This window comes from Bemisia tabaci, chromosome 8, assembly GCF_918797505.1.
Source record: "Bemisia tabaci chromosome 8, PGI_BMITA_v3".
NCBI lineage: Eukaryota > Metazoa > Arthropoda > Insecta > Hemiptera > Aleyrodidae > Bemisia > Bemisia tabaci.
Window position 1 is genome coordinate 30,197,681 of NC_092800.1, and position 144,179 is coordinate 30,341,859.

Here is a 144,179-nt window from a genome sequence, read left to right on the forward strand (position 1 = left end):
AGAGTTCAAAATGATTAAAATTTTAAAGGGTTCCCTCCACGGATTTACGGACTATATTTTAGAAACTCCGCACTAACAGTTGTAATTCGTTTTGCAATTAGGAATTACAATTTCTGGCTCGTCTGTGAAAACAGTTATATATGCAGATGGAAACGGTTGGGTACGTGCGTTGTTTCTAAATTAAGCCAAAAATTATAGTTCACTTGCAAAATATGGTCCGATTAAGGGACTTGGAAGACAAGTGGGATAGGTGCAGTTTTTTTTTTTTGTCAATTTTCGAGAAAAGATTCAGAATCTTGATCGAAGTCATACGGAGAACAGGGTTCGCCTAAAAAACGAAGTGCATACGCTTTTGCGTCAGAGGAGCGACGAAATGGCATGCGAGGTCGATGCAATTATTTAAAATCATAATTTGTGCCTTTACTCGTGGTTTTTACCCTTGCACTGAGAAATGCTCGGAATTTAGGTTTTTTTCCACTGAGACAGATATGCAAAGTGGTTAAAAAAAGTTTAAAGTGCAATTTTGGTGGAATTGCTCGGTAGTGCAATGCGTCGATCGTCAAAGAAAAGTGCGCTCCTTTAAAAACTTCTTCTTCTTCTTCTTCTACTAACGACTAGGGCATGGCCCTGTTTGTCAAGCCTTCGAGTGCCGAGCACAAAATATTAAAAATATAATAATTATCTGTAAAGATTCGTCAAGTCTTAAGTTTAAAAACTTAATTTCTAAAAATTGGATGGTTATACCCTTCTTCAAATAACCTGTTCAATTCGGAGGTTAACGCTACTTATGTTCGCTAAGTAATAGCTGATCAGCAACTTTTTTGGCAAAACATCGAATCATAAGCATGTATCTGAACCAAAAAAACGCGCAGAATCGGAAAGCATCCACGGAAATAAAATGGCTCAGGAATCAAAATATAATGGTAACGTGGTGGTAAAATGCATTTTACCACCACGGTAAACCATGGTATGCGATGATGAGATTAACTTTTCTCTAAAAGCTCTAAGAAAGAAAAAAGTTGACAATGCTTTGTATCTTTATTTTTATTCTCTGATTTGACGAGTTTGAAAAAAAATTGCGAACAAAACTTAAAAATATGTAGGTACAAACAAATATGATGCCACGTGAGCGCGAATCATGGCATATGCCAATATTTTACAGAGAAAACAAATCATGCTCAAAATTGTTGACTTGGGGTCACTAAAATATTTGCCAAGTATGATGGATTAGCGGATTCTCGGAGCTGCGCCTCTGAGGGCCTTCTTTCAAACTCGTTTCAGCCGTGACGAGATACATGCATACTTTGCTTCCTATTCGGTCTATTTGTTTGTTAGTATGCTATGCTTATTCACACGGCATTTTTTTTACGATTTGTTTTACATATAGTTAATCTTTTAACTTCGGAGCTAGACTCTGCAATCAGAGTCATGAAGTCAATTCAAGATAATTGGAACTACCCGTTACTTTACCGTGTCCCGAATAATTTTACGAAGTTTAACGACGCAAGATATAGAATTTCCAAGAATAATAAGTTAAAATATCATTATACGATAGAATAATCAGGAGCATCATGAAGTATAGGAAAGATTTTAAATTTATACCGGAAATCTCGGTTATTTTTCTAGGCAAAAGCAAAGCTTGTCCCTTTCTCCAGCATAAATTCTTCCATCAAAGAAAGTACTTAAATTTCGTTCATCGAAATTCTGTTATATTCTAAAAATCACTCACAATGATGCTAAACACAGAATAAACTGCAGAACAATCAGCATAAATAACCTAAAATTGTGAATAATTATGACGATATAAATTAAGTAATAAAGTGGAAAACAAAGAGAATGTAAAAGCAGCCCGAAACAGAAACGACAATCGAAAACACAGGAAAATGCGGAAACAAGGCTAATTTAGCTTTGTCTCCGCATTTTCCTGTGTTTTTTATTGTCATTACCTAATAAACGCGGAGGTGTGTTAGGTGGATTTTTTACGTGAATCGAAGAAAAATGATTTTCGAACTAAGTTTCCTTGAAATTTGTGGATTTTTAAGCTATTATTCTGACGAGCCAATTCAACGAAGGTAATTCTTGGGCTATAAAATAAGGAGAAACATTTTTTTTTGCAACTGTTCAAGTGTCTCGTGTTATTAATGAAACCGGGAATCGGGGAAACTTGTCCAAAACAACGTCCGTCCCATTGTTAACGCTATGACCGTTAACTTGTTTCGGGACAAGACGAAGTCTCATTAAAATTTTAGTTTAACAATAAAAAAATAAATAACGTTAAAAGGAAAAAATAAAGTTGAAAGAAATTTATGCTTGAACAATATCTTTGGTCCTTCAAGCAAAACCCCAGCCAATTGAACTACATTTTGCAATCAGGAACTACAATTTCTATCTCAGTTTAGAGACAATGTGTGTACCATCAGTTTCCCGCATACAGGTTTATTTTTACAGGTGAGCCAGAAATTAGTTCCGAATAGCAAAATGCAGTCCATTTAATCAACTAATGATATAAAAAAAAGCTTTCAGCAAGTAATCATCAGGTTATCTTACGCAAGGCTCTCTATAATCAAGGAGAACTACATAGAAAACTCAACGCAAAAATTTGGTTCATATGGAAAGTAAGACACAAGATAACCCAAGCCTATGGTTGACTCCTGGGTTTCGCACTTGCAGTCTCTCCGTCATTTTCTGCGCTAGTGCCAAAATCAACGCAAAATTTGAGTTAGCTTGTACGCCACTTCCTGACACGACCAAAGTAACATAAAAAAACAAATATCGGACCAAAATCAACACAAAATTTGAGTTGGCTTGTGTTTCACTTCCTACACTATAACCAAAAGTAACACAAAATACAAATATTTGTATCAGTGCTCCTCCGCAATAACTGCCTCCGATTTGTGTACGTCCAGATGTCGCGTGTCATCAATCAAGCCGGAAATCACTCTCGATTTCGAACCGAAAATCGAGAAATTTGAAAATCAAAATTTGAGTTGGTCTCTACTGTCTATATTAACCAAAAGTAACACAAAAACACAAATATTTATATCAGTGTATCTCCGCAATAAAGTCTCTGTGTCCAGATGTCGCGTGTCATCAATCAAGCCGGAAATCACTCTCGATTTCGAGCCGGAAATCGGGGAAAACTCGTCCAACACAACGCCGCGAACGTTCCGTTGTTTCGGCGGCCAAGATGGAGTTTTGATTGACAGGCGAGCGGGGCGCATGCGCCGTGGTTGGCGCGAAGAGGATGGCGGCAGCGGCAACAGAACTCGCTTCGCCTCGCCTCGGCCCGAAGACACCCCGTTCTCATTTGGTGGGTTCCCGCCAGCCGCTCTCTCGGGCCCTCAGCCGTCCTCAGTCTCACGACAACAGCCGCAACTTTTTCTTCTTCCCGCGTTTGTTTACGCCGCGCCTTGTTTTCCCCGCGAGTTTTCCACGCTTTTCCGCTTTCGTAATTCTCATTCGTCCGTAGAATTCTCATTTCGTCCGTAGAATTTCTCGTTTCGTCATCGGATGCCTCCGTGAGCGGTCTGTTCCTTCGCACGGTGGTGACACAAAACTCTCCGGTTTCGTAATCTACACGGTTTTTTTCACGTGAATCTCAAAATGGTGCGGTACTTTTAAGGGTTTTTTCTGAATTTTCGACAAATTTTCCTACAATTTCCAGCTCCCTTGAAGTTTTTCCGTATTGTGCGTTCGTGTCTCAACACGAGGGTCAATTTTCAGTCGAGCCGAAGCATAAAATCCTCTTTTTTCTCTCGAATCTCAAATTAGTGCGTTGAATATGAGGTTTTTCTTGTTTTTGTGACGGATTTCCCTGCCGATTCCTGTTACTGCCGTTTTGCACGATCGTGACTCAACATGAGGGTCAATTTTCCGTCACAGCAAAAGCGTAAAACTCTCTGATTTTATGTTGCCTTTTTTATTTTCATTCGCGAACTGAAGTGCGTTTTTCGGGCTGAACATCGCTAGAATCCGTTAAATCTGTGACACAAAACTCCTGAGCTTTTTTTCCGTTATACCCGGCGTTTGATATCGTTGAAAAATAGTCTGAAACGGTGTTTTCTAAAAGTTCTCTTACGTTTTTCAACGCGAAAAATTTGTGTTTAAAAGTTCGCAGTAACGCGTTCAACACAACAAGCTTCCTTCTTGAATATGTGACTGGTCAGTCACCAATTTTACGGTGTGATTCCAGTGTGATTGTCCCGAAACCATGTCGGCGGTGTCACGTGGTGTCGGAGGGTATACCGAGACCTTTTTCTGCAACCGCGGTCGGGATTCTTGTCGGTGACTTTCAAAGTTGTGTGTGCTTTTTACCTAGAAAAAGAATTATTATGGATTAAGTTGTGTGCCGAAACGAACCCAGATTTGATTAAAAAGTGCAATTTTACGTAAAAAAATGATCGGAAACACGTCCCTCTAGGCCACGGTTTTCATTAAACGTTGCAATATTAGCCCGTAGCGTCAACCGCTGATAAAAAGTGCAATTCTTCGAGTAGTTTTATCGTGTCGTAGTCAATTTTTAACACATTTTTTCACGAGTGATTTTGCAAGATTGATGTTGTTAATTGTGATACCTCCCGGATGAAGTGTTGAGTCGTTGCCCCCAAACCATGATGAAAAGTCAAGAGCTCCTTTTGGATTCCCGCGTGAAACCGCACATCGTCCCCCCCTCGGCCCCTCATCTGGACCACGTGACCACGGACCAGGATGAAGACGACGATGAAGAGGGTGGTGAGGAGGAGGGTGACGATGATGATTATCTAGGGTCCGGCGACGGGATCAAGCGGGGACACTCGCCTGGATCCCGGATCGAGACAATCGACACCTGCGGGAACAACGGGTTCTGGATGGCGGCGGTTTCGGCGGCCGCCGGGGGGACGATGCCCCCCGGGGCACCCCTGGATTCAGGGCTGCCCTCCGAGTCGGGGTTCATCAGCTCGCAACCCTCCATGGCCGAGTTCATCTTGCCACACCATATGCAGGATATGCCGCCGTCCCCCTCGGGGTCCTCCGTCGGGGGCATGTACCCCGCGAATATGCTCGACCAGCAGCAGGCCGGCGTCAACGTTCAGGAGTACCCCTGGATGAAGGAGAAGAAAACCACTAGGAAAAGTAGCCAGCAAGGTAGGGAAAGTAGGTTTCGTTTTTTATCTCATCTTCTCTATTTTATGTAGCTCTTAAGTTTTTGATCACCGTCGGGAAAAAACTCTTGTCCATTTGAGTAGAGTGTCCATTTTGTTTTACACTTACACTGGAAAAAAAAAAAAACACATTACATCGAGAGTCCAGAGTCCAGAGTCTTAAAAACATTGACAAGAAAAAATATTCTTGATTCAATCGGATTTTTGCTTGAATCAAAACGAAATCCGCTTAAATTAAGAGGCTTGGTTCTTGATTTAAGCTAGATTCTGATTGAATCAAGAGTACTTTTTCAAGTCGATGTTTTTAAGAGTCTGGACTCTAGATCCAATGTTTGTTTGTTTTTTTTTTTTTTCAGTGTACCATGAAAAAACACTCGGGCTGCAGGGACTAAATGTCGGTTTATGGTGAACACCAAGGTTTTTCGGTTCAGCTGACCGAAGTTTTCGGTTACAGGAATAGACCTCCTGTCAGCTCAACCAAACATCGGTTTTCCTGACCGAATTATTTGAATCACAATCTTGAGCGTTCAATATGGACCCAACCATCTTAATCTCGTGTTGCAGTCAGCAAAAGGGATTTATTTTTCAGAAAAAAAGGTAGATTCGTTAACAAAGGCAAGAAGGATTTTAAAATGTCTCGATAAAGAAGGTTTACGTTGAATGTTGGGATAGCGGTAAGGCGTCGACGAAGAGATTCCACGAATTTTTTCAAATGACTTTTGGAAATATGGGCACATGTGACCTTTAGGTCTCGTAAAGCGGTGTGTTACCGTGCTAGAAAAGAACGACGTATGAGCAAAAAGGCGTTACCATATTTCTTCCAATTAGGTAAAACAAAATTACTAGGAAATTGCTGAATATTTTGTATCCAATTTTTCACACAATTATGTTCGCAATTGTATTTAAAATTTCAAGGAAAAATATGCATACCTCTCTTCAAAAATTCACGTTTAATTCGGAGAAATTTGGCAACTTTCGATTGCGTATACGGGGTTCTTCTTCAGCACGGCAATGTATTGCGCTGTAGCAGCAACCTTTATGTATTTGTGCTTTTCAATTCGGAGCCTACTTCGCCTTCAAACAACCGGTGTGATAGGTATTAACTCAGTGCAAAGTCTACTCGTTTTTTGAAGTAAATTCCGCTCTCATAGAGAGGAATAACCTCTCTATACGTTCTCCATTTTTACGGCACATATTTCACTCTTTACTCATATCTCTCGGATTATAGGGACAAAAAAGAATCCTGTGTGGATTTTAGTCCAAAATTTCCAACGATATGGTATTTGAACAATTTCATTCCTAATAATTTGAAGAGTATTTTTTACTCTTTTCCCCAAGAAAATTAAATCTGCTATGCAGTTCTTCTCTTATTAAGTTTTTCTTTCTTCTTTGCTATGACGTAATTTCTATTTACTTGACGCGAACATGTATAAAGTAGATTAAAAAGCTGATAAACGTACTTGTTCATTTTCTTTGAGATATTCAACGCGTAAAACTTGAATCGAGGGAAGGTATATGTCACGTCCAAATTGATCTGCTTAGTCAATAAAAAACAAAATGACGCGGTCAAGCTGTGAAAAAGCTGAGTGCTTCATAGAAAAGTTAGGTATTAATTCTAGCCATGATTCACATGAATTTTTGTAAATGGTTACTAAATCTCGCCTCCTAGAATTTTAAATTGTCATTTTTACATGGAATAGAATACCTACACTGGAAATCCTTTCAAATTAAGGAGTATATGTTTTTCACATCTCCAAGATAAAATGGATATCCTACTGGGTTGGCGAGAAAATTATCTAGGAGTACATTTTTGCACTGAGTTTTTGACTCAAATTACGGAAATTCTTTTTCCCTCTGCTGTGGGTAGTTATGCTCATTGTCATTTTCCCTGGCAAGGTTTAAAATAGATATTAGGTTAATATAGCTATTGCTTATCGAAAATTTCATCCACAGAAAATTTCATTCAGATTTTTGTACTATGCATTGGAATAACAATCTGAATGAAATTTTCTGTGGATGAAATTCAGATTGTTATTCCAATGCATAGAATAACAATCTTGAGAATCAATTCAATGACATATTCAATGCATGTTTATTGCATTAAATGCAATGAGGCCATCTGTTTTGTTTAATATTTCTTTCACTAAAAATTTCTTCTTTACTTTCTTCATGAAATGGTGGTGAATTATTTTCCAACTTCGTCGCTTAGCAAATAATTCCGGGCAAGAAAAAATAAAAGAACGAAATTGATATACGGTATTTATAAATATACGTAAGATAATTTGAGGTTATTGATAACAAGTATTGACCCTACAAATGCTATTTGACATTCAAGCTACTACTCTGTTTACTCGTGTTCGAATTAGTGCATAGTGAAACTGTAATCGTAGTTCACTCCAGAAGAGTTTTCATTGACAAAAATCATAGCAAGGCGTGAAAGCGAGATAATTCTGAATGACATTGCAATTTTTTAATGTTTTCTTGATACTGTTTATTTTTTCTATTTTGAGGACTTAAATTAATTTACAATTACAATGAGTAGCTAATGTTTACACAGGATGCTAATACGAGAATGTTTCATGAATGAAAAAGTCCGCAATAAGGGATTGTTTTTGTTTATCAGAATTTTTCTCTGACTTATTAAAAAACTTACAGCAAAAGATTCAACGTTTTTTTTTTTTATAGAAACGCCAATAGGTAGATTTTGATGAGAGAATACAAATTAAAAGTTAAATGACCGTTGTTATGGTAAAGTGGTGATTAGTATTATTAAAGTTTGACAAAACAGATTGCAAACTAGCGGAATGATCCGAATAAAATGATGGATCACGAAAAAGTTGAGAAGTTTAAACGTCTAAGTATCGTGTCGTAACTGTTGCATGGCTCAATATTAGTGTCTTCATTAAAAGTGCTTTCGTTGGATTTGCAAAGTCGTTGAAATGCCACACTAGACTTACTGGGGTGTCAATCTAAGATCTTTAGAAACATAATCAATATTTAAGTGGTGCACGCTAAATATTGTTTTTTTTTTCACTCAACTAAAACAAATAAATACATATAAATTATAAAATAAATAAACACTCAGACCTAAGCTATTATATTTATTTTCAGTACTTTGATATATGAACAACTCCAAAACAACGATCAATATCCTAGAATCCCCTCTCTCGAAAAAGCTACAATCCCCATCCGCGATCAAAAAATACATAGACAATAGAGGATTATATCTTTGCCCCTCTCATAACTCCGATAAAAACAATCGAATTATGCTGTAAATCTTACATTTCTATAACTGAATTTAAGAACAGAAATTCTCTGACGTCGTGTCAATACATGCATTTAATAAATAATGTTAAAAAAATGATTTTAATATTTATATCCAACGGAATGAAGAATGCAGTCTTTTTGCTGAACTTCAAAATTTTAAACTCTCTAATAAATTTTGAATTTTTGTTTAATAGAGAATGGTTTCTTCTAAATTTCAGCAGATTCGTTTTATCATCAGTACGTGTTACTCTTTTGTGTAATATATTTTGAGGGTGTATACTTTTTACCGAGCGTGGTATAGCTAAGTGCGTTTACTATATCATTAAGTAATGTACTACTGATGTCAGAATGAGAACGTGAATAAGAAAAATAGTGAAAATAGTTGAAATTGATTAGAAATATCGAAAACCACAAGGTAACCCTAAAAGAAATTCAAATGATAATGTGAAGAATTCTAAGAATGTTTGAAAGGAATCGTCACTACTACATCACTAAGTCACATGCAGACAAGATTTTACTTAACAAGAAAATTGTTTTAGAGGGTCGAAAACTAACGTTATCATAAGTTTACTATGACTGAATTGTCAAAATATTACGTAAATGACAGGATAGACAATATTCCTCTTTTAAAATACAATCAGAAATATCAGTGAGGCTTATGGAAACTTATGCATGATTACAGATGTAGAGATCTCACAGATCTGGTTCAACATTTATGACAAATCAGAACCGACCTGTAAACAGGGTATTTAATTAGAGCTCTATTTTATATCTCTTTCCGAAGTTTTGGAAAGAAAGTTCAAGAATGGCATCCTTATTATGTCTTCAGTTGTTTTTAACGAGGCACGGTATTTGCCACGGTGCAGTATGGGGTGTGCCATAAATTTAGACCAACCTTTGAAAATCATCTTCATTTCAATCTCACATGAAATTCACCAAAGCAAGCTTTCCTCACTGAAAAGGATACCAATATGAATGCTCTCAGTTTATATTATGGAACTTTGTAAATGCCAAATGCCTGTAATAATCAAAGCGTTGGTATTATATCCAAATCTTTAAAGAGCCCTCTGCAGAATTGGCAAATTAGCTCACTTACTTGTCACCTGGAGAAAAAGGAAAAAGCGAATAAATCAAAAATGATCATACAATTCAACTCGCGCTGTTTCACGTTCTTACCCTCAAAATACAGCGTTTTGAAAAACGGATGGACTTGTTTTGCGTCTACTCTTCCCGGAATATTTGTCTTTAGGGTCTAAAAGGAGAAATACAAAGACAATGCGGATCGCACCTAACGGGAACTGTATATTATTGCGTGAATGCCTTTCGTATTGATACTCGGTCACTGAAAATATTGGGGTGGCAAAGGGTTAGCAGAAGATAAAAGCCAGAGGAATCCTTTCTCTTTCACTCCTTCAGCTGACCTTGCTCGGAGAAAACAAATACCAAAGGAGTATACCTAATTTTTTTTAATCCTAAAACAAATCAAAGAAAACTGAGAGCAAAAAATGTTTGTTTTTGTTTGGTTTTGTTTTGTTTTTTTTTTCATTTTTTTACAATACATTCGGAATGTTCCAGCTCAATTTTTGCGGCAAATTGCTCCCTGATAGAGCAAAATGCATTTTGAATGGCTCACTACAGATGAAAATGACTTTTGATTTGTAGTTTTTTTCCAAAACCGTTTTCAAGTTTGATCTTTTTTTAATCAACGCCGACTTGCATTTTTCTAAGCACTCGGTTTGAAGAGAAAATCGGTTTCGAAAAAAATCCAGAGAAATTCTTTCACAGACTTGTGGTTATGTCGCTTTGGTGGAGTTCCGACCATTATTATAGCTCTGACGTCACATGATTTTTGTGAAAATCACGTCAAATCACATCGATTTGTCAAAAATCAGTTTCCTTACTTCCCATCATTTATGAATAATGAAATTAAATTCTATCATTCTTCAGCAAGCATAGACTACTCAGTTTGTACGGTAGTGCTGACCGTCCCTTTTAAAGTCCACTGTCAAGCAAAACCAAACGAAATATTAGAGAAATTTCATTGAAAAGTAAAAAAATTAGAAAAATACGATCAGAAAAAAAAATAAATACAATGGCCGCACTATTATTCTATCTTTTCAATGATGAGTCATTGCTGGAGAACTATCATCGCCATTTATGAAACATCATAAAACCAGCAATACAAGAAAAACCTGATCCGTCAGTTAAGAGCTCGGGTCTATTTTGAGCGTACGGGCTTTACAAATTCTTCGTTTATTTTCCATTCCATCCGAAAAAAAGAAGAAGAAAAAACTTAAAGATCCGGGTGGAAAAAATTCTAAAATCGTGAGAACAGAAGCCGGTTTTGTATCGCTTCCATAAATTCGTATAACCAGTAATTACTTCGTGTTTGGCCGGCGTCATTGTTTCCATATGGTGTTTGAATACGCATATTTTCCCATTAATGGAGCTGACCGTTGTCATAAGTTTGGCAACACTGGTTACCGAAGCGGCCATGATTTCGGGTCATCCATTTGTGTCGAAGTCGGCAGGAGCAGATGGATTTACTCGGCTAATTTCGGTTCCTCCGAGTCATTGTGGAAGGTCAGATGGATACTTTAAATCATTTTTTTCGGCCGCCATGTTTTGACCGGGTATCGGGTATGTTTTTGCGTGTGAATGCGAGTGTTATGAAACCGACCTTACAAGTCGTGATGTATACTCATCGTTTTTCTCTCCGTCCGTCGCTCGTAGGTTTTTTTTTTTTTTTTTTTTTTTTTTTTTTTTTTTTTTTTTTTTCCATTTTTTTTTCCATTTTTTTTTCATTTTTTTTTCATTTTTTTCCTGTCTGTTGTAAAGTGAATGAATCGAATCGCTGAGAAGAAAGATTTGGGTAATTTACTGAACCTAAAGCCGAATTTAGCCCCAACTATGAGGAGCTGTAATTTTAGCAGAATACACGATAGGTATAGTAAAATTTTGACGAGCAGTCAGTTCTTTTAGAGCTTCGATCAGGTTCTCCAATATGATCACGCTCAGTTATCATTTACCTCATTTTTTTTTTTTTTGCAACAGTGATATGAGTGCCTTTGACTTCGATTACCTCCAATCCAAAATCAAGGAAACTTGTACAGTTAAATCACACTCTATACGGCATACCGTCACATTATTTGCGGTATGAAAATATCAGAGACAGAAAATATTCGGTACCCTTAATCTCGACGCTTCGGCTCAGCTGTTGGACCGAGGTGGTTTTTTGGGTAATGATACTCCACGTCCACGTTTACGCCCACGCCACGTCCATTTCTACGTCCTGGTCCTTTAGACTTTGAAGAACACAGGGTGAGGAGGGAATACTGGTCGATTAAAGATCGTGCCTGCTAGCATTCGTAAACTGCTGTATCGTAAACTGCTGTAGTACGCGATTTAATTCAAGTACACTTTTGTGTGTTTCTTGTAAGCGAGGGATTAACCTTTTTCTTAGCCAGTAAAATTGTTAATATATTCGTAAAGAGTTAGTGTCAGTGATTTCCATTGCTCAAATTGTGTTTCTGTGTGAAATTCTTAAGAAGACACATCGATAGCTAAAGTGCAAAACGACGTATTTCCATTGCGGTGTTTCAAAACTACTGCCCCTTTTAATTATTTTTCGAAGAGAAACAAGCCAGCCATACGTATAACTTGAAATTTCTGCGGAATATTTTGCTGATAAAGAAGAAAAATCTAGGACATTTTCAAGGAATTAAGTTGATTAGTTCTCAAATGGGTTAACGAAGTATGACGGGAAGTCTACATGCAGCGTTGCAAATAGAGATACGTGGTTTCGTGGTTTGGCCATTGATATACCACAATGCTTAAATTCGTGCCTTGTCTAGTGATTCACTGACAAATGGACCGCGTGAAGCAAAAAGGAACCAAGCCTTCTCAGCTATTGCCAAATTCCACCGGGCAAATTAATTTTTTACAAGATAATATTTGTGCGGATGTTTTTGAAAATTTTAAGGAATTTGCTTCGTGCTATGTAAAAAATTCACTAAAATTTGCACAAAAATCCACAAAACCGTTCTCATATAAAAAAATAAATTGCTCAAATGACATTTGGCAATAGCTGAAGTGGCTTGGTTCCTTTCTGCTAAACGCGGTCCAAATATGTCATATTAGCGAATAAGTCAATACAGAACGGTAAACGATATCCAACTCAACCGACGATAGCTCTGAAGTAGAAGTAAAAGCTTCATGCGGGCAATTATCCGGTCATCTGTCTGCGCGTGCCAATTCGGGGGAAAAAAGGGGCTGAGACAGGCTAAAAATGCACCGGGGAGCATTTGCCGCGTGAATAGACCAAAGGCCGCCTCCATCATAAATCAAATCGGGAACAAGACATTTGTAGGTATAAATACGTAAACAGATCTCCAGCGCCAATCTTTGGGGCAGACATGAGGCTCCCTCACACTTGCACCCTCTACCGCGCGCACAGCTTGAAGTTCTGTTAGATGCTCCCCCTATTCGACCGAGCAGGGGAACTTGGGAGCGAACTGCGAAGTCGTGTGAAAAATCCAAGTGATGGATGAACTTCCAAGTTCTGACACGTCTTCGAAGACTGTCAAAACCTTCGCTCAGCGCAACAAACATGTTTGATGTCAATTTCACTGTAAGATCAGATTAAAAGGGAAAAAACCGATCCCTTTTTTTAGAAACAAATTTGTTGAAACATTTTCGGCATTTTTAGAATCATTTAGGTTTTAGATTTATTTGTTTGTTTGTTTCTGCACAAAAAGGCTAATACAAATATGTCAAGATATGCGTTAATATTTTAATACATTCATCGAGTAGGGAAAATAATTAAATCACATAGTAGTAGGTCAAACTAAGATTCAATCCTGAGTGTACTCATTAATTTCACAGTACTCGCCGTTAATTAGATATTCTTTTAATTTCGCTTTAAAATTTTTTGCATCATACATTTTCTTTAGATCATCTGGAGTTTCAAGAAGAAGATGTGGCCTCTTCTTAAAGTGCGGGCTACCCTTCATCGCAGCCGTTTTACCAGCATTTCTGGTATTTACTTGGCAGTTGGCATTTGAGTTTCTAGGATCTTATTTATTAATGACAAAATTCATGATAGATCGAAATATCAAGAGTGATGACACTGTAAGCAGCCATTCCTCTCATGATGCTCCTTGCATGGCGATTTTTTTTTTTCATGCAATCAACTTCGGAAATTTCAGAGTGATGGTTTTGAAGATTCTCATGTGCCTGCCGTCTTGGAAGTATGCGTTATCAATTTCGATACTGTTTGGTGGTCAATGAATGTCTTTCACTCGCTTTTGCAGCCCTTAATCCGAAACTTGAAATGAGAGACATTTGTGCGGATTTCTTTGAAAATTTTGAGGAATTCGCTTCGTACTATGCAGAAAATTCACCGTAATTTGCACGAAAATCCACACAACTGTTTTCACGTTAACATTAATTCTACAATTAAAACTGGCAATAGCTGATGTGGCTTGGTTTTCTTCTGCTTAACGCGGTTCAATTCTGTCTATCCTACATTATGATTTCACCTTGAGATGGCTCAAGTAAGAGCTGTTGGTAGGTCACTAAAAGTAAATTTAGACGGAATTTTCCTTTTAAAAAGTGGTGGCACCGAATGAAGTTAGCCGTGAAGATAATCGGCGAGTAAACTAGCCGGTGTTACCAGGCCTCAAGCGAGGAAAAAAAGATGTAGCGCATTGGCAGACTGCAATCCCAAGCAAAAACGACGGAACTGCATAGTATTCTCATTGGACATACGCGGTTGTTACGACAGGGATGGTGCCGCGGAATCGGGGCGAGGGCGATCGGTGAACGCCGAAGGGTCTCGCTCCATTCATCATCCCTTCGACCCTGTCGATACGCCTTAATGTGGAGTCTCCTGCCAGGGACTCAGGGTTACCCGCAGGTCAAAGTCAGGGTAGGAAGACTGTCCATGCAGTGCACTTGCCACCGTAGACAGAATGTAGGGATTGGGAAAGGGGGATTGTTTATCGTGATTTGGGACGGTTTTGACAAAAAATGTTGTCAGTCATGCACGCCGTCTGTGAGGATTTCGTATTAGTCGCAGTGATTAAAAAGTCGATACAATAAGTCGGATGGTATGGATTCGATCGACATGAATCGATCGAAAATAAAAATGTGAACCAATCGACTTGATTCGATCGATAACCGTGAGTCGATCGACAAATCCGTGAGTCGATCGACAAACCCGTGAATCGATCGACAAACCCGCGAATCGATCAACTATTGTCGGACAAATTGGTGTTGATGTAATCACGTCCATCGGTTCACGTTCTCGTTTTTCGATCGATTCATGTCGATCGCATTGACACTGTTTTTTTTTTTTTTTTCAATTAATTGTCGATCGAATCGATGTCAATTGAATCGATTCGATCGGTTCACGTTTTTATTTTCCAATCGATTCATGTCAATTGAATGGACACCGGTTTTTTGTCGATCGATTCACGTTTTTCCTTTTCGATCGATTCATGCCGATTGAATTCATGCCCTCTTGATATGTCAATGTGTTTTTCTGGCGAATACTGCCATTGGTCGTGGTGTTTTTGAGATAGGGACTTGAAATTTTTGAAGTGTCCCTATATCAAAAGAAATAACTTGCAGGAACTCTCAACATTTTAAATAGACAACTCTGAAAAGGGTAAGAGCCGTAGGAGTTAAAGGGGTTGAGCAAGATTTGCAGATTTCCCTGTAGAGGATGGCATCTGAGGTCCACGATTTCTCAACTTGGAAGGAGAGGCGGTCTGAAGATGCGATATTGTCAAAAATTTTAGCAGAAGAATTCTTTTGGAGGAGAAAAATTAGGTTCAATAGGAGACTTTAACCCTTCGGACTTGTCCTCTTTGAAAACTCATATAAAAAATTGAAGCACGTATTTCATAATCAACTGAAATATGTGAGAACCGCGACAAGTACGATGTCACAATGGCTGAGAGCCAAAAGGTTAAAAAACTGAGAAAAGAGTGCTAGAAAAATTATGAAAATACCAGATCAACACCTTCATGCTAAAAAAAACGCCGTCTGAGCCTTTAAACTTTGCCGAACTTCAATTGTGGAATAACGATTCGAGAGAATTTGTAGGTACATGTTACTTTCAAATTTTCAGAGAATTTACTTCGTAATCCAATCTGAAGTGTTTAAAAATTTCTCTGCAAAATATGCCTAACTTCCTTCAAAAATACCTATATTGTGTGAGTAAATTTGGCAGCATTCGAATGTTCATACGGCAGAATACTTCCGTGCTAAGGAAGAATGCCGTATGAACATTCAAGAGTTGTCAAATTCACTTCGATGAAATTATTATTTTTGAGGAAAGTTATGAATATTTTTCCTTTAAATTTTCAGAATCTGTAGGTGAAATTGCGAACGATATTACGTGAAAAATTGAGAGAAATATAGTCATACGTTTATCAGGAAATTTGCGTTTTATGAAAGGAAATTCGGCAACGCCTGAAGGTTCATACGACGCTTTTCCTTGGCACGGCAGAGAAGACAGTGTGACCGCAGTTGAACAGCAGCGCAAGGCGCCCCACTGAACTTACGTCTAAAGACCTAATGATAAAGACTGAAAGCTCCTTTAATGGGTTACTCACTTGCTCAGCCGATCATCGACAAGGGTGCGTATCGATTCCTGTAGGGGAGGAGGGGGAGGGGGTTTCCCCGGCGTCATTTGCACTTGCCTGGTGCCATTAGTTATTTTAAACTTTTTTCCCCGCTTCGCTCTTGACTTGCTATGTTTGCTCGAGCTTACGCACAACAGCAGAGCATCGACCGACGGGCAACTCTTTAACCTTGCGTTCAAGGTAATCCTCGCACGTGATTCTATGCAGTCTGCTCATTGCTGATGTGAACTGCATTTGCAAAAATAGAACTGAGAGCGTTGCAATTTTGCAAAGACTGCACGTTACTTTTTTAACCTTGAAGAAACGAAATTAGACCGAGATGTAGAAAGTGCAGTTAGGTACCAACATTTTTTTCCCCCATAACTTTTCCATTTAAAACGGATAAGATTACAATTTGCTCTTTATGGGTAAAAATTAATGCACTACTGTGTAGCATTTCAGAATTCCTGGCTAATTTTCAAAAACTACTAACAAAAAAACAAAAAAAAACAAAAACTACAGGGTGGCCTAGACCTATTGCACCAGGCCTTTTTTCGGTTAATTTGGATTGTGCGAAGTCCAGAATCATGGGAATTCGCAGGGAATCGACCTCAAGGAATCTGAATTTCATGGTTCCAGAGGCCCCCTAGCGCTCCGTGGGGAGTAAAAGGGAGGCCCGTACTTCAAAAATCAGGATTTACGTCAAAACTGTGAAATTGTTTCATCAGAATCAGAAAGTACGGGATTAACTTAAATCGACACCATGCAAGTAATCCAAAATCGGCCCATCAATGTCTAAAATATCGATCCCTAAAGGTGAGGAACAGAGCTCCATTTGAAAAAATTCAAGTTCGTTAAAAGAAGTGGCGACTCGTTAAAAATGTGTATTCATGGGTAATCGACCCCAAGGAATCCGAATTAGAGGGTCACGTTGTCCTCAGAGACTTTTCTGATGGGGCACTTGGGGACTCTGAACTTTCAAATTTAACCAGTGTGGGGGCTACTCCTGTGCCCCATCAGAAAAGTCCTCTGAGGATAACGGGACCCTCAAATTCGGATTTCTTGGAGTCGATTTCCCATGATTTAAATCTTTCTTCACAGCATATCTGAGTTACTTTGTCCGGTCAATTTTTTGAACAGAATAGTAATTTCAGAAACCTCATTCAAGCCTCAGCCTCCTTTATGAGCTACCAATCGAAAACGATATCTGGTGGCTGCTCTCGAAGCGCCTGCTTCGCGCCGACTCTGCAACCCGCCGTGCAGCCGTTGACACCGTGGAAGTAATCCCACTCCGAAATCGAGGCACTGGGAAACACGAGCGAGAAAACCTCGCGAGCATCGGTAAGCTTTTAAAACACGAGCCTTGTTCCCTCGGAGCGAGGCTGAGGGACCTCCTCTTTCACTTCGCCCCGAGAAATCCTGCCGCAAATTAGAAACAGTTTCAAACCCTAATCCCGAGGGATTTAATTTCATCCTTCCTTTTTCCTTTTTTCGTTATCCCTTTTTTCGCTGCCCCCCGTCAACGTTTCCTCTGAATTTTTCGTGTTGAAAACACCTCGCGTAGGAGTTGTTGAGTAGTGGTCAATTTCTCAAAAAAGTGGAAGTCTCTCCATTCAAGTTTGTCCAAGAAGATTGAAATATTTAACCACGGTTACCAGGTGATACATTTTTAAGCCACCAATATCGTATCATTTGCATATTCGAATTTAATATTTTCTGATATTCTACTTTATGTTAGCCTAGAACTTCAGTTCACTTTAACGGCCAGACTGCAGGAGCGTGTTCTGCGGTTCAAAATAATGGACTTTTTTGCTGTATAAAGTTTTTTCCAAAAGTGCCCCTAGTCGGAGCCATGGCCCCCCAAAATTTCGGAAAGTAAATCGTGCTTCCTGAATTTTGGCAACGGTTGGGAACTAAATCTCATGTAAATTTCTACTCCTCTGTATTTTTAAGCCCTGAATTCATAAATGATCTGAAAAAACCGAAATCTCAAACGTTTCTACGCATATGGGTGTTTTCTTCGAAATTTTTAAACCACCTAGTGCGGTACACACACACGAAAAAAAATTTAAAGAGAAGGTTTGGGGGTGTTTCGGCCCCTGCAGTCTGGACTTTTAACCCTGGATCACCCTGTGTACGTGCCTATGTCAGGAAGGCTACGTTATGCGTCCTTTTCCCCTGTCTATGCCTGGTTTACCCCTCTTTTCGCTCTCCTCGCCTGGGCCGCGCCGCCGAACGTCACGTTGGCGTCTGATTTGAATACGCCGCGCCCCTCCGCCCACCCTGCGTATGATCTACGGTGTGAAAATTGAAAAGGGCGTGGATCCGCGGTGCGACGCGGCGTCTCACGTATGGAGGAGCCAAGCGGGTATGACAACCTCCGCGGCGGATCCTCTTCGGCAACTTGCCATTCGCCAACGGCCATGCTTCTCTCGGTTTTGTTTAGCGTCGCGGATATGCCGCGGAAACCGTCCGAGTGTTGTGTATAACGTCACAAAATAAATCGTTCGGTTCGATGCAACTCTAACGCACTGGAAAGAAAATTCGCTTGGATCAGTCCAAACTCCTAAAAACATTGACAAAATAATACCCATGATTCAATCGAACTTTTAGCTTGAATCCGCCGAAATCAAGAGGCTCGGCTCTTCGATTCAAGGAAAAATTGGATTAAATCATGAGTATATTTCTTGTCAATGTTATTAAGAGTCTGGTCTCTAGATCCAAGCGACTTTTTTTTCAGTGCGGGGAAAATTTTGAAATTTTCGAAAATCTTCCTTACACAGTAAGACTGAGTCACTGACATTTTCTGCCGTGCTCAGAAGAACGCTGTATGAACATCCGGATTTCCCCCAACAAAATACTTAGTCTTGAAAAATGCTAGTTTCATTTCATTTGACAGTTTTTTGACCATTTGCGATTTAAAGTCTCTGAAAAGCTAGAGAAACATTATTCGTCAGATTTTTCTGAAAATTTTGATTTTATCTAAGGCCACGTATGAAGGTCCATATACGGCATTTTTGTTAGCAATTAAGGCACCTGATAACTTGGGAAGTGGAATACAGAGACACCTAAGTTAGTTTGTTAGTTTTTCTTTCGGTTACATTTACCCTTCGTAACTGCAAACACTTCAAAGAATGCCCTCCTCGTCAATTATCTGCAATCTTCTATGCACTCCTCCGTCTAAAACAACAATTGTCCGTAATCATATTTGCCGAGAAGGCTGCTCTTTTCCAATTGGAAGGCGTCTCTTTCAAAGCTCCGTTTTGTAGGACTTAAATTCAGGGGCCGGAAGCTCTTATCATAAGGGAAATTAAAACCCGGAAATGAAGACCCTAGTGATATTTATATTTTGCGGTGTGACTCGTGGAGAAGTTTTGTTTGATGATGCCAGTTTAGGAGTTTTAATAAATAGTGGAGGTCGCTATGGAATAACTATTCTTTGAAATTGCTTGAATCATAAGTAAGGGTCAGGATATAGAATACATAGAACGCGTTAGAAAATGAGTATAATACGATTAATATATAAATAGAAAAACAACAAAAACAGAACGTTGGCGCATTATTCTTTGCCCATTCTCAGCTGGAAAAATCCAAGAAATGACAAATTAAAACCATGATAATGAACATGCATCTGACCGGCGCGGAATGAAAAGAAGTGAAAAACTTCTTTATAAAGTACGTAACGTAATAACAGGATTATGAGAAAAATAAGTTTGAAGAAGAAAATCAGTTTGGCCCTGATTCTTGCCTCAGTCAAATGCATGCTTACAGTGAGATAAAACATTGTAAAGTATCAAGAATAATCAGTTACTAGGGGGCTACGCCCCCTGGCCGCTACGCGGCCCAACCCCCTGAAGGCGCTCCGCGCCATCAATGGGCCGCTTCGCGGCCCTATTTTTACCCTCCTATCAGTGTTAGTTTTATTTTTCCCCTAAAAAATTACGATATGAGGTATACTTTAATTTTAAACTTTATTTAAAATTACTTTAAAATTAAAAGGACGCGTTTTGGAATGACTGCTTGATGAATTATTGCGGTAAAACAATGATCAATGATAGTCAGGTAATAATTAAGATTTAATGAGCCGGGGATCGAACCTACACCGAGTTCAAAGTGGACGCATTCGACGTCTTAGACGACTCGGTCACCGCTCGACGTGAGGGTTCTAGTGCGAATCTTGTGTAGATAAGTGTAGAGCTGATACGCAGGCTACACAGCTACTGCGCAACCTCCTCGACCACTGCGCAACCTCCTCGACCACTGCGCATCCTCCCGCGCATAGCGGTAGCAGTACCGGAACATTCTATAAACTCACTCACTTTTATAACGTGATTTTAAAAAAATCTGGGTCCTTTTTCCAAAATCTGATTACAGCGGGCTCATCTAGGGCCTATTACCTGTCGATTTACGCAAAAATCATGGAAATCGGCCTGGTAGAACGCTCAAACGAACTATGACAAAAAGTATACATTTACATTGTTTAAATGGGAGAATTCGCAACTTTACCACGTAATATAAAAAAACCTGGGCCATATTTTGAAAATCTGAAAAGAGTTGGCTTATCTAGAGACAATTGCCCGTCGATAACCGCAAAAATCATGAAAATCGGCCCGGTAGAACGCTGGAACTAAGCGTTACCAGTTTCGCAAAATTAGGAGGTCTTGGAGCTTATAGTATAGAAAGAAAGAAAGAAAGAAAGAAAGACTAGGGGGCCCTGCCCCCTAACCGCTACGCGGCCCAACCCCCGGGAGGGCGCCTCGCGCCCTCAGGCCCGCTTCGCGGGCCCTATACGCATATGTATAGGCAAAAATGTTCTTCCATTTTAATACACCATTTTGTGTTCGAGCTGAATCGATTTCAAGATTTTTGGCGTAACACTCAGATTTGTAAATGATGAGGAATAGCTGGATGTACATAATTTCACAGTCCACTTACTGGAAAAATTTCCATTTATTACGTTATTTTTAAATACTTAATTAAAAAAGAAAAATCGAATTTCGACCGTTAAGAGTTAATAATATTTGGTCCGTCCCGACGCGACGCAGCGCCTGCCTTCTCACTTTATATCTGCTGTTTATATGCTGTAAATATTAATAGAAATTCATCAATCAAGTAAATTGACCAATGCCACAAATCGAAGCCTGAAAAATGCAGGAAAAATTGAGTTAAACCTTATACCTTGGACTTTGAACCTTGAACCCTGAGCGATGCACCGTTCCTCAACTCTTCGAATGAGGAACCCTTCACGAGCTTTTCCATTGTTTTATTGTTTATTCGAGTCACTCAGGTAGAATCCCACACCTTGACGTTTCTAGCAGAAACGACATATCTCTCAGGCTATTAACATTGGACTTAAGTGACATGAGCTTTAAAAGCTCTACAACATTAAAAGTTCGGGGTTTCATAATTTTTTGCACATCTACATCTACTACAGATGACATACATGTAAAGATCATCCTTATCAGTCCCGCAGTTCGTCAGAAATAGTGCTTCTAAGATTTTGCTTGTAGCTGTATAATATAGATGATACCCTGTCATTCCTAGCCATAATTTTCAATTTTTTTTTTTTTTTTTTTTTTTTTTATTTTTTTTTTGCTTTTCTTGTTATTAGCTTTATGCATTAAAGGCATTGTCACGAGTGGATTGAAAATGGTTTCCGGTAAAAAAAATGAAATATTTATCGACAAAAAAAACATCGGTTTAGGTGCAGTGATATGAGTATGGTGATCAATAACAGACTCAATGGTATCCAATGCAAGAACTATATGAAAACATTCATCATAATTACCATGAGAATGCTAAATGTTACCAGACATCTGGTTTCCTTAAACCAAGAGTATCACTTAGGGGCCGTCCCTAAAGTACGTAACGCACTTTTTCGGAATTTTAACCCCTCTTCCTCCCTCCCTCTCATCTCTTTCTGAATGAATTTACAAGACTTATTTTACATAGATTTATAACACATTTCCGCCCAAGAAATAAGACAATTTAATAAAGAATTTTAACTAGATCAGACGATTAGCTTAAAATTTAATTCTTTGTAGAGCACGACAACAGAGCAAAGCCACTTTGCAATAACTTTGAGAACTTGCGCGGATTCCCAGGACTCGTGCAGTCGTGGCGACAAAGAGGGAAGGAGCTTGAATTTTAATTAAACGATTCTGATTCGGCGAGGAAAATCGGAGCCGGAAAAATGACGGATTTTAAAGCGAGATATAAAATTGGCGAGAAGACATAAATCACACTGCATTTAGTGCAGATGTATGAGCGTCCTATCGGTTTAATTTAGTTATACGCCAGAAGAAAGGTTGTTGAACAAGGTTTAAGCTTTTTAAAGGAAGCGTCACTGGCATACCGCGCTCTTTCCAGCGTTGCCAAGTGGCTGCTTTGTACTTAGAGTTTCAGCCACCCCTCTTCACTGATGACTAACATTTTTAAGAAGATGGAAGACCTCGTAGAGTTCAATATTTACGACAGCAGTGAGAATTTTTGGGTTTTTGGGAAGTTGTCTTGAGCATGTTTCTCTTTCGTCGCAAAGTCGTACTTTTTCGCAAAGATACAATGAAAACCAAGCAATTGCTATATTCTTAAATTATACGTGTATTTTTTCTAATTCTTTATAAATTTTCGACGAAACATGGGCATTTCCAGTGATTTGAAACTGCGCTCCCCTTTTACCATTTCAGCTTGAGCTGTGACTTTCGAGCAATCTTGTTCCGATGAATTATGCTATTTTAATATATTTTGTTACAACATTCCATGTCTGGCTTTGCTGTGTCTAAAAAAGACCTTGCACTAAAATTTCTCTCTCTGAGGAGTTTTAGAAAATTAATACATCCAAATACTTCGGCGCAAGTTGCCTTGGAGTCTTCAGTCATGAAGTGGCTCAGAACCACGTGTTCTGGTATAACTTTAAGTCCCTCGCTCAAAACCATCGAATTCGCCATCAAAACATGGCACATCGATGTAGCTCAAAAACATATGAATCCAGCGCACTGGAAAAAACACATTGGATCTAGAGTCCAGACTCTTGAAAACATTGACAAGAAAAAATACTCTTGATTCAATCGGATTTTTGCTTGAATCAAAACGAAATCCACTTAAATTAAGAGGCTTGGTTCCTGATTTAAGCTAGATGCTGATTGAATCAAGAGTACTTTTTCTTGTCGATGTTTTTAAGAGTTTGGACTCTACAGCGCACGGAGAATTTTCCCTTCAATTTGGCCTTTGCAGGCAAGAAAAACAGTGTAATAAATAAAAATATTTACACGTTCCTGGGATAATTCCTGTTTGTAAAGTGTTTTACATAATGTCTCGAGGAATATAAGCAGGTGCAATTTGTTCCATCTTTAGATTAGATTTTGCCTACCTAATGGAACTATATCCACGTGCAAACGAAACATACCCATAGCGAAGTTTAAAACTAGTATTATGATTATGAATAGTTGTAACATATCTACTCGTTCTGGCTTATAACCACCATGTTATAATTCAATTCTTAGCAAAATAATCATAGAATTCTCAAATATGAAGTAAAATATTATCAAATTTCATCTGTAGAAAGTTAGTATTATAATAAAACTAATATTATGAACATAATTTATTATAAATTTTGGTTGAATAATTGTAATACAAACCAAAGTAAAATAATTCAAAGTAGCTTTCCCAAAGCTTCAAATAGCTTTCCTAATTTCATTAATTCTGATAAAAATAGTTTTCAAACATATAACTGTATGTTGCGTCATTTGAAAATAATTCCAGCAGTTCAAAGAAAAGGCCAGCGTGGCAACAAGGGGGGCGGTTGGCGACGCTGCGAGGTTGGAGGAGCGCGGAAGATTAAGTGGCTAAGGGTGGATGAGGATGTGGAATTAGGGGTAAATAAATAGTCGCGGTTTCTCCCTTTTAAATGACTTGCAAACCGAGGCCGACGCCGCGATTCCACACCTCGCACGCGCTCGCTTTTGCCTTTGCCTTTGCCTTTTTACATCTCATCGCCCGCTCCGCACCCCGGACCCCACCCTACAGCTCCCGAAAATCTTGTGTCGTATCTATTACGCATCCTGCTTTTTTTCTCTTAGTTCCATCGATGATTGATGCGGACAAATTTTGTCATCTCTTCACCAGAGGATAACGGCAAAGATACCATGCTTGAGAACGCTCTACGAGAAAAAATAACGGTGCACTGGAAAAAAAAAAAAAAAAAAAAAAAAAAAAAAAAAAAAAACAACATTGGATCTAGAGTCCAGACTCTTGAAAACATTAACAAGAAAAAATACTCTTGATTCAATCAGATTTAAGCTTAAATCAAAAGGAAATCCGCTCAAATCAAAAGGCTGGGTTCTTGATTTGGGCTTAAATCTGATTGAATCAAGAGTATTTTTTCTTGTCGATGTTTTTAAGAGTCTGGACTCTACATACAATGTGTTTTTTTTTCTAGTGTGTCTGTCCCTTCATATTATCCAAAACCTGGATTCGTCCCGGGTTCTTGGTCTGTGAGCTGATTTTTTAAATTGATAAACAAAGCTATAGATAAAGAAGACATAGGAAGCATAAAGCGATCCTATTGGCTAAACTGAATGGTTCCATAGACTAAGGGAAAAATGATAGACTAACTATAGGGTCTGTCATGGGTTGTCGTTACTGCGTCTATTACTTATCCCTTTGTCCATTGCAATCACCCACTTCCACCAATAGATCCCTCTACATCCCTTTTGTCTTTTTTGTCTCTAGCTTTGTGTATCAATTTCAACAATCGAGCTGGTTTGACATCGATTAAATAGTTTTTTTACTTATTTATTTACTTTATATAGTTATTTACTTAGAAATTATTACTTATTCGCACCAGGGCCGGATTAAGGGGTGGCCACATGGGCCGCGGCCCATGGCGGCAATTTAGGGGGCGGCAAATGCTGTAATTTTTTCAAATTTAGGTATCAGATAAAAATCTGATTCAGAAAAAAAAATTACAAACGAGAAAAGGCGAAAAATCTCTCATTTCCTGAGGGTTAAAGTATAGTAATTTCTAATTTGTTTCGTTTTTCGGTGATACAAGAGACAGCGCCTTTCATTAGTCTAGCTGAGAGAGAAACCAAACACGCAATTTGGCCTGGAGCGGCGCGGCGCAGAGAGCAATGATGAGGAGGACTTGAGATGGAAAGGAGAAGCCCTCGGCGCGCCGGTCAGCATGAAACACATATTAGCGCCTACAATACTCCATGAATACTTCACGCACTGCGTCAAACGTAGTGCGGTCAGCAGCGGTTGGCGTGAAACGCATAGTGCCTACAAGACTGCATGAATACTTCACGCATTGCGTCAAAAACAGTGCGGTCAGCAGCGGTCGGCGTGAAACGCATAGCGCCTACAAGACTGTAGGGATACTTCAAGCATTGCACCAAACACAGTGCGATTGGCGCGGTGTTATTGAATGAACCACATTCATGTTTATTCTTTCATAATTTTTTCGTTCTTTTCTTATAAATGAAAGGTCTCGTCCACACAGAGATAGGTTTACGGAACTTAATTTTCGCGCAAAGCTCCGTGAACTTTTGCTAGTAGTGTTGACAGGGCTTTCACAAAAAATGTGCCCAACACGAGTAAACACGTCTTATGCACCCCTCCTCCTCCGGCACGTTCACTTGATGGCTTGTATCGATGTTTCAAAACAAATGTGAAGGGGTGGCAAAATACAGGCGGCCCATGGGCGGCAAGTTGGTAAATCCGACCCTGATTCGCACTTCCTCGGATTTGGTGGTTTTTTTACCGGAACCCGTCAAAGTCATCAAAGTCACCCGGAAAAGTCATTTTCCGCTTCTCCCGGCAAACTGAAGGAAGATCGTTCAATTGCGCTGGTCACAGAGCCGCGTTCTGACGATTTAAGCTCAGGGAGTAGCAAAAAATTAGGTGAAGAGTTCATTAGTGAATGCTCGATTATCGATATTTCCCCATTTGAATCTGTGGTAAATAATCGATTATTAAGGTGTTCGTTGCGAACACTCTATTTACCGATCCTTTTCCATAGGTTTAAATGGCAGATCAATCGATGATCTTTCCATGTGTCGGATAAAAGATGAATGGAGATGTTGCATGTGTGAGGAATTTGCGATTTGACTGTTGATTCTTACGTAAAAATTCGCGAGAAACACGATGGTGCCACTGGTTTTCTCTGAAATCAACTCCCAAGCTCAAAAAAAGCTCTCAAGTTGAGGCCAAAATGGAGGGGATATCCCACGCTATCCTGAGAGTCCACCTCTACATCAAGACAAACTCTCCATGCAAAGATAGGGAGAAAATACATTGACAGGGCTGCCACTTTATTTGGGACTCTTAAATTGAAATCACGGCAACCCTGTCAATGTATTTGCTCCCTATCTTTGCATGGAGAGTTTGTCTTGATGTAGATGTGGACTCTCAGGATAGCGTGGGATATCCCCTCCATTTTGGCCTCAACTTGAGAGCTTTTTTTGAGCTTGGGAGTTGATTTCAGAGAAAACCAGTGGCACCATCGTGTTTCTCGCGAACTTTTACGTAAGAATCAACAGTCAAATCGCAAATTCCTCACACATGCAACATCTCCATTGTTCAACGAACTGTCCAAATTCACTGAATTCTATGTGCTGCCGTATACAGTGAAATTTTCAAACATTTACCAACATTCCTGTAAAAAATTATAATGGCGACGGAAATTTTGAAACGTCGCATGGCGCTTGAGATACTTAGAGACATAAGAAAGAAGGTCCATCAGGAAGTGCTGAATTCCCGAAAGTAAAGTTTCCAACTGCCACCAAGAGACCAGGATCCCTTGTCTTTGGCTCGCCATCACCAACACCTTCTGAATTTTCTCCGAGTTCTTGCCCAGTCCGACAACACGGCCGAGTCCGAAGCTGCAACTTTTGGATGCGTGGAACGGCGGCTGCGGCGCCGAAGCCGAAGCGCAAGGCAATCAGTACGGGAAACCTAATCAATTTACAAATGAGGTCTCTAACTCATTCATGCATCCGTCCGGTTGCGGCCGTTTCATTCATCTCCGGGCCCGGGCCCGAAGGAGCACCGAGCCGCGTTTGTGGGCACCGCGCCGCCCTGACCGCGGTGACTTGCCGATCAAAGCTTTGTCAACCGGTGACGGGGAAAAATGACTTGGGAACTTCTTGATTGCGCCCACCGAGCCCTCGCTGAATCGCCCGTGACGTCACGGTGCCCACTACGGCTCTCAGTGCTCGGCGTGGTTATGGCTGGGATTCCAAGTGGGAACTTCTTGCCTCCGGCAGCGGAAACTTCCTTCGGATCGTTCCCTGACAACGGCAGCCGTGGATTTTTTGAACTTTCAAAATGCGCCTCAAAGCTTCTATTCAGCACCTTTATACTCAGCAATGGGTCTGTCATGAAATTTTTCTGGACAAGAAAACAAAAATTTCTTAAAAATCATAATGAGCATATCGAGAAAAGAACCCGTCGAAAAAGTGCTAATTTTTCTGGGATGAGTTTCGTTCAAATAAAGGCCTAAATAACACACCTTCGGGCCCAACTCAAAAACTGAGGTAGAAACGCGAAAAACATGGTTTTTTAGCTATTTCGAGATAAAAAGTTTGAAAATTTTGATTTTGAACTTGGCCCCGATGGCGACGGTTGATCAATTCAAGTGTGTTATGTATCTATAGTTGTCCCTGACATCATGTTTGAACCTCATGACCCGTCACCTTCGGGCCAAGGTCCTAATCTGAGGTAGAACCGCAAAAAACGCACATTTTCTGAGCTTAGGAGCCATATTTAGGCCCCTATTTTGCGGTCAATAATGTGAGTATCGGCAAAACTCAATTATTTCTGTTAAATATGCATCGTCAACTGCCAAATATGATAAAATTACCGCGGATTCCGTGGAGGGGCCGATTTCGGCCCAAATTGCATAACCCCTCCTTTATCAAGTCTGCGCTTTATGGCAACACCAGTGCTGCGCTGCAGGCCGATTATTGAAACCGATAGACAAAGCTATAGACAAAGACGACAAAAGGGATTTGGAGGGAACCTATTGGTGCGGAAGCGGGTGGTGGCAATGGACATAGAAGGTAGGTAATGGACTAACTAACGGCAACCCACCAAAGACCCGACAGTTAGTCCATAATTTTTTTCCTTAATCTACATATAAGAACCAACCATGTCAACCAATCGTATCGCTCTATACTCCCTATGTCTTCTTTGTCTATCACTTTGTCTATGAGTGTCAATAATCGGCCCGCAGTGTGTAGAACTAGCGAGGATTGGAAGCTCCATGTTCGGAGATCGCAGGTAGTCAGACATGTCCGCGAAGAGGCCGGTCCCGCCGCCGAGATGAGCATGAGCGGCCGGGCGGCCGGGGCCCCAAAAAAGGCTTCAATCACCGCGCGACAGCTTCCCGGCTCCTTAGTTCATCAACCTTCGTATCGAAGATTAATTCCACTCCCGGTCCCACCGCCCGGTAAATATACCCTCTCCCCGTCTTCCATTTTTCTCCCGTCTCAGATTAAAAAAAAAAAAAAACTTCGATCCGCGTTTCCGCTGCTCTCAATTTTTCATCTCGAATTTTGACGAGTTCGAAGTCGCCATCGCCCGGTCATCCTCCGGTCCGGTCCGGCCGTCGGCAGGTGTTAATCCAATTTATTCTCCGCGTTGGATTTCATCCCGCGCTTTGAGAGCCCGGCTTCGGGCTTTAATTTGATGGCGGCCATCGGGGCGAAACGCCGACGCTTATCGTAGGATAATCGAATAGTACACTCGGCCGAGGGGGTAGTAACGTAACATAAGGTGCATTTTTAATTAATTTGGCAGAGATGGAGATGCTAAATTAATTTGCAAAAAGAGGGCTCATGAAAGTTTAGATTTTCCGATTCTTGAAAGTTCAAACGTTGAAAATGGGAATCATCAATTCGTCACTTCTGAACGAGCGAAACGAGCGAAAAAACGTAACTACATTTTAGTGTTGGCATAATCTCCCTTGCAAATTGCAATGTTAAGTGTAAATTCTTGGGCATTTCTGACTGAATATTTCACTGATTTTTCATCTGATCTCACGCAAAAATCAGATAAATTTCGGACAAAAATTATGCACGTAGGTATATTCCTGTAATTTTTTTTGGGGGGGGGGGGGTTATCCAAGTTGGTATAAAAATCATTAAAATAGTTCCAGATAAACTGATGACTGTTGCGTCCTTACTGCTCTCATACAATTTAGTCCAAACCAAACATCAAAGCAATAGTAAATTTCTGCCGAGAGAATCGTATTTTCCATCATATCCCCATTGACTATTACTCCATTAAAAGTTCTAAACGTTTTAAGTTGGAGCTAATTTTCTTTTCCTTGTAGAATATAGTAGGCTCATATTTGTGTTTCAACTCCAAATTTAAGTTGAAACTAAATCAGTCGATAATTAAGACTAATGCTGGAACTCGAAGGGCGGAAACAGTTACTCCCCGTTGCCAAACTGTCTCGAAAACGCTTCAAATGAGCTTTAATATTCCGGCGTCAAGGAGGAACGTCGTATGAATCTTTTGACCATACCAAATGTCTGTTTATAAAATGTGAGTATCCTCAACTCGTTGATGTTTTATTTCTATTTTCTGACAGAATTTTAATCGCAACAAGAGCCCCTGACCGCTTCGTGGTTCAACCCCTGAAGCGCATCGCGCCTCAAGCGTTATTATGCGTTACGTGTTACTTAATGACCTCGGACAGTATGATTTGATGTGAGGTGTCTAAAAGTTTCAAGCACTGAAAAAAAATCTCGGTGTGTTTACTAAGAAAAGGGTAAAATTACCAAGAATTCAGGGTTCTAATTGATCCCGGTTTTTTCTTGGTAAAATTACCATTTATGGAATTGGTAATTTTACCGAGAAATATCGGTAAAATTATTGAACTTTCTCTGCAATTTTACTGGACCTTGTTAAATATTTTTTATTGACTGTGGTAGAATTACCGAGATAAAATGGAAAAGTTACCGGGAATTCATTACCAATAAAAGTGGTATTTTTACCTGAAAAAACAGTTAAAATACCGGTTTTAAGGTAAGCTTACCAGTCTGTCTTGGTAAAATTACCAATAATTGGTAAAAAAAGTGAGATGGTGAAGGTATCAACGGACCTTGGTAAAAATGCCGAGAATTTTTTTTCAGTGAGGGACTAGAAATTTAAATCTCGCTGGAGTACATTTGGCAACATGTAAACGTTCATACGGCCTTTACCCTCAGCATGGCATAATATGCCAGAGCGAACTACGCACGAGAAAAACGTGACAACCGATTGTAGACAAGTAAACTCTGCTTGCAATTGGGTGCATCCACATTTTCTGGGTGAGCGACAGCCTCAACTGAGGGACAGGGACACGTCTCGTAAGAACTGACACCACATGTTGTTTGCACTTCATTAATTTTCCCCCGGGATGAGCCCGAGCTTCTGTCATGATTGATTTCGACTTAATTGTTCCGAGTATTAATTTCCCGACAGGAATGGCGCTAAAAAGCGACTTCCGGCGCGACTCCAAACCACACCGGAATTCAACCGACGATCAGCGGTAGACGAAATGTTAATGAGAGTATTTACTTGATTTATTCATTCAAAGAAAAAAATTACACATCGACGGTGAAACTACCAAACCACGTATCTCGGTTTGCAGCGTCGCAAACTTCCTGTCATACTTTTTTTTTTTTACATGTTTTTACATTTTTTAAAGAGGAAACCTCTCAATGTTGATTCTTGAAAACTTTTGTAATTTTTCCTCTCAGTGCGAAGAAAATTCCTTGAAAATTTCAAGTAATTATATTGAATCGTTCTTCTTAAAAAAAAATAAAATGAGAGCGGAGATTTTTAAACACCGCAAACGAGATACGTGGTCTGGTAGTTTCACCGTCGACATACGTTTTATGAGGATATCACGCACGCACACATGCGCAGGAAACATACATTTTGTGAAGCATTGATTTTGTGCTAGGAGTTATACACTAAAAAATAGGTAAAAAATCGAGAACTATTGATAAATCAACCGAAAATGTCATTGGAGTAATCGAATGTCTTTTTGAGAAAACAGAAATACCGCTTAGGACAAGGGATTTTCTTTTGACTCAATGCGTTTTCACTTCTTTTGTTAACTTTATCGGTCATTATCAAATTTTGTAAAAACTTTTTCTTGCCGATTCTTCTAAAATTAGTATCGAAGCAGAGTAGAGTATTGAAGTTTAGTAGTTCGAAGTATCAACAACAATTTTAGAAAAATCGGTAAGAAAAAGTTTTTACAATATTTGATTTGTCATTGAGTTGCTTTGTCCGGGAATCATTAATTTGAATTTCTGTTGCGCCAACAGAAAATTTTTCTCCGTACAGCTGTGCTCAATATTAATTTTTGTAGTTATTGCTCGTCCTTCAGTTTCGTTTAGATCTTCATTATTATGCGAGTTTGTTCTCATTTGTGATTGTTCTAAATGCATTCTTTGGTTGAATAATTTGTGTTGAGATAGGTCCAACGTTCTTGAGATTGGATTTTTCGATGAAAAAAGATTTTCAAAATCATGAGGGCTGAATGGCAAGCGATCCAGCTCATTGTTGCGTCAATACATGGTGTGAAGTTAAATCATTTAACAATTTTAAGTTTCAAACATGGAAAATGAAAGTGTTAAATTGGTTTTGCTTAAATCAATGTCAATTTACGATTGAACTTGTATTCCTAAGGCTCAGTTTGATGACTCTCTTTGATGTTTGCATACACCAAAATTTTTGTGAGACAAATTTGAATGCAATACTGCAATCAACTCAAGTTCGGATTTATCAACTTATGCTTTCACGGAAAACACCACAAATCACACGTTCCTTCACACTCCACCAACCTATATTTCTCTTGATAAAGCTGGAACTCGCCGATGATAAGAATATATAAATGCAACTATTCCTGCTCAGCGGATGCCTAGGTTGCATACATAAAGAATTGAAGGCGCACATAGGAATTTTCTGTTAATTCCCAAAAGGTAGTCCCGTCAACAACACGCATACTCAATAAGTGTTCCGATTACATATAGGCACAGAGAATTGAAAGGACATTGGTTTTCTATAAACTCTCTCTTCAGCCTGTTCGTTTTCATCCCTGGGATTCGCGAGAAAAATGATAGAGCGACGCGGTTTCTCGCAGCTCGAGGGGTTGAATTTGTGTCGGGCGATCACCACAGGAATATTACCTCAATATGAATAAAAGGAGGATGAAAAATAACTCGAGAGGGTGGTTGAAAATTAGAAATTTAGATCTGGTCGCGGCGCGCGCGAGAGAGAGAGGGCGAGAGATCGCGGCGGGGGAAATAGCCGAGAGGTTTGTAAGGGTTCAGCATGTTTATTCTTAATAATTTATCATGGAGCTTTGGAGGAATCCGAAAAAAAAGGAGAAAACATAACCTTAAAGTTAAGTGAATGTTATCTGACTATAAAATGATGTCTCGGTTGGTGTCGGCCCTTTATTCCTGCCCTTTTCTTCGTCGCTCCCTCGCGCGCCTTTCAAAGGGCGTTCATTTTTTTTAACTTGCAAAATGATGTGGAAGACGATGAAATTGTGACAATGTTACGTCGAGGACTCCTCTTCCTCCCTCTCGCTTCTCGAGCAGAATTTTTGTCAGTTCCGCTACCCAGACGTCTTGCACATCAACAGATATTTTTTGAACTTTGATTCTTTCGATGCCTCGAGCCCTCCTTTTTTCGACGCCCCCCCCCCCCCTCTCCCCCGACTTTGGTGACACCTCGGTGATTTATAGCTGCGAATCTTTACGTCACTGTCATCACTACGCTTTGTGTACGATTCTATTTGATTTCTCACCTTCGTCGTTTTCGCCCATCATCCTTCTGTCTGCGTGTTTAGAGTATTGACAAACTTCACAGGAATATTGGACCCAAACTTGTTCCCTGCGCGGGCTGATTATTGAAATTGATAGACAAAGCTATAGACAAAGAAGACCGTAGGGAGTATGGAGTGATCCTAGGATTGAAATAGGTGGTTCTTATAAACTGTGGAGATATGGGAACTATAAGGAAGATGCACCAACCATAGGGACTCTCATGGATTGCCTTTATTCGTCTATTCACTTGATCAACTGCAACCACCCGCAGTTTTATATCCGTTTTGTTTTCTTTGTCTATAGCTTTGTCTATCAATTTCAATAATTGGCCCACTGAATAACGTTAGTATGCATACATAAAATCCGCTTTGCAGCGCGCTTTCTGGTGCTCTACGACACCTAGCCGCCAAAGCCCTTATCTTCCCAAAGCTCTTCAGGGAGTGTGTGTTGACATTCCCTCGTTTCCTCTAAAACCTCCTGTAACCGGGCGTCCTTTTTGTCTCCTCCCAGGAGGAACTCAATCAAGCATCTTCTTCGGCAGCCTTTCCTCCGTCATCCTGTTAATGTGGCCATACCAGACAAGCTGTTTGGTCATGAGGTCGATTACGATGTCATTTTGATTTCCAGGCGTCGTCTTAATCACAGTATATCTGCTCGAATTGTGTTCTTTTAGATATTGACTAACAATCGCACACGTCTCGAAGAATATTCTCGACACGGATAAGAAGAATCACGAACGTTTTTTTTTAGAAATAGCGTTGCATAATGATTTCCCCCTTTATAAATAAATTATGACGAGAAATTTTTGACGTCGCAATCGGGTTGCATGTTTTTTGTATGTATCAAAATTCCTAAATTTGAACACTTATATATTATTTATTATAGCGAAACGTATAATAAAAACAGTGGGGAACAATGCTAAAACTTTATGAAAACATTTCCAGGACGTTACGGCTGGTGACTTAAGCCATAACTGCTAAAATAAATACATAATTAAAAAATAAGGCTAAAAGCTCAAGTACATTAAAAACCATATATTACTCATTACAACATTTACTCATCATACTCATTGTAAGATGAAAGCCAAAGCTGTTCTCGTCATTGGGCACTGAGCAGGCTGCAAGAACTATGATCACGTTTCCCTCGGTAAACCGTGGCGGTTCAAGCAATATTTAGTCATCGAAATTATTAATGTTCCTTAGACGCAAAGCTTGCCTCAAGGCATCCTTTCTATCAACCGAAACTATATTTCTTTTTCTCTCCCTTTGTTCCTGCCGACTTAGCAACGCTGCCACCTGCTAAGACAAATGACTGAATATCTGGATGCGCTCTGTGCACGGAGTCGTGGAAGTCTTAGGAGTCCGACAATTATGTAACGTAGACAGACATTAACATATTGGTTGTCAGTGCTCCGTCAAACTCCCTCCTCCCATTTGTATCTTCTTTCCACCTATTTTGACCATAGGTTTTCTTTGTTCCAGTGCATGCAATCTCACCCCCCCCCCCCTTCAACAGTTTTCTTTGACCCCGTTTTCCAAGAGGTACTCTCTTTGCAATTGTTATGCCAGAGGCAAATGAAGAGTATAAATTTAAAACCACTTATAAGCGCCGTGATGATCTCAAGATTATGCACGGTCATTCATGCCGTAAAAGAACCCAAATAGTTTCGATTCACGAACTATATTCTGAAGAAATTACTTTATATTGTCATATTTTGAGCCAAACTAATACCAATGTCCAAAAGTATAAACCAAAATCGTTGCCCTAATTAAAACGGGCAAAAACAATCACACACATATCGATGACCAAAGTGCAAAACAGCGTATCTCCATTGCAAAGTTTCAAAATTTCCACTCATAATTTATTTTTTCAAAGAGAAACAAGCTAGCCATATAGTCTGAAATGCATGTAGACTATTCTGCCAACAGAGAAAAGTCACGGAAGTTTTGAACAAATTAAGGTGACTTCTGCCGTGCTAAGGATGAACGCCGTATGAACATTCGAGAGTTGCCAAGTTTCCCTCGATAAAATGTGTATTTTTGACGCAATTTGAGCATATATTTCCTTGAAATTTTCAGATATTTTAAATTAAATTCCGTGCAAAATTGTCTGAAAATTGTGGGAGAAAATATGTATAATTTGCCTAGTAAATTCGGTTTTTATCGAAGGAAATTCGGCAACGTCTGAAGGCTCATACGGCGTTTTTCCTTAGCACGGCAGACTTGTTTTCCAAAGAAAAAATAAAGTACGACAGTAAGTCTGCAACGTGGCAAAGGAGATAAGTGGTTTTGCATTTCGGCCATCGATATACTTCTTAAAAAATAGGCGTTTTCCTGAACTTCATCTCTGATCAAAATCGCACGTGAAGGTACAAGGTGAGAGATAATATTTGAAAAGCGGACGTTTTTCAAGAGGGTTGCCTCTAAACAGGGCAGGGGATGGATTCTTTGGGTACGTTATGAGAACCATCTCGAAAGTCATTGAAGGCACATCTTGGCACTCACCCAAACATGCACCACGCTCGCTCGATTTTGAGATTATGCGATGAAGCACAGCTTCAGAAAAAAGCCACCCCAAACAATCGCGTTGAAAGACGACTCAGTCCTTTAAAAATTAAAATAAACTCTCGTCAAAAGCAAGCACCGATTGAAAAGGAGCAACCATTGAATAATGAAAGGGTGAAACCAAGCAAAAACAAAGGAAATCATCCAGTCACTCGTCGAAGATAACTACCCTCTTAGAAAATTTTACCGACCTTTCTTGGAATGTCACCCATCTATGAGATGCACCTACCTTCTAGAAACATTCCACTGAAAAAAAAGTGAAGTTGATTTAACATTCTGGATGTGAAAAAAGTGTGCGGAAACTTAGAAAATGCTAAATTACCCGCCATAACGCTTAGTTTTACATCTTTGCTCTGCAAAAGCGGGTAATTCAGCATTATTTAATAAGTTCTCGCACAATTTTTTTACGTTCAGAATGTTAAATCAACTTCACTTTTTCTCGGTTGATCTACTCTTTTGACATCACCCTATTTCCAGTCAATGTTACTTTATTTTTGGTAGATCAGTTTTACCTGGGTACAACTCATTTGATGATGCAAGATGTAGGAAGGCAGCGTATTACCGATTTAATTCGATTACTTTATTCAATTATTTCGACTTAAACTTTACTTAAATCGACGTAAGCCAATCGAGCATTAGATACAATACAATACAAAACAAGTTTCCTTCGTAACGACGTATTCGACTTTGTCTTCGTTTCCTGACCTGGATAGCGCAATAGCGGCAAGGCTTCTGCGAGCAACTATTCGCGCTCCCAAGTCGCGCATATTGCCGTCACGGTCATTGAAGGCGAACTCACGTAGTGAGACACGCAGTGCGGCGAATATTCGATGTGTGCTCCTTGAATTTTCATTATGTGTTTTCATTAACATATCATTATTATTTAGGAGTGATCAAATAATTAACTACACTGAATGTTCGCTATTGAGCGCGTCAAGTACTTCCGATTCATTGAGAAATGTTCTTAATGGAACCGGATACCGTAGTTGATGGCTTGCCTGGAATTCTAAAAAGAGAGACTGCCATCATTTTGAATTCTCACCTGACTTACAGTGGGAAAAACTTAGGCTTTGCCAGTAGTTCAGGTTGTCTCAACGTCTGATCGTTGAACAGGTAATCTGGCAGTAGGGAAAGGAAGCGTTATCAACAATCCCAACTTCCTGGTTACCTCAACCTTTAACTCTAAATAAGTTGAAGTAATAAGAAATGCAGTGAAAGGAATTTTTGGGAGGAAATTACTTAAAGCTCCGGCCTATTTTTCTAATTGGAATTCAGCTGAGCAGTCTAGGATATTTTTCTCAGAGCATGCCTATCAAGAATCGTTTTACGAGAGTAGATTTTTAATTAAAACACATTTAATATTTCTATAACTATTTATATCAGAAAAAAACAAACCGGCTTCAGAACGATCATATCCTCAACTTAAGCTGAGGATATGATCGTTCTGATTTACAACATTATATAACAAGCTATTGCTTTTAAAATTTGGTGCACGTTAACATCGATATTTATAGCGATATTAAATGGGTAAACTAACTTATAAATCCACCCTCGTATACTTTGCTTTGCGATATTAATTTCTTCACAAATGCCTTAAGTACCGTAAAAAATGTCGCTGATTTAAAATTCTGGGTGTAAAAAAGGGTGCGACAACTCACGAAACGCTAAATTAACCGCCACAGCAGTTAGTTTTACATCTTGACATTGCTAAAGTAACTGCTGTAGTGGTCAATTCAGCGTTTTTTGAGTTTTTGCATGCACACATTTCTACAAGCAGAATGTTAAATCTGCATCCTTTTCTTTCGGTGACACTGTGACGTGACACTCCAGGATTTTTCAAAGCATGTCTTAAAATTAAGTAAATCATCAATTGATTGCTCGACTGTCCAATCGTTCTTTCGAAGTGCAAAAGAAGCAGCTTAAACGGCATACCGGTGCGGAGTCAACTTGCGTCTGGGAGGAATTGACAGCGAAGCGAGTTGATATTTTCCCGGGCGTAAAAGCGCGAGGGATGCAAGCGTCTCCTGGTTCGGGTCCAGAGGAGATCGGCCAGAGCATCGGCAGCGTGTTACCTACTCGCGGAGGATTACTGCACACCACTCGAGGAGTCCTCTAATGACACAATAATAACACCCAGCACTAACTCTGTAATCTTGAGCGATTTGTCAGATCTCCTCTCACCGCGGCCTTGTCTTCCGACCGACACCCTTGTCCCCCGCCCCCACCCTCGCCCCAGCCGGCGTCTGCCTCACCCTACCTCTCCGATCCCTTCCCATCTCCTTGGAGATCCCTGTTTTCCAACATTGTGAGCATTCCAACAGGCGGAGACTACATCGGTTCAGGTTGGACGTCAAGTCAGAGGCAAAAGAATCGAAAGTATCAGGATCGTATTCGATACTGGTGCGATGTATCGTTCGGTTCAAAAATAATTTAACATAAACAAAAATTTTAGGATTTAAGTTAAAAAGCTGAAAATGAGAAAATTCTTAGCTATTTCACTTTTCATTGCAATTTTGTATTTATAAAGATCAAGAATCTACCACAAAAAACCCGTTCCTTTAGATTACTCAGTTGACTTTTGAGGCTATGTTTACATGTGCCTGGATGGTTGTTACTAGTGTTGCACCAAACAGCGTATCTTTTTGAGGGAAAATTGTGCTTGTATGCTGAATTTTTAACGCACCTTGGCTAAAAAGCTCAACATACTGTCCTATGTTTACATGTTGAACCAATCGATTTCGATACAATCTCACCTGTTTCATGTGTCGAATACAAGTCATAGAATCATACCCAGGAAGGAATCAAGATAAATAGATGTACAAATGAAGCAATAATCCAAGTGCGCATGTGCAGACTGTCAGACTGTACACTTCTGACTGCCAGTATGATAGCAACATCAGAGAAAAATTGATGGACCTACTAACAAAACACACAGGACAGTTTTTACAAGCTGACCCATTGCTCAGCAAGAGTTACTGTTGATGAATCACTCGTAAAAATACGTCTCAAACAAAAAAGCTAAAAGTTTCTAAGCCGTCTCGCTCATCTCTCCGGACAACCCCGCGGTCCAAACCACGAAAAGCGCCCGGAGGGCCGTGGCGAATCTGAAAAGAAATAAATTGATAAGGGATGCGCTCAGCCAGTGGCTCCGCTATCAGTGACTTTCCTTTCACCCTCCGACGAGCAGGGGTCAAAACAGCTGCATCACCCGGCCCCGGAGCGCTGCATTTTTCAGGTCGCCCGTCCCCCTCGGGTTTTTCTTTGTTTTCTCCGCGCGTGACGCAGCAGTTCTCCCCGACAGCCCCCCCCCCCCAACTTTGGGCCGCGAACCGTGTCCCGCGCGCTTCGCGGTTTCGGCGCGTCGCACAGTGGTTCGCGTCGAATAAAGCGCTCGAACCTAAAATGTTTGACTATAACTGCAAATTTTGATGTTTATTTTATCACATTTTAAATTTGAAAAAGTGCGTCCAAAAAGAAAATTTCACGAGGAAAACAATGAAATCTTTTCTAGAGCCTCAAAATTTGGTATGAACGGAGTCAAAAGCGTTTAAGGTTTCCACATTTTGACCGGCCTTCTTTATTGACTTGATCCACTGTGCGTCAGTTTAAAATCGTTGTGATATTCGCACCCGGCAAGCGATTTCAACTGACGAATTTGATTACTCGATAATTCTGACGAATTTTTCGAACTTTGACCGCGTGATAGCTTTTTTAAATATAGTAAAACCCCAAATTTTGATGTTAATTTCGTCATATTTTGAATTTCAAGGGGTGTTCCTGGAAGAAAATTGCACGAGAAAACCAATGAAACCACTTTGAGAACCTTAAAGTTTAGTATAAACTGAGTTCTAAGCGTTTAAAGTTTCCAAATTTTGTCCGACTTCTGCCATCGACTCGATCCACTGTGCGCCGTCGCGCCGCCGGATGGACACTGCGGATCGCGAGAAAAATCTTGTCATTCATGAAATCTCGCCGCGTGACTTTCAAGTTGGTTTTTTTCGCCTATTGTTGAGGTTCATGAACATGTCGTATTACGTCGGTGATACATGGGTTTTGGGACGTAGGTCAGTGGCCTCGGTCACACGAGGCGCACCGCAATTGAGGCCTGTGTATTTTCTCACATGAGTAGGCCGATATTAATTAAATGTCAACGTCAGTGGTAATTTTGCGAGTTGGCAACACTGCGTTTCCTCCATTTAAATCCAGTAAAAATATCGCTTTTAGGTGAGGCAAGCTACCTCACCTAGAATCGATTGTTTTACATACAATCAAATGAGGGGATAACAGTGTTGCTAACTTTTCCAGAATCGCCATCGGTCAACGACAACGTCCATGGAAAAAGAGTCCTCAGCCCATGGAGGCAAAATCTTTTTGGAGCAGTTCTCGTAAAGTTGGATGGACGAATTGGATTCTGAGGCTCCGGTGGAAAACTTTACGGAGTCCCAAAAATAAGTTTAAAGTGTTATTTGTAACTAGTTCATATTATTGCCAGTTGAGTGAGTAAGTTCAACTATCGATCATATGTCCACAGTTCCTTTTAATTTGATTTATTTTTAGGTAATTTCTTATAGCACGATTATATCCATTTGACTCTAATATAATCAAAGAGACTGTAACACACTGCGAGAGACCCGTGGGGTGGCGTGAATGATCGATTTTCGATATTTGCATTTGATGCTACAGTAAAGAACCGATTAGTAAGTTGCTCGTTGCAAGGACCCTGTTTATCGATACTTTCCCATAATTTTAAATTGCAAATCAAACATTTACAGTATTTTTATTGTTTTTTTTTTTGTATTTTTTAAATGAAAAGCTACTCAACATCAGTTCTTAGAAAATACCATAATTTTTTCTCCTTTGTATGACCAAAACCTGAGAAATCTTAAAAGAATCAGATTGATTTGTTCTCTTTTAAAAATATAAACAAGGTGCGGAGCTTTTTAAACACCACTACAACTGCATTTAACTGTGAATACAGGATTATGCTATTTTTATCGCAAGCTTTCCGCACGAAATGCTTTTTACGTGAAAATGACTACTGGGGTCAATTCGACTTACCACTGCGGTGCAAGACCGCAACCTTGCCCCGTAGGCTTGCGCAAGCCAATGATAATCACTGTGTGATTTCGCGACGTCAAACGTGTTGCAGTCACGCGGGTCGCAAACAGTGTTGCCACGGCGACCAAAAAAACTTTTAAAAGTCAGAACTTTCGCATTGCGGAAAGTTTTATAACCCTCTCACTCTGCACCGGCAAGCGTCCCAACGAAACAGTGGAACAAGACTTGTGCGTGCCCCTAATGACGAATTCATACCATTGTTACCATTCCGTTTGGAATTCCTGATCACTTTTAGTGGGGGTTATTTTCGATCGTTCGCACATTTGGCAAGGAGGCATGCAGTATGCTGTTGCAGTCGACAATAACTTTGATTGAGGTGATCAACGCAAAGTGGCAATTGGGTAGGCTAGTTCGAGCGGTAATTCTCGGAGACTGAGGTAAAAAATTGGCAAAAATGAGCGAGAAATTGTTTTACGATGTCACTGAAGGGCGTTCCAAAGTCGTTGAAGGTTATTCTTTAATTCACAATGTTCATTTTTCTGTTAATGTGTCTTGAAGTTGACACAGCCGGGCAGCTTAAAATTTTTCAGTGAGTTTGACCGTTTCTGGGAAAGTGGACTTCAGTCCTCAGACACTCAGATTTAAGTTGATGATAGCAGAGCCTGGAGAAGTACTTTACAAATATTTGGGTACAAAAACACTCACAAATGCCAAGCTATAAAACTGCATCTTATAAACCAAAGCTATACGGCAGTTTTAGGGTTCCAGTTTCTAAACGTGGCTAAGAGCTATAACTATTAATATGCTCATTTTAGGCTAAATTCAGAGCTTGTGATGTAAACTTTACATGTTTTATTGGTAAAAAAACAAAATAAATTGTTTGCAAGTTTTTTTAAGAGCCCTAGTAAAATTTTTCCGTGGAAACCTCAAAATTCGATTTTTTGACCCAACACGACAAGAACTGCTCCATTCAAAATTGTTTTTTCTTCATCTATTGCTAAGATCCTTTTTCCCGTGAACGATCAAAAACTTTGGAGGCATTCTGGACTCATATTCCTTCAAAAATGTGCGAGGATGGACTTTACTCGAAAAGTTGCTCGAAATGAACATAGAATTGTATGATCTCCACGTTTTCTGTTTCATTAGTCGTTGTCATGGTGATACATTTCGCGTTGCGTTTCTAGCGAGCGAACTTAATCGTGGAGTTTTTGACGCTGAATGGAGGGTGGGGATCGGATATTGGAGATAATGGCAGGTTTGCGTGTGAACTGATTTATCTGAAGAGAGAGTATTGACAGAGAGGAAACTTTTTTTTTATTCATAAACAATTAAAAAAGAAAGATGATTTTATTTTTGAACTTATATTAAATGGTCCAGGGTCTTCCGAAAACCGGTCGTATGAAGATGAAGCATCTTTTCGTTAAAAGAGTTTTGATTGGTCGGATTTTTATTGGATCTTTCTCCCCTAACCCATAGTTTTTTTTTTTTTAAATTTTTCAATGAGTCTTTTGGTTATTTACGAAATTTTACAAAAGAAAAACTATTCTACGATCCTGCGAAAATCCCTTGCCCTTGACCGATTACATCCTAAAGTACTTGGAGAATCTGTACTGGGCACCATCTCACCTCCTCATCTTCTCTATCTGTCCGTTGTGTCACAAAATTTCGTCTCCCCCGAAATAATGTAACTACATTTCAATTTTGCCAAATTTTCCCTTGCTAACTTGTATTTTAGCCAGGGGAGAATTGAGTATAGTTGTATAACTCCAAATTCCACCGATTTTTCCTGTGATCTCCCACAAAAATCAGACGGTTTGGACACAATTTGCTCACGTGCATTCCTGTGAAAAATTGCATTATTTGAGTCAATTTTGTAACATTGGGATGAAGTTACGTTCTTTCGTCCAGGAAACGACGAAAATTTTACCGAGGAAGCGTTATAAATTTTGATCGCCCAGACGCACACAAGCACAAAAGCCGAGCTTTTTGCCTCATGTCTGGAAAATTAGACAAATTTTGACAAAATTTGCACCTACACATTCTTGTAAAAAAGTTGAACTGTTGAGTGAATTTTGCAGCCTTTTTTCCGTCCAGGGAACGACGAAAATTTTACCGAGGAAGCGTTTTAAATTTTGATCGCTCGAACACACACGAGCACAAAAGCCGAGCTTTTTGCCTCGAGCTCCCGTCTAGTATAAATATATTCCTCGCCGTGTATTTCTTCGCCGTGTATTCGGGGACGGCGAAAGTTGAAAGTTCCGCGGGATCCGACGGGGGGAGGGGGGACGCGCGGAGTGTGGAGCGTTGTCAGGGGGCGAGGTGAGCGCGTCCAATCAGATATTAACCCGTCCCCCGAGAAGGAAAATAATGAAAAAAGGGTTTTCGGAGAAGAAAGTTGACTCGCTCGCGTGTTCCGGGGCGGTTTCCTTTCCCTTTCGCCGCCCGCGTGCACCCGCCGACCCGGATACATTCGCCTGACCAATCCCGTGCATTCGCCGACGAATCAATTCCGCCTGCCGAGTGAGTGCGCCGAGCGAGTGCATGGATAAATAGAGGCATGAAAAGCGTGCGTCGTTTAGGAGCGGGATTTTCTTCGATGCAAAGTGCATAAAAGCTACTCTGCCATGCTAAAAAAGAACGCCTTATGAGACTTCAGGCGTTGCCAAATTTCTATGTATAAAACACAAATTTTGTGGTAAATTCATGAACATTTTTCCTCCAATTTTTCAGGTAATGTTGTTTGCAATTTTACCCACAGTTCTTTAAAACTTCAAGTAAAAATATTCTTAACTTTTTTCAAAAATACCTGTTTTATCCGGGGAAATTTGGCAACTATCAAATGCTCATACGGCGCTCTTCCATAGCACGGTAGTACAGTCCCAGTATTCACCATAAATTGTCACCTTCCAGGCAATGCATCACAAGAGCCATGCTACGTCTCCAAATTTCCGCCGCCATTTTATTTTTTTACAAAGAAATTGATAATTTTACTGAATATCATCGGCAGCACGGAAAAAATTTATGGGATTCTCTCAGAATTGTTCTTGAATCTTTCAAAATCTACTTATCTACTTAAATTAGTCCAAAATGCGGCATGTATGAGCATTCTGAAAGCGTACACTGTGTGACATTAAGTGAGACTTCTCATCATCAAGAATACATAAAAACTGAGGAAAAGTACAACTAAACTAGTGGTTGGCTTTTTTTATTTAACATACAAAAATATGAAAAGAAAAAAGCCACCGACAAAGGAAAGTATTCTTGTAATATCACCATCGAGATTGCTATTATCATGTCGTTTTGGTTAGGTTATCATAATGTCCCCATTACTTTACAGTTAATTCCTGAATTTTAATGTCAAAACACCACTTAGACAAAAACTTTCCTCGTCATAATATTTTTGCTACATTTTCTCGATTTTTTCCTCACATTTTCCTAGCTCCTTTTGATTGGTTGAAATTCCCTGGATTGTCGTTTTCAAAGACTACCCAATACCCTTTTCATTCAGTTTAAGTACTCAAAATCATGCCACCTCAAAAAGCTCCAATTACAAAAAAGCCTACTCTAGTCCATACGATTTCGCCGTGGGCTTGAAGTCAAACCACATCGTGGCCGGATATCCAAACCGCGGCTCCAAACCTGGAGGTCGGCAGACCACTCCGACTCCATGGATGAACCATAATAGACGAGCACCCAGCAAAAGAACCCCCCACACATCCCCAAACATGAACCACGTCTCTCACCAACTCCAACACGACCGAAAGCTCACACCAAGATGCTCATAGCCCCGCCGGACACCTCCAAACAAGCCCGAGAGAAAAGAGCAGTTTGTACGTACGCATGTATCGGAGTTTGAAAAAAAGCCGCTACCGGTGTTTGAAGCCCACAATGGTCCCGGACCCCGATACGAATTCAGGGTATTCAGGGCTCAACCGCCGGACTCGCGGCTCTCTGATTATGGTCGTAGTTAGTGAACTGGGTGCCAGCGCGAGGCAAGATTATTAATGAATCTTTTTTTCTTCTTCTTTTTTTATTCCGCGTGAACTGCTCCATAAGCCCCTCGTAGCGACGAGCCATAAGCAAAAGAATGATTCGTGCGTTTCGAGATGAGCCCCCGATTGTATGGGGGTATACGGTAACCGTGGCTCACGCGAAAAGGTGGATGGTGCCTGCTCGCGGGGGGACTGCCAAAGGATTTCGCTGTTTCATGCTGCCTGTAACAAGTGTTCAGGTGCCGGGCTGGCGTCGAGACTCAGACGCGATTTCCATGTCGTCATGTTTGGTTCGGTGTGGATGTGAATCACATCTCGACCCGCCGAGATTGCGCCGAAACAATAGCGTTACTGCGTTATTATGGAAGGCTTCGGGTGTAACGCGAGTCTCATTGGAAAAAAAAAAAAAAAACACATGAATTTAGAGTCCAGACTCTTAAAAACATCGACAAGAAAAAATACTCTTGATTCGATCAGATTTTTGCTTAAATCAAGAACCAAGCCTCTTCATTTGAGCGGATTTCCTTTTGATTTTAGCTTAAATCTGATTGAATCAAGAGTATTTTTTCTTGTCAATGTTTTTAAGAGTCTGGACAATACCCCCTAGACTGACCATACCTAAACATTCGGAACTCATCTGTGAGTGTGTGAGTGCATCAGGTTGTGAGTTTTTACACAGGACCTTATGGGACGAGGTGAATAAGTGAAATTAAGAGTAACATGAGATGACTGGTGACCTTAAGTGATCTTTTCTTGGAAGTATAACATTCGTGGAACATAAATACCAAAAATTTGCCACTGAATCACTTTCCTGGCAGAGAATTTAAAACATTCAAGTGGATAACCACATCCCCCTCCCCTCCTCTCCATTCCCTTGACGGATGCAGTCCCTATGTAGTATGTACTTCCACTATTAAATTTTTTTTTCCCACCCAGAAACAGATTCAGCCGCCGAAGTTAAATGCATTCAAGGCCTTCATACTTGAAGTTTAAGGGAAAAAATCCTTCCCCCGTCAAATTTTACTTTAAGGAGTGAAAAATAGCTTTTTTCAGGTTTTCCCCATAAGAGCCGTGTAAAACGTTACAACCAGATGTATTTTAACCTCAAAACAAATGTGTAGGTATGGTCAGTCTAGGGGGTATTGGTCTGGAATCTAGATTCAATGTGTTTTTTTTCCAGTGCTCTAATGGTGATGTTTTATTCTTAATTTTATTCCAATGTGGCTGATATTGAAGGTCTCTAGGATGTTCCGAGTTTATAAGTTACCAATGGCTCTGGACGTATTTATGCTAAATGGAACTACGTGGAAGTGGAAAGATGGGATGTGCTCGTTAATGGCCGGGCCATAAGAATGAATAGGAATTTTAAAGCGCCAGTGACGTCAGCGGTGAGGACCGGGCTCGACGTTGACGAGGAGCTCGTCGATTTGTGCCTTTTAACCCATGAACTCTGTCCACAACGCTTTTTTCACATGCCCACGGCTCATGAGCTAGCGCTCAGTTCCTTTTGATTCAATTGAAAATCCCGCTTTTCCATTTTCTCAAAAGGAACTATATCCACTTTTACGTTGTTTCCTATCCAGCTCACCACGAGCGCACCCCATCTTTCCACTTGCACATAGTTCCTTTTAGCATAAATACGTCCATCTAAGAAGAACTTTACTGGTGTGATAGCTGTGGTCAATATTACTAGCATTGAGGAACTGGTGTGTTGACGAAATCGTCGAATTGCGTTGAGTGTATCCGACACAAATTGACGATTTGATCGCTAACGGGTGGGGATCTCATCGTCAAATGAGCGATCTGATTGCCGAAAGTTGGCCGGTGGATGTCAATTCCTGCTAGATATGCTGCACGTCAAATTCAACGACCTTTTCAATAACCATTTTCTTATGGTAATGCAGTTAGTATGGTATTGACATAAGATAAAAAATGTTCAATAAAATATGAACAATTACGTTTTGACTTAGATTCATCCTGAAAAAAAGCGACGGAGATATTTTACGAGAGGATAATGGAAATAAAGGCGTTGACGAAGAGAATCAGAGCTGTCAGCTACCTTATGACTTTTAAGAAAACAGATACGTTTGAGTGCCACTCAGTACCAGGGTGCGTTGCAGACAGTGACGTTTATGTACGTTCGTACATGGACTGACAATGGATGCCTAAGTCATAAGTTTCCTTTCTCATAGAGAGCTCATAAAAATCGTAAACGCAAATGGTGAATGCCAAAGTAAACTTGCAATCTTTTGCCGACGATTTGTATTTTTGCAGGTCTCAGCGGACCACGTGAGATTTATGGATTTAGCACCCAATTGCTTACCCTTGAAAATTACGCTCACCCTGATGAAGTTGAAGGTTGAGGGGTTGTATATAATTATGACAACGATTAACGGCGTTCTCGCGAGGACGTATGGTTTTACTCGCGCGCGAAGGATACGGTGTTATTGCTTAATTTGACGGGCTCAAAGAATCTCACGTAGCGCGTGAGGACTGTTGTAGTCACCCCACTCGTAACCTCATAGTATCAACTTTGAGGACCTTTGTTGCCAGACGCAAATGAATTTTGACATTTTGCTCACGACAATGATTGACAGGCTTAAGGTTATTCAACTCCAACAAGTTTAAATTGACTTGATGGGGCTTACAAGAAGCGTAAAAACCTCAATGTAGGACCGCTATGCGCGCAAAATAATGATACTACTATTTTAACTCTTAAGTACGCTTGTTGCATACCTCCTGAGATGAAGGCGCACTTCTTGCCGTGTTACTGATTACTTAGTACAGTGTGTCCTATTTTAAAAGTAACTCAGTGGTCATGATTTCATCATAGAAGATAGTTAATCCTGCCTCTCTTCTTGCTTCGATATTATTTTCCTAGGGCATTTACGTAACTGAAAATACAACAGGGATTTTCCATCGGCAATAGCAGGTTGTGTATCACGCTTAAACTTCTACACGGAGAAAAAGACTTCGTGTATTAGTTTTGAAGTTCAGATCATATGGATCTCTGAAGTTTTTGGATTCCGCATCCAAAAACTTGAGGTGCAGCTGTCGGATATTCGGTCAACCATTTTATACTTCGATACTTTGGTTGACTCTGTAGAATAGTTTCAAGTAGAATTAAAGTACCTCAGATATGAGCCGAACTTCGACAGCTAGTTCTCAAATTTTCAGGAGGGTAACCGCGAAAAATCTCAGAAGTTTCATTCCTACGATTCGAACTTCCAAAAAATCCCATGAAAACGTTCCGTGGAGACAAGTCCCACTCCGGGTCTCACTCATGAAGCTTTTTTCTCCGTGTATATTCGAAGAATTTTAATTTAAGAAATATAATGGAGATGTTGCCTGTGTGAGGGATTTGCGATTTGACCATTGATTCTTTTATATAATTTCGCGAGAAACACTATGGTGCCGATGGTTTTCTCTGAAATCATCTCCCAAGCTCAAAAAAAGCTCTCAAAGTGAGGCCAAAATGAAGGGGATATCTAACCCTACCCTGAGAGTCCACCTTTACATCAAAACGAACTCTCCATGCAAAGATAGGGAGCAAATACATTAGCAGGGTTGCCGTGTTTTCAGTTTTGGAGTCCCCAAATAAAGTGGCAACCCTGCTAGGATAGGGTGGGATATCCTCTCCATTTTGGCCTCACTTTGAAAGCTTTTTTTGTGCTTGGGAGATGATTTCAGAGAAAACCAGTGGCACCATTGTGTTTCTCACAAACTTTTACATAAGAATCAACAGTTAAATTGCAAATTCCTCACACATGCAACATCTCCATTCTCATTTTTCCTCGCAACTTTGCAAACGTCTCTAGATTTCAATGAGCCAATCACAATCCGACACCATCGCTATGCCCCCCGGGCAAGAGACCCCTGACAAGTCCTGTCCGTGGATGCTGCATGGGTGCTGGGGCTGGCGGCCGTAGCCGGGGTCTCGCTAATGACACTCGGGTCGCGGCGTCGAGGAAATGAATCCGTTGTTTTATATCATCTTCGAGGAAGCCATTCGGAATTCCGTCGTCTTCCTGATTTGATCCGAGCGATAACCAACTTCTCAGACGTCCCGGCTTTCCTGAGATCCCACCATCCCCTCCCCCCTCCGCGTCCGAGAGAGAAGCACACGTTCATAAGGCCGTGCACGATCGTGATATGGGGAAGAGTTGACTCGCTCATGCCAGCCGTGGTCCCTAATGGACTAACAGAGAGCGAGACGGGGTTAGAGATGAATCCAATGTAGGTTACTTTGTCATGATTTTACAACGGAATCGGTAGAAAAATGAAAAATTTCCGAACTTGAGGCAGAATTGGAAGTTCACTTTCTTCATTTCATCACCCTCCTCACAAAAAAACTTAACTTCATTTCAATGTCGTCAAATTTACCCTCGCAAATTTCATTTTTATCAGGAGAATTCGGGGCATTTCTAACTAAAAATTTCACTTTCTCGTAAAAATGGCGTAAAAAATATTTAAGTCAATATTGCAACCTTGGGATGGAGTTACGTTTCTTCACAGGGAAAAAAACTTCGCGCGTGGGACGCAAAGTTGACGTCATATTGATCTCTGAAGTTTTCGAATCACGTATCTAAAAACTTGAGGTCCATCTGCCGAAGCTCGGGTCAGACATCGAGGCTCTTCGGTATGTACCGGAGTACTTCATATATGTGACCCGATCCCTTCGGTATCGAAGTACTTCAGGTGTCTGACCCGAACTTCGGCAGATGGACCTCAAGTGTTTAGATACGCGATCCGAAAACTTCAGAGATCCATGTGACCTCAACTTCGGGTCCCACGCACGAAGTTTTTTTCTCCGTGCTCATTCGAAAAACAACAATTTGATCAAGTCCGAGCAAAATAAACCAAGTAAAAACTAAACCGAAAAGAAGAGGATTGAAGTCGGTGGCGAGGCGAGAATGGTCGATTATGCTGTATATTCCCTCGCCACTGGTTTTTTCGTGGATGAATCGGAGATTTCATGTACTGTTCCCTCACCCATATTTTGCATACTTCAATCTAAAAGTTTAAAAGTGTACTCTAAACACAAATAGACTATTGATTCCATTTTCTGAAAATAACCTGATATTGATCAATATTTTGGAGTGTGGTCTGCGGAAGTAAAATCTTAGGTTTCACCTGAACCTCCTGAAATCGCATCGGAATCCACTATCAATACAAAGGGAGAAATCTAATTTTCCCCGAGGAGGGAGGCAACCCGGCGCGCACTCGTGGGCCCCGGTCTAATAGTGAAACAGTTCGGGTGTTCGAGTGTTGTCCATCACGATTCCCCTCATTTCCCTGTTTTTTCTCTCCCCAACCGAGAGCTAAGAACCGGGAAACCGACTCTGTCTGCAACAGAGATAGTTCCACTGATGACATTAATTTTTCATCTCGACCGCTCGTCGGTGCACAGTTGTCGCTTCCCTCCGAAGGGAGAACGGGATACCAAAGGGCTCCACTTGCCCCTGACCGATTTGGGTGCCCCGCGCCGGGAAACTTATACGCATCATTTTCTTTTTCACACTTCTACCCCTGGCCTTTTTCTCGGCGCCCTCCGCTGACCCCCTTTTGTTTTAGCCGACTCTGTCGTTCTCACTCCTCCGTCGTTTTTCTTTCTCTTTTTCTCCTTTCTTCTTCCGAGACTTCGCGTTTCCGTTTCCGACGCTTCGTCATTTGTCTGCAACGCCTGTCAAAGTTTCGATGATCTCGGACGGAATTCGGACGCATCTTTGCACCGAGAATTTGTGCTTTACAGGGTGGGATTCACCGTTATGCTTATGAAGTATGCTTAGAAAAGTTGCCTAACCACCCAGGGGTACTTTGAAAATATAAGATGACACCTAAAAATGCTTACTGACGGAGTGTTTATAGATATACACGTGCTTATTTTAAATCAGATCCTGAGACTATTATTGCCGGGTGCCCCTACTAAATACTGGATGCTTTTATGTGCTAGCTACCTTCAGTGAACGCATTCAAAAATTGGTCAAGTCGCGTGGAATTGAGAGGGACACACTGTAGCAGCTGCACCTATTACTGACTACAGTCCCTTTATACTGAGAGTCAAGACAACATCCCCTCATGGAGTCACAAACGGGAATAAAGATTACAGAGATTGAACGTTTTTTGTAATATTTGATCAACCCATTCTCAGATTCCTTTCTCAGTTCCTTCTCTCATTCTGTTTGTTCCTTGCCAAACCCGTAATTCCCTGGTCCATTCCAGATTATAATCTTTGCAATCGGTGTAAATGTAATCTTTATTCCCGTTTGTGACACTGTGAAGGCCTGAAACACGAGAACCAATCAGAAATGGATTCACGTTGTCTTTACTCTCAGTATAAAGGGACTCTTTTGCTGACTATACAAGCTTGCTCTCTTCGGACGTAGTTTGAACGGCGCGGCGCAAGCAACTATTTTAACGCTGCGGTAACGCAAGGTTGCATATCTCAGAATTGAAGGCGGACTGATTTTTATAACTAGCCCATTGCTTTATCCTGCCTTTTTACTTGTTTGGAGCTGAGTTTTCTCTATCTGTTCCCGTAGTTTATTCGACATTATAAGCGTTTGGGGGTACTTTGTTCATTTTCAGAGTTTATCAAATCCGAACGGGCAGTTCGATGCGCGTTTTAAATCTTACAATCGACAAATCACAGGCTTTCTGAATCTAAAAATGGATTCATCGTAGATAACTGATCGAAGTTATACCATTACCTGGACAAGAAACAAATTATGTTTTCTATTTTAGATTCAATGTATGAAGAGTACTCATAATACTTCCTTCTCCAAAAGTTATTGACATTTCACTTGTTTTTTGTTTGTTTTTTTTTTCGTCCATATTGCAGAAGTCGAGTTTCACGTGAAAATTTGAAGAAAGAAAACACCGTGGTGTTCCAATTGTACCTATATTGTGCAGTAGTCGAGTGTACAACATACGGTAAAGGCTAGCGTTATGTAAGAATACAAATAATCGCAAAATGTTCTACAGAAAATACAATTATTTTAGATCCATATTCCATAGAAAGGGAATAAAAAACACACATTTTAATATAACTTCTGCCAGGCATAATTCAATTTTCATGGGCAGGAAGGTTGGAGACTCCGTTTACTTTATTGAAGGAGAGGTCGGGCATATCATAAAACATAGAGACATTACGTAACACCTAAAATGCCCCCAGTCACCCACCTAATCCTCCCCTATCTGATATCCATATTTCCACCTGCATTAATCTCCCCAGCATTCCTGACCGAGATCACCTGCAACCGAGGAACCAAACTCAGCGTGGAAAATCCTTTCAAACCTCTGACTCCACAGTGACAACAGCAACACCAATGACCGCGACAGCAGAGGAATAAGTAGGGGGGGGGGGGGCGTAAAAAACTCGTCCGACGGAGCGTGCTGAATACCCGATCAGACATTCACAAAATCTGATTATGACTAATCAGAACGCGTGAATGAAAGTCAACGGGAGCCGAGCTTGTAGCGCATTGGTGGGCTCCGTCCGTAGCGCGAGTCGTAACGCTTGACGAGTATTCTGTCGCGCTAAGGAGGAACATCGTATGAACATTGGAACGTTGCCGGATTTCCTTCGATTTCCGTATGAGTAATTTTTAAATGTTTAAATGCACTTGGGCCGTTCATAAAACTCGTGACGCCCAAAATCTGATTCCCCCACCCCACCCCCCGTAACGAACCCGTCATGTAGGTTCCTACCCTTCTATATAAATTACGTAACGCCTGTAATGCATCCGTAACGCAGACTCAGACCATTCTCCTCCCTAAGGCGTTACCTGCTTTAAGAACTGTCCTCAGATTGATTCGCAAGGAAAATCACTTGAATCGAAGAGGCTTGAAATAAAGGAGGAAAACCCGTTTTTCGACATGATCAGCGTGGCGCTCTCAACGTGACACTTTATCCTTGTGATTTTATACTACCCTAAGAAAAATTTTCCAGCTAATAATTCCAGGACCAGAATTCTCGTTGAGTCCAGTGGAAATATCTTTTAAATGACAGAACGTCTCTTCGGTATAACAGAAATCTGTTTGAAACATGGTAATTCCCTGTTGACTCAACGAAAGTTTTCGTACGTTAGAAGTTAGTAGAAGAAAGAAGAAAAGTTAGAAAGAAAAAGTTAGTTAGAAAGAAGTTAAGGAAGTTAGTACTCCGTGCATAGAGTGTCATTCAAAATGAAGTTTATCTCAGAAAATCCGTAGTTTATTAGAGGGAACTTGGCAAAGCCCGCACGTTCATACAACGTTCTTCGCTAAGGCCGGGAGTATTATATACGTACATACACGCATATACAACAGGAGCTTGGCGTCTGCCCCTTAAAGAGCACGCCGCAGCCTGAGTCAGCAATTTGCTGATTAATGATTTAGTGGGTTCCATCCAGATATGAATATGCATCTCTCTCCTTCTCGCCGGGTCTCTCTCGGGGCGGCGGCGGTGTCACCCCGGTTTCCGTTCCATTTTGCTCCGTTCCGTGTCGGAGCCGTTGAAAAAAATTCATTCACCTCGGCGCGGGTGTATTCGGGACCCTCTTTCGGGGCGGGAAGAAAGTTGAGCTACTTATTGATGAGCTATCGCCGGTTTGTGGAGCTTGTCGAACGGTGAATGGGAGCGCCTTGTCGAGTGCTCTCGTAACCGCTCCGGCGTATCTTTGACTTTTGTCGCGGGTCCTCGGGACGTGGGAATCTCGCGGGAACGCGCTGTTGGGAAATTGGGTCGCACTTATCAGGGCTCTTGAGACTGTAGTGCGCCTATGACGCAGACAAGTAGTCGAATCAGGCATTTCGTCAAATGCTTGTAGGCAAATGAACTACAAACTGGCACTTGCACTTCGGAACTACAAATTCTGGCTCAGTTTGGAAATAATGTATACTCTATCAGGGGCCATCCCTAAAGCATAGAGAAAACCAGAAATGATGAAATTTCAACTTTTTTTTCTTTTTTTCTTGGAGGATGACAATACTTTCTCTCTACCCTATGGGAGCGAGAAAGTAAAAAGGAGGTGTTTGCATCTTGAGGTTTGTTTACCCTGTGACGTAGGTCGGTACAACTTGGCCAGCGAAATCCGGAATTCGAAGTATGAAAAACGGATCATAATGTTCGATTTGTCTGCTTAAATCAACTCATTATATAATTTCAAGCACTTTTTATACAGTGACTTTTTTCCTTAAATTACACAATTTCCAAGAAAATCGACAGGATAAACGTCGCTGTACCGACCTACGTCATCAAATCATCAAAAAAATTCCAAGATGCCCGAAATGCAAACACCTCCTTTTTTTTCTCTACGTCCCTAAAGTACGTAACAGTCGGGCAGGCGCGTGAGGGGCTTGAGGGGAGGGTCACGCTATTGGACGCATTCAAAATTATCTTCTTTCAGACATGGGCTTGTCCTGTAAACAATATCTATGTAAGCAAAAGTTTCAATGTTCAAAATTAAACGTGGATGTTTATCCGCCTTCAGTTTTGTTGGACGCAACCTTGCGCTACCGAAGTGTTAAAATAGTTGCTTCCGTCATCCGTGCCGTTCTGCAGAGTGAGATATGAGTGAGAAACCTTGTCTCCGTGGTATGCTGGAGTTAGTCAGTTACAAATGAGTTGACTGAAACAGAAATGAAATTATCTGAGTATTCACGTAGACTTTCTAGTGTCCAAATACAAAAATATTAGCACCATAGCAGATCATCAAGAAAAATTGGATTTATTTAATGGAAAAGAATTCCGACTGGAATGAGTCGGAATTTAGCCTTGAAGAGAGGGCCGGAGAGCCCCGAAACGCGTCGGGAATTTTAATTATTTGTGTGGGTTTGAGTTTTTTAGTTCCGGCTTTCTTTATGTCACCATTTCAAATGTTTATTCTGTTCCATACCACACTGTTTCTTACAAATTGACGTTCACATCTACCCATGGACCAAGACACTTTCCAAAAATGTTTGTGTGGCGAGGCAGGAGTTCAGAAAAAGACTCCAGAACGAGCCTTTTTTCCCGTTGAACAGGAACCTTGCCATTAATGGTTTCCTGCGACAATATAACGAGTGCGTCCTTGCAACGCGCACAGGGATTATATATTTTATTTTGCCCCATTTATTCTTTTATCCATCCATATTGTGCTATTCCTGGTTTGATTGCATACGGAAGCTAATTCTACCTGCGTCAATAATTTCGTGCTGAGGAAGAACGCCGTATGAACATTCGAGAGTTGCCAAATTTCCTTCGATAAAATGATTAATTTTCAAGGAAGTTATGAATATTTTTCCTCGAAATTTTCAGGAACTTTAGATGAAATTGCGGAAAAAAAATACCTGATGAATTTGAAGAAAAATATCCATAAATTCACCAGGAATTTCGTGTTTTTTAAAAGGAAATTTGACAACGCCTGAAGCTTCATACGACGTTTTTCCTTAGCACACCTCGGATTTCACCCGGGAAACCGTCCGTCCGAGATCCGACCGATAAAACCTGGATAATGGAGCTCGGACTGCGCGACATTTTTGCCGCTGTCATGCGAATGCCTCCGCCCATCGTTGCAAAATCGAACCGAAAATTAGTGAAATCCGTCGCTTGAGGTTCGAATTAACGGAACGAACAGCCGTCGCCGGGCCTAATTGCTCCGCGCCGCGCTGAGAAAAAGTTCGCGTTTTTGAAACGAGTTAAATCGAGGGAGAAAAACGTTTCCGGTCATTCGATTTGGTCGCGATTAAAAAAATTCACCGGTGAAATTCGCGGCGAACCCGACTTCGTGCGTCGCGAATTGCGAGTAACCCGCGCTATATTCAGACCCGCAGTAATTATGCTCGGCCGGCTTTTATTGTTGTTTACCTGACAAGAATTCGAAAGTTTCAGATACGTCATTTAGTTGTATACGATCAGTTTCCACTGAGATTTCTGTGGATTTATTACATTCGTTCTAAAGAAATACTCAAAATGGAGAATTGACATGCAAATTTTTTATTGCTTCATTTGAGAGTGCTTAAAGAGCTGATTTCGTAGTATTTTTTATAATTTTTTCTGATATGGGAAATAATATAAAAATAGATTTAAAAGGGAGAAAATGCATAACCTAATCACATCGTCTGGCGGCATTTTCCAGATAAACACATGTATTTCTGCAGATCAGATAAGTTTGTCGTATCTCTTCTAATAATAATTGTTCAATTTATAAACCAAGGGTACATCGTCGTGTTCAGTTCACTCAGTAGTTTCCTTTAAATACAAAAGTCTGTATGGCAAGGAAAAATGTTGATTAACTTTTTTTGAAAACAATTCAACATAATCGGAGCTTTTTTAAACCTCTCGTAACAGAGAAACGCATTTTTCGCATTCAGCTTTTGTGCTGTATTATTACAGTGATTTTCAAGTTTCAGAGACCTAGCAGAGCATGGCATGTTCAAATGGCGACACCATGAAACAAAACAATACGTATCATTGCATGCAGTTTCTGCGAAAACACGCCAATAAGAGGATTTCATTTGGATTTTATAGTCATTCAAAGTATAGTAATGGTTTTTTCTGTTTTTTTCATTGTGGCAAGAATGTTCATCTAACGGTTAATAATCCCTTATTGCTGACGGAAGAACAACTAATAGGGGAGCACCCCTGACCTCTGTTCATGAGTTCATTTGTATTAGATTAGAGGCCACAGCATCTAGAACGGGAGAAACTTACCGTGACTTCTGTCAAAAACGGCATAGGTTCGGGTGTGATGAACCCCGTGATAAAAACCACGGTACCTACACTGAAAAAAAAGTGGAAGTGGGATTGACCATAATGGTATAGTAAAAAAAAATATGGTGATAAAAAGCCAAATAATGGTCGATTTAAGCATCTAGATGAAAGTGAGAATCATACTCGATATAAAAATTACCATACCCGGATTGTAAATATCAGTTAGGTGTGTCTGTCCATCGTTTAGGTATTTCTCACCATCAGCTGGGTATTTTTTACCATACGATGAGTTAAAAGTATGGAATAACATGGTAACACTTGCGTTTGATATCTGTAGGCATCTGTATGCGACTGGTCATGGTGTTGGTAGGTTAAATTTACCATACTGGTATAGTCAGCGTGGTGAGAGCTCCCGCTTGACTGCGCTGCGGTCTGTGGTCCGCCATTTTTCGTTTGTCTGTTTGTCAGTTATAAATTTATCACGTTGAGGGTCGGAGTCCGTGGCTGTGTTTTATTGATCCATATTAATCCATGTGAATCCACGCGTAATTTGCCCAAATTTGTGTTCGAATTGTCCCTAAAGCTACCGTCTTCTCTTCGAATCTATCTATATTGATCTGCCACATACATTTTCTGAGATTTTTTCGTTATTCGTATCGACCAATTTCTGGAGGTTAGGAGTTGCTACAATGAATCTGGCTTGCAAAGTGAAGGAATCCTGAAAATTTGAAAACCTTCGCAAAGTTGTTCTGCAATCCAGTGAATATCGGTTCTGTGTAAAGTCATTTCGAAAACATAAAAGTGCGGAAGTAATTTGAAAATAATCGACTAGAAGTGATTTTTGAATACTTCGTTCGTAGGTATATCTATATTCTTGTTAAAATTTTCGAAGCTCAACATACTCAGATGAAGAGACAAATGTGCGTGGGATTGATGTTTAACTGTAACTTTAAGCAAAATTTGGCAGCTTCTGCCCCACCGTGAACCGTGCGATTGGATTTTCATGTAGTGTCTTTTTGTGGGTATATTTTGAACTATCTATTTATTATATGCAATTAAATTTTCCGTGGATCTGATTTAGTCTGTAAATGATACCTTAACGCGAATAACAAGTATGGTTTTGGTATCATTTACTTGAAATCAGTGAAGCAATTATCTGCTATTTCTCGTTGAAACTGTCTTTAACTGCCATTGATTGTGTATGTAACGGAATTTCTAAAAGTAAGATGTAAGTAAAATATCCACGACTTTCATCAAAAGCATTTAATAATATAAGATGAGTGGATTTTAGAATCTACAAGGTTTGTCGCAGCATCTGGATGCTTGAAATTACCATACTAGTCAGTCGGGAACGCCACACTGGCACTGTGTCGCATAGTGTCAGCCGTATCGTGTTATTTACCATACCGGTATATTGGTAACTATGCTGCAGCTTCACTGTGTAAAAAATCAAGTAGACAGTATGGTAAATAACACCCAAACTCTGGTAAATCCCACCGATTATTTTTTTCAGTGTATAATCATCCCCAGTCTATTAATTCACAGCGATGATTGAGTGATTAACCAATTGAATCACAGCAGTCGCTTAATTACTTTTGAGTTGGAGATTATTTCCCTCCAGGAAGCTCATTCATAATGATCGCTCATTCTAAGATTGAACAAAGTAAGTCCGTTGGTTAGTGTTTTCATGCTCACTTAGTTATAATCGTGAACGGCAGCCGCCTCGGAAAATAATCTCTCACTTAAAATTCTCTACCTGTCGATTCTCTGAGGGGGGTGGTAATGACGAGGTGCCTCTACGAGAAGATTTTAAAAACGGTACCTTCACCGGTGATTTTATGACATCATTCCATCAATATTTCCACGTTTATCAAATATATAGTAGAGTTATAAAATAAAAAAAAAAGGAAATTAAAGGAGGAGAAAATAAAATGGAATATCAATGTCTTTCAAAATGAGCCATGCACGAGCAAATTCATTGCACATGATTTGAATATTTTATTTACTGCAAATATCGACAGTGAAACTACCAAACAAAGTATAACATATGTATGTATGTATGTATGTAACATACGTAATACATTTAATAACGTATAAACATTGTTAAATCAGCAATTTCATTTTCTTTTGTGTTCGACATTTTGCCACAATTCAATAGAAATTTAGTCAGATGTTAACAAAGCTGAAAGCCTCTCCGTAAGATCTTATTTATGAGGCCAAAAAACTTTAGCGGCCGTTTAAAGCGTGTTGTGCGACGTAAACTTATCAAATCGCACTAACTTTAAACGGCCGCATGAAAAGGGTGAAAAAAGCCTCGACTTAAATCCGCGCTTAGGGCGAACCGGAGAAAAAAAACCCCCGACGAAAAAATTAATAAATGCGTCCTCGGGGATCAATTTTAACCTTTGTAAGTAAGACAGACTTGAGTTATAAAAAATTTAAGAATGACAGTGTGGAGAGGGGTGGAGAGGGAATGGCGAAGAAAAACAAAACTGAAGCTCTTGTCGAGGTTGCCGAATCGGCGAGTTCACGACGCTTCCAAGACGGAAAAAATAGGCGTTTTTTATATAAGCTGGCATCGCTGGTTTAAAAATGAAAGACGGAGTGACACTTTTTCCGGATCCTGCCCGTTGAAGAAAAAGGCAGGAGGAAAAAGGAGTCTGATAATTGCGAACCTGCTCGATGATGCATGTGTTTTTATTGCCAACTTGACATTTTTCCCCCGAACACTAATTACCAACTCTCAAGGCGCAATATGTTCCTCAAGCAGTTTTATAATATTTTGACAAGGATTTTTTAATATATACATGGGGTTTTTTCTGCTGCGTTCCTCGCGTGTCGGCGTTTTCTCGGGAGAAAAAGTGTTTGCTTATTTCTCATAATTTTCATTTATGATGGGTTCTTCTTTTTTGGCGGCTTCCGCTTGTCTGCTTTTTCACACTTGCCGGATTGATGGTTGTACGCGTATAAATTCTACAGAGATAAGAAAAAACCCTGCATTCAGTTTTTAGGTACTGCATACTGACTAAGAAACTACCAGACTACGTATCCTGATTGCGGTGTTTAAAATGCTCCGCTTCCATTTAATTCTTTTGAAGGAGTAGGAAACTATATCGCTCCTCGGAGTTTTCACAGAGTTTTCTTCGCTTGGAGAAGAAAAATCACGGAAGTATTCAGGCATTGATGTTGAGTAGTTTTTCATTTGAAAAATATAGTATGATGGGAAAAATGCCTATTCGCCCATTGGATTAATAAGACAGAAATGGTGAGCCAAAGATGCATTTTTTATTTTTTATAAAAAGAGGTTGACACAGCGTTTTTCCTCAAAACGGCAGCATAGTTCAGACATTCAACCTCAGTTTATATCCGAAAAAAATTTCATTAGATTAAAGGAAATTTTCACAAGAAATATATCTGTTTTTTTTTTTTACATCTTGTATTAGAGTGTAATTTGCTACGTCGTTTTAGTTCAGCAGCGACACACTGCGACCAGTTATAAGGAATTGCATCTTAATATTCATAATCAGTAGAACCCGGTTAAGGGTGGACGGACCTTCGTCCAACCTCCAGAATTATTTCTAGCGTAGCTTAAGCCATGAAACCTGGCAGGTTTCGAACACCTAAATTGTGTGCGCCTCTGAATATATCAATGTGAAAAATCAGGTACTGCATTCAGTGGCGAGGCGGGAATGATCGATTATCGATATTTCCCTATTTGAAACCATGATAATGAATCGATTCTTAAAGCTTCGTTGAGAACGACCTGTTCATTGACCTGTTCATGGATTTTTTCATTGATTGAAATGACGGATCAATCTATCTACGAAGCACGCCACGCCACTGCCTCCATATCGAATTCGATCCACTTCATCGTCCAAAAAACAGGCATGAGCCAGCCGCTCGCAATAAAACACGTTATTGGTCAAGGCAACTTCAAGGGGAAGCTCAACCAATCAGAATATCGTGCGATACATAAACGATCGAAAAGACATTACACACAAAAATAAGTTCCTCTATATCGAATCTCATCCACTCCATCGCTGAAAAAAAACAGGCATGAGCCAGCCGCTCGCAATAAAACACTTCATTGGTCAAGGCAACCTCAATCGCGAGATCAACCAATCAGAATACCGTACGATAGATAAACGATCGGAAAGACATTAACCACAAAAATAAGTTCCTCCTAGTCGAATCCTTTCCACTTTATCGTTTAAAAAAACAGGTGTGAGCCAGCAGCCCGCAATAAAACACTTCATTGGTCTAGGCAACCTCAAGCGCAAGATCAACCAATCAGACTATCGTGCGATAGATAAACGATCGGAAATACATTACACACAAGAAACGGGGAGGGGGGAGGGGAAGCTGAAACAACAACGAAGATACCGAGGATGAAAAAAAAAAAAAAAATCGAATGGTGAAAAATAATAATATAATGATAGGTGCGGTGAGAAACATGGCCGCGGCGACGAATAATTTGATTCCTCCTTCTTCGTTTTATTCCGGTTGATATCTGGAGGAAAATCTGAGCGGTAATGGCGGGCGGGCGGGCGGTGAGCCGGGCTCCGGGCCGCGCGGGGCCCAGCGAGGGCCCACGAGAAGCCCCGGCCGTAATGGTGGAAATAATAGAGGCCCGGGACGGAATGATGGAATTAAAATAATAATTCTCCCGCCCGGTTTTATAATAATAAGTTACGTCCGTCCGTCCGTCGAATCGCCGGGCACGACTTGGACTCGGAGTGACCCGAAAGGTGGTTGTGGTCGTGGTCGGGCTTCCTTCCACTACTCCTAGCCGTGTTGCCGTTGCGCCTTTTGGAGATAAAATACAAGAGGGTCTCGATTATACGCGGTGATCAAGAGCGTAATTATACCGCGGATAATCGAAATACGTCGAAAATTTGTAATAAACTCTCAACGTTTATAGGCCTGAGCCACCGAAAAAACCGTTTCGTCGTTGCGTGTATTGGAGATGAAATATGGAAGGATCTCGATTATACGCGGTGATTGAAAGCCGTATAACCGCGGATAATCGAAATTCGCCGAAAATTTGCCGTAAATTGCAGTCTTTTACGGCCTAAGCCACCAAAAAAACCGTGTTGACATTGCGTGTTTTTGAGATAAAGTAGGTACAGGAGGGTCTCGATTATACGCGGTGATTTAGAGCGAAGCTACCGCGGATAATCGAGGTGCAAAATTTGCAGGTGCCATCAGTTTTGTAAAATTCATGTCTAAAATGAATCTGCTAAGAAAACTGAGCACGGAGGTATCATTGGTTTCTAACTTGAACAATTATTGAACGTTTGGAGATAAAATACAGGAGGTTCTCAATCATACGCGGTGATAGAAAGCGTAACTACCGCGAATAATCGAAATTCGCCGAAAACTGGGCTTAAAATTGCGGCGTTTTTAGGCCTAAGCCGCCAAAAATACCATGTTGCCGTTGCGCCTTTGGAGATAAAATACAGGAGGGTCTCGATTACACGCGGTGATTGAGAGCGTAGCTACCGCGGATAATCTAAATTCGCCGAAAAATTGCTGTAAAATCGCAGCGTCTTCAAGCCCTCAGCCGCCAAAAAAACACCTTGTTGCCGTTGTGCGTTTTGGAGATGAAATACAGGAGGGTCTCGATTATACGCGGCGATCGAAAGCGTAGCTACCGCGGATAGTTACTTTGATGCTCCTTCAAAGTAACTTCAAGTTCCCGCTCAAAAACGATACTACGGCGCGGGCAAAAATTTCGTATGAGGGTTTGGGTCGTCCCAACTAACCCTTGCGGTATAGGATACTACGCTATATTCAACATGAACATGACCGACGCCAACTCGCCAAACCTATTCCGTGAGAAATACTTTTGAAGCACAATATTTGCACGATTTGTTACGTTTGATTTGCAATGTATAATAACCCAGTTCGTTTCTCTCTTGTTTCAGGTACGTTCACAGTCCAATAGTCAACATTTAATAGAGGGATCAGCTTTTTACATTTTTGTGAGTATCGACATAATTTAAGTAATATAGCAGCGTAGCTATGTATAATATGCAACATGATTACTTTTAATTGAAGGTAAATTAACGAAAGGTAATCAATATTCTTGAAACATGAGATTTAGGTTTATCTGATCGTTTGGGACTCAAAGTTTATTTCATTCACTTACTTCTCAACTTGAAAATTATTTCAATTGTATTCATTACGAAAAAGCACGATAAAAATCGAATGATAACCAGAAACACGCGCGCACTAACAGAGACATTTCCTGGAAGATAAACTGAAACCTCAGTATTCACAAAATCTTCAAAACTGGGAAACTTTCACTTTTTTTCTCCGGCCAGAACATTCAGTCACGCTTTCAAATTTCTCTCATTCTATATAAATATTCCTCTTTTTCTTCTTCTTACATGGATTCCTGCAAAGAACCTCTTAGTGTCCCGACCTCCAATAAATGAACAGTGTCGTTAATTTTCGTTGCCTCCGCAAGTTAAGACATCAATCGAATGTTTATAAGACATTGATCAACAATAATTTCTTCAAAAGGGAATCTCGCCATCCCGTGCGATTTGTGGGAAACTCCGTGCAAGAGGACAAGAGGCTATTTTGAGAAAATCATAGTAGATCTTAACGTTGGCGTTTAAGCCTCATGACGTTTCACGCTTGAATGTGCGCGTTGCATATTCAAATATCGGAGGCGTTTCCGCTTCACTGAAACTATGTAGACTGCATTGACCGTAGGGCCTTGATGCAACTATTCGCGCTCTTCGGATGTGCGTGTTGCATGTTCAAAATTGAAGGCGCTTTCGCTTTTCTCATTTTCTCAGAAATGCATAGGAGTTGTCATTGGTTGTAGCATTCGAATAACAGACTGCCTCTGTGTAGAAACTAGCTTGGGCAAATTAACCACTGGGTGGATCGGTACACCAGTAGACTGCAGTGGCGTGGCGTGTTTTGCGATAAATCGAATGATCTACCATTTAAACCTATGGAAAAGGATCGATAAACAGGGTGTTCGTAGCGAACACCTTAATAATCTATTCTTTCCATAGGTTTACATTAAATATAAATCGATTTATCGCAATTCACGCCACGCCACTGGTAGACTGGGCAGCTTTTCCAACAGCGGGCTGATTATTGAAATTGATAGACAAAGCGATAGGCATAGGAGACATAGAAAGTATGGAGTAATCCCATTCGTTGAAATGGGTGCTCCTATAGGCTAAGGAAGAAAGTCATTGACTAACTATAGGCTCACTCGTGGATTGCCGTTAGTTAGTCTATTACCTACCTCCTTTTTTCACATGCTTTTACCGCAGTAGGATTCCTTCATACCCCTCTTGTCTTCTTTGTCTGAAGCTTTGTCTATCAATTTCAAAAATCAGCCCACAGGGCGTAACATTTGCACGTTTGACCCATCCTGTTAACCGTTCCCAAACCATACCCTCTGGTTTGAACCTCATCTCCGGATCTAGGGATACCCCTCTTGTCTTCTTTGTCTAAAGCTTTGTCTATCAATTTCAAAAATCAGCGCGCAGGGCGTAACATTTGCACGATTGACCCACCACGTTTACCGTTTTCAAACCATACCGTCGGATTTGGATCTCCTCTCCGGATCTACGTCCTGAAGTTTAGTAACACCCTGTGTAAGACATTAAAGCGCAATGCCATAAGTCGACGGATCGGGAAAGTCTGGAGCTCTTGGCGAGGCGTCTGGGAACTTGGAGGTGCGCGCCGCGGTTCGAACTTGAGACTCGATACGTACAAATTGCCTCAATTATCCGGGCTCTCATTCACTCGGACTGCCGCGAAGCAGTTAGTTCCCCAGACCATGATGCATGTTCCTCTTTCCGAGCCGCCGCGCCGCGCCGCGCCTCCCTAGATGCAGTCGCCGTCGCGGCGCGATCCTCTGTTAGCGCCGCTTGTCTCACGTCACAAAAGCACAGGGTGCCCCGGAGAATAATGCCATTCCTTCCAGTATGGATCAGGGTACGTATAAAAAGAGAGTGTGCTAGTCATATTGGTAATTTTGAGGTTAGGTCATGGAGCACTTGGGACTTGGGGCTTCAGAGGGCAGCCAATTTATGAATTTAAATTATCCAAAGTGATTAATTGTCGCATGATCCGTCGTTGGTAAAGCAAAAGTTTGTCTTCATTTTTGCATACATTTTTTCCATTTTTGCGGGAAATCGCTCGTTTATGAACATTCTTGGACATTTTGGTTTGATATAGGAATCTGAACGAAGAAGATGACTGACAAAATCTGACAGATGTAAGTCTTCGTCTTTGGAATCGAAGAACTAGAAAGAGAGAAAGAGGACGAAAAGGAAGGGGAATCAGAGAGAAATAAGAAGAAAATGACAAAAAAGAGAAAAATATTGAAAAAGTGAACAGAAAAAGTATTTCTTTATTCTTTTCTTCTTTTTTCCCAACTTACTTTTCTTCCACTTCTTCTCATAATTACTCTCCTTCTCCTACCGTTCTTTCTCCCTCTTCTTCCTCCATTTTTCGTTCTTCCTTTTTGTCTTATTTCCTCTTTTTTCTTTCCTTTCTTCTCTTTCTTCCGATTTGCTTCTCTCTGTTCCAATTTCTGATGCATCCCCATCTGACGTATGTAGGGAATCCTAATTCCCGAGTTTGTCAGACTAAGGCTAGTTAAAACCCCCAAACATCAAAAATCGGCCGCTAGGGTTCATTATGCGATACGGACACGCCCTCTACAAGCGACCCATGCAGATTCTTCTCCACGTCGGAAATTGCAACAAAAACGCCGCGCACCCCACGCTAACCTGCTTTTAACGACAGTTTCCGGTGACAGTTTTAAAGTCTAGCCGAAGGAAAGCGGCGAAAATCTCCGCAGGGCCCTTGCCAAATCGCACCAACCCCCTCCGAACCACCCTTAAAATTCGCGCGAGCCCGGACCGCGCGGCAACAAAACGTCGCATTTACGGAGAGAGTCCCTCGTCGTAGGAGCAGATTATGTCGCAACTCCACCTCCGCAAGACAATCTGGTCGACTGAATTAAAAGTAAGGCGGATTTTCAGATCAACTGTGAAGCGGCAAATGAACCCGCGGAACGGGGAAAAAAACCACCCCCGGAGGAGGGGAGGGGGTGGCGGGGGAACCCTGGCGGAAGGGCCGTTTATATGCAGATTGTGCGGTGATATATGATCACAACTGCGCCCGGATAGAAACTAATTCTTGATAATTTGAAACTGACTTCTAACTGATAGCGCTTTTCTTATTTCGCCGGGGTGCGCGGGGGGAGGGAGGGGGTTGCGGGGGTGTAGAGAGGGGGGCGCGGGGGCGTAGAGAGGGGTAAACGGTCGAGATAGTCTAATACATGCAAGGGTTCGGGCCCTCGGAGGAGAGCGCAGATAAAAATAAAATATTAACACTTTTTCACGAGTTTTCGTGTTCCCGCGGTTTATTTTTTCCTCTTTCGCGCGGGATATTTATTTCGTATTTATATCCCGGCGAGTAATTTTGGCCGCTCGTAGCCTAATTTGTCATAAACTTGAAACGGCTTAATTTATGGCCGCGTCGCTGCGGTGCGCGCCCTCAGGTGCCGCTTAATTACTGTCTTGGGCCGTGCTATGCAGGCTCGACGAACTTTGCGCGGACGGCGCGATGACGCAACACGCAACGCGCCGTCATTTTTCCGATCGGACAATGATCGGAAATGAGTCTACTATCTACGAAGTGTACAATGTCCATTTTGGTGGAAATTGCACTGAAAAAAAACACATTGGATCTAGAGTCCAGACTCTTAAAAACATCGACAAGAAAAAAAACTCTTGATTCAATCAGATTTAAGCTTAAATCAAGAACCAAGCCTCTTAATTTGAGTGGATTTCTTTTTGATTTAAGCTTAAATCTGATTGAATCAAGATACTTCTTCTTGTCAATGTTTTCAAGAGTCTGGACTCTAGATCCCATGTGTTTTTTTTTTCCAGTGAAGGTAGGTCGCAGCAAAACGTAGCAAACTCAAAACGGTTTTTTACATTTTTGTAACAAACCACTTTTATGGACATTTTACACTTTGGAACCAGTAGCCTCAAATGGCTTTACTATAGCTGTCTCTTACAAGCATATTCTTGGAACATCACAAGTCATGTTTTTCCCACATTGAAAAAAAACTCTGGTCGTCGGAGTCAAACTTTCGGGCTATATACACATACTGTCCGTGTTCCGGGCTCAGAGGCCGAAAGTTCGGGGCGTAGCAGCCGGAGACGTTGAGGCCACGGCTCATGCTCTTGGAACTTCTGAACCCTGAGCCCGGAACGGACGAATTGTCTATGTAGCCCGTGACTTTTTTTTCCAGTGCATCAAAAGTTTGTGCAAAATGGAATGGAAAATTTGACAATGCCCTGAAAAAAAGCATTAAAAGAATCCAGCTGCGATGTTTTTAGTCACATCAAAGTTAGTTAATTAATAATTTATGTCATTATACAGCCAAATTCAATGTGAAACAGGGAATAACTGTAATTTCGCACCACTATACAAAAAAAAAAAAAAAAAAAAAAAATCAATAAAATTGTTGATACATTAGGTTGACTGATTTTTCAAAGAACAAAAACCTCATTTTTTCCTTGGGAAACCAGTCAACCTAATGTTTTGAGAATTCCTCTATGACAAGAAGTGTACAACGTCACAAACGGAGATACGTGGTTTCACACTCTGGCCATCGTCATGTTCCTTCCTTCATTTTTAACTCCGATTGTAGTTAACCAATATTCTTCATTCATTGGTACCTCGTTTCCCTTTATAATTCAACAACTTAATACAGGTTTCAAAAGCTCCACACGTAACGACAATTCCGTGTTAACCTACGTTCCAGCGACGGGCTAATTGCAAGACACGAAATCAAAGAAAAGGGGTAGATCCAGACCCAATAAAGACCCGGCTCGCCGACGAAAGATCGGCGTCTGAATAGTGCACTTAATCCTCGGAGGTCGTTGAAAGTCAAGGCTCGAGTGACATTTTTAGCGACCTCGCCAACAGGAGCGCAAACAAAGTAGGTAATTAATAAAGAGGCAAACGGAATGTAAAAGGGTTGTTTTAAGTGCACACCCTCCTCGCGCTCGCGGCAGGCGCGAGTGACCCTCGGTTTTTCTCGGCGTCCCGCCCGCGGTGCCCGGTCTAATTGTTAAGTGACCCCCCCCCCCCCCACCCCCACCGCGGTTCGCGGCGTCGGTGTCCACTCCTCGGGCGGTATAAATTACATCATTTCGGCTCCAGGTCACAGATAAAAACATTATACCTTCCTTCTGTACACACAAGTGCACACACCCTTGGTTTCCGTTTCCTCGCGCTGGGCGCCAGCGGTGAAGTTCGCGGGGTTGCCGAATTTGGTATAGAATGGACCACTAGACAGGGTACGAATTTTAGCATTCTAATACATGTTTCTAAACCAAAATGTCACGTAGAATACGATTCGCGCAACAAAAGTTATTGAAACCAACTCTTAGCGAAGATATTAACGTTTTTATTTCACATCTCAGTTACGAGGAATTTGAACTGGCCGCTCACAAGAAACTCAAAGCTCTACGTGAGTCAAATCGCGCACTACAACGGTTTCAGCAAGCTTCTCAATCGAGCAATGTTCATTTCCCACCATGTATTGTTCAAACTATAAGCAATTTGATATAGCTGAGCCAAAGCGTCAGGACTGAGGTTGCCAGATTTATATATCGCTGAGACGTCGATGATAACGCTTAGCGCGCGATGTGAATCACGTAGAGCATTGAGTTTTCATGAGCGGGTGGTTTCAATTCACGCATCAAGAATCATTAAATATCTTCGTAAGGAGTTAATTTGGTCCATTGCGGTAAAGATCGTTAAACTGGGAAAAAAGTTCGCCTATATAAACCGAAAATTTGGTGTTCCATATTATCCCAACTATTCGGTTTGTCGAACTGAACATTCGGTTGTGAAACTAAACATATGGTTCATGAGATAGAGCTTTCTTCGTCGGTTCACTTCACCGTTAAAGATCGGTTACACAAACCGAAATTTCGGTTTGACAAACTGAATAGATGATTTGACAAACCGAATTTGTTGGGATGATATGGAACACCGACCTTTGGTTCATATGACCAAACTTTTTTTTCAGTGTGTTAAGGGATTTTCAGTTTAAGACCTTGTTCATCTAGCCGTTCCTCAGACAGTTTTTTTCTCCCATATGGTGAAACTACTAGACCACGTAAGGACCTCGTCTGCGGTGTTTAAAAATCTCCATTCCTATTTTATTTTTTTAAGGAGAACAAATCAATATCATTCCTTGAAGTTTTTTTGGGTTACCGTCGTGCAGAGTTAAAAATCACGGAAGTTTCCAAGAACCGAGATGCATGGTCTGGTAAGTTCACCGTCTATGTGCAATACACCAGTTACAGTTAAACGTGTAATTAAAGAGAGGAAGAAAGCCTCCAAGGAGAGGCGAAAAAACCTGACATTGATTTCGCCTTCAATTCAGCGCCTATGCAATGTAGGCTACGCAGGAGTTGATATAGTTGTATCACGCTATGTTGTGAGCGTTTTAGATCTTTTCTGTACCATTATTGGGCATACAATTACATTCTGATCTTGTAAATCCATTATTTGAACACGATGGAGTCTCTCGAGATCCTGACTAGAAAAAAAGTCAGCTGATTTCTCTTCAAAATTGTACGTAGGAAACAATTCACTCAACGAGAAATTCTGAAATCGAGCTCTGAAGGAGAAATTAACAAGTATGTTTGACACAGATCAATTGGATTGCATTTTGCAAAAAGGAACCACTAGCATTGCGATGTTGCTAAGATTGTGCAACTTCTTTTGTCTTGGAGGAAAAACCCGATTATCCATTAATAGTTTCTATTTTTCTCGCTAAAAACTGTGAATTTAAGACAAAAATTACCATATAAATTTCATAGTTTTTCACGATTTCCGCAATTTTATTGCAAAGGATGAAGTTGCACAATCTTAGCATCATTGCAATGCTAGTGGTTCCTTTTTGCAAAATGTAATCCAATTGGAGGCTGCATTATGTAAACGATGTCATTTTTATTTTTGCCATTTAACGAATGTTAGTTGCAGCCACTTACATATCTTGATAAAGATTTGATTATCAGACTTTCCGTGTCTCATCCAATTTCAGGTGACATTTTGAAGAGAGAACATATCGATAGCCAAAGTGTGAAACCACGTACGTTCGTACATATCTTGATAAAGATTTGATTTTCAGACTTTCCGTGTCTCATCCAATTTCAGGTGACATTTTGAAGAGAGAACATATCGATAGCCAAAGTGTGAAACCACGTACCATCGTTTGTGACGTTGCAGACTTCCTGTCATGCTTTATTGTTTCCTTGGAGAACTATAGTCGACATAATTTTTTGGGAACTTTCTTGATTTTTCTTCTCCGATAGCAGAACAGTATATATGGGAGAAAATCAAGCTACAAAGTTGGCTTGTATACCTCCTCGAAAAAATAAAATAGATGCGGGCATTTTGAAACACCGCAACGATGATACTTGGTTTCGTACTTCAGCAGTTAGGTTGATTTTCGTACACTTAAACCTTATCCAAAGGCGCATAAAATCAAAATTAAAGGATCCTGTTCCTATTAATATACTGCCAAACGGAAGATAACCCTGAGACATGGCCCCGGTTTTTTCAGCTCATCGATTTGGCGTTAGGGAATTCCGGGCGCAAATCAAACTGCAGTTAATAAGCACGGACGATTAATTCATAAACTCAATAAACAAGACCCTTGGGGAGAGGATCCCGAGGGAGAAACGCGGCAAGGGGGGGGGGGGGGGGTTGAGGAGGGAGCTCAGAAGTGAGGAGTGCGAGCTCGAGTGGTCAGTGGCGACATGCAAAAAAGGGGTGGTTAAGGCGGGGGCACCAAATGTTGCGGACACGTTGATAGCATTATCCCTCTAAGAAAGAGCGTAATAATGGTCATTGTTATTTTCCTCAACCTATACGGGAGTGGTCCGGACCCCTTCTCACGTTTGCCTTCGCTCCAACTGCGGCTGACCTTTGACGGGGTTGCCGGTTGGCCTCCAGAAAATCCGTCCGCGAAAAATCAGATTTTCTTTAATGAGTAAAATTTTTCGACCTCATCAAAATACACCGCTCAAAACCAACTAAGTCTAAGACTATCAGAAATTGTTCAGATACTTAAAAATCAACGAATTTCATTTTTAACTATATAAAAAGGGCCTTTTTCATTTTCATGTTAGTCACGACAGCCGTGAGTGCTACCTTCTGCATGCTTTCTTGGTTGGATTTTGGACACACACACCAAACGAATATGTTAGAAGTTGGCAGAAATGGTCAAAATTTCACTTGACTAGCACAGATCTCTGTAAAAAGCTGCCCCTTTGCTGCTGTTTTGTGCGAGACAACGTCAATGCGCACTTGCTGATTTCTCACAGGTCTCGTTTTCATACAAATTAGACTAATTTCGTTGTCCCAGCTGAATCAGCGAATTCGTCTAAATTAGATCGAATAATACCGAAGAAAACTCGATTTAGACCATTTTATTGTCACGGCTCTCTTTATAGTTCCCCTAAGGAAGTAACGCAACTCACATGTTTTACAAGAGAAAGAAAAAAGGCGAAAAAGAAATGTATAGTTACATTCTTCCGTAAGGGAAACGACATTTTAGGAAACACAGCAGAATACTTTTGTTGATTTACATACACTGAAAAAAACTCTTAAATTTGCCGCCCGGAAGTATTTTTTCTGAAATCAAGAATTTTGCTGCTTAATATAAACTACTTTTTTGCTCAACCCAAGCATTATTTTTCTTGAATCGGTTTAAATCAAGATAAAAAAATTCTTGGCGGCAAATTCAAGAATCATGCTTGAGCCAAACACCTTTTTTCAGTGCATAGCTTGGCAACGCTGTGATCTAGATAAGCAATACTCGTATAGGGATAGGGACATGGGACACGGGATACGGTGCCCCGTTTGCTCTATATTATATGCACGCTGACCTGACGTTTTGAAACAATTGGAAATTTTCGAAGCCCCACACCCACACACTCCTCGGACTCCTTGAGAACAAGAGGCTGGCCAATTCTCAACCCTTCACCCTCCCGCGCCTGCGACACGACAGTGGCGGTCGGTGCTCTTTGAGCGAAACTCATCGTCCTCTGACATAGGAGCCTATCTCGATTTCCCCTTGAGCCCTGTTTCCAATATGACACCATAGTTTCCGGGGCTCATGTGAAGAAGGAGATACGCCCATACGTCAGAAGGGCGACGTACTGTGGTCGCTGGACCGCGGGCGGCGCCGGAAACAATGTGCGTTTTGGGGCTTGCATGTCCGGTCCGGGTGACAACGGTAGCCTTTTCGTGATTTGTGTGGGTCTTTTGAATCCACGCCTCGGAGGGACACACTCCACTCGTGTTGGCTGATGCAAGTGTTCGGAATCAAACTGAGCCGCTCTTGTTTCTGCTAGTGGTAGTTTCACCCCTTGATCACTAATCTGAGGGTAGCAGTATCAAATGGACCACGTTAAGCACAGAGTAACCAAGTCATGTTAGCTATCGCCAAATTTAATTGGGCACTTTAATTTTTCATGAAAACAGCTGTGCAGGCATTTCCTTGCAAGTTTCGGTAAATTTTCTGCATAGTAAGAAGCAAATTCCTTAAAATTTTCAAAAAAGCCCGCACTCACGTTCTGTTGAAAAAATAAAATTGCTCATTTAAAAATTAAAACTCGGTCCAAATGCTTACACGTAGTCTGCCTTGCTACGGAAAAACGCCGTATGAACATTCGAGAGTTGCTGAATTTTCCCGGATAAAATACGTTCTTCCGAGGAAAGTTATGCATATTTTTCCCTGAATTTTCGGAGATGTTAGATTAAATTGCAAACAAATTTATCTAAAAAAGTTGAAAAAAAAACATTCGCAAATTTTTCCAGTAAATTAGTTACTTGTTGAAGGAAATATGGCAAGTTCAGAAGGCTCATACGGCGTTCCTCCCTAGCACGACAGCAGTGATCTTTGGACCGATCTTTCAAAACTTGACTGGATTGAATTGTTTCCGGCACGCCAATTTCCTGACAAGATCGATTCTTCTTCCTTGGAATCGGAACAAGGCTTCTATTTCAAGGACCTTTCGAGCCACCACGAGCTCATTGTCAGCAACAAAAACAATAAAAATTAAAAAATTTCAAATAAATGAGAGGCAATCTGTGGCTCGATTATTGAAACTTTTTCGGCCTGGCAAGACAAGAGTAGCCCTATCTTAACTATGAAATATATCGTATTTCGATGTCTTACCGGGCTGCTTTTAACTTTCAATAATCGTCTTGCTGGTAGCATAGAACGGAGCATTGCGAGTTCACGCCTAGCGTCATCGCGCCTTCAATTTTGCAGATGCAACACGGGCATTCATCATGTACGAATAGTTGTATCGCTGCGCCGTCATCAGCGTTGTCACACAACCACTCCTCCTTAACGTCCTTGAAGTAGACCGCGTTTAGCAAAAAGGGACCAAGCCACATCAGTTAATGTCAACTTTGCCTGGGCAATTTAATTTTTTACGAGAAAACGTTTATGCGGATTTCTTTGAAAATGTTAATGAATTTGCTTCGTGTTATACAAAAAATTCACTGAAATTTGCATAAAAATCTGCACAAAGTTTTATGTAAAAAATTAAATTGCCCAAATAAATTTAGCAATCGCTGATGTATGGCTTGGTTCCTTTCTGCCATTCGTGGTCCAAATAAGAGGAAAATAAGAGGAAAAACGGAAGAACTTACGAGCGTGAGCGAAAAAAGTTGGGACTCCGAATTTGTACTTCTCATCTTCTTTCAAACTGCGAGATAAGTCGCAAAGTTCTGCACCGCAACCGCGAATTCCAAAATCAGATTCCCAGCATGGCTGCTGTCGATGGCGAAGGAAAAAAAATATGGAAAAGAAGTAGGAAAGATGAGAGAAAGTCAAGGTGGGGGCGGAAAAAATTCCGACGGCTTCGAGTCAGAGTCTTCCTATTTATACGAAATTCAAATGCTCCGTCCGCATAACACACTTATAATATTTATCTTAAGATGAATAAAGTTTAGTTAGTTCGTGCAACTTGCACCCTTCCCCAGCGCCACGTCGCAACCCCCTCGGCTCGGGCGTTTCGCCGCCCCTCGCAAGTTTGTCAAGAATCTTACCTTCAACGTAGTTTATGTTTTATACGCAACATGTGTTTCCTTGGAAAGTTTCGCCGGGAAGCCGCTGACACACCGCACAACGGGCAGGAACTTGAATTTTAGTGGCTGAAAATTGGTGTAAAAGTCCACGCTTTCATTTTAATGATTGCGCGAAATGGGAATAAAAAAGTTATGATGGTTTAGGGAGATCTACGGGAAAAAAGAGGGGGGGATGGGCACCTAGACGAGAAAGTATTACTTATAAATCACAACGAACATATGGATTGCATTATGCAGAAAGGAGCCATGAGCATTTCAGTGTTGCTAGGATTGTGCAACATACATTCTTTGCAAAAAAATGAATTTACAAGGGTAATAGGTCAGTTGCGCTGGTCAAAGAATCGTATTTTTATGCTTAATTCTTTTAGATTATCTAAAAATAGTAAGATTTATCCAAACAGCAACTTTCTACGTTCTGCATTAACCGAGATACCGCCCATGGAAAAGTCGGCTTTTTGACGTCATCCACCGCGGTAAAGACACTGCTTGGTTTCTTCCACTTTGCTTTCATCCGGGTTTCGTGTTAAATAACCAGTGCTAGTGTGCGTCATACCGACTGATGGAAACAAGGTGGAAGAAACCAAGGTTGTCACTACCGCGGTGGATGGCGTCAAAAACTCGTCTTCACAAGGGGCGAAATCTTGCTTGAACGTGGAAAGTTGCTGTTTGGACGATCTTATTCTATTCTGCTGATCTAAACTCGTCTTCACAAGGGGCGATATCTTGCTTGAACGTGGAAAGTTGCTGTTTGGACGATCTTATTCTATTCTGCTGATCTAAACTCGTCTTCACAAGGGGCGATATCTTGCTTGAACGTGGAAAGTTGCTGTTTGGACGATCTTATTCTATTCTGCTGATCTAAACTCGTCTTCACAAGGGGCGATATCTTGCTTGAACGTGGAAAGTTGCTGTTTGGACGATCTTATTCTATTCTGCTGATCTAAACTCGTCTTCACAAGGGGCGATATCTTGCTTGAACGTGGAAAGTTGCTGTTTGGACGATCTTATTCTATTCTGCTGATCTAAACTCGTCTTCACAAGGGGCGAAATCTTGCTTGAACGTGGAAAGTTGCTGTTTGGACGATCTTATTCTATTCTGCTGATCTAAACTCGTCTTCACAAGGGGCGATATCTTGCTTGAACGTGGAAAGTTGCTGTTTGGACGATCTTATTCTATTCTGCTGATCTAAACTCGTCTTCACAAGGGGCGATATCTTGCTTGAACGTGGAAAGTTGCTGTTTGGACGATCTTATTCTATTCTGCTGATCTAAACTCGTCTTCACAAGGGGCAAAATCTTGCTTGAACGTGGAAAGTTGCTGTTTGGACGATCTTATTCTATTCTGCTGATCTAAACTCGTCTTCACAAGGGGCGATATCTTGCTTGAACGTGGAAAGTTGCTGTTTGGACGATCTTATTCTATTCTGCTGATCTGCAAGAACCAAACATCAAAACACAATTCTATGACCTGCACAACTGACCCATTTTCGTCTTAAATTCATAGTGTCTTTGGAGTAAAAATAAAATTTGTTTAGATGATCAGTTTATGTTTGCAAGGTAAGAAAAATTACACAATCTTAGCGACGTTGGAATGCTCTGGGTTCCGTTTTGCAAAATTCTACCCATATCATCTCTTTCTTTTCTCTCTACCCATAGTTGACCATTTTCGGAACCAAACATTTTTCGACCGAGTTCCCTCGATTTCCACTATCGATGGCCATCGAATCAGGATTTCCCACTGCCTGTGCGTCACGTCGCGGGAAGACCCGTCTCTACCGGAGCCCGGCTCTACCTCTACGTTTTCGCGCGACTGACGCGCCGCGCCGGCAGGCAACCCTCAAAACACACGTGTGCCTGTCTTGCCTTTATTTATTCACAAACACACGTCTGCATCTTACATGTCGAATCGATTTTTGACTAATGACTCGGGATCCTCTCGGTCTGGCCGCCCCAGGCTCCCCCCCCCCCCCCCGCGAAACTTGTTGGCGGAGTTGTTCGCCCGGAGCCCCCGCCAACAGGTTTCAGGCTTCCCGTCGTACGTGTTCCAAAAGCGCGGAATATGGATATCGCTGCGTATAAGTGATTGATCCGGGCCAGGTCTCGATATCGGTTCCCTTGCCTCGTCGAGTGGAACAATGTTGTGATTGGGCCGTGCTTAGATTGCGTAATGCTATAGCGCTGCCTCCACTTGTCAAAATGGGAGCTCAAACTAGCTCAAAGTGGCTCAAAGTGGGGACTTGATTGGCCAGTTTCTTCACTTTGAGCTTCCATTTTGACGAGTGGAGACAAGGCTTTTGAGAATCGGTGGCAAAACGGAATCCGTGAATGATCGATTATCGATATCATCCAATTTGAAGCTATGGTAAAAGAATCGAATACTAAAGTGTTCATCTAGCACACCCTGATTATCGATCCTTCTCTATAGGTTTAAATGGTAGATCAATCTATATGACAAAGCCGGACATGACATTTTCGGCCGAAATGTCAAATTTTTATGTTTATTTCGTTACAAATTCAGTTTCAAGGGGTGTTCCTGAAAGGAAATTTTACGAACAAAAAATGGACTCCCTCTCAAACTTTTTTGTTTCATATTTTTGAAAATAGAAGCTTCCAAAGTTTCCAGATTTTGTTGGACCTCTCTTATTGACTCGATCCACTGTTCGCCGATCCGTATAGAATACGATCCGTTTGCGACGATGTTTTTTTTTATCCTCACCCACCGCATTTAAAAACACAGCGAAGATAAAATCGTGGCTATAGAGCGAGCGCATAAACGCGCGTGTTATATGCAGTCGAAAATATAATTGCTGTTTATGCGCGGACGAATTGAGATATAAACGGCGGTGGGGCTAACGGGGCTAAAAGTTGAAGCCAATTTTTCATGAACCCGGAGGAAGAGAGCGGAACCCGGCGCGGAGGGAGAAAAGGGCAAACAAAAAAATTCAAACAGTAAAAATTAAAAATAGATACGGACGGAGGCCTTTAATAAAAGTTTCGCGGTTCATTTAAATGCTGGCATAGGGTGAGGAAACGGGTTGGTCGGAGGGCGAGCCGGAGGGTGGGTTCGGGGAGGGGTGGGGAAGCGATAAATAATAGCCACGATAAAACTAACAACTAACAACAAATGTAAGAATTAAAAATTGTTGTTTTTCTCCTCGATGCCCCTTGCGCTTTTCCGCCGCGTGGGAGGAAGTGAGATAGCCGCCGGAAGTTGCCAGATCGTGCCGAAAATAACGTTATACCTTTCAAGAACCATAATGATTTGATCGCTGGTACATTTTGACACTGCAAAAAAAACACATTGGATCTAGGGTCCAGACTCTTGAAAACATCGACAAGAAAAAGTACTCTTGATTCAATCAGAATCTAGCTTAAGTCAAGAACCAAGCGTCTTAATTTAAGCGGATTTCGTTTTGATTTAAGCTTAAATCCGATTGAATCAAGAGTCCTTTTTCTTGTCGATGTTTTCAAGACTCTGGATTCTCGATCCAACGTGTTTTTTTTTTATTTTTTTTCCAGTGGAGAATATCTTTTGAACAGCTTGTGAACCCAATATTTGAGGGTACTTTTTCTTTTAATTCGTCAAAATTTTTGTAAAAAATTTGTTTCATCTGGTAAAATACACCCACCCATAGAATGCTGCTTAACATATGGATGACATTTCGCAATAAGGAACCACTATATTTGGCTCTTCCATTAAAGCACATATCTGTATAGGGAAACCAATGGCATGTATGTTGTTTCTAAAATGGGCCAGAAAGAGTGGTTCCTTATGCAAAATGTAATCCATATATCCTACACCGGGGGGGGGGGGGGAGGTCCAGCGTGCCTGCGATATTAGTAATTATAACACTGGCGAGGCGTGAATGGTCGATAATCGATATTTCATAATTTAAAGGTATGGTGAAGAATCGATTATTAAGGTGTTCGTTGCAAACACCATGTTTATCGATCCTTTTCCATTGGTTTAAATGACAGATCAATCGATACATTGCAAAGCGCTCCACGCCACTGGAAGATAAAACAAACACCCATGGAACGCAAATCGTTTCATTTGCACCCAAGTGTAGCAAATAATGCCATAAGTGTGTTCTCTTTCAGTTCTTGACAAACTACCCGGGCATCTATCAAGAACGAATTATCGCATCCAGGCGCTGACTTAAAAGAAGCGTTAAGATTTTGCATCATATTCGTATCCAGTGACACACAACTAATGTCTGAAAAACAATGCGCGCCTTCAGCAGTTTACTTATGCAATACAGGCATTCATTAAGCACGAATAGTTACATCTAGGCGCTGACCTACAGGAAAAGTTACGTTTGGTGTCAAATCCAACGAATTGCAACCAACGCGTGTAGTGCGCCTTCAGATTGTTACGTATGCAACACGGACATCCATTAAATCAGGACATCCTGGAATCGGTCCAGGTTTGCATTGTGGGGGCGTTACGGAACATCTGAAGTGTTACAATTTACATACACATGAAGTGAACAAATTATTTCGTATTTGACATGGTGGCAACAACGCAGCAACCGAGGGAGGAATTAGAAAGAAATACCTACCCCTTATAAATTACATGCTTTCCTCTTTTTTCTCCCGTGGTTTTCGCCCCTTAAACGGAGTGCAAAGCTCTGGTTTTATTTCAATTTTGTCGTCTCAATTATTATAAACGACAAATAAAGATACGACCGCAGTCTCTTAGTCCTGGGAAACTAACACCGGCTACGCATAGAAATGTAAATTCTTGTGCAGGCATTGAGATTATCATACTGTACGTTCTATGCAAAATAGGAAGGGCAGTAACTAATGAAGGGGGGCTGTTAAAATCTAAAATTATAGATTCGACTCTGTGCACTAGATACATTCGAAGATAGTGAAATTTCTTTATTTCGCTCTTTGTTTATAATGTAAGTCTCATTTGAGATAGATAAAAATTATTTCAGGGATGCATGATGCTTCCTCTCTGAGCTTCCTAGAGCTAAAAAATAAGTATCCGTAGCTTTCTTAAAAAATATGAATTTCACTGGAAAAAATGTCGCAACATTTGAATGAATATACGGCGTTTTTTCTCCCAACATATTTGGACCGGAGTCCACCGGAAAAGTTGCTCGTAAACTTAAATACATAGTAGCCCCGTAACTAATTGCCCTGCCTTTAAAGTTATCATCTCATTGCAAACTAGAGGCGTATCCAGCAATTTTGCAACATTGGCTTTTCTCCATTTAAATTAGTTTTGAATAATCGATTCTTGTTGAAGCACCTGCGGGCTGATTGATGAAATTGATGGACAAAGCGAACGACAGGGATACGGAGAGATCTTTTTGGTGGAAGCGGGCGATTGCAATGGACATAGGAGGTTGGCAATAGACTAACTAATGGCAACCCAAGATAGACCCTGTAGATTACCCCCTTAGTCTAGGAGAGTCATCCATTTCAACCAATAGGATCGCTCCATACTTCCTATGTCTTCTTTGCCTATAGCTTTGTCTATCGATTTCAACAGTCAGCCCGCTGACCCCTCCGAAAATCGATGCATTTCCATAGGTTTTCAACGGAGAAAAAACAATGTTTTGAATACACTGGCTCCGGCCAATGTCGAAATCTCGCGGTCAATAAGCGGAAAACGGGAGGTCCGAAAGAAATAATTGTTTATCATGTATCCTGTATCCTTTATCCCACCCTCGAGAAAGGCTTGTATCTCTGGAGAGCCGATGATAACAATTGAATCAGCTGTTTTCGAAAGGGAACAAGTCCTTTTTTGCATGAGCCTTGGGTTGCCTAAGAGGACATGCTAACTGAGGCTCAAGACTTGTTCCCCTTTGAAAACAACCGATTCAATTGAATAATGGAGCCTTTGCGAGAGTGGCTCGCAACCGCGAGGGTTTCCGGCAACGGATGGTCGCATCGCGTCGTCGGTGGTGGAGGAAGCAGACGGGGTAGGAAAAGGGAGGAGGGAGGGGGTTGTAGCATCAGTATTCCGTCAGCACGATTGGTCGGCGTTGACCTGTCAATCAAAATCTCCCTCGGTCGCATCTCGCATCCCTCGCCGATTCCCAAGATTCAATTATCCAGCGGCCATTACAAATTTACAAAACGCAGCCGGTGGTGAGTGGCGAGCATCCCCTCCTCCAGCCACTCGAAACTCTGGGAATAATTGCAATTGTACTTAGATTTGTTTACTTATACTGCTATCCACAGGAAAAACGCCGTAACTCCCATCAAGACTTTACATTTTTATTGCACAACGGTCATTGTACGAGGGTCATCCAAAAAGTAAGTTCACCCCTTTCATATCTCCGAAACTAAAAGGGATAAATCAAATCGGTAAAAAAGGACTTCTTGCTTATATCCTCAGCTCTCCATAGGTACCAAGATTTTTAAATTTGGACCACTGGTTGCCGAGATATTCGATTTTTACGTGAACAACTCCCGGCCAGTTCCGTCCACCAAATGACGCGCTGATATGAGATGCACCGCGCGCTGTCGCGTCGCTTTTGTCTTCTGGGACTCTCAAGGAGTACTTCTCGTCCATTATTTGGAGAAAGGGTGCACAATCAATGCACCACGGTATTGTGGAATATTGAATTCGTTGCGATTGGCAATAAGAAACAAGCGACCGGGTCTCTTGTCTCGTGGTCCCCTATTCCTTCACGATAATGCCAGACCTCACACGGCGAAAGAGACCCAAAATTTGTTGGACAAATTTGCGTGGGAGGTGTCACCTCATCCTCCATACTCTCCAGCCCTTGCCCCGATTGACTATCATATTTTTCCGCAACTCAAGAAGCACCTAGGTGGCCAGCGCTTCGAGAACGATCAGCAGGTGATGGAAGCAGTCAATGGCTGGTTCAAGAGTCAACCAAAAGTGTTCTTTGAGAACGGCATTAAGAAGCTTCAGAAACGCTATGAAAAATGCATCTAAAGGAACGGAAATTACATCGAAAAATAAGGTAAGATTGTTTTAAAGCCAATCTTAGAATATTTGAGTTGGTTGTTCCTACGTAGATATGTGGGGAACACAGTCAATTCAGGTAGCTTGACGGGAATCGCAGCGCATCGTTTGGTGGACGGAACTGGCCGGGAGTTGTTCACGTAAAAATCGAATATCTCGGCAACCAGTGGTCCAAATTTAAAAATCTTGGTACCTTTGGAGAGCTGAGGATATAAGTAAGAAGTCCTTTTTTACCGATTTGATTTATCCCTTTTAGTTTCGGAGATATGAAATGGGTGAACTTACTTTTTGGATGACCCTCGTACTCGAAAATGTATGCAAGTAAAAAATTTCAATTTTTTATTGATACAACTCAATCATCAACGTAACATACACCGATCATTCAAACACACCATAATCAATATTATCATGCGTTGATGTTACTGTGCCTTAAAAGAAAAATAAAAACTAAAGTTGTATTTTACACCACGGAGCATCAAAATATTAGAATTTTTCAATGGTAAGAAATGTGAACTTAATTGCAACGATATAAATTGCCAAAACGAGCTTTGAACTCAAACTAAAACTTTTAGTGGAGGAGTATGTCTCATCGTAAGGATTATCTGAAGCTACATTTGAATAAAATCCCAGTGATCCCCCAAGAAAGGGCCACTTGTTCAATGGGCTTTTTCTACACACTTCATTCATCTCATAATTGGATCGATATCAATGTTAGATTCTCGTTGAGCTTTCCCTTCCACACCGAAAGAATCGCTCGGTGTGCGGAATATTTAAAACGTTTCGCCCCGCACGGTAAGAATCGGAAAATTCCTCCGTGAAAAAGAACGGAGCGAAAGAAAAAAAAAAACGCATTTCACAAAAATAGGTACCATATTGAGTCGAGTGTCACCGCCGGGAGGAAGTTCCCGACTGAAAAAAAAGAAGAAATAAAACTAAAAATAAGAAGGAAAAGTTGGGGGGAAAAGCGGCGAGGAGAGGGAACGGAGATAGCGCGGATGGCGATGAAAAACTCCGTCGGGAGGGATGGCGCCCCCCCCCCCCTCCGGGTGCAGCTTGGCGTGGGTCTCCGGCGGGGGAGGGGGCGGGGGTTAAAGGATGCTGAAAAGCGGCCAGAGGAGTGCGTTTAACATTTAAGTTATTATTAAAATATGCTAATGTGCACGTCACTTGTCTCAGCTTTCGTGTTCTCAACGTCGGGCGAGGTGGGGGCCGCCCCCCCCCCCAGTCGCCCCCCCCTTCCGCGACGTCGCGCGTCATAACTCAGACATACGCCCGATGCGAGATAGGATCTCGTCGTTCACCGATCAACGGTGACTTGACACCGGTGACGACCGGCGCGGTGGTTGCGCGTCTGCAAACACCGCCTACGCAATCTTGGCTTCGCAGTTTTGCGGGAGGGGGTAGTAACTCCGTCCCGAGATGGATCTTGAAACGCGTAAGAGAAGGTGTTAACTGTGGCTCACGGACGAATGGACTTACGGTTGTCATACGTAGAGCTGACGTAACCATCGCAACATGCCTACCACCGCTTCTTGACATTTGAAATCGATTCATCAGAACGGAGGATTGTAGCAGAAACGGTTGACTGGGGAAACGTGGACCGTTGTTGGCAAATTGAAAATACATGCGGTGGAAACATAGGGTGGATATGTATGTATTACAAGGAAGGAAAACTATTCTCTTATGGCAATTTTTCACTATATCGCAGAAAAAACACTGGGAAAAAATAACATAGATCTAGAGTAGACTCTTAAAAACATTGACAAGAAAAAATACTCATGATTCAATCGGAATTTTTGCTTGAATCAAAAGGAAATCCGCCTAAATCAAGAGGCTCGGCTCTTCGAACCTAACCTAACCTACCTAACCTAATCTAACGGAATTAAAGTCGGATTAGATCAAGAGTATTTTTCCTTGTCAATATTATTAAGAGTCTGGGCTCTAGATCCAAGCTTCTTTCTTTCCAGTGAAGATCAAAGGAATTATTTAGCGTGCTGAGTCGAAAGCTCCCTTGCCGCGAGGAAAAAACACAAAATTTCACTGCGACAAGGAAACTTTCACAGTTATGACTATAAAATTCGATTTGATTGTAATGAAGTCCTCTCCTTCAGGAGAGATTTGTGGTAAAAGAACTGCTGTTTGGCAAAATCAATGGTGCTCATATATACCGGAGGTCTTATTTTTATAGATGGTCCATAAACATTAAACAGCTTCTTCTCAGGAGCATTTTATCTATCACTTCGATGGTAGCTTGTATCAGTTCTCGCAAAAAAGTCCAAAGCGTCAAGAAGTAACTATCGAAATAAAAATATTCATAAATTTATGGGATAATATCGATTAAATTAAGAGATTTACGCAAGAAAATGAGGTTGAAAAAAAAAGTAACAACTCTGATACAACGGAGGGAGGATACTCAAGAAGTAAATATTGAAATAAATATATTCATCAATTTATGGAATAATATCGATTAAATTAGGAGATTTACGCAAGAGAATGAGGTTGAAAAAAAAGACCAACTGTGATACTAAGGAGGGAAAAGATCTGTATAATCAAAACAGAATTGAAAACCGGCAGCCGAATGGAAAGGGATACACACGCCATAAGACAAAATGAAATTAATTCGAAAATCAACCAAGCATTAAAAAATCTCAACATAAAGTAGACGCTACGAATACCGCAACCCCCTCCAGCCTCTGGTTTTCCGCACCCACACTTAACCCCCGTACTTTTTTAATCCGCCCCACTTCCCGCGTCTCCGCTCACCAGACTCACTTCCTTGTTTTGTAATTCATAATACTGCCGTGCTAAGGAAAAACGCCGTAAAAACCTGCAGGCGTTGCCAAATTTCCTTTGATAAAACGCCAATTTCCTGATAAACTTATGAATATTTTCCTCCCAATTTTTCAGGTAATTTTCCGCGCAGTTTCACCTAAAGATTCCGAAAATATAAAGGAAAAATATTCATAACTTTCCTCAAAAACAAACATTTTATCGAAGGAAATTTGGCAACGCTCGAATGTTCATACGGCGTTCCTCCTTAGCGCGGCAGAATACGAGCTGAGGAAGTTTCTCTTTATATAATTTTAGATGCATGTTTAAACGGGAGGAAAATTCAGGCCCGGCGACATCCAGCGATAAAGTGACTCGGGGAAAATAAAGAAAAGCAGAAAATCGGAGAAACAAAAAAAAAATACAAATCTTGTTCGCGTCCGCCCTCCGATTCTGCTCCAGCGACAGCCCCCCCCCCCCCCCGCCTCCCTCCACTCCTGGAAGTCTCACCGACGAAAACGAAGTATTTCCGTGGATAATTTAACTTTTTAATTTTCCGTTCCTATTTTCGAGTCGATGTTCCGTCTGCAGGTAGAGAGCATATTCTCTTTCCGGCTGTTGCATACGCTTATTTAAATTCGCCTATCAACATATTGCAGTGCCTTTTCCGTGTTGGGGGTGTATAATCGCAGGTTATAAAAAAGCCGCACCCCTTGATTACGTCATGCTGCGACGAATTTGCCCTCCGTTCTTGGTGTTCTATTAAGCCCAGCCTGCAGGATGCTCTTCATTTTTTGAGTTCTTGAAAAAATTCAGGTGAAATGGAAATTGACTAATTTTTTACAAGTTTAAAGTCTTCGAAGTTTTTTCGCAGTCAGTTTTGATTAAGCTTCAGCTACTTTTCTTGATTCTGTCTCTGATTAATGATATTTTAGTCAATCTTCTCGAGAAATAACACTTAGGCTAATCAATAAACCGATAAAAACTGATTGGCAACGTTCATCAGTCATGATTAGACCAATGAACTTCATTTTTCAACTAGGAAATACAATTTTCTGGCGTATGTGTAAAAACACTCTCTAGCATAGAAACATTAATATTGAATACGTTGTTTTTAGACTAATCCAGAATCTGTGTAGTTCCTTTTTGTAAAATGGGATCCAAACGATGTATCCTGCCGTCCATCCGGAAACAGTGATATCCCCTGAAATAAAACTTTAAATTATGGTTTCTGAAATATTTCCTACCTGATCGATGTAAATTTTAAAATTTGGTGCAGTGTATATCGGAGACTAATCACTTCATCGTAAAGTTTAGTCGCATAGAATGGTTTTGCCGAAAAATGTACTGTTAATTGCCTTCATATTCACTGAGGAATACCTGTTCGGAATACCATGCTTCGAAACCTTAAGCCTCAAACCTTAGTAGTATACCATTCTTGGTATACTACTAAGCCTCATGGCCTCATGGCCTCATGGTATGGCAAGTTGACAAATCAACTCGCCATACCATGAGGGGAACATGTTATGCTAGAGTTGAAATTATTTCTTTCATTTATCATGATTTTTTTTTTGTTTTTTTTTTTGTTTTGTTCAGAGAATAGATACTTCTCGTATCAAAGCTCAATTTCGATCATTAGAAAGGATGAATAGGAGTATAACTTAAAGACAAAACCACGTACATCCATGCAAAGCACATTCTGCATCCTTGTCTTCCTCGAAAAATTGAAAAGCTCACTTCTTGCACGCACTGCAGCTCTCTTCCGATCAATTGCAGATCGTTGCACTGCACACACAATTGCCAAATTTCACCTGCGATAACTCCAATAGCCTTGCGCTGATCCACGACGTGGCATCAACGTCTCATCGCGTTTTTGCTCCACACTGCCCCAATCAGGGCAGTAAGGAAAAACACCGCATGAACATTCGCAGGTAGCCAAAGTTCTTCCGTAAAAAGTCTGCGTTTTCTATGAATGTTATGATATTTGTCTTTGGAATTCTCAAGCACTAAATATTAGAGTACCTATATACGGGAGAGTATTGCCATCTCTGGGCAGCTCTCTGATTGGTTCATCAGTTTCAGGCTATTATGGAGATCCAAAGTTGGACGAATGTAAACAAACCCGACCCAGAGACACATACGTATTATCGGCTGAGAAATGAATGATAATCACACTCAGAGCTTAATTTTCGGCAAAAATATTAATCAAAGTTCGGTCCGAACTCAATTCAGAAGTTTGATGTATAAAAATTTCTATCACACCCAAAATCACGTCTAGAACTTTGTAGAACTTTTCCGCCATCTTGTCTGTTTACATTGGGCCAAACTAGGAGCGGAAGGGCTGGGGTTTGATACAGTGGGGCTCCATGATAACCGACCAATCAGAGAGCGGCACATTTTTTCTGTCGTAAAAAGATTGGGGTGGCAATATTCTCCAGTATACAGGTACCCAATTAAATATCGAATTGCGAATAAAATGTGCTGAAAAATTAGAAGAAAAATATGACTTTCCTGGGATGATTTGTATTTAATCGAAGGAAATTTGGCAATATCTAAGTGCACATACGTCGTTTTTGGTTTGCACGACGAAGAAGCGATCCTAACAAATGTTGCTCATTTGAAGCGCGGCGAGTCTCCAGAGCCCGCGCGGGATGGGATCGGGCGTCGCGGCGAGTCCGACGGGCAGGAGAAATAATTCGGGGGCGGTTTTGAAAAAGTTAAGCGTTGACGCTAACAAATACGTCCGAGTCGAGAGGGGGAGGATCCGGCCGTCTTCTGCCCCGGCTGATGGATGGACGACCGCCGCCCCGGCCCCACCGGCTCCCACCGCTCCGTCGATCGGACGCCGATGTTGATGCCATCGACGCGTCGTCCGATGGATCGCCCGAGGCCGCTACCCAACGCCATGATCTAGTCCGACGTGGGGTTCGCAGGCCAACGCGGTTCCAGCCACCTTAGATTCGCACTGGCAACGAATCACTGGGGAAAAAAAAACACATTGGATCTAGAGTCCAGACTCTTAAAAACATCGATGAGAAAAAATACTCTTGATTCAATCGGATTTTTGCTGAAATCAGTTCTTGATGGTTCAAATTTTGCAATTTTTTAAATTTAGGTATGGAAAAAATTGGATTCAGAAAAAAATTACGAGAAAAGGTGACAAAATTTCTCATTTCCAGGAGAAACCAAACACGCAATTTGGCCTGGAACGGCGCGGCGCAGAGAGCAATGATGACGAGGACTTTAGATGAAAAGGAGAAGCCCTCGGCGTAGCGGTCGGCATGTAACACATATTAGCGCCTACAAGACTCCATGAATACTTCACGCATTGCATCATACACAGTGCGGTCAGCGCGGCGCGGCGGCAGAAGTTAAACTTATAAAACCACATTTATGTTTGTTCTTTCATAACTTCTTGGTCATTTCTTATAAATGGAAGGCCTTGTCCACATAGAGATAGGTTTACGGAACTTATCTTTCGCGCAAAGTTCCGTGAACTTTTGCTAGTAGTGTTGACAGGGATTTCGTAAAAAATGTTTTCAACACAAGTAAACGCGTCTTGTGCACCCCTCCCCCTCCGGATCGTTCACTTGATGGTTTTTATTGATGTTTCAAAACGAATGAAAAGGGGCGGCAAAATACAGGCGGCCCATGGGCGGTAAGTAGGTAAATCCGGCCCTGTGCAACACCGTTTACTTTGCTGTAAAAATGAAAAATCGGCACCACTCGCACCCCAAATAGCTTGGCAGCCAGAGTTTAAATACTTAGGCCGGACCTGAAACTTAGGAATGCTGAGCCGCGATTTCTGTGCTTTGGCCGAAATGACCGAATTAGCTGCTGGGACCGCGAATTTCTCTGGATTTACCTATAGGATCGTTCCTAATGATGAGGACCTTCTATGCAAGAGGATACATTTTAACCCTCTCTCAGGGCAATAGGGAGGAAAATTCAGGATCCAATCCTCCAGAAAGTGCCACTTGAGGACGAGATAAATAAGATAGACTTCGAGAACCCAACTTTTCTTTCGCAATATTCCACTTTGACCCAACACTCAATTTGAAAGATGAAAGGGAATTAAGGAGGGAAAAACTTGATTTTTTTGTGTGTGTGTTGTGTAAAAACTTAGACATAACAATGTTGACATACTGTAATGCACCACGATACACTTTTTCACAGCTTAAAACTCAGATACTCCGATCTGAGTCGTCATGGGTCTTATAATCCGACTCACAAGTAGCTAGAAATCTACACTGCCGTGGTAAGGAAAAACGTTATATGAACATTCGATGGTTGTCAAATTTCCTCCGATAAAATATTAATTTTTGGGGAAAATTGCGAGTTTGTTCTTGTAAATTCTCAAATATTTAAGATCAAAGTAAGAGGGGAGTTTCCTGAAAAATATAAAAAAAAATGTTGATAAGTTTCCCAGGTAATTTAGGTTTTGTTAAAGGCAATTTTACAACGTCTGAGGGCTCATACGGCGTTTTTTCTCAGCACGGCAGTACAGAACTTGGCACAAAACCTATTCCGCCCGGTTGAATGTCAAGGACTTGGCAACGAGGCAGGAGGTTGAGACAAGAAACAATTAATCAGTTGGGGATAGCCAATCACCGATAACCTAAGCGCACAACCGGGCGATGAAAAAGTTAATTAAGTGAGGAATTACATCGCGGATGGGAGTATGGGACAGGGTATCCGAACGTCTCTATTTCGTGCTCGCCCATCTATGAAGTGTCGGAAAAGAACAGAGCCGCGCTGCATCGGCTTGTTCACATAGGGTGACCATTAAGGACAACTTGGATTTTTTTAGACTTTTTTTTCGGGTAACCTTTTAAGATAGTTATTTTCCATATCGACGGCATAAGTCCGCAATCACATATCTCCTTCGCGGTGTCTGAAAATCTCCGCCACTATGTTATTTGTTTTAAAGGAGAACAAATTGACATCATTCCTTGAAGTTTATGCAGAATTTTCTTCGCACAAAGAAGGAAAATCACGGCAGTTATAAAAAATTGCCGTTGAGTAGTTTTCTGTTTAAAAAGTGTAGTATGACAGGAAGCCGGCGACGTCGCAAACCGAGTTATGTGGTTGCCGACTTACACCGTCGATATGTTTTGACGCCAACATGGTATCAAAACAGTGTTCGAAACTCACAAGCGTCAACGCGCCAAATGTGCCTAAAAAATCGGCCATGGCGCCTAAGAAATGAAATTTCTGCTCCAACTTTGCCCGCAAAAATCTCCACCTCAAAAAATCCTCATTTTCTGTTTAGTGATATTGTGAAATTTCGACGCATGGCTCTGTATTCTAACTCTTCATTAATTGTGCCGTGATATATAGGCAAAAAGTTAACGTAACTCCTAAAAAATCTTCAATGGCCCCTAAAATTGGAGCTTGATGGGCCACATTGCTCCTGAAACTCAAAGGTAGAATTCGAACACGATATCAAAATGGTACTAACTTGGTCAAACTGACCAATAGTGACCAACGCTGCCGTGGTAGGGAGCAATGACGTATGAACATTCAGGTTGCCAAATTTCCCCGGATGAAACAAAAAATTTTACGGGAAAGCTATGCACATTTTTCCTTGAAATTACCAAAACTTGGGGATCAAATTAGGAACAAAATTGTCTGAAAAATTTGAAGAGAAGTATATGTCCACAATTTTCAGCCTCTGTTCTTTACATTTTTATACACCGATTGAAAAAGGGGTTGTTTAGCCCCGAAACGTCTCGGAATTGCCTCCAACATTTTAGCCTTGTTTCCTCATTTAGTTGTTGTGCTTAAACCTTCTATTTCATACTTATAGTGACATTTTTGGGATGCAGATAGAGATTCAAAATTTTTAAAACTCTGTCGTCAACTGTGGTCCATTTCTATTAGATGTAACCAAGTAACCAAAATAATAAGCGGTAACATTTTGCCCTACTAATTAAATACTCTCTCAATCCGCTCACACCTGTTGCAATGTTTTTCGAGTACATAGACTACCGACAGAGCTCCACTTTCGAAACGCCTGATCACCAGGGTAGAAATTGACAAACAGAGAGAGAGAGAAACTCGCGGAAATCGGAGCGAGACAGAGCGACCGGTGCGGTAAACCAGAGAAGAAAAAAATTAAAAGCACCCAGCTCACGCATAAATTACAGTCATCTGTGCAAATCGCGCTCGGTCGCTTTTTTCCGACTGAAATTCGGTTTCAACACGTAAACAGACACCCACACAGCGGCGCGACCGAGGGTAAATAAACACACACGGGGGTCGCGTACACGGATACGCGAGCGGCGAGGGTGTTCGTGGCATATCCCCTCTATAAGCCTCAAATTGAAAACCGCTTAGCGATTTAATTTGAATAAAGCTCAACGAGGGCGGGGCGGAAGGTAACCCCCCCTCCCCCCTCGGGCGAGCAGGGGTGACTGATACAAATGTACTTTTATTCTTGCATATACTTACGTCCCGTGTTCCGGGCGCGCGTTCGCTCGAACGTACGAGCGCATGTTTACGCCTTCGTTATCCGATGAACCCTGTCACGTTCACGTTGCGATCGGTGGCGTGGCGCGCTTTGCGATATATCGATTGTTATGCCATTTAAACCCATGGAAAATGATCGATAAACAGGGTGTTCGCAGCGAACACCTTAATAATCGATTCTTTACCATAGGTTTAAATGGCATAACAATCGATATATCGTCACCTTCCAGGCAAAGTATCACAAGCGCCATGCGACGTTTAAAAATTTCCGCCGCCATTTTATTTTTTTACAGAGAAATTGTTCAACGAAGCTGTCCGAAAATTTCACTGAATTTTCTTTGTGCTGCCGATAAAATTTAATGAAATTTCCAAACAGATTCAATCAACAATTTCTCAGTAAAGAAATGAAATGGCGGCGGAAATTTGTAAACGTCGCATGGCACTTGTGATACTTTGCCTGGAAGGTGACGATATCGCAATTCACGCCACGCCAATGGTTGCGATGTGGGGAGCTTGACAAGGTCTGAATCGAGGCGTGATGTTCGATGACGGAGTCACGGAAGTTCTTGTGAAAAACCACTCTCGAAGCAAGTCTTACATTAACTTGTAAATTGATGATTTTGAAGTGCACGATGCATCTAGATGAAGTTTAATAAAATGATGATATATTAAAAAAAAAGAAAATTAAAATTTAAAAATTGCACAAATTGAAAAATAACACACCAAGATGCAATCGTTGTTGACATTGTTGCGTTGTAGTATTTTTAACTTACAGACATAACAAAGATTTAAGGAATTGACCTGTAACATTAACAAACCAGTGTGTCACAAACACTTGACTTGCCTGCCACTTGTTAATCGATTAATGAGTGCACGATGCATCTAGATGAAGTTTAATAAAGTGCTGTTGTAAAAAAAAAGAAAAAGAAAATTTCAAAATTGCACAAATTTTAAAAGTAACACACCATGATGCAATCGTTGTTGACATTGTTGCATTGTTGCATTGTTGTATTTTTAACTTACAGACATAAAAAAGATTTAAGAAATTGATCTGTAATATCAACAAACCAGTGTGTCACAAACACTTAACTTGCCTGCCACTTGTTAATCGCACTGGAAAAAAAACACATCGGATCTAGAGTCCAGACTCTTAAAAACATTGACAAAAAAAACACTCTTGATTCAATCAGATTTAAGCTTAAATCAAGAACCCAGCCTCTTAATTTGAGTGGACTTCCTTTTGATTTAAGCTTAAATCTGATTGAATCAAGAGTCCTTTTTCTTGTCAATGTTTTCAAGAGTCTGGATTCTAGATCCAATGTGTTTTTTTTCCAGTGCGGTTAACTTGCAAACCTTTAAAAAGTTAAGATTGCATCGATATCGATTGGTTCAACTTGTAAAAAAAACCTCAAAAGTCGAATCAGAAAGAGCCTCCCAAAAAGTGGCCCCTTTTTTGAAACTCGGGGGATTTCATTCAAATGTGGCTGAAATGAAACCTTATGGTGAGACAAGCCTCCAGTAAAAAGTTTAGCTTGAGTATACGTCTAGTTTCCGAGATACAGCGTTGCAAAGTTTGCATATTTAAGCTTTAAAAATTCGCATATTTTCAAGTATCTTATTTTCGAAAACACCTCCATCGGACATTTTATGATATTTTGTGACATTTAACCAACATTTAGTCTTATTATTGAATGCATACATCTATTGATACAATAATACTGTTAATTCTCTTGATACAACGTTGCAAAGTTGACACCAAAGACCTATAAAAAATGCTCAGTTTGGTTAGTTTTTTTATAAAAAGACGAACTTACTGATCACCAAAATATATGTTTATGGGGTTTAGGTGTAATTTTATAATAAGATACGTCTTCCATATAGGCCTTACCGCGAGCGTAAGCACAGATTCAATGATACAGCGTTGCAAAGTTTATTTATTTGAGCTTTAAAAATGTTTATATTTTGAAGTTCCGCGTTTAAAGAGCGATTTTCGTGGATCTTGTTTTCGAATTTGAGGAGTAAAATCTACCCACGTGTCATTTGTAGATGTATGTTCGAATAAACAGGGATAATTTGATTGGTGGTGGTACAGCGTTGCCAAGCTAACAACGTTAAACTCTTGAAATTATTATTTATGGTAGTTAAAGATGACGTCTATGAATGTAATACCTGATAGCAAGGCAAAATATCGAGGGTTGATGTCAGTTCCGAGTGACAATTGGTATTGGCAAAAATACTATGATCAAGTTTATTAATACTTCTTTTAAAACGATAAATAAATGAGAAATTAAAATAAGGAATCCTCTAAGAATTGATATTTGATTTTTGTTTTTTATAACTTTGCTTTACTTTTTTAATTTTTATTTTATTTATTTTATTTTTTTACATGTTTAATGTTTTTACATTTTTAATGTTTTTACATTTTTTATATAACAATTATAATTTTTTTTGTTTTTTTTCTTCATTTTTTTTCATTTTTTATATTTATTTTTTTTTTTTGCATGAATTTATCACACATCGGTACAAGTTCTGCCTGCAAATCTATGGACAATGTCTTGACATTCTTGACACTGTCGCTAATCTTAAACTTTAACATCAAGAAAGAAAAAAAAGAAAAAACAAATAAATGATTAAATGAACACTAAAGGAACAAGAACGGATACAATGGATGAACGCATTATTTTTTCAAGGCGTAATAAATGTATTCTCTAGATCAAGATTAATTTATACTTAAAAAAACTCGAAATATTCCGTATTCTATGTTTATTTTTTAATTTTTCTTAACAAAAGGTCGAATTGGCAACTATGGCGAGGCAGAATTTGTTGGATTTTGAAAGAAACGCTGATGATGAGTATTCCATTAAGCATGACAAAGTCTCTTGAATTTGATTTTGAAATCAGATTATTATTTTTGGAAGTATCCTAATTTTAAAATTATTTTATGTATAAATGTTGAAGGAAAACAAAAAAATAGGCAACAGTGTAATTTTTTAAATCAATTGTCATCTAGTTCTAACTAGAGTCCTAACATTTTGCTTTAAAATACCGAGACATGTTTGATCGAAGTTTTTTTTTAATAAAAAAACAATAGAAAAGACATGTTCAGAGGTATAAGATGTAAACTTTGCAACGCTGTGTTACTTGAAATTATTGTAGCCTTACATCAATGCACTATGCATCCACGAGTACCACTAGGGGTTAATTTCGTGCCACAAAATACAATTAGACATTCACTAAAATTGGTTTTTAAATAAGAAACTCAAAAACATGAGTATTTTTAAAGCTCAGAAAGGTAAACTCAGCAACGTTGCACTACCTAAACAGGGGTCATACATAAGCTGAAACTTTTACTGGAGACTTGCTTTATCATTATGCTTCATTTACGCTTTGTTTCAGTATTGTAAAGTTCACTCTCATGTTAGTTTTAGGAAGATAATATTTGAAAATATGAAGATTTTTAAAGCTTAAATATGCAAACTTTGCAACGTTGTATCTCCGAAACCAGACGTATACTCAAGCTAAAATTTTTACTGGAGTCTTGGGTCATCATAAGGTTTCGTTTAGGCCACATTTGAAAGAAATCTCCGAGTTTCACAAAAGGGGCCAAAAAAGGCCCTTTTTTTGGGAGGCTCTTTAAGGAAACGGGTTTAATGTGATAGATTTTTGATAGTTTTTCCAACTTAAATCCTAAAATTTATGTCTAAGGTTATGTTGAATTTTTTTTTACCAAACGAAACATCGAACCACTATCGAACATGATCCATTGTAAGTAGACTTACATTTTGATATCATCCTGAAAAATCTGTCCACGGTATATACTTGAATCTTCACTTTTAACCCGGGAGCGTGAGCAATTTTATTTCACGTGGCTGCCACCCACTTAAAATGGGAGGTGTCTGAATGTTTGAAGGGTAAAAGTTTTGGCATGAAGAGTTGGGGAGAGGTGAAGGGGTGAGGGGGTGAAGTTGGAAGGGAGTTGATGCGCGCGTTGCGAGCTGTCACCAAATAAGTTGAGAAAGAGAAAGGCTCAGGCTGAACCCCCTCCCATCAACCCCCTTTTCAGCTTATTTAATAGGTTGCCAATTTAACCCATGAAACTGAACGTTGTGAAATATTTGAACGTATTTATGTAAAATGCGCCTATTTGCATAGAATATTAGTGCCTAATTACTGAACACTGTTTTAAAGTCGTTCTTTACATAGCTTCGCTTTTCTGAAGAGCCTCTTGTTTGTGATTAAGGGGGTCTTAAGGGGATCCTTAAAATCGCACCATATGAAAGATAGTTTTAACAGGTCTCGAGAGGGATTCAACAGAATGACTTTTTAGGAAATAGATCCTTGCGAAGGATGACAAGATTTTGCCATTGAAAGAATTAAACATACGGGAGAAAAAATTCTATGATTTTGACAGGCATGCAAAATTAAAAATTAAAATTAAAATTAAATTGGGGATATTGAATAAAAAATAAATCCATGCGTGCAGGCAGAAAAAATGGCCAGCTTAGTAATAAATAAAAAGCGTCAAAGAATTGCGAGGATACGCAAAAATCAATGAGAAATAACGGAAATAAATAAAATTATACTTTAGTGCAATGAAATAGCAATTTTTCATCATGATTTTTCAAATATTGCTGTATCATTTAGTAAATGAATGCAAATTCAAATAGTCAATATAATGAGATCCATGCATCGAGAGGATAGTCAATTTACAGTGCAAGGAAGAATTCCAACATACTTCAGCTTTATTATAATCGATGTTGATAAGAAAGAGCCTCTTCCTTTGATGGATAAGCCACATACAACACTTGGTTGTAGTAGCAACATATTCCACCCTGTAATCGCAATTTATTGCGAACTATGTCTAGCGCGGGGCAAAAGGTTTCACGAGCGTTTTGTTTGCATCAAAAAGAAATCCAAAAAAGTTGGAGTGCTCATAAAGTGAAAAACTTCGACTTCCCAGGAAGTATTGGCTCCTGATCAATTTTTATGGACGCACGCAGGGCTGAGGTTGCTCCATGATGAAATTACTGCATTTATCATGATTTTATACCATCCCTTCGGAATTTACGGAGAGAAATTCAGTGTTTTACGAGCAGTTTGTCAATACCACCACCCCTTCCTCTTTTCGCGATCCCTGCTGAAGCTACAAGCCATCTTCTCCTAGTGGCAGACTAAGGACTATGACGACGACTTGACAAGCTTCAGCCATCATTCTATTTACCACGTCACTCATTTCTTCACCCTCTGTTCCTCACTCACTCCCGTCTAGTCTTCAGTAAAAAACGGGGGAAAAAAATAAATTTCATTTGATTCTGGAGAGTAATGAAGAAGAAGAAAAAAATTGATCACGTAAATTGGCCAATTGGTGATCCACACATCTGAGGATCACACTATGGACCGAATAATTTTAGGATAAAAAGGAACTTTTTACCTACCTATTTTTTTCTACACTCCTCTAGAGAGGACTAGTAGAAATATTGCTATTGACCAATGTCCAATGATTGGGTAAGTTGTCCGTGAATATAAAGGATAAATTATCAGGATTTGTTCTCTCAGACTTAAGTTTCTTTTTATGTGAATTTATCCCAGGACGATTGTCTACGTATGAGGGGCGTTTAAAAATAAATCGCCTGAAATTACTGTCGGATTAGCTGAACTTCTCATTGCCGATTAATTCGGACAATTCAGTGTTAGATGCTGGTAATTGCCGTGTTTTTTAAGCACGAATCTATTTACTATGCGAGCGAAAAACTCATGCAGCATGATAAATAAATCCATGTTTTAAAAGCATTGGCTGATTCCTCAAAAAAATACTACAATTATTATTGATTCACAACTAAAACAAATTTCGGTGCGATGTTGACTTAGTTCAAAACCAAGCAATTAATATTTCCCCTTAAATCTATTAATATGAAATGCTGGGTTTAAATCTGCATTTTTTTGCATGTATCGGTATAAACAGCGTTTTTTAAGATCGAGCACTGAGAAAAAACTATGGTTATAATTACCATAGTAGTGGTGTTCAATATGCACTCTTAATTAGTAGTGACCATGACCAATAATAGTGATATTATTACTGGAGCAATCGTAATTTTACAAGTGTGCGGTAGTAAAATTACCATTTAATGGTAAAAATATCTCTATTATTGGATATGGAAAATTACCATTTAATGGTAAAAATATCTCTATTATTGGTTATGGCAACTACTAATTAAGAGTTCATACTAAACACTGGAAAAAAAACACATTGTATCTAGAGTCCAGACTCTTAAACACATCGACAAGAAAAAATACTCTTGATTCAATCGGATCTAAGCTTAAATCTAGAACCCAGCCTCTCAATTTGAGTGGATTTCCTTTTGATTTAAGCTTAAATCTGATTGAATCAAGAGTATTTTTTCTTGTCAATATTTTCAAGAGTCTGGACTCTAGATCCAATGTGTTTTTTTTTTTCCAGTGAACACCACTAATATGGTAATTTTTACCATAGTTTTTTCTCGGTGAGCATTTTCGAATAAGTACAGTCAAGATCGAGTGAGGCGGGAGTTAATAAAGGAACCTTGAATAGGGGGCACGTCACTGGACTGGAGTAGTGCGACAATATAAAGGCAAAGCAATGTTACTTGCTTTCTTGGCGCTTTGATTTTAATCCCAATCAAGGCTTGAGGTTTCACAATGACCTTTGGTTTCAATGGAGAGAATAATTAATGACCAGCCCTATGAAATAGAAATGCCCAACAAAAGCTCAACTGCGTAGAAACCTATCAATGAAAACACAGAACAGTCCGAGCGTAGGGTCAATACTAGAAAATGGTCGGCGCCAACTCTCATATTCAGATAACATTACGTTGCCATGCTAACAAATCGGGTTTTTAGAATTTCTCCTGATTCGAATTCATTCTTATGGACAGGTATGAAAGGATTGAAGTCATTCCCACAAGTAAAAAATTTATAATTGAGAAAAAAAATTAACTATTAAAAATCTTTGAGGTAAGTTGTGCTGGAATGAGCTTTTTCCATCTGTATTGAGATTTCCAGTTTTCGGGATTTTTAACGCACGGTTTTCCCCCGAATAAGGGCTGATGAATGATTTTAAATCTCCTTTCGCTATTTTGTGAGCCGGTATCACTTGAGAAAAAAACGAACTTTCTTGCCAGTAAGCAATACACTGAAAAAAAAAAATCTTTTTGCCGCCAAGAAGTATTTCTTCTTAAATCAAGAATTTTGCTGGTTAATATAAGCTACTTTTTTGCTTGACCCAAGCATTATTTTTCTTGAATCAAGAAAAAGTCAGCTTAAAGCAAGATAAAGAAAATTCTTGGCGGCAAATTCAAGAGTTATCATGCTTGATCCAAGCTACTTTTTTTTCAGTGTAAACAAGAAGGAATTAAATGCACGATTGATTACATTAAGTCCGCTCTTATCGAAATCACAGCATTTACATCTCTCAACACTGGAAACGACCAACAAAAGGGTTGGCGGAAGAGTCCGTGGGAACAAAGAAGGCGGTAGTCCCAACTTTGAACTGCCGCCCCTTTTCATGATGCGAAAGCGGGGTTTATTGCAGAAGTTTGCTCAATTACTCCAAAGAGCAACATGTTTCATTCACTGTTGTTCCCCGCCATGACTCGCCCTTAACGTTTGTTTACTCACAGTCAGACTGACCAGTCGGTAACGCAAACTTTAAGTTGACGTAAGTCTCCATCGGCCGTAGAGTGCTTCATTCTTAGAGTTGCTATTAAGACACCTTTGTGTAGGTCCTTTCGATCACTGGAAAAAAAACACATTGGATCTAGGGTCCAGAATCTGAAAAACATCGACAAGAAAAAGTACTCTTGATTCAATCAGAATCTAGCTTAAATCAAGAGCCAATCCTCTTAATTTAAGCGGATTTTGTTTTGATTCAAGCAAAAATCCGATTGAATCAAGATATTTTTTTTCTTGTCAATGTTTTCAAGAGTCTGAAATCTAGATCCAATGTGGTTTTTTTCCCGGTGATTATCTCTTCCAAAAGGATGCGGTTTGTTCAATTTCTCTAGGTTGATAAATTCGAAATATGCTCAGTTTCAAGCAAGTATTCTTCGACTTTAAATGAATACTTCTCTCAAAGCCATATCTACGGAAGAGAGAAGAATATCTTCCGTTCAACAGTTCCCTCTCCCTATCTATCAGTTCAACAGTTCCCGAGTTATCGCTTAAAATCCGTAAGAAGATAGTCAGTGAATTTTAGGGGTGGGAGGCATAATTTGTAGGGGGGTGAATTTGGATTCTCGTTTAAGACCCTCCACCAAAAGTAAGAAATCTGGTGAGAAAAAGAGCTGCTCTCAAAACCGCATAAAAACACCAAATGACTCGACTAAGTGTCTGCCGCGGTTAGCCATATTTTGGAAAATCAGAATAAGACTGAGAATCTGCAACGTTGCAAAGTGAGTTGCGTGGTTTTGCAGTTTTGCCGTAAATATGCTCAGATATTGGGATCGTTGATTCCTTTCGATAGAGAAAGGTCGTTCTTGAGCGCGGCACGAAGTCGGAGTCAAGAGCAGATGTCTCATTTCGCCTTCAATTTTGATGATACTTCAAGCACATCCATCGAGCACGAATAGTTGTATCAAAGAGCCGTGCCAGTTCGAGAGCCTCAATTGTTCTGTTGCCAATTCTTGTTTTGCCACATCTCGACGGTATTTGACACGCAAGTTTCTCGGTTCAATAGCGTCGTGAAATTTAGAAAAATTAAGACAATGTTTGCCAAATTGCCGGGGAAAGTTGTTGCGTTTTGCCAGGAAGAGGTCGTCCCTAATCACCAGCGTTTTGTAAGCTTTCGAATCCATTTCAAAGGTTTCTAACAAATGTGTATATTGCAAAGTATAATTTGAAATTTTGACGTGGTGCCCTGCATAGTATTAAAAACCGCTGAACATGAAAAACTAAAAAAAATTCGTACAGACCTCAGATCGATCTTTTAGCAAAATCTTTTCAATTACATCAAAATACTTCTTCGTTATTTTTTACAATTTTTTTTTTAAGCGAGTTATTTTGCTGGTTATCACTTCGATATTGCTCTCTGGGAAAATTGTTCCTCCTAAATTGCTGCATTTGTTTATTGACTTATTAAATAAGTCAATAATTAATGATAAGGATTAAGAATAATTGTGTACAAATTTTGTATAGTTAAGGAAGAATTAGCACATAGATCAATAAATACAGATGATTTTAAACACGTAATGAAAATTGATTAACGTACAAGGAGTTTGCTCCGGGTCCCTAATTTTCCCTTAGTTAGGCCTGAATACTGGGTCCAGTAAGAAGTGTAATTTTAACTCAGAATGAGTTTCACAGAGATTTTTATGTCATTTAGTCTCTCTATTCTGCTCTATTTCCTTACATTTCTACCTTTACTATCATCTCAGCCCAAGGGCCCTCAGGCTGGTTGCGGACGCTGCCCCTAAGATTATTTAACTAATTAACTTGGCATTTGGCGCAATACCTAATTTCACTGTTTGCCGGCGATAACATCCAAACTTTTTCATGTAAAAATATTGCCTTAAATCTGCGATTTTAGCACACGCAGTTACTATTTTCGCATGTATTCAAGGGTGGACTGTAAAGTAAAGTACATTGTTCCACCAACAGCACCAAGGGACCGGGCCAAAGTGCTCCTTGCCTCATCCTCCGATGCTGCAAGTCATGTTTAACGTACCGCGAACTCTGTCACAAATCTTATCGTTTCGCCGCCGTCGTCCAGACCGCGTCCGCTCCACGGCTATAATTAGCGGAATTCCTTGTTGGTGTATTTTCGCAAAGCATTATTATTGTCTCCGCGCCGTTTCACAAGTCCCATTCCCATTGGCTCCTCGAATTCGATCTCTGCAATTTTCCGTCGGGAGGGAAGGAAGAGGTGGAGCCAGAATTGCAATGGAAGGTTTTTTGTATTGAGTTACGTATGCACGCTCAGAAACACTGGAAAAAAAAACATTGGATCTAGAGTCCAGACTCTTGAAAACATCGACAAGAAAAAGGACTATTGATTCAATCAGATTTAAGCTTAAATCAAAAGGAAATCCGCTCAAATGAAGAGGCTTGGTTCTTGATTTAAGCAAAATCCGATTGAATCAAGAGTATTTTTTCTTGTCGATGTTTTTAAGAGTCTGGACTCTAGATCCAATGTGTTTTTTCCCAGTGAAATAATCTTCACCCATGGCGCTTCCTAGAATTTGACAACCCTGTACCTATTTTCTCCGTGCAAACCTTTTATATATAATCGGTCCTACACGAAGCAGCCTGCCTGCCTTTATGGGAAAATTCCCGCCGAGCAGAAGAAAACGAGAACTGCAATTTGAACAGAGACAAGAGATGTCGTTCTAGCCTGCTTCACAACAAATTGAAAAATTTTAGCTTTTAGAATCCAGACACTCAGCCTTTGAAATTATCTTCCTAGACTGTTGGGCAAATGTTTTTAGAAAACATAAAGTGTTTTGATGAACTGTAGGCTAAACTCTGAAACATTTTGCTAAACAGCTTACTAGAGGGTGAAATAACGTAACTTTTATGTCTGAATTTAAATAGTGACTCGTACAATAAAAATTTTCCGTAATTAAGGCGATTTGAAATTCTGTTGCCTAGAACTTGCAGCTTTGAGAGAGTTATTCAAATTTTATAATCTGCCTCGTTTGGACCTCAAGAGATATTTGTTTATCTCTGCGTTCTCTTGATGTGAAAGAATGAAATGAGCAGTTAGCAGCTTTCTCTTCGTGATACTAGAAAGTTTTTCCTTTAGATACTTAAAAAACTATTTGTTTGACCCACCTCGATAAATGTATCTTCCCTTGCTTGCTGGTCCAAACTACATCACTAATAAATCTGAACAAATTTTTTGAGGATCTTCTGGGTGGAGAAGACCGTGTATTGTGTCAATATATTTGTTTTTAGTTTTTTGTCTTCCTGAAGGTTATGTATTAATATTATTTGTTGGAATATTATTATTCATTCGTCGTATAGTAATTTCCTGTTAAAAATTAACCTCTTCTTCTGTGTATGGCTAAATTGTTTTTTTTTTTTTTTTTTTTTTTTTTTTTTTTGCTGCATGGTTCACCTTATTTTACTAGATTTTTTTCATGTGGATAGTCGAAAAGAAACGCTCTTTAAAATTTCACGGCACTGCAGTATTTGCTACTTCTAGCTGCTGCCATATTCCTTGCGCCGCGCACACTCTCAACTTTAATACCTCTTGTCCGTCCTTCCCCGGGATTCCATCCTGTTTTCCAAACAGCTGTCATATTCGAAGTTATTTCATAAGTCACTCTAAATCTCATCTTCCATATGTCACAGCAGCAGGTAGACGATAGTTTAATATCAACCACCAAAACCACTATCGACCCTTCCTTCCTAGTCCGTCTCAGCCTCGAGTCACCCTTTCAATAAAACTTGTCATCTCATATCAAAACCGTATCCCTTCCACCCCGCAAAGGCACCCCCCCCCCATCGTTTCCCTCCAAGCTCGTGTACTTCCTCAAGTGGTAAGATGAATGTAGCAAATATCGGAACTCCTTGTCTGCCGTGATAGCGAAGAGAGCAGTAAGTGCATGCTGGATGAACCTCGAGATACATATCAGCATATGCTTACCATAGCTCATACAGAAATGGACTTACTGCTGTCTTCGCTATCACGGCAGTTGTGTAACTCATGAGACGCTCTAGCGAGAAAAGTGTATGTCGCCGGTTGGTTGGGATAAATATTCAAATATCGTTTTGTTCGACGGCTTGTCACGGTACATTTGTCAAAACGCCAGATTGAATTTTGGATTCTAAGGGAAATGGACTAGACTCAAGAGGAAAATGTTTTTCTTGGGATGAGAGACGCTTCCCTCAAGTATTACCGCGCGATATAGAAATAGCAGATTATCTTTATGAATGATAGTTTCGTCTGCTTGACGAATCATGCAGGAGTCTTCTTGCCGATATGTATTGCGTTTTTAAATAAAGAACGTGTTGAAAATATTTGAATGCTAGAAGTATCTTGAGGCAAAAATATTTAATTTTAAACCAATTTTCTAAATAATTTGTCTCAATATTGGCCAGTGTTTCAAATTTTAATATCAGTGTATAAATTTGTCCTATTTTGAAGAACCGAACTTTTTTTCATAACCAAGTATAAAAATAACTTTTGTGACATTGTACAGCCCACTTAACACGGTGAGGCGCCGTAAGTCTACAAAAGTTGAGAATGAGGACCACTCGATTATGATTTTTTTCCCTTTAATAAGTAAAACGAATAATCGTTTCAGATGATGTTAAGATAACTCGGCATTTTGAGAAGACTACATCAGAACGGCCCAAAGATTGATCGACTTGACTTTATATTCTTAAAAGTATGCAAAATACTTGTTATCTAACATAAGTTTTTAATCTGTTTCAGAGAATGGACTACCAAGGAGATTACGGACTGCTTATACGAATACTCAATTACTAGAACTAGAAAAGGAATTTCACTTTAACAAATACCTATGTCGACCTAGGAGGATAGAAATAGCTGCATCTTTAGATTTGACTGAAAGACAGGTAAAGAATCCATACAATACATCGGTCACTTAGATGTCACGCTTTTCCAACGAGCTCTTATAGCTACATCCTATTAGTTTCGATGAAAAATCGCTTAAAATACCTCAGAGAAAAAAAGTGTCACCTCAATGTTGCTATTGATCAATAAAAATTAAACTCCAGTTAATTGACATAAGTATTGCTTCATGTTTTTTGGAGATCACGCGAAACAGGAGTTACGCCTATTCTGCAAGAAAAAGAACACCGTACGATCCTCCAGATGTTGCCAAATATCCATCGATAAAATCAGAATTTCCTGGGAAACTTGGGCATATTTTTCTTTAAAATTTTCTGGAACTTTGATTCGTAATAGAATCTATCGTATCAAAAAATTTCAAGAACAAATGTGTAGAACTTTTCTCAAAAATAAATACTTTATCGGCAGAAAATCGGCACTGAATCGAATGTTTTTACGGCGTTTTTCCTCAGCATAGTAGTATTTTCAACAGAGAAGTGAGGTACAAATGGAAGCGCTTATTGCATATACGAAGGAATGAAGGCGCTTAATGTTGGCCTCAGAAATATCATTTTAATCCAATATTTTGATTACATTCAATGTTCGCAATCATTGGACAGAAAATTAATGCTCCTTCCCAAAATTTAACCACCTCTCCAAAAGTTGTGTAACTGTTTCTTCAAATGATTCTTTTTGTGTGACTTTTTTTCTTTTTTTTCAATTTTTTCTTTTTAAGTAGCGAATCCTGCTTACGCTAATTTCACTTTTTTTTGCGAGAGCCGCAATCTGGGATCGGATAGATTCTGGAATTTTTCAAACCATCCAACTTTCTCCGCGTATACTTTTAATGAGAAAACAGGGTTTAATGTGCTTTCACTCTCACCCTAACCAGTGGCTCTACGACGAGAATATCATAATATGGAGCTATTCAAAATTTTCAATACAGTAGAAACTAATGTGACTCAAATTAACCACAACAGGACCAAAAAATTCCCTCCCTAGAACAGCCCGCAATTAGAGCAGCAAAAGCCCCTCCCTTACCCTCACTGCGCTAAATCCTAGGATCCTACAATAGCGAATCGGGGCTTAGTCTAGGAGCCTGCCGGGGGGCCGACTCTATTCCTAGCCGCAAAAGTGGTGAATGATACACTACCAGCGCAAAGTACAAACAGCAGATGTGCGTATGGTCTTAATTGCAGGTCAGTGTTTCTTCGGGTTACGGCTGGAACGGGGCGGATGGAGGCAGAGCTTTTGCAGGGCAGCTTATTGGTGGCTCATTATTTCGAGCGAGATCACGTTCTAATCCGCCAATAAGTCCAATCGTGGTCGTGGTCCGTCGGCCCAGCCTGGATGCGTTCCCATGGAATGGAGGAATGCGGCGTAGCCATGATCGCCCGGCAGATTGCGCCTCTCTACCGGGTTACCAGAAAGTTTTTCTCAGTCTTCATACGATGTTGTTACATAGGATGTTATATAGGATGTCTCATAGGAAGTTATCCCGGCAGTGGCAGATCCGGGGATCGGACTAAAACAGGGGGGGGGGGGGAGGAGTAGGGAAAAGTAAGAAAGGGGGAAAAAAGGGAGAGAAAAACAGTTCTTCTACAAATTTACTGAAATGATATCAAGACAGATTCTATTTAACCAAGTTTTCTAAACCAAAAGTTCTCAAAACCGCCGAAATAAATGGGCCACCTACCAAAATAACATTTCTGTAAAAGGGGCATTATTCGTCAATTTTCAAATTTCAAATAATGCACATTGTATGTTAAAACTGCTTAAAATTCAATCTGGAGGGTTTTTTTTTTAATTTTCCGGGCGAGCTCCGTCCCCTTCGAAAAACTAGATTTTAAAATTTTCAAAAGACAAAAATTTAGGATGTCAATGGTTAACTTTCGAAGGGACCGAAATGATTCCCCATGCAAGGGACGAGGTTTCAACCGCACCACGTCATCCAATCATAGTTAACGTTGTTGGTTAACCCTTAATGGCATAGCGTTACAAATTTGTAACAAATTATTTGGGTTTTTAAAAATTGAATCTATCCTTTGTGGCGTGATTTTGCAAATTTGCATTAGTTTTTTCTTTCTTTGAATAAATAATTCCCAAAAATTAAAAATTTTAAAAAAAAGTTGGTACCCTACACTGGGAAAAGAAACACATTGGATCTAGAGCCCAGACTCTTGAAAACATTGACAAGAAAAAATACTCTTGATTCAGTCAGATTCAAGCTTAAATCAAAAGGAAATCCGCTCTAATTAAGTGGCTTGGTTCTTCTTGGTTTAAGCAAAAATCCGATTGAATCATAGTATTTTTTCTTGTCGATGTGTTTAAGAGTCTTGACTCTAGATCCAATGTGTTTTTTTTTTTTTCCAGTGCATGTTTTTTATGTAAGCTACTAAATAGACTAGTGTCCCCCAGAATCTGAGATCCAAAATTAATTCGTGCCATAGAGGGTAAATAGTTATTTCCAGCGACATTTCGGAACACCCTTTGGTCGAAATTCAAATTTATCCGGGCGATCTGGTGGTGCGGAAGGGGGCGGGTCGGAGATGACCGGTGTTCCGTGGCGTTGGGAGTTGCTGCGGCGGAATTACCTCCGAGACGACACACGATGGCCGCCGCGGCGCGGCGCGGCCCGGCCGGGGATTGCGACGCCCGAGACGAACCGGGGCGAGGGGGGCACGGAGGGGAGGGGGTGGCTAATGACGAATGCAACGGAAACGTCAATTAAATTGTCATAACTCTGTCACTGTAATATTTCCGCCACGGCCCTCCGTAACGGAGTAATAACCGTCCGGTCCGACCATGGCTGCCATTGTCTGGGCACCGCCGCTGACCGCTGCCGCCGCCCCCCCCCCCCCCCCCCCCGGTGGATGACCCGACCGCTGACTCGGCTGGCTTTTACATCTCTCATCGGTTATTCGTATTCGTGGTTTCTGAATTAAAGCGGTTCGGACTGGATCTGTGAAGAGTAAAAAAAATTGAAGTCGAGAATCAGGCAGCGTGCGTACATTGTTAGAATTTTTTTTTTTTTTTACTGCCACCCCCCCCCCCCTCCCCGTGGATGACCCGACCGCTAGCTCGGCTGGCTTTTACATCTCTCATTGGTTATTCGTATTCGTGGTTTCTGAATTAAAGCGGTTCGGACTGGATCTGTGAAGAGTAAAAAAAAATTGAAGTCGAGAATCATGCAGCGCACGTACGTTGTTATCCAATTTTTTTTACCATTACCTTCTTCATACCGACGGTAAAACTGCAGAAATGCATATCGGTTGCGGTGTTTCAGAATCTCCGACGCTCTTATTCTATTTTTTAAAGGAGACCAAACCAGCATCATGGCTTGAAGCCTTCGTAGCATATTCTTCATAGGGAGAAGAAAAATCACTGAAACTTTAAAAAAAATTACGTTCAGTAGTTCTCCACGTGGCAAATATTTCGCGTTAACATTTGATGAAAGTACTATGAAAACTGCTGAGCCAAAGAGGAACTCTTTATGGGTCTTCAGGTGTCGCCACATTTTCCTCGATAAAAAACGAATTTGCTGAGGAAATTGCGAATTTTTTCTTCAATTTTTTTCAGGCAATTTTGTTCAAAATTTAATAATTAATATCTGAAAATTTCAGGGAAAACATGACTTAACACTTAGCATAACTTATCTCAGAAATATGTGTTTCATCCGGCTAAATTTAGCGATTCTCGAATGTTCATACAGCGTTCTTCCTCAGCACGACTGCATACAATAGTTTGATCAATGGTCCGTTGTATTCTTACCGTGTCTAGTGGTCTATTTGATCACTGAACCAAAATCGAAGATAACGCAGAATACATAATGGAGTCATTTTGTAAAGTCATTTTCTCAAACAACCTTACCCATGAGCGCGGTTCGCGGAACTTCGAATGAAATTGTTCCAGGAACTTTTTATAACTAACCTATAACTTGTTCCTGGAACCCGCTGTTTGCAGAACTAATTCGTCCAAACTGCACTCGTGTGGACAAGGCGTAGCTTAACTCAACTCGAAGTATCTTAGCCAACTTAACTTATGTCTTCCCTTCCATTCAGATCTATTACCTTACCCATGTTCCGTTTGTCTGTTTCCAGGTGAAGGTGTGGTTCCAAAATAGGCGGATGAAGCACAAACGTCAAACGTTGAGCAAGCAAGGCGAGGACGGCGACGAGAAGGAATCCGTCGGCTCTGGAGGCGGTGGCAAGTCGAAGAGCAGCGACACCTCCGACGACAAGAAGAGCTGCCAGAACTGCGACCTTCCCGCCGGGCTCCTGGGCAGCGACCACGGCCGGAGCAGGAGCAACTTCAACACCAACAGCAACGACAACAGCGCCTCCAGCGTCTCCAGCAACAACAGCAGCTACGACAAGGAAGAGGACTCCCGCTCCAACGAGGGCAGCGGGATGGTGACGTCACCCGGCAGAGCGCTGCCCATCAAACGGGAACCGGTCAAGATAGAGAACCCGTCCAGGATCAAGATGGAGTCGACGGGAGCATGTGCGATTCGCCGATCAACAGCGGCACCAACACCCCATCGATGATCAACCGGAAAACACCGATCATCACCAAAGACGTGGCTGTGAACCGGAATCTACCGGATATCCCCGTGAAACCGGTGACGCCGTCCACCATCAACCAGTCCCAACCTAGCCCGAACAGTGTCTACTCGATGGCGAACCAAACCCGACTACGCAGCCCGAGCAATCCGGCAGTTACGTTCAACTCCAGCCCCGTCCAAAGCGGGATAATGTCCCCATCCATGATCCAGATCGTGAGGTGTCCGGGTCCCGGCGCGACCGGTTCCCCGACCTACCAACCGGTCGCGAGCCAGCAGACGGCGATGCGAGCGCCGGTCCCGAACCCTGGCGGACACCACGAGAACTACCGGATGCCTGCCACCCAGTTCCGGCAGTGCTACCGCGGGGAGATGTACAACCAGAGGATGCACCAACCGAGCACGGATACGTATCGGCCTCCGATGGGGAACCGGTTCAACGGTGGTGTACAAACCCCTATTACCCCTCGGTCCCAGGTGACGCAGAGGCAGTATGGCGGGAACACCGTGCAGCAGACCCAATATCCTACGCAATACTATAATGGGTATCCGAACCAGGACTACCCGAATACTAATAACTATAGGAACTATCAAACTCACTTTTCGACGGATATGGAATACCTGCCCGGTAGCACGAATTACGGCTCCTACGTGGGGCATAATATGTATTCCTCTTCGAATACCCCGGACGCCCCCAGCGAGTTCTACTCCTCGGATCTGTGTCATCCGAACTACCACCATCACACCCAACATTCACAGACGATCAACAACGAGTATTCGGGGACCTGCAAGTCGGATTACTACCAGCATAACCAGCAACCGGTTTCCGAGGAGGTGCCGAACCAGTATACGGTGGCGTCCCCGGAGTTCCCGGCCGCGAACCCCGGACTCCCGTCCTCGAATTCCGTTCCCTCGACGATCATGACGCCGCCGAACAGCGTGCGGACGGACTCCTCCGGGGACCAGTTCACTACATTCCAGCACTTCTATAACGAGCCCTCGCAGCAGGTGCACCCGAATTCCACGTCGGCCGACAATAGCAACAGCTCCTCGGATTTCAACTTCTTAAGCAATATAGCCAATGATTACGGTCAGGAGTATTTCCAACTTAGCTGAGAAATGTTATTTTTGTAGAGAGATTTAATAGAGTTTCCACGGGCGGAAAGATAGATTTCCTTATTATCCTTATTATCCTTAAAAGGGTAGGGATTTTTGCACGTTCCGACGTTGCAGTGCTAAGAGATGGAGTAATAGGGGTTGATCTGCCGTGCCAAGGAGAAGACTCCAGGGAGGTGATTACTGAAATGTATATATAAAGCGATAGACAAAGAAGGCATATCGAGTATGCAGCGATCCTGTTGGTTGAAATGGGATGGTTCTTATAGACTACGGGAGAAAATGATGGACTAACTAAAGGGTTTCTTGAGGGTTGCCGTTTTTAGGCTATTACCTACCTCCCTTGTCCATTGCAAGTCCCCGCTTCCACCAATAGGATCTTACTATATCCTTTTTGTCCTTTTTGTCTAACGCTTTGTCTACCAATTTCAACAATCAACCCGCTGTGAACATTCGAGACTTGCCACATTTCCTCCAATAAAATGGTTATATTTAAGGAGAGTTATGAATATTTCCAGATAATATCGATCTGGATTCTAATAAAATTCTCTGAAAAAATGTCGAAAAATTATCCGCAGGTTTCCCTGAAAATCCGTATTTTATCAACTGAAATTTGAAAACGTTTGATGACTCCTTTAGCGTTGTTCTTCGCACGGCAGTGTGTATAAAATACCTAAAATCGGTCGGTAGGCACTACGAGCCAATTTTGCCGTGACGTAACGCAGCCCTGAACTTCCTCCTCCCTCTTTTAGCGCGCCTGCATCGCAGTCTCCGCCCCTCTCCCCCCCCCCCCCCGAGCGATACGTAACGCTAAGATTAACGCATAGCGCCAAGAAACAAATAAAAAATAAGATTTTACGACTTACGAATTAGCATATTTGGAGATTTGTGGTGAAAAATAGGCGTTATATTGCGTGAATTTGTGTGCACAAATTTTTTATGCTGAGATAAGCAGAGGACTCGCGGATATTTGACTGAATCCTCCTATTTTAAGTACCGACAAATTATCACATAATGCTAGTTACATCAATACGGAATATTTCATTTGAATTAGCGATCTAAAATCTTCAAAAAATTAGTATTTCCTACATGTTCTCGACCGGTGACATGATTTGTGGTATGATGATTATTACAGCCCTTTTCATGAAAAATTATAAAAATTAGGATTTAAGGAAGATATTTCAAGTTGAATCAGTGCCTCCAAAAAGAGCGATATTCCACTTTTATGCTGAAAAATGTTAATGGTGGGTTATTATTTCAATTAAATTTCATAGCATACATAGGTTTGTAGTTTTTGTGGATTTTTGCCTTCGAATCTTTTACGGAAAAATCATATCGAAGTGTGAGAACTGTTGGACGTAATCGATTGATAAATAATCACAATTTTCTATGGGAAAAAAAAATTATGGGGCTTCGCTGTGCCCACCTGCAAGTCTTGACAGAACATTGTGGAAACAAAAAACACGACATGAATATTACTCACAAACGAAAATAAGTTAACTAAACTAACATGTCAACGGTGAAACTGCAGTAACGCGTATCTTGATTTGTAACGTTACAGATTTCCTGTTGTACTTTATTTCTTAAATGGAAATATACTCAACAGCATCGCTTGAAAACTTCTCTGATTTTTCTTCCCTAAGTGTAATACGAGTTTATTCTGTGAAAATTTCAAGCAATAGCCTTTATTTTTTCTGCTTTGATAGAAAAAATGGAGATACGAGTCTCTGAAGTTTCGTTGTCTACATGCAATTTAGTTCAACATTCAGTTCTGTTTCAGGCAATTATTTAAAAGTAACTATTTTTTTTTTTTTCAAAAAAAGAGGGAGAAATACAAATAGTTCCCTATCTGATAGAATTTTTAACTGATGTAAATCGATTATTATCCTTTAACGTATTATCGTTTTAGCATTACGAAGCAATATTTATCTGTCATTTATTTTTCTCTCTCCCTTATTGAAAATTGGAGATGAAGTTTATTCCACGAGTGGTCCTTATCGCACGAGCGTTACTTTGTCTGTAAATAAATTAAAATATTTGTAAATACAGCTGATATACAAAGATGCTATTCTCACCGAAAGGGAATGGGATTCATAGAAATTATGAAAAGAATAATCGTGTAAATGATTTTCTCCGCCCTTTTCTTCTTAATTGTTATAATTACTTGTAAAGATGCACATGTTTTGTGATTTCCGTTTCAACCCACTTGACTGGGATGTCTCCGTTTGTTGTAAGGATTAAGAGGATGTTCGTTTTTTGTTATGAATTGTAAATGTGTTTTATACAGTTTTGTTTACTTAGAATTGTTTTTACTCAATATATTTTGGTTTCTGATACGAGAATAAAAAAATCAGATGAGTACCAAGAAGCATTCATTTGTTATCACTTATGATTCTTTCTTCTTCTCAACAGGTATACGTAGTTAAAATTATCAGATTCGCAAAATGTCTCTCTCTTTCGCATTTCACGGTGCTTACTTTCACATATATTGAATGAAACTAATTTTATTACTTCTATGAGTCTCGATAAATATATATTGTGAAACCAGATTACTATTGACTGATCGTTCTCAAGTAGGTGCGGTCATTTTTAATTCGCAAAGGAATATTCAGATATGTCTCCTTTTGGTAATTCGAACTTGTGAACTTAATCCAGAGGCTTGCATCAATAAATTACTGTCAATTTCTATTTGCAGAATGGTGTCCATGGCAAGTATTAACGGAGAGAATCAATAAATAGAAATAATTGGAGTGGAAAGGAATAGGTACTCGAAAACATTAGTTCGATTAATATCGACAGTTCAATATGTTATAATAAATACATACGACAAAGGCATATTTAATATGCTGTTTTCATATGTAAGATTTTTCCAACAAGCTCTTTCAGTATTGTTTCGTGAAAAATTATCGATTAGAATATTTATTTGGTTTCATGGGAAAAGTGCAATAATTCTTTAATAATTTGAAATTCGTGTTTCTCTTGTGTGATATCTTACAAAATTATGTTGATGACTCCTGCGCAAAGATGTGTATGTTCTCCTGTTATTTGACACCTACATTGAGTATGTCTAATTTGGAATATTTCCTCTTCTACTTTTCCTTTAATCAAACTTCAAGTCTTAAGCAGGACGAATGCAATAATTCTGGAATGATTATTCCTTCATATGTGAAATGTTTGTGTTTGCTAAATGAGTGATTATATCATATTCAATTTATCACCTACTCGTTGAGGATTTTATCGAACATTTTACGTAAAAAGCTCATGAAAATTTTCATTTTGATGTTCAATTTTATCTTCATGTCGTCTCGAGAAATGGGAATTATCAGGTTCTCACCAAGATATGTGAGACTGATTAACTTAAAAAGTTAAGATCGAGAGAAAAAAATCGCCAGTTGCTATAAGAAATCTGATCTTTCAAATGAGAACATTTTTTTAATTTTCATACTTCAATTTCATTTTCATTTTAGCCCCACATAGACACACGTTTAGCAAATTCAAATAAGTAGAATAATTCGAATTTATTTTGTACATAATCGCAGTAGTAAAATCACACGATTTGTTTGGAGACTCCTAGTAATGTGGTCAAGCAAAAATGATATACGTAAGTGTATATATTACCTTTTAAGAATGTACTTACATTGTTGTATACCACATATTTCTATAATAAATGGTGATTAATATTTATTACACAATTTTTTTCATTGAACGTTTAATTTAGACCCATCTAAATAAATCCTCCTATGCCTACGTCCAATCTCATTCGGCACTTAAAATGATAAAAAGAAGAGAAAAACAGGGTGCAACTTCTAATTGAACTGCTTCTAGATGATATTAGCCTACGGATACCACAATTATTACTCAGGGTCCGTTTTTGCCTATTGCTCCAAATGAAGGCTAAATGGAATTTTTTAAGGGCATGCAAAGTCCCACGCGTTGCAAGAACTCCCACCTCGTTGTTTCGTATATTTGATTATGAAGAAGAATTAGGAATGACTGTTTATTGGGGGGGGGGGGGGGGCAAAACTGCAGTGCCAATAGCTTCAAAAATAGACATTGATATCATTGAAAAAATTCGCTTGCCTGAAAAATATGTTCCAGTAGGCTATAAGGCTCCTTTTCCGCTTACGACGCACAGTGGATCGAGTCAATTGGAGAGGTCAGGCATGAACTTTTTTACTAAAACTGAGAATTTTGGTGTTTATTTCGTCGCATTTTAAGTTTCAAGGGGTGCTTTCAGAGGAAACCAATAGAGCCACTTTTAGAATCTCAAAGTTTTGTATAAACGGCGTTATAAGCGTTTAAAGTTTCCAAAGAGGAGTTTTGGTGTTTATTTCGTCACATTTTAAGTTTCAAGGGGTGTTCCTAGAAGAAAATTTTACGAGAAAACCAATGGAATCTTTTCTGGAACCTCAAAGTTTTGTATAAACGGAGTTATAAGCGTTTAAAGTTTCCAAATTTTGTCCGACCTCTTCTATTGACTCGGTCCACTGTCCGACGGTCGTATATGCGACACACTCAAACACTACTAGGTTTCAAAATGATTTTAGTCGTCCATTTTCAACAGGAAATAGAATAAAGAGAACTAAGAGAAGAGCGAAGAAATAGAGAGAGAATGAGGTTGCGGCAACGGTTTCCGATGAATTCCGGAGCCGAACCCGGTGCCAGGATCCAAAATCGAGACAGCTAGTAGAGCTTGGCAAGGATCTTTTTATCTGAGGACGCAGATTACCGAACCTAATTTCCTTCTCTCCTCTCGCAGCCATCTTTATCTCTGCTCCCGTCAATCTCGCCCTTCGTCCTCTTGCTTTCCTGGATTTTCCATTATTCTTGTAGCTTTCCTTTCAAAGTCAAGCTCGATCTCAACTTATGAACAGTTGCCAGGTTGATATTGAATAGCCATATTTTGAAGTTCTCCGTAACTTGTTCGTCACCTGGGTTTTGTAAATTACTCATGGACATAAACCCCACTTATCACTGGAAAAAAAACATTTTGGATCTAGAGTCCAGGCTCTTAAAAACATCGACAAGAAAAAATACTCTTGATTCAATCAGATGTAAGCTTAAGTCAAGAACCAAGCCTCTTAATTTGAGCGGATTTCCTTTTGATTTAAGCATAAATCTGATTGAATCAAGAGTCTTTTTTCTTGTCAATGTTTTCAAGAGTCTGGACTCTAGATCCAATGTGTTTTTTTTCCAGTGAATACAACTTGTTTACTAAATCTTACTCATTCTACCCCTCGGTTTTATAATTTTTACTCTTCCAGTCCCGAGGGTGGCTAAATGACGGACATTATTTGGGAGTTGGGATCCATCTATAAGAGAGTTAAATTGATTACATTTTGCAATAGGGAACCACTATACCTGGACAATACCTAAAAAATTATGAAAGAACAAACACAAAATTTGGTTTAATGATTTTAACTTCCGCCGCCGCGCCGGGCCGACCGCACCGTGTTTGGCGCAATGCGTGAAGTATTCACGCAGTCTTGTAGGCGCTATGCGTCTCATGCTGATCGCACTGCGTTTGGCGCAATGCGTGAATTATCCATGCATTCTTGTAGGCGCTATCCGTTTCACGCTGACCACAATAATCGCACTGTGTTTGATGCAATGCGTGAAGTATTCGTGCAGTCTTGTAGGCGCTAATATGTGTTACATGCCGATTTCCGCGCCGAGGGCTTCTCCTTTTCATCTCAAATCCTCGTCATCATTTCTCCCTAAGTCGCGCCGTGCCAGGCCAAATTGTGTGTTTGGTTTCTCTCTTAACTCGACGAATTAAAGGTGCTGTCTCTTGTATCACTGAAAGACGACAAAATTAGAAATTACTATACTGTCAGGAAATGAGAGATTTTGTAGCCTTTTCTCGCTTGTATAATTTTTTTTTCTAAATCCGATTTTATTTATACCTACATTTAAAACAATTGCAAAATTTGCCGCCCCCTAGATTTGCCGCCATGGGCCGAGGCCCATGTGGCCACCCCCTTGATCCGGCCGTGACGAGGTAGTATATACAATGTTGGAAAGAAAATCGACAAGTGAAGTATGGTCTTGATTACAGTTGCAACGGAAACATCAAGTATATAAAATTACGGTTCTTATAAACATATTAATGGTCAGGAATGAAAAAACTAGGCTTGAAATACTTACCAATCGACTCAATTAAAAAAAAAAATGGGAGCGTTGGGATATTTTGTGAAGGAGAGTTAAATCATAGTCAAAAATAAACGAAACTACTTTTCTTGAACTAGTCAATAGGAAAATATCATAGTTTAGAGAAAGCAGCTGATAATGACAGGTGATTTCAAGAACATGCATCAGAAAAACGTTTTTGACGATCAACTACGAATCACTGATATAATTGGACGTATTTCTGTCAAACGGAACTATGTGCATTGAGACATGAGCCCTGATATCCATAAGAATGTATGCATAATCGGGCTCACGTCATGATGCACATAGTTCCGTTTGACAGAAATAAGTCCAATTGAACAGCAGATAAGACTCTCTCGGCTCGTTCACCTTATTTTTTTTATCAAAAATTATTCATTCAATTTTTTTTAGAAATGGGACAAATTTCACTTTGTAGGTCTCACAATGGACCACTAGACAAGGTACGAATTAAAGGATTCTGATACATGTTTCTTAACCAAAATTTTACGCAAAACACGATTCGCGCAACGAAAATCACTGAAATCAACTCCTGACGGAGTTATTAACATTTTTATTTCACATTGGTTACGAGGAATTTGAACTACCCGCTCACAAGAAACTCAAAGCTCTACGTGAGTCAAATCACGCACTACAACGGTTTCAGCAAGCTTCTCAATCGAGCAATGTTCATTTCCACCATGTGTTGTTCAAACTTTAAGCAATTTGCTATAGCTGAGCCAAAGCGTCAAGATTGAGGTTGCCAGATTTTTATATCGCAGAGACTGCCATGATAAGATTGCTTAAATTCGTACCTTGTCTTGTGGTCCATTAAGTGAATGAACCTTTATCGTTGGAAATTTTACAGACGAAATGTGAACGTGCCAATATTCTCCCACAACTCCGATTTGGCAACATCTCTTCAAACAGCGAAGTCCCCCCTCTTTTTTTTCTTTGGGCTCAGTTGTCGAAGAACTTAAGCCCCTCAGCAACTGTTTCGTCGATAGACACTCAACAGATATTGTCAATAAGCGTGGGGTAGCAATGAGCGAGTTCAAATTCAAAGGTTCAATTCTCCATAGTGACTCGCACCTTTGTTTCACGAGTTTACAATATTCGCGTAGCAGAAACGAGGCGAGTTCGATGGATTATCGATATGTCCTTACTTGAGACTATGATAAAAAATCGATTATTAAGGTGTTCGCTGCTAATCGATCCTATTCTATACGTTCAAATGGCAGATCAATCGATAAATCGCAAAGCATGCCACGCCACTGTTGTGTAGTTGTTCGGCTAGTTCATTTTCAGTGTGTGCAATTTTATTTCTGAGTTTACGTATACTTTCAGAGAAGAACACGTTCCACGTTCCAAAATTTAGGCAAATAGTCAAATGAGCAACAAAAATTACTGTCGGCCGAGTAACAAACTGAAACGTTTTAAAAAGCATAATGTGATAGAAACAGAGCATATTTGCACCGTGAATGATACCACTATTTGATCACGTGGGAGGCCGTTTTGCCTACCTCAAAAAGTGAAGGCGAAACGTATTACTTACGCACGCAGAACTTACGATTAAGCAAAGAGAGGGTTACCACACCATCACATCTTTCCGTTTTAAGTGATTCCACTACTCTAGCACGTGGGATTCGACGTAAGGCCAAGAGGGCGTACCCCCTGCGTATTTATTCAATTATAAATTTACAATTTCTGAAACAAGCAAGAGCATTGACGAAAGTTTTCACAATTCAAGGGTTATTCACGGGCCTTTCAGGCTTCAGCTGAAGTGACGCGCTACGAAGCGACGTGACGTGGTACGGCGTCACGTCACTTGAAAAAGGGCCGATCAGACCAACTTTTGACAGGCGGCTCCGAAACTTTTCGTCGAGTCTTAAAAGGGAAGTATGATTTGATTAGAGCGGCTCACTCTTGACACCGAGTGTTAATTTACCAGAGTATTTGATGAAGTTGCACGGTCGGCCCCTATATAACCGCCTTAAAACCACACGGTAGAGGGAAGTAAAATATCGATGACTGAAGTGCGAAACCACTTATCTACGTTTGCGATATGGTAGACTTCCTGTCATACTTCATTTTTTCTTTAAAAAAAACTAATCTTATGTTTTGAAAAATTCCGGGTTTTTTTATTTATTTATTTAGTAGCAGAATATTCTATATGAATTGCAAGCAATGGAGTTGGCTTGGTTCTTTTCGAAAAAGGGATCGGAGCGGAAAAGTTGAAACAGCGCAATTGAAATACGCGGTTTTGCACTTTGGCCATCGATATGCTTAAAATAAAAATAGACCCCTCATAAAAGCAAGCAGCTTCCGAATAAAAATCCGTTTCAGTAATTGAACCCTGCAGTACATGAAAGTTTCAGGTAACATTTTTGGGATTTAGAGAAAAACAAGTTCAAAGTAAAAAGATTGCTCAGATTCTCGCGCCCCATAAAAAGTTCAAAATCATGTCGCGGAGCTGAACATTGAATACCTAATTTTTTTCTTCTTCTTTTGCATAGTAGGAGGAGCCACATTCAAGATTACTACGATTATAATAATCAATCGGAGGGAACGCGTTTCTTGTGATAGGATTTGATTCTTATGAGTACACTGGGGGAAAAAACACATTGGAATAGAGTCCAGACTCTTAAAAACATCGACAGTAAAAAATACTCGTGATTCAATCAGATTTAAGCTTAAATCAAGAACCAAGCCTCTTAATTTGAGCGGATTTCCTTCTGATTTAAGCTTAAATCTGATTGAATCAAGAGTATTTTTTCTTGTCAATTTTTTCAAGAGTCTGCGGGCCGATTATTGAAATTTACACCAGCCCGATAAGACATCGAATTGCGATATATTGCATGGTTGAGATAGGGCTATGTCTTGTCGTGTCGAGCTGACATAGTTTCAATAATCGGACCGCTGGACTCTAGATCCAATGTGTTTTTTTTTTTCCCAGTGTACACAATGGAGATGAAGAGTGAAATTTTTGGAATTTTCTCATTTTTAACTCCACCCATTTAAATCCTAGAACTTTTGTTTGAGGTTATGTTCTGTTGTTTTGAACTAAACGATTCATCGAACCAGTATCGAAGTGATTTCCATATCGGAGCAGAGGAAGCGCCACTGTATACGAAGGCGCCGCGCCGCTTTGATGTATGGCGAGTGATGCCGCTGACACGGCGGCCGCCGCGGCGCGTCTTGTGACAGTTGAGTTGCCATGGCGACGCCGGCACCCCCTCAGACGCCTATCAATGATCGATCATTATGCTAATGAACACGACTGAGACATACTTATGTCAACTTTTAATAATGTATAAAAGACGGAGATGGGCCCTTTCACCACCGCATCCTCGAGAGTGTACACAGTATTTGTATCACAATGCCCGGCTTGGAATTACGTCATTTCTCAGGTGGTTTTACTTTCTCCCTTTGCGCCTTTCATGACGCTCGGTGTTATTTCGGTGGCGTTTTCTTGCTGAGACTTTTGAGATAGCCGAATTGATAGTGAGAGGTATGGAGGCTGCTCACATTCTGCCGTTCCTAGTAAAATCGCCGTATCTCTATTCATCATTTTCCTTAAAAAAATAGTGGGTGGGGGGGCAAATCTGAGAAAATGCGGTTTCTTAAGATAACTAACAATTGTTCATCCCTCATGTTTCAAGTCAACTTTAACATAATATTAAAAAACTCAAAAAGGAAAAAAGGTAAACGTTACGGAAATTAAGTTATCTTGGAAACGAGCAGTATGTACAAAAGAAAAATACAAAAATTGATCTGGAGTTTCTGCTTTTTTGATGTCGACGACAACATTACCGTTTGGACCGAATTCCAAAGATCCACACCGAGTCACACTGGGAGGGGGGGATGAGTTAGGACTAGTTTTAAATTCAATCAGGTTGATTCTGATATAGTCCGTCAAATTGAAGGGAGCCGAACTGACGAGAAAGAGGTGAGAATAAGGTTACGCATATTGATATTTCGCCTTCAATCTTTATGATAGGCCAGAACATATCGTAGACCTAGGACTAGGTCATTATTCAGGTGGTTTACTTTCCGGTAAATATTTGAAAATCGCAAATAATCGGTTATAAATTTCATTTTGACATTAAATAATACCCTACCCCCCACTCCGGTTTTTTGTTCTTTCTCCTTTCTCTTTGAATGATGGTTATTTTGCTCTCCGTTTACTGGCACATATGCATATGTTAAGAGGCTTGCCCGTAAAATTGTAAAATAAATATACATAATCCATTTAAATTTGGAGGCTTAGATTTTTTGATCTATTGCCTCCTCAGATGCGTTATACGTCTTTTACCAACTAGCCGTTCTCTCTATTACTTGTTTTTGGAAAGCATAAATAAATACAATATAAAAACGTTTCCTTTAGGTAACTTACACGGGTGCTTCATTCAGGCTCCGTCGAAAAAAAATCTAGAGGAAGCGTGGACAGAAACAAAAAGAGAAGGTTTCCAGTGTCGGAACGAAGGTGGTCGTGAAAAGGCTAATTAGTTGAAAGTGGGATTTTTGCGAGATAGGGGAGAAGAGACCATTAGTGTTGAGCACATGGGTTTTCGGGTGGATAACGCTGCATCGAGGGAGATTAAACGCATTAAGAGAGGAAAAAAGAGAGGGAGAAAAAGCAGAAAAGTAAGAGGCCCTCTTTAAAAGAGATAAACTCTTTCGAACGTGTGAACCGCAGATTCGGAGCAGATTTTTTAATGGACGCCGAGCGACACAGGTCTGAAATTATGTCAAAGCCCTAAGATTCGTCCGTAATTGACTTCGAATTCCTTACCACAATTTCTAAAAGGAGAAATGAAGCCTATAGGGTCAAAAAGACAAAAAGCTCTTCGTTTCAACTCCCCAAGAACCGCGTAAAATTGTAATTTTTTTGCCATGATGATTTTTCTGTGCTAAGGCTTAAATTTCGCTTTCACTGAAAAACAGTGACTTGGTTTAAGCAGACATTATCTTAAATACATTTTAATGCCTTTGGTTGGCTAAAGCTGTTAAAGACATACTCAATGACGTAAAAACGAGCTAAAAGATAAAAGATGTAGACAACTAAACTATTTAGTACTATATATAAGTACTAAATTATTTGGCTTTTAGCTCGTTTCTTATATTATTCACGAAGTCATATTCTTAAATTTGCCTCCATGAGAAAATATTCCAAATAGAGTTTGGTAGTAAGTCAAGAGAAATGTCGCTTATGAGTGGCCACCTCCTCGAATCAAGCGATTTTATCTGTGATTCAATACAAAATAATCTTGACGCCAAATTCGAGTATTTTTTTTTTCTTTTTAGTGTAGGACCAATGTGAACAAAGCTGAAAATTTCAAAATTTAAAGTCAATACTATTGCGTGGATTTTCCCGAGAAAAAATGGGTTTGTGTCTTGATATTCTTTTGATCCTAATACTTAAATGGTGTTAATTTATAAATGTTTTTAACGGACACACTTGATATGGGCAGAAGAAAAAATTATACAATTCTCAAGAAAATCCTCTTAAATGCGAGAAAATTTTTTTCTTGTGCTTCCCCCGTTTGCATGTATGTATAAACTGATCATCTAAACAAGTTTCATCCTTGCTCCCTGTAAACTATAATTTTAAGGTACAAATAATCTTTGTAAATTTAATTTTTTGCACGATTTCAGTAGTTTCATTGGAAAAGAATGTAAATTGCACAATCTTAACAACATTGGATTGCTCTTGGTTCCTTTTTGCAAAATGCAATCCATTTACTTTTTATCTTTAGAAGTATGATATTTCATAACCCCATTCTTCCACGACCATTCTCTATCTCATCTCCTGCGGCGTCATTTTCAAAATCAACACCGCGAAGATTTTTAAATAATCCTTTTCGACGAGGGGCTAATCTCGAAAACAAAGCGCCCCCACTCGCTCGGGAGGGGCGCAAGACAGATAAAACGGAGATTACGGGAAAACGCCAGCGGACGGAAGACGCGCCCCGCTCAAAAACAAAAGAAAAATCGAGCGTGGATAATGGTCAGTCATGTAAGGCTAATTGAATAAATGTAAAAACCTAATAAATGTTACATTTGATTAGGGGCGCTTCGGCCCGGGCCGGCAGCATGCCGTATGATTAATGGCTTCGCGGTTACACCTCCCCCACCCTAAAGTGAACCCTATAATACACGCGGAGAATATCCTTTCAGGGCTCATCCGAGAACGTGCATCCCTTGTTTCCCCTTTCTGCCGAGCTATGGAAGAACGCCGTATGGCCATTCGAGAGTTGTCCAATTTCCTTCGATAAAATGTTTATTTTGGAGGGTAGTTATGAATATTTTGCTTTAAAATTTTCAGAATCTTCAGGTGAAATTGCGAACAAAATTCCCTGAAAAATTGGAAGGAAAATATTCATAAGTTTGCCAGGAAATTCGTGTTTTATCAAAGGAAATTTGGCAACGCATGATGACTTATACGGCGTTCTTCCTTAGCACGGTAGTCGAGGGGTGGCCACTTCGTGACCGCTAATACGAGTCGCGAATTTTGGTCCCGAGGTGGAGGCGGTTTTGGAAAGGGGGGGGGGGGGAGGGTCCTTGCGGATGACCGCACAGCTGTCAGCGACGTCAGGATTTGGGTCGTGTCTTAATATGTTTGACTAGGCTTAATTGACTGGACTCAGCGTTGACCACGGATCGTCATATTGTTGTTCGGCGGCCCCCTCGACTTTGCGGTTATGCAACTTCCTGGCTTTCGTACTTGACGAGGTGGGTGGAATTTGCGTGGTTTTGCTTCTTATGAGCCGTGTTTTGTTAAAACTTTGGTGTTTCTGAGGACACAAAGGTATACCTGTGGTTTGCTGAGAAGGGGATTTGAAATTAATGCAAAATGGAAAATGTTTTTCAAGCTTTTTCATCGAAATTATTAATATTTTTTCGTCACTTTATTGATGGATTGGGAGTGTTTTTGGAAATTAGAGGAAGTTTGGCGACTCGCGAAGCATCGTAGGAAGTTTTTCTATAGCATGGAAGCATATAGAACGATACTTTTCACGATGACGTCATAGAAGTGCTTGTTTGCCTTTCTATTTAGCATCGCAATGGCTCATATCCTTTCGATGATGCTGCCTTTAATCTTCCCAAGTTCACCTTAGTTCTACATCTAGACTATTGAATAAAATAGCAAATAAGAAACGTTTTTGTAACTCAATTTGAACGAGGTTATCTAAAACTACCAAGTTATTTTCTTAAATTGATTCAAAGTGTTCTTAATCATTGCTAAACACGTGGTACTTGAAGATCAAAATGAAGCGTTTTAAAACAAACGCTTCAGTGTTCTTCAGTGTGCTATCTGGGTAATGAAACATTAAAAATGTCCACATATCCCTTCATCTAACATTAATTTCAAGGACCAGCGGGCTGATTGTTGAAATTCATAGAAAAAGCTGTAGACAAATGGGACGAACTGAAATGGAAGGGATCCTATTTGTGGTAACGGATTGTCGCAAGGACATAAAAAGGTAAGTGCTGGACGAACTAACGGCAACCCACGAGAGACCCTTTAATGAGTCCATTATTTTCTTCCTCAGTCCATAACTACCAACATTTTCAACCAAAAAAATCGTTAAATTTTTATTCTGCTGGTTTATCTATGGCCTTGTCTATCAATTTCAACAATCAGCCCGCTGACAAACTTCAGCGGTTAAAATAGTGCCCCGTCACAGCCCTGTAAAAAGCCGTCTAACGTCTGGAGAGTCATAAATTGCAACTTTTGCAGGGAGACAAAGGCGCGGCACCAACAGGTGGTTGCTCTAAAAATTGCTCGTATTTGATTATTAAAAGGCTCTAAAAAAGCAATCTGGGAATGGAAAGGTTACGGGGTTTAGCGAGGGAGCTGGATTCAGAACGCAGTGGATACGTGACACGGAGCAAGTCTCGTCCCCAGGGTCCTCTTTGAGCGTCGTCGAGGGTTGCCTAATCGCCCGGCGCCGGTAGGGACCCTTCAAAAACCGCGTGACGTCTACAATATCTCCGTGGTAATAACAAACAAAATTTACAAATTGGCATCAATGCTCGCGTCTCGGCTTTCGTCTGATCCTATCGTTTAAGTGCACGGTGTATTTACTGTAATCGCCTTGCTTCTTCTACTAATTTTGTATTTCACTCGGGGTTCTAGAAATTCCATACGGAAAAAGATATGTCTATTGTGCGCAGGTCTATGCGTACACTGGACTGCATTCTGTAGGCAAGGGTGTATTTAACTCGGAGACCTCAGAATTCACACTGAAAAAAAAATCTCGGTGTATTTACTAAGAAAAGGGTAAAATTACAAAGAATTCAGGGTTATATTTGATCCCAGTTTTTTCTTGGTAAAATTACCATTTATGGAATTGATAATTTTACCGAGAAATCTCGGTAAAATTATTGAACTTTCTCGGTAATTTTACTAGACCTTGGTAAAAACGCCAATATTTTTTATCGACTGTGGTAGAATTACCGAGATAAAATGGCAAAGTTACCGGGAATTGATTACCAATAAAAGTGGTATTCTTACCTGAAAAAAGTAAAAATACCGGTTTTTAGGTAGGCTTACCAGTCTGTCTTGGTAAAATTACCAATAATTGGTAAAAAAAGTGAGATGGTAAAGGTACCAACGGACCGTGGTAAAAACGCCGAGAATTTTTTCAGTGCAGTATTGAATAAATCGTGGAGGCAAATTTGACTATGATGACTATATTGACTATTTGACTATATTTTGCAAGAAGGCGTGACGATTTCTGGCTCATCCGAAAAAGCATCAATCTATTTAGGAAAACAAATGGCCCTTATTTAAAATGCCTTTATTTTTTCTCTAAAATGTGCAAGTATAGTTCTAGTTTTTGAAATCGATTCAAGCAATTGCATATTCATGACAAAGGTAATGCATTACCTCTCATACCGAAAGGAAAACATTTTCTCATTTCAATGAAGTCAATTTTGTTCAGAATAACTCAAAATTGCCAACTCTGAACGATCAACTATACGCACATGTAGGATATGCAGGTTGTATACCCTCAAAATTGAAGGAAAAATAGCTTTTTTCATTCTTCTCCGATACAATGGACCACTAGACAAGGTACGAATTTCAGCATTCTGATACATGTTTCTTAACTAAAATTTCACGTAAAATACGATGCGCACAACGAAAATTACCGAAATCAACTCCTTACGAAGATATTAAATGATTCTTGATGCGTAAATTCAAACCACCCGCTCATGAAAACTCAATGCTCTACGTGATTCACATCGCACGCTAAACGCTATCATGACAGTATCTGCGATTTAAAAATCTGGCAGCCTCAATTTTCACGCTTTGGCTCAGCTATAGCAAATTACTTATAGTTTGAACAACACATGGTGGGAAATGAACATTGCTCAATTGAGAAGCTTGCTGAACCGTTGTAGTGTGCAATTTGACTCAAGTAGAGCTTTGAGTTTCTTGTGAGCGGGCAATTGAAATTCCTCGTAACCAATGTGAAATAAAAGCGTTAATATCTTCGTTAGGATTTGGTTTCAGTAATTTTAGTTGCACGAATCGTGTTCTACGTGAAATTCTGGTAAAGAAACATGTATCGGATTGCTTAAATTCGTACCTTGTCTAGTGGTCCATTGTTCACTCTAAGCTAGATTCCCACAGGAACTTGGCCACAATTCTTGGAATGAATAGAGGGTTGCGTACCCTGTTGTATGAAGGAAAAATAACACCACAGGGGCCGTCTCTAAATTACGTGACGTACTTTTTCGGAATTTTTGACCCCAAACCCCCACTCTCCCTACCATCCTTATAACGCTTCTGTGACGTTGATCCCAAACCTTTAACACGTAAAAACAAAATGGCGTAACGCTCTCCTCCCCCCCTCCCCCGGAGCGTTACGGAATTTAAGGGCGGCCCCATATACTGCCGTACTAAGGAAAAACGCCGTGTGAACCTTTAGGCGTTGCCAAATTTACTTTGTTAAATTACGAATTTATTGAGAAAGTTATGAATATTTCTTCGCCATTTTTTCGATAATTTTGTTCGCAATTCAATCTAAATTCAAGGAAATCTATGCATAGCTTTCCTCTCGAATGAATGTTTTTTCAGGGTGAATTTGGCAACATTCGAATGTTCATAAGGCGTTTTTCCTTAGCACGGCAGTATACCTCTTTATGGGAGCAATTCTATCGGCACCATTTTTGAAAAAAAGGTGTGAATGCGCGAAAGTAGAGCGGTGCGCTCTCCAAGTTTAATTTGTCCGTAAGTTGAGGCTTTGGCTCTCAGCTCAGATCCCTCGGGAGGGAGGGGGGCTATGAGGGGGGGGGGGGCTACGGGGGGACGGTGAGTGAAGAGTGCCAGACAGGGAGTCGGGTCCGAGGATTTCCGGGCCTAGCTCCAGATCAAGGAGGTTTGATTATGCGCCTGAAATCGAGGCAGAAAAAGGTTTCGCCGGAGACGCGCGGGGGGAGGGGGGGCTTGGGGGAACCGTTAAACTAAACCCATCAAAAATGCTCGCTCTCACATCTCGCCTCTTCCTTCCTCGCCCGTCTCACTTCCTTTGGGTTGAATTTTAACGATATCGCATTGTGTTCCGAAAAACACGGAATAAACAAGGCTTTGGCCCGGCAAAATCGCACTCGCGCTCCGCTCGCACCGTTGCCGGATTGCGGGCTGATTATTGGGATAAATCGATTGACAAGGCTATAGACAGAGAGGACTTAGGGCAAATGAAGCGATCCAATGGTTGAAGTGGATGATTGCGATGGACAAAGGAGGTAAGTAATAAACTATAACTAACAAACCGTTGCAAAACTGCGGACTGGTGATTGGAATAAATTGATGGACAAAGCTATAGACAGAGAGGACATTGGGCAAATGAAGCGATGCAATGGTGGAAGTGGGTGGTTGCGATGGACAAAGGAGGTAAGTAATAAACTATAACTAACAAACCGTTGCAAAACTGCGGACTGATGATTGGAATAAATTGATGGACAAAGCTATAGACAGAGAGGACGTAGGGCAAATGAGGCGATCCAATGGTGGAATTGGGTAGTTGCGTTGGACAAAGGAGGTAAGTATTGACTAACTAACGGAAACCAACAAGAGATCCTACAGTTAGTCCATCATTTTCCCCCTTAGTCTTTACGAACTGTCTGTTTCAACCAGTAGAATCGCTCCATACTCTCTACCTGTCCTCTTTGTCTATCGCTTTGTCCATCAATTTCAATAATTAGTCCGTACTACAACTTGCGGGCTATTTGTGGAAATTGATAGACAAAGCGATAGATAAAGAAGACAATAGGGAAAAAAGCGGGTGGCTAGAGCATTGGACTGTCACCTCTGAGGTCCAAGTTCTATCCCGATATCTCGCCCCAGATTTCTGCATTTGATGAGAATACCGTGTTTGTCCTAAAAAAAGGTAATGAAAATTAAAGAAAGCATCGTGCATGCCTTCATATCCAGGCGGTTAGTGTGGTGTGAACATGGGCAAAGAATAATGTCCATCAGTCCAACATTTTTTGGAGTGTGATACAAAATACTACGAACAGGAAACACTGCCCGTGCCCTGACAAATAAAATCCGGCCGTGGAAGCCGTACTCACAGACTATCTATACTATAAGCTCCAAGACCTCCTAATTTTGCGAAACTGGTAACGCTTAGTTCCAGCGTTCTACCGGGTCGATTTTCATGATTTTTGCGGCAATCGACGGGCAATTGTCTTTAGATAAGCCAACTCTTTTCAGATTTTCAAAATATGACCCAGGTTTTTTTATATTACGTGGTAAAGTTGCGGATTCTCCCATTTAAACAATGTAAATTTATACTTTTTGTCATAGTTCGTTTGAGCGTTCTACCGGGCCGATTTCCATGGTTTTTGCGTAAATCGACAGGTAATAGGCCCTAGATGAGCCCGCTGTGATCAGATTTTGGAAAAAGGGCCCAGGGTTTTTTAAAATCACGTTATAAAAGTGAGTGAGTTTACAGAATGCTCCGGTACTGCTACCGCTATGCGCGGGAGGATGCGCAGTGGTCGAGGAGGCTGCGTAGTAGCTGTGTAGCCTGCGCATCAGCTCTACTTATCTACACAAGATTCGCGTCAGTGATCTGTAGATGAGCGGTGGCCAAGTCGTCTAAGACGTCGAATGTATCCACTTTGAACTCAGTGTGGGTTCGATCCCCGACTCATGAAATCTTAAATATTACCTGACTATCATTGTTCATTGTTTTACTGCAATATTTCATCAAGCAGTCATTCCAAAACGCGTCCTTTTAATTTTAAAGTAATTTTAAGTAAAGTTTAAAATTAAAGTATACCTCATATCGTAATTTTTTAGGGGAAAAATGAAAGTAACACTGATAGGAGGGTAAAAATAGGGCCGCGAAGCGGCCCATTGATGGCGCGGAGCGCCTTCAGGGGGTTGGGCCGCGTAGCGGCCAGGGGGCGTAGCCCCCTAGTATAGACATACCGTCTGCGTTCCGGGCTTAGATGCGTAAAGCTCTGAACGTAGCACCCGGAGCAATCGAAGCTACGGTTCCAGCACCCGGAACTTGCGGTCTCTGAGCCCGAAATGGACTGTTTGTCTATATAGCCCGTTACTTTTAATTTTTAATGTGGATGGTCACAACTGATGATTTTCCAAGGAAATCCGACAACCCTCGCGGAAAAATGTTTCCACCGTTGGATTCTCCTGGCAACGCTCCGGTATTTTTTTCCTCTTTTCCCTCGCTCTTCGGCTCTGCGAATATCCACCGGACGGGTGGGGTGGGGGCGCGCGTCAGGGGTGGAATCGGGGGGAGGGGGTGGCCTGATCTGTTGAGCTACGTTTGAGTGACTCACTGGCACAGTGATCAATCACTGTCAAGGCAGGGTCTCCGCTCAACTATAAAATATATTTCTATTCTTATTTCCTGAATATTGCACTCTCCTGACTCCGTCCCTGAGATAACAAGAAAGTCCCTGCGATGTTTTCGAGGGTCCCTTCCGCGCTTGATTGTTTTAATTGGGGATTAGTGACGAGAGCTTTCTATTTTCATAATCGGCCGGCCCGTCCGGCGCGGCCCGCTGAAAGCCGGCTCGAGGACGATTACACCGGGGCAAGTTACGCGATCGCCCTCTAAAGTTCTCATTAGCCCACCCTCCGGCTTTGTGATGTAGGAATCATCGTAGACAAATAATCCTCACTATTTAGATAGATTATTCGGATGATTTGTACGAATTTGCGTTTATCGATCGCCGAGGTGCGGAACTACGCATCACCATTGCAGTGTTTCAAAATTTCCGCACCTATTTTATTTTTCCGAGGAGAAACAAGGCAAAATCATAGCTTAAAATGTATACAGAGTGTTCTGCTATCAGAGAAGAAAAATCAAGGAGGTTCTCGAGGAATTATGTTGATTAGTCTTGATTAAGGGAGTGGCCACATGGGCCGCGGCCCATGGCGGCAAATCTGAGGGGCGGCAAAAATTTGCAATTTTTTAAAGCGTAGGTATAGAAAAAAAAATCGGATTTATAAAAACAAAATTACAAACAAGACAAGGCAACAAAATCTTTTATTTCCTGAGAGAATAGTAATTTCTAATTTTGTCGTCTCTTATAGTGATACAAGAGACAGCACCTTCAATAAGTCGAGTTAAGAGAGAGAACAAACATGCAATTTGGCCTGGAACGGCGCGACTTAGAGAGAAATGATAACGAAGACTTGAGATGAAAAGGAGAAGCCCTCGGCGCGGCGATCGGCATGTAACACATATTAGCGCCCACAAGACTGAACGAATACTTCACGCATTGCATCAAACACAATGCGATCATCGCGGTCAGCGTGAAACCGATAGCGCCTACAAGACTGCGTGAATACTTCACGCATTGCGTCTAAAACGGTGCGGTCTGCGCGGTGCGGCGGCGGAAGTTAAAATCATTGAACCACATATATGTTTGTTCTTTCATAATTTTTTCGTTCACTTCTTATGAATGGAGGGCCTTGTCCACACAGAGATAGGTTTACGGAACTTAACTTTTGCGCAGAATTTCGTGAACTTTTGCTAGTAGTGTTGACAGGGCTTTCCCAAGAAATGCGTTCAACACGAGTAAATGCGTCTTATGCACCCCTCCCCCGTTGGTACGTTCATTTGATGGTTTTTATTGATGTTTCAAAACGAATGAGAAGGAGGCGGCAAAATACAGGCGGCCCATGGGCGGCAAGTAGGTGAATCCGGCCCTGTTAGTCTTCCGAAGAAAAAAAATACGCCAGGAAGTCTGCAACGTTGCAAACGAAGATTCGTGATTTCGCACTTTGGCCATCAATATAAAAGTATATTTAGTTAGATTATTCGGATGATTTATACTAATCTGGGGATATCGATCGCCGAAGTGCGAAACTACGCATCACCATTACAGTGTTCTCATCCTCATAGGATGAAGTTAAGTCTTTTTATGTTTTCATTTTTGACAATTTGTCTGTCTACGACGAGGACGAATTTTGTTGATTTTCCCCCAATTTTATCGCTTTCAAGCGTGCCTGATATGGTGAGGGCTTAAGTGGCACTCAGGTACATAAAGGGCGGATGGAAAGTCTACGGTTGTGAAGCGGTTTTAAAAAGTCAACGCAAAATTTCAATACTTATTTCATACAATGGATTATTGAAGTTTATTATTCAAGTTGTATTGAGGTGTATTTGATCTCAACCAATACATTAAGTTGAGTCTATTCTTCGAACCCTTAGAACGTTCAATTTCTATAGTTTTTATTTTCTTTTTGGTACTTTTATTCGGTTAAAATTAAATAGGCAAATATATTCGCGCGGATTGATGAACTTTTTTTAAGGAAACAGGTCGTAATAGAAACGAAAAAATGATGCGGTGCGGTACAAACACAAAAAGAAGGGTGCACGAAGTATAAGGAACCGAAGAAAGTAGGCATAGATTCTATCGTCCGATAAAAGCTCCTCAATTCCCACCGCCAAACAAAAAACAAACAAGCGAAAGAAGATGCAAAACTAGCGGAAGAGGGTGAAACGACGAGATGTCGACGGTACGGGAGGGGGTGGGGGTGGGGGAGTAATCCGACATGCATAAACGAGGCTTTAATCGGGAGTGGAGTCCCGATTTGTCAACATGGCCGACGTAGACATCACCAATTTACCACCCTTCGAGCTGTCAATCACGGCTCCCTCCGAGATGATTTATGGGCGGAGCGTCAGCATCCACCGCCAATGGCTCCCGAACGCCTAGCGCCCTCTAGCGTGAGAGAAGGGAAGCTGTGAAAAAGACTCCATCCTGCGGGAAGAGCCTGAAATGCCGTGCTTGACTGTTGTGTAGGATATTTTGCGGTTTTTAAATTTGAAGGGGTTTTATATGATCGGTAGGATTCTTGCTGAATTTTAGTTAGTGATCTTTCCTTTTCAGTTACGTCATCTGATGATTGCTTGACAAACTGTAAATTCTAAATCAATTGATTGGTATATTAGTTTATCAGTACACAATTTTTAAAATGCAAGTATATTTACACCGAGGAAGTGATGTGTGTTTGATTCACTGAGTCTGCACGAAAAAGTTGGCTTTTTTCCTTTTATCTAATTCAGTATTTATCTTAAAGAATCTCTTTTTAAAATTTCAAATTTAACGAATTTTAATGATTGGTAAGATGGCTTAAAATTATTGGCTCGGCTTGAAATATTTTTATGAAAATTAAAAAGAAGACGCATGTGAAAAAAATTGACATTTACGTAACATGAGATTGGTGGAGTGCATTAGCGTGCAGACTTTCAAATAAAATTTTGTAAATAGTTTGTTTTTCAATGGACTGTTCGCCGATTTGATTGACTGAATTGAATAGCAATTCGTCCAAAGCTGAAATGAGGCATTCAAAATGTCTAATTTTACCAGTTGTTAATCGATCGTATAAGTAAGATAAATATTGCAATTGGAAGTAGGTTAGCGACCATCGATGCGTGGGTGGCTTGATATCAAACCAAGCGTACCTCAGAGGCTATCGTGAAAATGCGTGTGTCGAGAAATATATAAAAATAGCAAATTTTCAAACAGTATTTTTTTTTTTTTTTTTTTTGAGTTTTGAGTTTTTGAGTTTTGAATTTTGAGTTATGAGTTTTGAGTTTTGAATTTTGAATTTTGAGTTTTGAGTTTTGAGTTTTGAGTTTGAGTTTTGAGTTTTGAGTTTTGAGTTTTGAGTTTTGAGTTTTGAGTTTTGAGTTTTGAGTTTTGAGTTTTGAGTTTTGAGTTTTGAGTTTTGAGTTTTGAGTTTTGAGTTTTGAGTATCCGACCACTTCTATTTTATATGAATTACTCATTTCAATCTTAAGAGGGCAGATTTTGAGCCACGAAGATTGAAAGAGAGTATGCACTCCATTTCGAAATTTCATCTTCTTCCGGTAGAGAGCATGGCAGTCCACACTTGACTTGCTCACTGACTACCCGGCGGATGCCTCGAGATGTCTCGTTAGATGGCGCCACATGACTTTCCGCATCGCGTTTTGTGAGTAAGGTACACCATGGTACTCAGTCTTTATGCCAAATGTTCCATACTTCCAAGGATGAAATTAAATTTAATCAGTCTTAAAGGAAACAATGGAATTTAGAGTTTTTCCATTTCCTTGGGGAAAGGAGAGACACAACATTTAATAATGTTATATTTCCCACTTTTTAGTAATAATGGATCAATATGATTGACCATAAAATGGATCGAATTTTATTCAGAGGAATTAACTTTATTTTGAAGAATTAGGGTACCCTCTTTCATTTCTTGAAAACACTCAATGAATATCACCGCATACAGTTAGTTTATCCTTTAGATGTCCAGGCCGGGTGAAATTGATCCGAGGTTTGCAAAAAATACGTGGCCCGTCGGGTGTTAGGATCAATGCTTACGAAGTTCAGACATAAGTCTAGAAATAGTAGTAGTTAGTAGTTAGTATACATATTTTAAGACATTCAGCGTCACAGGCTATTAACGTCTTTACAGAGAATTTTGAAAATGGGAGAATATACGAAAATTTAGATTTTTGATTTAAGATAGGTGAAGAGTTTCAGAATTTGGGTAGTAATATTGGGATCGTCGCATGTAAGTGAGTTTGTATTTCTGTTGATTGAAGGGGAGTAGATCTGTGATTGAAGATATCTGAGGGCAGAGCAGTCTATAAAAAATAAGAGTCGTGTATACTTACATACATACATGCATAAAAACCGCTGTCACAGCCCTCTCCGGCGCTCTGCGACACCCAGCCGCTAAAGTCCCCCATCTTCCCAAAGTCTTTCAGGGAGTTAGGCACTCCCTCATTTCCTCTAAAATTCCCTCTTGCCACTTCGCCACTTGTTGTCTCTCCTTCGTCTCCTCCCAAAAGACAGATGACGGAAGAAAGGCTGCCAAAGAAGATGCGTGATTGGGTTCCTCCCGGGAAAATCAGACAACAAATTGAAACAAGGAGAAACATCCAACATGAATATGTTGGAAAAGCGTGCCGAACAACTGAAATTTCGGAGACATGAGCTTGAATGAATCGCTGAACCAAGAGCTAATAATATCAGCTGTTTTAATATGGCATTCTATCATGGAGTAATGCATGTTGTATAGTCAATGGGTACGAAGCACCCATTAAAGTGCGGCGGGAAAAAATATTCTAGATTCAAATCGCTCTAGCGTAAAAAAGGGTTTTTGAAGGATCTGTCAAATGAAATAATACGGTTTTGACCGGAAAATGTTTTCAAGGGTTTCCAATCAGCAGTTCATTCAGTTTTTTGGTAAAAGACCATCAGGGCTTGGCAGTATAACGGTTCAAAGACAAAAAAACGGGTCCGAGGAAAAAATATTTGGACGGCCCGTTGAATAGCATTGGTTTATCGGTGTGCTGTACTATGGTACATCCAAGTGATTTCAAAAAGCGAGCCCTACTGGCACGCTTAAAAAAAGAAAAAAAAACTCGAATGTTATCACGGCCAAAGATAGAGAGAGAGAGATAGAGAGACGTATTGTGACCTCGTTTTTCAACCTCTCCCCCGACTCTCAGCGACACCTCATTGGCAGCATCGAGAAAAGCAATGCGAATTCACTCCTGGCGCCATCGCGCCTTCAATTTTGCAGATGCAGCATGGACGTCCATCAAGCACGAATAGTTGTATCTCTGCGCCGTCATCAAGGCGCATCTGTTCCCTTCTCTATTTGCAAGTTGTGTTAGCGACGTCTCTTTGATTTGTAAATGTGCTTCAAAGTAGTGCTTCAAGTATTTTTCGAAGAAAATACACTTGTTTTTTTATTTTTTTAGGGGACAATAATATATGTAAGACATTACGAGATTATTAAACACTGCAATGGCAATTCTCGTGTTTCGACTTTAATGCAAGGCCTTTAATACTTCTGAAGCTGAGTATATTCCCAAAAATTGCAAGGAGTTTTCCTTGATCTCGCTCAGTAGTGTGCCGAAAGGTCAAGATAGATTAATACATTATCGATTACATTTCAATTCATTTATTTTTCTTTAGAATATACATTCTTCATTGATATTTCTATCTAAAATTTGTTCTAGTTTTTGCTCAAACCTACTATACTACTACTATATTTTTACTATTTTTAGAAGTGCTGCAGATGGAGCAGCGATGGACCACAAGGCTGTTGGTCTTTCTAAACTGTTTGTTGAAGAAAACAGCACATATCGATGGTGTAAGTTGGCAATCACGTAACTCGTTTGTGGTGTCTGAATATCTCCGTCTCGATGTTATTTTTGTAAAGGAGAACAAATTGACATCATACTTTGAAGTCTTTGCAGAATTTTCTTCGCACAGAGAAGAAAACTCACGGCAGTTTTAAAGAATTGCCGTTGAGCAGTTTTCTGTTTAAAAAATGTAGTTAAGTAATGCTGTTAAGTATGACAGGAAGTCTGCGACGTCACAAACCGAGTTATGTGATTGCCGATTTACACAGTCGATTTTTCCTCTTCAAAAGTTCACAAAGGAAACTAATTACACAACAAAAGATCCAGAAATAAAGGTCTTAACAAGGTATTACCGAGTATTTTTCAGACAGATCAAATGAAAGTTACATTATAAAAATGACGTGATTTGTATTTTTGCCATAGAAGCATTATTAATTGTGAACTTTTAGGTCTTGTTTAAGTGATGATTTCGTCGTATGATATGTTTACCTCGTAAAATTTTGATAAGGTTTTCTCCTTTAAGCTGCACAGAGCTTTCACCCATACCTTGCCTGTAATAGCCCACTAGAAAGGGTTTTTTTTCGGAGTCCGAAGATGATTCGCCTGGATCTCAAACCAGGGTTGGACTGGCTTGCACTTAAGGGCGTCGACCCTTGGCTGGTTCAAGGGGTGTAATGCGATAATTCCTGGTAGGGGATCTCTTACGTGGAGAGGGATTCAGAAAATTTTGGCAAAGCAGCATAAGTTTACGCTATTTTCAGATTTAAAGTTTCTTAATCGTCCAGAGTAAAAATTGCAAAACTGAACGTATTGAAGTACCAACTAAACGTAAGTAGCCACTAGACGCATCCAAGCACCATTATTTCCGAAAGAACCAAGCCAGTGCTGCGGTTTACTCGGGCTTAAGACGTGGGTCTGCAAATTTTTCCTCAAAAGAATCAGACAAGAGCCTGAAAAAAGAAGCAAGAATGAGTATCAACACAGCCGCAGACAAGAAAGACGTATTCGGGCCTCTTTTTAAACTTTTCTCCCAAATCTGAGCGATACCTCATTGACAGCATGCAGCAGAACATTGGGAGCTCACGCTTCGCGTCATCGCGCCTTCAATTTTTCAGATGCAGCACGGACGTCCATCAAGTACGAATAGTTGTATCTCTGCGCCGTCGTAGACGCGAATCCTTTCACTGGCTTTATTCCCATATTATGTTTGTTTGCGCTTGTCTTATTGCTTCAAACTAGTAGCAAAGAGCAGAGCATTGCGAGTTCACGACTCACGCCATCGCGTCTTAAATTTATCATATGCAATGTGGACATCCATCTTGCGCGAGTAGTTGTAACGCGTTTGCACTTTAGATGTCTCGTATTTTTGAATTTAGATCTAAAGATATGCTATGATATGTCTTGATCAATAGTCATTTTGAAAAGGAAGAAATATGTTTAAAGGTCTCTTAAGAGGTCTACATAGAGTGCGTATGTCTAAAAATCGAACCGACAATCGCTTACACACAAGGAAGTTACACACACCGAATAAAGGAGGAGGATCATAAAGCGCCTGTATGTCAACAAAAAGGTGAAAATTTCACAGAAAAGTGTTTACGCTTCAGAAAGTAGTTCTTAGACCCCTGTTTACCACTACCATGCGTAAAAGCACATTTCTTTACTCCTAACTTTCTCTGCTCCCGTTCATTTAAGACATTTTCTTCATATATTCTCTGTCGTAATTTTTTTTCTCTTCTTATATTTTGCTATCTGTCAGAGGGGCGCGTTTTCGGTGCGCCAAGGGGGCGTATCCGCCAATGGCAGATTGGCCTTATGGCCAGTCCGAGAAACCTACGTCCCGACGTCTACCCGAAACCAAAAATAACCCGAATGCTTAAAAAATAGATTATTTCTGACATGTATACTTGAATTTCTCAGTGCTTGTAGTAGGCAAAATTCTGAATAATAGTTGACAAAAAAAAAAAAAAAAAAAAAAAAAAAAAAAAAACCCACATTGATCTGGGAGGCGAATGCTCCCAAACCCTGGAAATTAGGCGTGTCGCCTTAGGTGGTGGTGACGGGTAGGTCGGCTGAATTTAAGTGCGAACAGGGGCACGTAGCTTTTGAGTGGGCTCCACGCCTGAATAGCAGATCCGGCGGACTCCCGACCCTCAATTGGTCACAAAGCTCCAGATTTCTAGCTGGCCCCTCCTATCACCCCTCCCCCCGCCCCCTCCGATTGTGAGATTTTTAGAGATTGCCCGGTTTTAGAGCCCCGGCGATACCCAGGCCTCCATTCAGCAACTCGCGATGTTGCCGTTTTATCGAAAATCGAAACACTTGGGTCACCAAGGACACTTAAGCCGAGTTTAATAGAAAGACACCAATTGAATTTTGGAAAAAAAAATGTGTTAAAACTAGTTCTACAGAATCGAAAAATTGTAGATCTCCTCCTGCATGGCTACAACTGAAAGACGATAAAAAATATGTCGAACTTGAATATGGTCGTCAAAATTTGTCCTCAACATTCCGTCTTATCAAGGAAAAAAACTCCAAACGTTTTTGCTCGGTCCAAACTTAATGCGTCTTGATGCGCGAATCAGTCAATAACTTTTGTTTGAGCTACAAACTAAAGTGTCAAGTCTAATGAACAAATATGTTGGACTAAACATTAAACGAAAAGAATAATGAGTAGATTAATGATGAATAATTCTGAAGCTTTAAAGTTATTCTGAATGGTAGTATCGCCTGAAAGTAACGGAAAAGATAAAATTATGGACTTTCTAGAGAACCATATCTCCATAGTCAGAATTATTTTTCAAGAATATCTCCAAACGTTGGTCATAATATTTTATTTTCCTCTTTCTTTTATACGGGCAAACTTTGAATTGATGATTTCATGCATGTATACTCAGATCAAACTTTTTCCCCAATACTATGCACTTTATTAACCGAAAATTTAATAACAAATCCATGATTCGTTAGGAAATATAATTATACATATTATTCATAATGCTGAATGCAAAAAAAAAAAATCAAAATTATTTAGTGCCTCTGTCTGATCTAATTAGGTAACAGACGAAGACTATACTTAGGATGAAATAATCAAAGTAAGAAAGTTTCAGCCACGCTGAAAATAAAAACCAGACAGAGCTGCAGTGAGATTTCAAACCGCATTAAAGGTGTCATTTTGAATTAGCAAATACAGTAAAATGCACTCAAAAGTTATTGAAGAATTGCGTTGCCAGTTGCCAGTATCAAATTCCGGCCGGGCGAATTATTCCTCGTTCTCCCTTCAAGCTATAATTTAACTACTTCCAAAATATAACTTTAATGAAGAACAATGGCCTAATAAAGACATTATGTGGGAACTCTCTTTTCTCACAATCTTGACTTATTCATTCGAAATTTTCAACTACCTAAAACTATCTCTGCGAGTAGGTATGAGGGATGCAAAACAAAGATACGTTCAATTTAATTTTCATGAAAAAAAAAAAAAAAAAAAAAAATTGACAGGCTGTTATGGCACTGTCATAGTTGTAAATCGTAATTTTAAGCACCAATAAGTACCAGTACAAGACGTACGTAGGGCACTGGTACACATTACAGCTCGAAATTTTCAACTATGATGAAATTTTTGGAACTTTTTGACTTTGTTTTCCCCGCGAAGTGGTGTGTGCCCAGCACCATTTCTCCAGCTTGTCACGTTTTTTCTCGTTTACCACTTAATTTATTCTCTCCTTTTTGTCACGAGGTAACTGTTCGCCCTACAATCTTCCCAAACTTAAGAAAAATAGTAACTTGAAGAGCAGTAAGAATAGTTTATGCTCACTGAGTGATTTTTGTTTCATTTTTTGACTTAATAGTAATTTTAATAACGAAAAACGATTTATTATTTTTTTAAAAAAAGAAGGAAAAATTTAGCTCTTTGCACTTATTGGTAATCTCTACTTGGCAACTGAGTCTCTCCTAGGGCAGGGTGCCGGTGTTCGGGGGGGGGGGGGGGGGGGGGGTCAGAGCCCAAACCCGGATCCCTACAAACAAGTTGGGAGTGATCGATCAACCCAACGTCAGAAGGGATTTCAACGCTGTACAAAACAACCGTAGAAATTGAAATAGCTCCCAAATTGACATTTTCGCCCCCCGCTCCCTCTACATCAGCCGCTTTTTGACTGTATGTGCTATGTGCTCCTGTCAACTGAACCTTGATAACACATTTTAAATTTCACCTGCCCGTCCTTTTTCCAGGCGCTCCATTCGCTCTCCGCCAGTCGACCCGCTTTCTCCTTTTTTTTCTCTCTATTTTCTCCCCGCCCCTTGCCTCTTAATTCAGGGACCGCGTTTTTGATCCTCCGAATATGACAACAGGAAATCTCAATTCCGTCTGAAAAACCAATCAACTTGAATGTGGCGAGTCTCCGTAGCGGAAATTGAATACGGAATATGGGAATAGAAAGGATCTTTTATGAATACGCGAGGCTAAAGTTGAGTTCTTTGCATCAGTTCTGTTACAAACGCCCAATCCCATATGTTGCGGAACAACACAAAAAAGGCACAAGAAAGCTAAAAAAGCAAACCATTGAAACCAGAAGTAAAATTAAAACGGAAATGGATATCGATGGCCAAAGTGCGAAACCATGTAAGGGTTTCTTGCGGGCTTCAAAATTTTGGTCAACATTTGATTTTTTCGAAGAGAGGCGAATCAGCATTATAGCTTGAAAGTCAAACTGAATATTTTGCCAACATAGGAGAGACATCAGGGATGACTTCAAGAAATTGCGTTAATTAGTTTACCCTTTGAAGAAATAAAGTATGACAGAAAGTCTGCAACATCGCACATGGGTTTTTGCAAATCACACGAAAGCTTTACTCAAATGCATTATTACGACATGTTTACTTAGTTTTACGGCTAATAGTTTGCTATTTTCGAGATAAATCATCTTGCATTCGGTAAGGTTGGCAGCAAGTCCGGCTGGTGATATACTTGTCAAAAGTTGGCAAAGCAACGCCATTTTAGGGTTCTCAAGCCAACATGGAGAGTGGAGGGGTGTCATGTCCACACTCTCTCTATCAAGTTACTCTATACGTCTCTCACACTCCATCACCACAGGTCTTGCGCAAAGCGCGGTTTTTGCAACAAGTCAAGGAGTACAGGAATCATACTTACTTTTTCGGGAATAAGCGGACTGACCTGTTTTTTCTGGAAATAATCGAGAAAATAATCGAGCCATGCGTGATTTTGCACCCAGCAAGTAGGGATACCTTCATTTCCACGTCAAAATATCGAAGTCAACGCATGGCGGTATTTACATCGGCGATGAAACTCCCAGACCACTTATCTCATTCGAGGTGTTTAAAAATCTCCACTTCAATTTTATTTTTATTTTTCAAGAGAACATATCAACATCATTCCTTGAAGTTCTCACAAAATATTTCTCGCTCAGAGGAGAATAATCACAAAATTCTCAAAGCAAAGACGGCAGATAGTTTTCCATTTAAAAAAATATAGTATGACAAGAAATCGTCACCTTCCGCCAAAAGTATAACAAGCGTCATCCGATGTTTCAAAAATTCCGCCGTCATTTTAATTTTTTACAGTAAAATTGTTGGTCGAATCTGTTCAAAAATTTCACCGAATTTTATAGGCAGCACAAAGAAAATTCAATGAAATTTTCGGACAGCTTCGTTGAACAATTTCTCTGTAAAAAATAAAATGGCGGCGAAAGTTTTTAAACGTCGCATGGCGCATGCGATACTTTGTCTGGAAGGTGACGAAATATGCGATTTCGGAAACCGAGACGCACGATTTGGGATTTTTGTGGTCGATATGTAGATCAAAGTTAATTTTTGCACTAAATTCTATAGAGGCGAAAAACTTAATCTCCATTATAACTTGATTTAATTTGGCTATTTTCTGTTAGATTCAGTCCAACTGCCTAAGGCACAGGTTTAATACCATTTCTCGAACGAAAGAAAATATTTGTACGAGACAGGAACAAAGGAAAGAATATAAAAATTACGAAGGCAATATCTGATGATTTTAGTAAAAGGGTATGGCGGTGGGGGGTGGGGGGGGGAGAAAGAGTGCCAGACTCCTTGGGGGAGGGGACGGAGAGAGGTTACTGAAGCATAGAGTTGTTCCTCCGTCGGGAACGGATCAGAAGTTGGGATCGGACTATCGGACCGGTCCAGCAGGAGCACACGACAGACCTCCGAGTTAATTCGAAGCTAAAGCGTGAATGTAGCATGTCTACATAGAGTGAATTGGACCGGGTTTCGCAAAAAGGACCTAACCCCATCCTCATCATGAACCCCAAAAACAACCTGCTTGCACAGAACGCAAGTCTCACGTTGATATGCAATCGATTCCTTATGGCGAGATTCCGTTTTCCTCCCTCTTACCCGGCTACCAAACACCCTGGACCGTGGCTCGGGCCGCGGGCCCAAAGCTCATCCATCATGGGCACTGTCATTTACCCTCTGCCCCCCCCCCCTGCTCCAGCCCGCCCCCACCCGTCGCCCAACAGTGACACCCAACGAGAAAACTGTCCGGGACCAAATGTTTGCTTCCTTCCAGTCAAAGGCGCGCCGAGACAAGACATGGCACGCGGGACAAGTGTTGTAATACTTGGTCGTTCGGCTGACGTAAGGGTGTAACTACACTCTGTAATGAGCCCTGTCTTGCGTATGTTTCAATGCTTTTCCGGGCTCATCGCAATTTGTACTTACGATCTTTTGTCAGACAAGCGAGGACTTGACTCTGCTCGCGGGCTTCGCGTGGGCTCCCCGGCTCCGTCGATAAAATCCCGAGGTGCGAGTGGAAGAGTTGTGACGTGGCTGGATTATCGTCTGGGTAGCGAATGACCAGACAATATGTGGACGAAAGGAACTAAATTGCTAGAAATAGGACAATTTAGGCCCAAAAAATGGATCAAAATTTCCTCAGAAATTACTTCAAAAGTTGGAAATAAGAAAATCCACGACAGCTTGAAAAGCTTGTTGACCAATCAGAGTGCAGAACTTTTTATTGTAGTAGAATGATTGAAAAGGACGAGTTGTGACGTGGCTGGATTATCGTCTGGGTAGCGGATAACCAGACGATAAGTGGACGAAAGGAACCATAGTGCTAGAAAAAGGATAATTTTCGCTGAAGAAAATTTATCAAATAGTCTTCAGAAAGTATTTCAAAAGTTGGAAATCAGAAAATCTATGAAAGCCTGAAAAATTTGTTGACCAATCAGAAATCGGCACTTTTTTTGCCGTAGAAGGATTAAAGTGGCAATAATATCCCTCTGTCGTCACCTTCCTGCCAAAGTATCACAAGCGCTATGCGACGTTTCAAAATTTCCGCCGCCATTATATTTCTTACGGAGAAATTGTTCAACAAAGCTGTCCGAAAATTTCACTGAATTTTCTTTGAGGTGCCGATGATATTCAGTGAAATTTGCAAACAGATTCAACCAACAATTTATTTCTCTGTAAGAAATGAACTAGCGGTGGAAATTTTGAAACGTCGCATGACGCTTGTGATACTTTGGCCGGAAGGTGTCGAGGTGCGATTGCACGATCCGAGTTGTGACATGGCTGGATTCTAGATTTTCGTCTAGGTAGCGAATAACCAGACGATAGGCAGACGATAGGAAGCAAATTGTTAGACAAAGGATATAATCCTCGCCGAAAAAATGTATACAGTTTTCCTCAGACTTTACTTCAAGAGCTGGAAATCATAAAATCCACTAAAACCTAAAAAATTCGTTGACCAATCAAGCACTTGTCAATCATTGTAGCACTTCTTATTGTCGTAGAAGGATTGAAAAGGCAATAATCAGTGGCGTGGCATGAATTACCATTTATCGATTGTTATGCCATTTAAGCCTATGGAAAAGGATCGATAAATATTGTGTTCGCAGCGAACACCTTAATAATCGATTCTTTACCATAGGTTTAAATGACATGACAATCGATATATCACAATTCACGCCACGCCACTGGCAATAATCTCTCTATAGAACGCTCTCTCCTGGCGCCCTCCGGATAAAGCTCCAAAAGGGCGCTCCAGAAAACTGTCGTGTTAAGTAAAAACGCCGTATGAGCTTTCGTAAGTTGCCCAACTTTCTCTCATAAAACTTTTATTTTTGAAGGAAGTTTTGAATATTTTTCCTTGCAATTTGCAGACTTTTCCGATCAAATTACGGACGAAATCCTCTAAAAAATCGGAAGAGAAATATTCACACGTTTGCCTGAAAATTCATGATAGTTCGATGAAAATTTTGCAACGCTTGATGGCTCATACGGCGTTCTACCTTAGCACAGCAGAAAATAGCACACAGAATACACAGCTCACTTTCTGTCTGCTGTGGTGGGGGGAAGGGGGTGTTTAGAAGTCCGCAACCGTACCAGTTAGAGTTTAACGAGTTCTGACCCCTCGAGATACCTTGGGGTTCTACTACCTCTTGATCGTCTCAACGTAAGGGTATGGGTGTGGGTGTAGCCATAAGTACAGATGGCCGCTCTTATTTCATTGAGCTAGACGTTGTATTACTGAAAAGGTAAGAATGCGGAAGTGCCTTCAATTTTGAACAAGCAACACGCTCATCCGTGAAACACGAATAGTTGCTTCAAGGCGCCACAACCAACTCCAGGGCCGGATTAAAGGGGTGGCCACATGGGCCACGGCCCATGGCAGCAAAATGTAGAGGGTGGCAAATTTTATAATCTTTTTGAATGTATACATCAAAAAAAGAGAGGAAAAATCGGATTCAGAAAATAAATTACAAACGAGAAGAGGCGACAAAATCTCTCATTTCCTGAGAGTAAAAGTATAGTAATTTCTAATTTTGTAGTCTTTCGATGATACAAGAGACGGCACCTTTAATTAGTCGAGTTAAGAGAGAAACCAAACACGCAATTTGACCTGGAACGGAGCGGCGCGGCGGTCGGCATGAAACACATAGCGCCTACAAGGCTACATGAATACTTCACGCATTGCGCCAAACAGTGTGGTCAGCAGCGGTCGGTGGTCGGCGTGAAACGCATAGCGCCTACAAGACTGAATGAATACTTCACGCATTGCGCCAACATAGTGCGGTCGGCACGGCGGCGGAAGGTAAAATCATTAACCACATTAATGTTTGTTCTTTCATAATTTGTTCGTTCGTTCTTTTTAAATGGAAGGCCTTGTCCAAACAGGGATGGTTTTTCGGAACTGTAAGGTCAGTGTTGACAGGGCTTTCACGAAAAATGTGCCCAACACGAGTAAACGCGTCTCATACACCCCTCCCCCTCCCAACCGGCACATTCACTTGATGGTTTTTATAGATCGTATTCGACAGATCACACAGATGAGATTATATTGATATCGACTGATTCAATACAAACCACAGCCTCAAAAGTCAATTTAGAAATTTAAGGTAACGGGTCTTGTGCGATCGAATGGTTATTCTCTCGAGTACCAAATGGCAATGGAAAGTGAAATTGTTAGGAATTTTCTCATTTTAAGCTTTTCCAAATTAAATCCTAGAATTTTTGTTTGAGGTAATGTTCTATTATTTTGAACCAAACAATACTTCGAACCATTGTCGAATACGATCGATTGATGTTTCAAAACGAATGAGAAGGGGCGGAAAAATGCAGGCGGCCCATGGGCGGGCGGCAAGTAGGTAAATCCGGCCCTGACCAACTAAGGCCGATATAATCACCGATTTGAAGTCAATCTAAAAAAGACTCAAGCTCCTCCTGGGAGGAGACGAAGGGGACGCCCAGTGAAAGGGTGGCGACAGGGAGTTTTAGAGGAAACTAGCCGTTCTGGGCGCGCTTCGCGCGCCCGTCACGCCTAGCCGGGGGCTACGCCCCCTGGACCCCCGGTCACTCGCTGCGCGAGTGACATTCGGCTCGCTTCGCGAGCCGCTTTTGTAGTAGTTGCAAATTTTTTATCACTATATTTTGAAGATTTCATAGAAAACATTATGAAATTCTCATTCCACAATTAACTTGTAGAATAATAATGGCAGGGCAAGAAATATACTATATCTTATGGACGGTTCCCACTTAGTAAAACAGCCAACACCACGAGAAGGTGAGGAACCATTGTTAGCCACTTTTTTTACTTTTCTGAAAAAATTTACTGAAATTTTAGTTGCGTCTCCTAAAAGGAAACACGGAGAAAAAAATTTTGTGCATGGAACCCGAAGCTGAGATCATATGGATCTCTGAAGTTTTCGGATCACGCATCCGAAAAGTTAAGGTCCATCTGCCGAAGTTCGGGTCAGACAATTGAAGTAGTTCGGTATATACCGAAGGTTTCAGGTCACACATCTGAAGTACTCGGTGCATACCGAAGTGTTTCAGATTTCTGACCCGAATTTCGGCAGCTGGACCTCAAGTTTTAAGAGATTCATATGATCTCAACGTCGGGTCCCATGCACGAAGTTTTTTCTCCGTGTGAGTATTAATATAAATTTCAACACAGTCAAACACAGTAGAGAACCAAGGAAATCACAGTAAAACAGAGAAAAAATACCGTCGAATAAATAAAGAAAACTATTATCGAAGAAATTCTAATTATTTGGAAAGTAATTCGCTGGCGTAGGTAATCAATGCGTAGCTGCGTAGGAGCATGAGCGAGATTTATCATCAACTGACCGCTGGCCGGTAGGTACCTGGGGGGCGAGCGACAATACGTAAGCGGTGGCATATGGTTCGATTGACAGAGGAGTGGGGAACGGCCAGACGTAGGGGAAAGGTTCAGGCTGAACCGTTCAGCACAGCGCAGCGTCAGTCACCGGGTGGGGAAGAGAGTCCGGGAGGGGACACTTCCCCTCGAGTGAAATAGAAAAAGGCAGAATCCTTCGAAGTTTATATTAATGATGATTAGGGAGTGCCAACTTCCCTAAGAGCTTTGAGAGGATAGGGGAATTTGGAGAGCACAAGTGCCAAAAAGCGCTATGTAAGTGGCTAATATGTAAGTGAAACATTAAAACATGTTTTAATCGACCCGTTTTAAACTTCATAGCCCTAAAATATTAAGGCGATGTATGATTTAATCACATTAATATATAATTTACGATTAGCAAAGGGTCGATCATTACAATTTCTAATGTTTTTTTCGTGTTTTAATTTCTTGGGTCTTTTAAAGAATGACCGATTCAATTATTGGTACTGGATACTCTGATCTCGTGTCACTAACCGGTAATACTCTCCTTGTATAGGTAACTAATCTGTCATCAAAGTACTGCAAACTACTAATCCTGTACATCTCTGAAAAAGTAAGAGAATCGAAAGTGCCTTCAATTTTTGAATATGCAACACGCATATCCGTAGAACACGAATAGTTGTATCGAAGGCGCTTCAGTCAATTCAGTCTTTGTAAAGGAATAACACTTCCAATTTTTGAATATGCAACACGCGCACCCTAGGCACTGCAAATATAAGCAAATATTTAGAAATCCTATATATGTATTAGGAAATTTTGAGGGGAAAACAGTTCTAAAATGTATTAAGATAACCTGTACATTATTTTGATATACTTTTATGTTTCGTTCAAATCTCGCGAATAATTCGTCAGAATTCGATCAGTGGCGGATATTCGTTGATCAGCGTATGTATTACATTTAAAATTATCAACGTAGTTTCCAGATTTTTGACCGGC

General features: G+C 40.4%; 1 protein-coding gene across 1 annotated transcript; it reads left to right on the forward strand.

The window, feature by feature from the left end:
• Positions 1 to 3,488: 3,488 nt before the first annotated feature.
• Positions 3,489 to 111,446, forward strand: pb (homeobox proposcipedia). The gene is given in 4 exon segments (XM_019046763.2): positions 3,489 to 5,124; positions 101,948 to 102,090; positions 106,186 to 106,494; positions 106,497 to 111,446. Coding segments are annotated over 4 exon segments (2,232 nt in total). The 5' UTR covers positions 3,489 to 4,610; the 3' UTR covers positions 107,763 to 111,446.
• The last annotated feature ends 32,733 nt before the right edge of the window (positions 111,447 to 144,179 follow it).